General features: G+C 42.4%; 1 protein-coding gene across 1 annotated transcript; it reads left to right on the top strand.

Annotated features, from left to right (window-relative positions):
• Positions 1-41359: 41359 nt before the first annotated feature.
• On the top strand, positions 41360-143939 carry SDC2 (syndecan 2). The gene is given in 6 exon segments (XM_059165971.1): positions 41360-42068; positions 42071-42237; positions 130366-130477; positions 136628-136761; positions 141608-141743; positions 142655-143939. Coding segments are annotated over 6 exon segments (1407 nt in total). The 5' UTR covers positions 41360-41374; the 3' UTR covers positions 142819-143939.
• Positions 143940-144179: the final 240 nt, after the last annotated feature.

Below are 144179 nucleotides of genomic sequence, written 5' to 3'. Positions count from 1 at the left end.
TGGCTGCAATATCTTTGTAATATCTTTCCAGGGGCTCCTGTGAGCTTAAATATATGACATTCAAAAAAATAATATGTAAATGAATTTCCATCCATTACATCGAGGGAGTTGTTTTCTCCCTTTATAATCTTTTTTCCCATGATTTTATTCTTCTTGCAGGAAACAGAAGTAGAGGTGCATTCAGGCCATGTGTGTAATTTGGGGATCAGCTTTCTGTAATGAAACTGGAAGCAAATCCCAGATAAGAGCTCCAACTGTTTCAGAAGAACATTGCAAAGCCCAGTGGTCCTGACCAAGTTGTCACACACAGAGCAGAACTATCGATGAGAGCCGTACAACATCTGTTGCCCAGGTAACCATCAATCCAGGAAGCCAGCTCTGAGTCATAAGTGGCGTGGGGAGGTCTGCTAGCGTAGAGGGCAGTGCAAACTTCTCATCCCTTCCTCACCTCCCATTATGGCCTAAGGCTGCCATACAAGGTACATAGAAACCTCCTGTCAGATCCCTAAAGACCTAAAAGACCTCTCTTTTCCTAGTCTTGTTCAAAGATTCTTAGACCTCCCTCAGTCTTTTCTTTTCTTTTTTAAGATTTTATGTATTTGACAGAGAGAAATCACAAGTAGGCAGAGAGGCAGGCAGAGAGAGAGAGGGGAGGAAGCAGGCTCCCTGCTGAGCAGAAAGCCCGAGCGGGCCTTGATCTCAGGACCCTGGGATCATGACCTGAGCCGAAGGCAGAGGCTTTAACCCACTGAGCCACCCAGGCGCCCCAGACCTCCATCAGTCTTCTCACAAAACCTCCTCCTGACTCTTATCAGTGCTTACCACATCACCAGTGCTAAGCAAACACTGCTCAAAATGCCAGCCTGCTGAGTGGGGCTACATTGTTCACCCACTGGTATCTGGCCCCCAGCCTGCATTTTGAGTTGCACTGAACTAAAGCACCTACTTCTTAGGACCTCTGTGGCAGCCCACCAGGGCTCACACACTTACCATGACCTTCACCTGGAACTGTGGTGTGGGAGAACCAACCCTATGGTTCTCCTTTTCTGTGTTCCATCACATCCAAAATGCTGCACACAAATTCAGAGAGAAAAAGTGAATAAATATGCCTTTGCCAAGTAACTAGGTCTGGCTTTCTAAAAACATTCCTAGGTATGTTCCCCAAAGAATTGAGAATAAGTTTTCGAACAAAAACCTGTACACAAATGTTCGTGGAAGCACCGTTTCCCATAGCCGAAAGATTAAAAAAAAAAAAAAAAAAAAAACCCAAATGCCCATCAATGAATGAATGGGTTAACAAAGCATGGTATAGCCATACACTGGAATGTTATTCCATACTATGACATGGATGAACATTGAAGGCATTATACTAAGTGAAAAGCCAGACATAAAAGGACACATATTGCATGATTCCATGTATCTGAACTATCCAGAAAGGTCAATATATACAGACAGAAAGCAGATTCGTGGTTGCCCAGGCTGGGGGAAGGAGAGGGAGTGAGGAGTGCTGCTTACCGAGAACAGGGTTTCCTTTGGGGTGATGAAGTGTTCTGGAATGACATAGAGGTGATAGATGCCTAACATTGTGAATGTACTTAATGCCACAGAATTGCACACTTTAAAAATGGTCAATTCTACATTATGTGAATTTTACTCAATTAGAAAAAGAAGGCAAGTACAAGAAAATGTATAAAAAAGAAAGCAGGAAAGGGTATCACTTGTAGTTGCACCACCCCAAATATTTTGTTCCAGCTTATATTCCATAGTAATAATTCATATCTCATATATAATTTCTATTTTATTTTCAAGTTCATGTTATTTCCAACGTATATTACTGATAGTCTACATGTCTTGTGAGCTTAAACTACTGGGTAAGTTTCCTTGATACGTATTTCTAAGTTCCTGCATGATATTATACCAATTGATACTGACACCTATAATACACAAAACTACCTACTTCCATGCATCCTAGCTAGCACTGACTAGCATTGATTAGTCTCCCAAAAAAGAAAAAAAAGAGAGACTAATACATGGTTGTCTAATACTTTTTCATTTGATGAATAGTAAGATTGTCACCTTACAACATTTTTCTGTCTTGAAATAATAAACTCATGTTTAGTAGACACTTCCATATGCTTCGTCTTCATTAGAGTAGGGAGTAGCTAGTCATTGTTTGGGGGTGGGTGGGTAGAAAATCCAATGGTAATGCTTTCAAAGACTAGACTAGACTAGATACAGTTGTCCCTGAAGGAGGAACTAGAGAACTAGAGAGTTGCTGAGACCCAGTTACCAGGAATGCAATACTGAGCAGAGAGAGAATATTTGAAATGTAAGAACATAAGAGAGAAAATTTTTAAATTCTGACAAAAATCAAATAGGTTGTGTTGGTGAAGGATTTGATCTCGCACATCAGTGGGAGGTGGTTAAGTACTCTATAAGGCTCCTGTCTTCCCAGTTGATGCTGGAATAGGTGCTAGTCTAGCCCCCATGGCCAGCAGAGAGGGTCACAGAAATAACAGACCAGCACTGGTATCCATCCTAAGATGCAGACTCTTCAAGCTGATGCTCGGATGAGTGTCAAGTTCACTCCATCATTGTACCTCAAGGTGTGGAGAGGGGTAGAGTGAAAACAGGAGCTGTGGAGGCCACTTAGTCTTTCTTCTCCAGGAACTAGTAGAGATTGAATTTTAAATCTAAAACTTATAAATATTAGCACTGTACATTTTAAAACATTTTAATCTGTACTATTCTTGCATTGAGATGCTACTCACACAGAAATGTGGCAGAAATCCATCAGCGTCAAGGTGCCTGGGTGACTCAGCTGGTTAAGCATCAGACTCTTGATTTCTGCTCAGGTTATGATCTCAGGATTGTGAGATTGAGCCCCACATCAGCCTCTGTGCTGGACGTGGAGCCTGCTTAAGATTTTTGCTCTCCCTCTGCCCTTCCCTCTCACACATATGTGCATACAGGTGTGCCATGCTCTCTCTTAAAAAAAAAAAAAAAAAAAAAGGCCACCAATGTCACAATAAAAAAGCACAAACTTGGTTTGTTAATGAGTTACTGGGGACAAGACATAGGACCACGGTATCACTGACTGGCGTGAAGCCCTCATCCACAGCCTTTCTGCTTCTCAACTTTGTCTCCCTGTTAAGCATCCTTTTTTTTAGAAATGCAAAGAATTGCCGAAAATAACAACAACGAAGATGACACAGAGAAACCTTAGGATAACAATGCACGTTGTCCAAGATTAATCTTGCCTCTGTTTTCTAGTAAATCCAGGTGAGACTCACAAATTAACAAAGAAGACCAAGGACAGTAGTCTGTCGAGATGCAGGCCACCCCCCCATCTTTCCAATTTTAGACTAAAAATAACAGTCAAAAGGGGTTCAGCTTCAGTGCGCAGACAGAGAAACTGTGAATGAACTGTGACGAAATTTGCTGAACTAATGAATGCATGACAGATGGGCTTCACTTCTGGCAAGAAGAAACTGTGTCCTCAGTGGTGATTTTTCAGTACTTCAACGTCTAATGGTGATGCAAGGCGGTGGTTTTCATACTCAACCATTCAGAGCCTGATGTCCTAGAGGCCAATCCTGCCCTTCAACCAGGGTAACTCTGTTCATATCTGTTTATATATTTGAGTTTTATTAAGAGGTTGCTTGAAAACAGTCTTAATTTTAAAGCTTGCTGATAATTCCACTGGTATGAAAGAAAGAACTAAGATGCACATTCTACAATCAATTGGTTTGAGTCCTGATTTTGACTTCTACGAGTTCTGTTATCTTAGGTTAGCTACTTTTTATTTTGCTTCTCAGACTCTGTACCTGAAAAATTAGAATAATATATGGTTCTTCACCAAGGGCTACGGGGATCAATAATGTGTGAAAAGATATTTTGTAAACGGTGTCACCATATAAATGGTAAGAATTATCATCCAGTCTCCGATGGCAGGATTGTCAGGTGAGAAATGAAGCTAGTTTCACTGCTGCCACAACAGATGGTAAAACAGGACAGTAAATGACTGAGTTAACCTTAGCACAGTTTTTCCATTGGGAAGGCTAGTATTTCAGAAACTAACCAATGAAACAATAATGAGAGAAAAGATTGAACATAAAATGAACAGAAACTCAGGGATCTGTGGGACCATACCCAAAGGTCGGATGTTTTTGTCATCAGAGTCTTAGAAAGGAAGGAGAATTATATATACATTTTTTAAAATTGCTTTTTATCTTTTTTAAAATTTAAATTCAATTAGCCAACACATAGTACATCGGAAGATATGTACGTTTGAAATATATATACATTTGAAGACATAGTGGCTGAAAATTTCCCAAATGTGATTAAAAATATAAATTTAGAGATTCAAGAAGCCCCAAACAGGAGAAAACTCCAGGAAATACATGCTTAAACATATCACAGTCAAGCTGCAGAACACTGAAAATAGGAAAAAAAATATTGAAAGAAGCCATAGAAAGATGATTCTTTACTTGTAGAGGAACAATTTGAATGACTATATGTTTTTCTCCAGAAACTGTAGAGGCCTGGAGGAAGCCATACAACACATTTAAGGTGCTTAAAGAAATGAACTGTCGACTTAGAATTCTGTATATGGTGAAAAGACCCTTCAGGAATGAATGCAAATTAGACTTGCAAATTAATAAAAGAAAACTTCATTTAAAACAGAGGCCAGCAGGGGGAGCTGTCATGCCTTACCCCTCCTTGTCAATTGCAGACCCCAGGGGGAGGAGACTGCTTTGTATTCTCAACAGGAAGAAGCCTATACTAGAACTACTCCAGCAGGAGGAATTAAGATCTTCTCCTTACCTGGCAACAGTCCAGCCAATGAGAGAGAGTCATGGTGCAGCTACTGAAAAGCCACCATACTTCGAAATCCTTGCTTACTCCAATGGACTTTTTGTTTACAAGAGCAGAGCCCCTCCCAAGTCCCCCTTTCCTCTATAAAAGAGCCCTCCTCTCCTTTGTTCTCTGAACTTCCCTATATTTTTGCTGCAGATTGCATGTCCCAAATTGCGTTTGATGTCTATAGGAAACTCACTTTAAATATAAGGTTATATCCCGATGAAAATTCCACCAGCATTTTTCAAAGAGCTGGAACAAACAATCCTAAAATTTGTATGGAACCAGAAGAGACCCTGCATTGCTAAGGAAATGTTGAAAAAGAAAAACAAAACTGGAGGCATCATGTTGCCTGATTTCAAGCTAAACTACAAAGCTGTGATCACCAAAACAGCATGGTACTGGCACAAAATCAGACACTGATTTTGGAACAGAGTAGAGAGCCCAGATAGGGACCCTCAACTCTATGGTCAATTAATCTTCGACAAAGCAGGAAAAAAAAGCACAGTGAGGAAAAAAAACAAAAACAAAAAGTCTCCTCAATAAATGGTGCTGGGGGAGGGACGCCTGGGTGGCTCAGTTGGTTAGGCGGCTGCTTTCAGCTCAGGTCATGATCCCAGCGTCCTGGAATCGAGTCCCGCATCGGGCTCCTTGCTCCGTGGGGAGCCTGCTGCTCCCTCTGCCACTCTGTATGCCTGTGCTCACTCCCTCTCTCTCTCTCTGACAAATAAATAAAATCTTTTAAAAAAATAAAATAAATGGTGCTGGGAAAATTGGATAGCTATGTATAGAAGAATGAAACTCGACCATTCTCTTAAACCATACACAAAGATAAACTGGAAATGGATAAAAGATCTCAACATGAGGCAGGAATCTATCAAAATCCTAGAGGAGAACATAGGCAGTAACCTCTTCAACATCAGCCACAGCAACCTCTTTCAAGACATGTCTCCAAAGGCAAAGGAAACAAAATAAAAAACGAACTTTTGGGACTTCATCAAGATCAAATGCTTCTGGACAGCAAAGGAAACAGTCAGCAAAACAAAGAGGCAAGCCACAGAATGGGAGAAGATATTCGCAAATGACACTACAGACAAAGAACTGATAGCCAAGATCTATAAAGAACTCCTCAAACTCAACACACACAAAACAGATAATCACATCAAAAAATGGGCAAAAAACATGAACAGACACTTCTCCAAAGAAGACATACAAATGGCTAACAGACACATGAAAGAAATGTTCATCATCATTAGCAATCAGGGAGATTCAAATCAAAACCACATTGAGATTCCACCTTACACCAGTTAGAATGGCCAAAATTAACAAAACAGTAAACAGCATGTGTTGGAGAGGATGTGGAGAAAGGAGAACCCTCTTACGCTATTGGTGAGAATGCAAGTTGATACAGCCACTTTGGAAAACAGTGTGGAGACTCCTCAAAAAATTAAAAATAGAGCTACCCTATGACCCTGCAATTGTACTACTGGGTATTTACCCCAAAGATACAGATGTAGTGAAAAGAAGGACCACCAGTACCCAATGTTCATAGCAACAATGGCCACAGTCGCCAAAGTGTGGAAAGAACCCTTCTTTCCATCTTGAAGATGCCCTTCAACGGACAAATGGATAAGGAAGATGTGGTCCATATATACTATGGAGTATTATGCTTCCATCAGAAAGGATGAATATCCAACATTTATATCAACATGGATGGGACTGGAAGAGATTATGCTGAGTGAAATAAGTCAAGCAGAGAATGTCAATTATTATATGGTTTCACTTACTTGTGGAACATAAGGAACAACATGGAGGACGTTGGGAGACGAAGAGGAGAAGTGAGTTGGGGAAAATTGAAGGGAGAGACAAACCATGAGAGGCTGTGAACACTGAGAAAGAAACTGAGGGTTTGGGAGGGGAGGGGGATGTGGGTTGGTTGAGCCTGGTGGTGAAAATGAAATCAACTAGAAAATGCATATAAAATATTATGTTAACAAGTAAAAACAAAAATCATATTATCGAAATGATATAAAACATATGTATTCATAATGACTAGAAGGAAAAAATAAATATTAAAATTTTATTATAGAAAAAATAAATATATTGTTATAGGTTAAAAGTAAAAGAATGAGAAAGGTATAGTGCAAACACTAATGGAAAGAAGCTAGAATGGCAATTTTAATATCAGATGAAGTAAATTTCAGAGGAATGAAAGTTCTCAGGGATAAAGATGGACATTACATGGCGATAAAGGGGTCAGTTCACCAAGAAGATATAACAAGTTTCAAAGTGTGCACAACTCATGAAAATTTCAAAATATATGAAGCAAAACTGATAGTATAAAAGGGAGAAATGGGAAAATGCGTAAGTATAGCTGGAGATTTTAACATTCTTTTCTCAGTAATTGACAGAACAAGTAAACAGAGGAGCCATAAGGATATAGTAGAATTGACCACCACCATCCACCAAATACATCGAGTTGACATTTAGACAACATTCCACCCAACCACAGAAGCATGAAATAGTTTTCATGTGTGCATTGAACATTCATCAAAACAGATCATATTCTTCATTCTAATGCAAACTTTAACAAACTTAGAAGAATTTAAATCATACAATGTGAGTTCTCTGACCATACTAAAACTAAATGAGAGATCAACAGGAGAAATACAACTAAAAATACCCAATACTTGGACATTACAGAATACACTTCAAAATAATCCATGGATCAAAGAACAAGTTTCAGTAGGAATTTAAAAATATTTTGAACTGGATGAAAATGAAATGACAACATTTCAAAATTTGTGGGATGAAGCTAAATAAGTACTAGGTAAGTGGTGATTCTCAATTTTGATTCACATTTGAACCCCCTGGAAAACTTTTTAAAAATACTGATTCCTGGCCACCCCCCACCCCAGACCAATGATATCAGACTCTCCAGGAGCGAAGCCCCAGCAAGAGCATTTTTACAAAGCAGCCCCAATGATTTTAATGCACAGCCACAGCTGAGAACTGCTCTCCTCAGTGCTGCAAAAGTGACAGAAAATGTTCTGGAACACAGATGGGACCATTAAGACTGCCTGGGCCCTAGGGGGTGGCTTCACACAGTGGGTGCTTGGTAAAGAATGAGCAAGAATTTTTCAGTTTGGGAAGGCACAAGAGGAAAGGTATTCATGCAGGGGGAACGTTATGGCCCAAGCCACAAAGATATGAAAAGGTATTCAGGGAATAAAGATCAATGGGTAAGGGATATCTGTTGTGCTACCTTATACACACTCACAAATGCTTGTAGAGATACATACACATATTCCTAATTCAAATATAACCTTATCTCCTACTGTTAGGGTGAAACTAGCAAATGAGCTAAACTTAACTAGAATGCTACATCAAGAAATGTTGTTTAAATCTCATTTTATAAAATCTGATTTATAAGAGTTATAGGGATTTTAATACTGTACAAAACTGTGGCAAGCTGAAGCTGTCACTAGATCAATATAGCCCACTAGAATTCATTTTGAATTCAGCCTGGACTAGTTTGGGTTTTTTTTTTTCTTTTCCCTTCAGCCATTTGTCCTCTCCAAGCTTTCCAGTTTGATTTCTTGCTGTTCTCCCTGTGCCCCTCACACCACCTTGTACTTAATTTTTAATAGCAGAACACCGCACAGTTTCGTCTCCCTGATTCTTGCTTCTGCCTTTGCTCACATCATACTTTTGGCCAAGATGATCCCATGCTTTGCTCCCAGCTGACCCTGATTCCTACTCATTCTTTATGCCTTGGCCCAGGTATCTCCTCAAAAAGAAAGCCTTCCCAGAAGGAGAATGCTTGACTTGGCGTTGAAGATCCTTTAAGATTCCTGTTTGTAAATTCAGGACACATTGTATTTTTCTGCATTGTCTTTGGGTATATATTAAAGTTTTAAAATTTTATTCCTTCTTAATTCTGGAGTACAGTTCTGAATAAGATTGAAAAGGTTGATGTCATTTCTAAGACTCTGGGAAGCCACTGAAATCTCCTGTGAGCATCATTTCACAGGAAGCAGATGTGAAAGATTGTAGCAAATGGGTATTTGTTTTTCTTAAGTATTCCAGGAAACACTGAGGCAGGCTTTAGAAAACAAACCTCTAAAGGGTGACAGGTGCTGTTATTCCAGGGGAGAAATGCAACATAATAAGGGTGGTAATACGAGAATCAAATGTATATCTCTTCTCTGTGTTTGGAGGTTGCCAGAGGACGCCAGGGTGTTGCAAGGACACATCGGAGATTCTTAAGAAATACAGAATTGGATCCCAAGAGGTCCTTTCTGGGAGGGCGAGTGTTGTCAGCCATAAAGCTTTTAACCAGAAGTGAAAACCCCATATAACCATTGATTTTCTCTCTCCCTGGAGTTCCCTGTGGCAGGGGACAGAGAGAGAGAGCCCAAAAGTCTCAGCAGAATTAAGGAAATTAACTAGCCAGTGGGACAACCACAGTTGATGTGAATTTCTTATGATGAGGTATTATAACCGTTATTTGGGACAAGAGTTGTTGAACTGAGCTCTGTCCTCTTAAATGAAGTCAATGTGTAGGTGCAAGTAGGAGGCTGTACTTGGTAAGATGCTGTGTGAAGGGCACAAGAGTAGCTCAGTCAGTTAAGCGTCTACCTTCAGCTCAGGTCATGATCCCAGGATCCTGGGATAGGGCCCCATGGCGGCCTCTGTGCTCAGGGAGGGGAGGGGAATCTGCTTCTCCTCCTGCCCCTCTCCCCATTCATGTGCATCTGAGCTCACTCTCTCAAATAAATAAGCAAAATCTTAAAAAAAAAAAAAAAAAAAAAAAGATGTGTCGGAAGTGCAGTAAGCTATAGAATACTGTATATAATGGCATTCTACCTTCATTTTATTTTTAAAGATTTTTATTTATTTATTTATTTATTTGACAGACAGAGATCACAAGTAGGCAGAGAGGCAGGCAGCTGAGGTGGGGGAGGGGGGTGAGCAGGCTCCCTGCTGAGCAGAGAGCCTGATGTAGGGCTCAATCCCAAGACCCTGGGATCATGACTCAAGCCAAAGGCAGAGACTTTAACCCACTGAGCCACCCAGGCACCCCTCTACCTCCATTTAAAAATAGGAATAGATGCTGCTTATAAAACAAGTGAGGAATGTCATCAGCAGTTCAACAGTGGTTGTTCGTGGGTAATTGTTTTTGCTTGCTTGCCTTTTCTGGTATGTTCTATATTATCTGTACTGAGCAGAAAAGTAGCAAATTTCATTAAATAATAGTAAATAAAATAACTAAATGAAAACATGAGGCTGCATGTTGCAGGGAGAGGAGGGCATTGGCTAGATGTGGGTGTTAGGCCAGAGAAGCCATGAACTTGGAGAATGAAAGCCTAGGGAAGGGCATTTCTTACTCTGCTAATCTGACAAATCAAAAAGATAGCTCAGTATTGTTAATTTTTATTGCTTTGCTACTCGTGTTGTTGGACATTTCCCTTTTGGAGAAAACACTGAGAAATCACTTCAGGGATCTTCCATTTGGTTTGCCGTCATCAAAGGGGACACGCACAGTGTTCTCTGTGCACACAGAAATCACCCTTTTACCCTTGGTGAACTTTCTTTCTTTAAAATTGGACGGATTTCCACCGAATGCACTAATGTTTGTGGAGTTCTTCATTCCCCTAAAAAGCCACTGGCCTTATCTGGAGCTTGGAACTCAGCATGGGCCTGTGGATGGCTGGTGGGGTGTGTGGGCTTGGGAGAAAAGCTGGCCATCCAAAGGGAAGAAGGTAGATGACTGTCTCCACTTGCCACCTAAAGCTGGTATCCTTGCTAACCCCATTTCTGCCTTCATGGCGAGCGGTGGCTGTCCACGAGGGCCAACCACCCGCCCTCCAGAGGCAGCTGGGAGACAGGAGTACCCAGTTCTCAGAAGCAGGGTCAGCCACCAAGAAAGAGCCAAGGCTTGGTTAGGAAATGACAAGCAAAAAGGAGCTAAGTGAAGCCCCCGGTTACTTGTGCAACACTCACTCTCTGGTGGCACCAATGAGAGCTGTCCCACGAAGCCAGAAGAATCTTTTCAGTCCTTTGAAGTCACGCTGATGTGTCACCCTGGGGATCCCCCCGGAAGTCCTTACCACATCTCAAGCCAGAACTTGCTGACTCTCATGCTAATGGGGAAGAGTTACTGTCAGTATCTGGTTCGCTCTTCCTACACCAATGAGCCATTGAGAAAATGCTCCAGTTTCAGGATCATCATCATCATCACCACCACCAGCTGCAGCTTCATTCTCTTCCTTACTAACTTTGAGGAAATTGACTGAGCAAGCTTCACGGCATTCTATAGCTATCCTTGCTGAACCAATTTTCTAAACAAAATCTCCCCTAACAATAGGATTGGATGACATTTTAGAACACAGCACAGTGGGGCACCTGGGTGGGTCAGTTGGTTAAGCCTCTGCCTTCGGCTCAGGTCATGATCTCAGGGTCCTGGGATGGAGTCCCACATTGGGCTCTCTGCTTAGCCGAGTCTGCTTCTCCCTCTCTCTGTTCATGCTCTCTGTTTCTTTCAAATAAATAAAAAAATAACATCTTTAAAAACAAAACAAAACAAACAAACAAACAAAAAACCCATACCCAGCAAGAAGGCACTGGCGAGAGCTTCATGGGAGGTTTCACAAGGGGTGGAAGGGAAAACTAGGAATACTTAAAACAGCAAGGTGGCAATCAATGGCAACTATTACTTACAAAACTAGCCCTCAGATATCAATATTTATAACACCAATGACTAATTTTTAGATTAACTTTATTTTTTAAGTTATCATGCTGTAGAATCACCTCTTTTGTGTGTGTGTGTGTGTACAGTATATGTAGGGATTCATGTAACAACTCTATTGACCCTAGAAAACTCTCTCATGCTCCCCTTTGTAGTTATGCCCTCCCCCACCCTATCCCCTGGAAACTGATCAGTTCCATAGCACTATCTATAGTTTTGTGTCTTAGATACTGTCTTATAAATGGAATCATACAGTACATAATCTTTTTTTAAGGATTTTTATTTATTCATTTGATAGACAGAGATCACAAGTAGGCAGAGAGGCAGGCAGAGAGAGAGGGGGAAGCAGGCTCCCTGCTGAGCAGAGAGCCCGATGTGGGGCTCGATCCCAGGACCCTGAGATCATGACCTGAGCTGAAAGCAGAGGCTTAACAACACTGAGCCACCCACGCGCCCCAGTACATAATCTTTTGAGACTGACTTCTTTTGCTCAGCATAATGTCTTTGAGATGCATCCAAGTTGTTGCATGTACTCATAGTTTGCTCCTTTACAGTGCTGAGTAGTGTTCTAGGCTATGCTTATACCACAGTTTAGTTGTCTTTATTGAAGGACGTTAGAGTTGTTTCCAGTATTTAGCAATTAAGAACAATGCTATTAATATTTGCGTACAGATTTTGGTATAAATACAAGTTTTCATCATCTTGTATTTATACAAATAATACCCAGGAGTGGGATTGTTGGGTCATATGGCAAGTCCGTATTTAACTTTACAGGAAAGTTCCAGAGTGGCTGTACTATTTTGCATTCCCATTAGATATGTATGAGAGTTCCTTCACATTCTTACCAGCACTCAATATTGTCAATATTTTTTATTTTAACCATTCTACTAAGTGTGTAATGATATCTCATTGTGACCTCCATTTGAATTTCCCTGATGGTCAGTGATGTTGAATATCTTTTCTTATGCTTATTTGATATCATTATATCCTCTTCAGTGAGGTATCTGTCTTTTGTCTGTGATTTAACTGGTTTGTTTTCTTACTATTAATTTTGCAGGCTTTTAAATATTCTGGATAGAAGTCACTTGTGGAATATTTGTTAAAATTTTTTCCCGGTCTGTAGCTTGTCCTTTCATTATCATAACAGTATATTTCACAGAGAAAATGTTTCTAATTTTGATGAAGTCTAAATTATGATTGTATTTTTTTATGAATCATGCTTTTGTGCCATGTCTAAGAACTAACCTCAAGTTACAAATATTTTCTCCTGTGTTTTCCTCTAAAAGTTTCATATTTTTGAGGTTTTACATAAAGACCTATGATCTATTTTGAGTTCAGTTATATATAAGGTGTGAAGTCAGGTCAAGGTTCATTTTTTGCCTGTGGGTGTCCAATTGTCCCAACATCACTTGTTGAAAAGACCATTCTTTCTCCAATGAACTGCTTTACACCTTTGCCAAAATCAATTGGCTTTTGTATTTGTGTGGGTCTATTTCTGGGCTCTGTATTCTGTTTTATATTGATCTATGTGTCTATATCCCTTCACCAGTACCTCCACTGTCTCGGTAACTGTAGCTTTATGTAAGTCTTAAAATCAAGTAGTGTGGTTTCTGCAACTTTATTCTTTTTTCTCAAAATTTCAATAACGGGTTTTCAGTGAGCTTTTGCTATGAATCCAATATGCCAAGCACCTTACGTGAATCATCTCATTTAACTTTCACAACAAACCTGTGAGGGTGTGTGGCAGTTCAAGTGGCTAAGAAGCAGATGTTAAGGTGGATTTAGAAGTTCAGTGAAGGGGAGGGGAAGTAGGCGTGACAGGGAAAGGCTTTGGATCCTGATCTGGTCTCACACCTGTTTGCGATGAGAGGAGAAGAAAGGAGGATCTAGCAGACTGTGGCACAGCTCTGGGAAAGTCTCAGCTGGGCTTATGGGGGGGAAGGAAGGAGAATTCAAAACTTTGCCATTAGAGGAGTCCTTTGTCGGGTTCTTGCACCAATGGTACATGGTCTGTGGCTGGGAACAGCCTGGAGGCAATTCTAGCCTTGGTGTGAATACTGCAGAGGAATTAAAATCCAGAATGATCTGATCCTAACTCTAATGATTTCTCTAAATGCAAACTTCATTTCATGGTTAAATTTAATTATAATATTATAAATGTGTAAAATAATTTGAACCCTCCCTTGCTCCAAAACAAACAAACAAAAACCCCTCACAGTAAATAGAATTAGAAATTTTCCACTTAGGCAAGATCTGAATATGAATAAAGCTTAATATAAGTGCTTTTTTGATGACATTTCGATCCATTTCCCTGGACACAGAGAGGGGGCTGGACTCAGAGTCTTTTTCTTGCCCTGACTCCTTATTAATTGATGTTTCTTTCCTTAATACTGTTGCTTCTTCCTCTTTGTCCTTTCTTAGTCCTCTGTATAAATTTCTTCAGAGATCAAAGTCACCATCCACTCACATCCTCCTGTCTGGTTAACAGAGGCCAGCTGTCTTCTGCTCTAAGAAAACACCACATTTAGAATCTCCTGAATCAATGCTCCCATTTAACATTAAAGTGCTAAAAATGATGTGGCCTCTATGCAATGTCTATTATTGACTGTCAAAACCATCACTGCACTTTGATATTCTACATGCATCCCCTTGAACATTTTAGAGCATTTCAGTTTGTATAAGATATTTTTGATGTATTTTAGACAAGCATACTGACCAGCAGCTGGCAAGTCAACACTCTCTTTCTGCTGATTTTTTCCTGATCTCTCTTTTCTTTAAGGAAAGCATCCATTATGAATATAAAATTTCTTTTCAGTAGCGGCAATGGTAATGTTCACTTAAGTATACATAATTCTCTTTATGTTGGAATGTGCTTCCTTTTGGTCCTGAAATGGATCTGTGAGGGCCAGTGTTATCATCCCCATTTTACAGATGAGGGAAGTGGGGCCTAGGAAGTTATTGTGACATCCATATCTACAACAGAACTGTGAGGAAAATCCAAGTTTTAGGACTCAAATCATGGGCTCACTTCTCTATACATGAAAGCCTATACATAGCATCATAATAAGTAAACACAGAAGATAAACAAACCTGGCAATAAGTAAATAGTTGACAGAAGGTTTTGAGTGTTTGTGAACATGGAACATGCTAGGCATATACATGTTTACATAGGAACCCAACCACCCACGCTAATGAGGGATCCACGTGGAGAAGGTTCACAAAGAGTTGAATGAATGAATGAATGAATGAATGTGTGCATGCGTGAGAGCTTGCCCTAGATCGGGGCAAAGCAGCCACTGCCAGCATAGGAAGTCAGAGGTAACCACAGAGTTCCATCTGTTCCAGAACATTTCTTCCTATGACATGATGTCACATTTTCGTCCCACTTGCCCTGAAAGCCTTCGTAGGCAGCTTCTGCTAAGAGGCAGGCAGGCAGGGAAGGTAGCCTGCTTTCCCCAGCCCCAGACAAGATGCACTTAGATGATCTGGGGAGAAATGTCAATGAGGCTCAGCTTTTCCAGTGAGCACATCTATGCCCACTCAGTTCATCCATGAAACATATCGATTTCCCTCTGTCCTCCTCCCTGCCATCACCCCCCACCCCACCACTGAACTCACCTCATTGTATGTTTGTCTCCTTCATCACCGAGTGAGCAACATGACTTTAGGAGCACACTCATCCATTTTTATGCTCTAAAGCGTCCACCACAGTCCCCGGTAGAGTTGGCATTCATTAGGCAAGCGTCCACATGAAGGACTAAGAACCCACATGTTCAGATTTGGGGTTGAGTTTTCTAGTATTCAGATGAGGAGAAGCAGGATGAAGAAGATGGCGACACCAGCACTCACTGTACCCCAGGTTCTGCTACCTCTTTTAAACACACAATCTTCCTAAAGCCTCACACGAGCCTATGGGGCCGGAATTTCTATAGTCACACGTCCTAAGAAGCTGAGGCTTATTGGGGTAAAATAATCTGCTGAATACTGTCCAATGAGTATCCAGAGGAAGTACATATGTTGGACTCCAGGAAACATAGTCTTAACTTCCAGAGTGTCCAAGCACTCTGGAAAGCAGATACATGGTCCAGGCCATGGTCTTTCAAAGGATACAGGAAAGATTCCTTGAAAAAATCTAGGGACCAGGTCACCTTAGCTATGGGGAAAAAGATATTTCATAGAAGACAGGGTCCCATCTTCAAGGAGGTTACAGTTACAATGAGATAGGACCCATATCCATACTACTGAGCATGACCCAGACACATGATAGTTCCCGTCTAGATAGCCACTTATTTATCTAAATAGCCAGAACCCATCAGTGGGTGAATGTACTCTCTATGCCCCACACTGTGCTAAGTGCTTTACATCATTTTATTAACAGTCCTTCCAATGATCTTTTAAGAGTACATATCATCCTCAATTGGTAATTGAAGAAATTCTAACCAGAAGAAAGCAAGTAATTTGTGCTAGATCTCAGAGCTAAGAACAAATGGTGACTGGGGCTCCTTTAAGCCAGGTCACAGGACTTCAGAACCCAGAACACAAACCCCATTCTCTATGTACTCTGAACCTGGAGTTGTCGAGATCTGGCATTTATGCCATGAGTGGAGAGTGTTTCCAAAATGTACTGCTAAAAGGAGACATCTTTATGAAAATGAAAATCCTTAGCAAAGACTTGTCGATCTATTACCAACAAGCTCTTCCAGATTAATCGTAATTCAGTTAGGATCCTAGGAACATGGGACACAGGACAGATAAATACTTTATGTTCTGTCCAAACATGGTAGGTGTTTATGAGGGCCATGTAAGACGTCCTGTGTAGATGCGTGATGAGAAGTAAGGGGTTGGGAGTACTATGACCCAAGGACTCTGAAAGTCTGCAGAATGGGCATTAGAATGGTGGAGATAAAGCCCACGATTTCACCAGGGACTGGCCCTGCTTAAGAAAGTGAAGAATTATGGGGTGCCTCGGTGACTCAGTTGGTTAAGTGTCTGCCTTCGGCTCAGGTCATGGTCCTAGGGTCCTGGGACTGAATCCTGCACTAGGCTTCCTTTTCAGCTCAAAGCCTGCTTTTCCCTCTCCCTCTGCTGCTCCCCCTGCTTGTGTTCTCTCATTCACTCTCTCTCAAATAAACAATAAATAATAAATAAATTTTAAAACTGGAAGTAAAGAATTGTGTGTTGGAGACTTATTCTTGGAGGTTATTCTGATTATCTTGTTATAGCAGTATAATAGCAAAATAGCTAACACTTTGGAGGACTGGATGTACCTGTCAGGCTGCATTCTCAATAAATCCTCATTAAGGCCTTACAACTGGGTGTGAGGTGGTTGGCTCACAACAAAATGCATTGAGTAAATAAGTACTATCTGTATTAATCTGTGGAAACTTTTATTTTCAATAACAAGCCTGGGTGGCTCAGTGGGTTAAGCCTCTGCCTTTGGCTCAGGTCATCGTTTCAGAGTCCTGGGATCGAGACCCACATCGGGCTCTCTGCTCAGCAGGGAGCTTGCTTCCCCCATTCTCTCTGTCTGCCTCTCTGCCTACTTGTGATCCCTCTCTCTCCGTCAAATAAATAAATAAAATCTTTTTAAAACAACCAATATGTTTTGAGCTCTTTCTAGATAAGGATATTAGAATCTGCTGCATTCCTTTAAATGGCCATACATATTTGTAGTATTGATGTACACCTATGTATAGAACCAGTCTCCTATTTTGGGATATTTAGGACATTCCTATTGTCTTTCTACAAACAATAATCCAGTGAATATTTTTGTTCACATAACCCTGGGTACATCTGCCAGTGTTACCAGAGGATAGGTATCAAAGTAGAGTGTTGTCGTTTTAAAAAAATGAAACTAAAAATCCAAACTTTATTAATTGTTGGAGTTGACAAAACAACTCTAACTTCTGGCCTTAATGGGCTTTGGAAACATTCTTCTTCTGTTTTTAATGTAAAGCTGGAAAACATCTTTTTTTTAAGAGAGGAGGTATAAATTATAGGCCTTCTATTTTAGATAATAGACCAAAAAGTTATGTGTAATCATAACACAGCTATAAAATTCTGTTCTGTTTTTCAGCATGAGGCAAATAAAAATTTTCAGAATAATGAATATAATTTGGGGTGTTTTGATGTCAAATTCAGGCTTCACATCTTCTAGTAATGCTTTTCATTACTTATATTTTCAACAGATTTTTTTTTTTGGTAGATTTGTTTTGAATACACAGAATACCAAAATATGGGGAGAAATGTACTTGTGAATCCTCGAGTGCTTTTATTCTTACTTTATTTTGCAAATGTATGTATTTTGCCTCAGCTGTTTTGCAAGTACTTGAATGCATCATTTCAGAATTAGAATGAGGCTGGTTGGGAGTGGTCAGTAGGAAGTGGGGAAATAAAGAACTGAACTAAAACGTTAGCTCTGAGGCACACCTCCTGTAGACAAGACTCCTAGACTCTCAGAGAATTCCAGATGAGCACCTCAAATGTCCATCAACAGGTGAATGGATAAACAAAATGTGGTCTCTATGTACAACAGAATATTATTCAACTGTAAAGGGGAAGGGCATTCCAACACATGTTACAATGTGGATGAACATGAAGGATGTTAATATTATGAGGAATAAGCCATCGCAAAAGGACAAATTCTGTATGATTCCACTTGTATGAGGTATCTAGGGTAGGACAGTTCATAGAATCAGAATATAGAATGGTGGTTGCCAGGGACTGAGGGGAAGAGGAAGTGGAGAGTTTTTGTTTAATAGATACAGAATTTGTTTTGCAAGACAAAAAAGTTCTGGAAATCTGTTTCACAACAATGTGGGTATACTCAACACTATTGAAGTGTACACATAAAGATGGTTAAGATGGTAAATGTTATGTATTTCACCACAGTTTCAAAAAACTACAAATGATCTAACCCAAATAAGAAGGAATCTGCCAGACTTTGGCTAACCTTGATTTTGAGGAATCTGCCTTCTAGTGCTTACATTTAAAAATGCATTCTCACACTGACTTTTAGTTGGGTAGCTTAGACTGAACAAGTTTACCTCAAAGTGTAAAACAGCTCAAATATAATAAAAGTTCTTTACTCTCTCATGGAACAGTCCATGGCAGGTAGTAAATACATATTTGTTAAATGAATGAATAATTAAATGCAGGTTATAAAATACATATAGAAACTATAGTACCAGATGGGAATCTCAGTTTACAAACTCCTATGTGGAAGAAATATGATTTTATTCTTCCATAATTAGAATTAAGATACATTTTGGATGTCCATTCTGCTGGATTAGGTGGCCAAAACTAAATCTGAGATACCTCGTCTTCCTTTGGTTCCCCAAAGATGATGACATTCTAATTCTTAGAACCTAGTACCTTACGTGACAAAGGGACTTTGCAGAGGTTACTAGATTAAGAATCTTAAAATGGGGAGATTATCCTAGATTATCTGGGTGGCTCCAAATAATTACTAAGGTCCTTAGAAGTGAAAGAGGGAGGCTGGAGAGTCCAAGAAAGAGAGAGATTTGCAGATGCTGCATTGATGATGGCTCTGAAGAAAGAAGTAGGGACCATGAACCAAGGAATGTGGGAGGTTTCTAGAAGCTGGAAAAGGCAAAGAAATAGATTATCCCCTAGACCTTCCAGAAGGAACCATGCCAAGCTAACACCTTGAGTTTAGCCCAAAGAAACGCATTTAGACTTCTGACATCCAAAACCATGAAGTCATACATTTGTGTTGTTTTAAACCACAAAGTTTGTGGTAATTTGTTACAGCAGCATTAAGAAACTAATACATAACCCATCATGACTTTGCTGACACGGGTATCTAAATTCTGGATTGGGGAGACAATAGTGACACAGAGACTCGGAGTAGAGACCACCTGGATTTGCAACCCAGCTGTCACTTGCTTACTTTGTAACCTCAGTGAAGTTATGTCACCCATCTATGAATGGCTGCCTCCTCATCTATAAATTAATGTCCTCATCTGTAAATAAGGAATAAGAGCAATACCTACCTCACTGGGTTATTGTGAGCAATAAATATGTTCATATAAGTAAAGAGCTTGGAACAGTGCCTGGTATGCCATAAACACTATTTTTGTGGTTACTCTTATTATGTATCCTCTGGCCGTAGGCCTCGATTAGTCCATGCTGGTTTCTGCCAAGTAAGCCCTCACTGTTGACCATAAGCTGTCCCAGCTCTGCTTGTATTTGTTAATTCTGCTCCAGAATGCTCCCCACATCTGGAAGCATGATGCTGATTCCCATGCCAATCTGAAACGGAAGATGTGGGTGCCTCACCCAGATCCCTTGGAATCCTTTATATTTGTTGGTTTGTGTGCTTGTCACCTCAGCTTCTGCTGGTGCTTTGGCTGAAGGCTCATCTCTGTAACCTTACCCAGAGAATTGCCTTTGGGTAATGGAAACTACTTTACCCAGGGTTAAGATGCCCTCATTCGAGGTTGGGGACCCTGGGGAAGGGTATAAAAGTCTTCCTTGACAGAGTCTGCAGAATCAAGGGAGACAGCCAACTCAAGCTCTGGAGCATAACTTATGTATTATATATTTGTAAAAATAATTTATGCATAAATTATGGTCCAGAGCTTGAGAGTATCTGGTGGAAGCCACATTCTTGATTGTTCCGATCCCTTCCCTCATCAATGCCTCCTGAGAGAATGCCCTCAATATATCACATGCGCACAAGGCTCTGTGGTAGACTCCATCCAGGGAACTTAACCTAAGATGTGGTCTAAGGCCTTAAGCATTCAGTAGGGGTTGTTTACAGCACATGATAGGTGACCCAAGAGATGGTAACGAAGAGCTGTGGGATTGCAGGGGAAGCACAGCTTTGCACTGGAGGAGCAGGGAAGGTCTCACGGAATGAGCCAACTGGGTCTGGACACACCGAATCCACAAAATATCCTCTCACATTAGACTTTGTTCTAAGGGCCACCTTCAGATGTCATTGTGTCCTGTGCACACAAAAGGTGTAATGCTATTTCCATTTTTTTTTTTTTAAGCAGTAACACTTCTACCCCTTAAGGCCTCCTTATGTCATAGATATTAAAAGTAATACTCAAGAGCTCAAACTTTTTCTTGTACCTAGAAACCAAATAAAACTTGTCTAAGACAAGTAAAATTATGTTTATAGTTTTTCCTGAATAGATTAAAAAAAAAAGACCAAATAAGTCATTAAATTTTGAGACATATCAGCAATTCATACTATTATCTTTTTGTTTTATTTCCCCTTTAGGTGATATACTACTTAATATGTAAACATTTATTGCCATAGTGTCTCAGTACTTTTTTATTTTACTTCATTACATTTTCTGTAGTTTACATATTTATGTTCCTTCCTGACTTTCCCCACTATCCAAGACAACTCCTGCCCCCATTTAAACTCTTCTCTCCTACACCATCCATACAAACGCTTCTTGAACATATACCTTTAAAAAAAATGAAAAGAACTATGGCCATTGGCAAGCTATTCTGGGAGTTGTAAGAAGATCCTATGGATTCACTGAAAAAGACACTCACTCTGTGTTCCATGAGAGTTGAAGACAACGCAGGTATTCCCCGGCTTTTTGAAAGTTCTTTTTACAACTCTGCACTTTTAGGAAAGACCTACTTTAGAACCTCTTTTCACTAACTGAAAGAAATCCAAAGAAGATTTTTGCTTTGATGAAAAAAGGTGAAAATCTGGGGCACCTGGGAGGCTAGTCAGTTGAGTGTCTGCCCTCCACTCAGGTCATGATCCCAGGGTCCTAGGATCAAGCCCAGTGTCTGGCCCCCTGCTCAGTGGAGAGCCAAGCTCTCCCTTTCTCTCTTCCCCTCCCTCCTCCACTCATGTTCTCTCTTGCTTCCTCTCTTGTTTTGCAGAGAGCCCTTCTAGAACAGTGTTCATCCCTAGCGGTGAGAGCGGCCCCACCAAGCTCCTTCCCCAGGAACCACACTCAGCATCTCAGCATCAAGCTGTCTTAGCTCTGACCCATGTCTGTGAGCATCTGTGCATCCATTAGCAAGATGTGTCCTAAGGTATCAGAAGAACCTATAAGAGGTTATTTTTGGGGTCTGGGAACGCTAAAAAAAAAATGTTCCATATAAATAGATTATCATTCTTTCTTCACTTTATGCCCATTTTGGCAGATGAAATTCCATTTCATAGGAATGCTCTAGTTTTGGAAAGCAGGGGAAGCCTGTGAATCTAAAGGACAGTGTCTTCTCAGGACATGAAAGAGTTCAGTGAAAGGAGCATCCAGCAATGACCAATCATTTCTCACTGAATAGGACAAGAAAAATGGTAATTAGTGCCTCTCCATCACCCATCTACTTTTGTATTTCCTTCTTTCTTATCCACTGCCTTCTTAGCTTTTCTGGACAGTCACCAAAAACCAAACAAAACAACTGAACTGTGGGAACTCCCTCAAAGTTTACTCAGTGAGGACACAAGCCCCTCTAGCCCAATGGGGTGACTGGCTTGAGCAGGTTGATTGCCAATAGCTGCTAAGAGACTGCACCCCTGGACCACAGGTGCTTGTGCAAGAGAAGGTGAGTCTGGGAAGGGCACAAGAGAAGGTTCTTCTTACTTGCCTCTCTCTGCCTATTTCTCCCTTAAAAACACTGGCATACATATTTTGATGCTTTCACATTGAAAGTCTCCAATGTAATCCTTTGATTTTTGCTTGTTTAGGGTTTAAGTTGAAACTTGAAAGGAAAGAACAGGAAAGATACTTTTACTCCTTCCTCTCATTTCTCGCTTAAAAATATACAGTAATATATGCTTTGGGACTTTTGTATGGCATTTTCTATAATTTTCTGCTTTACCCTTTTTAGCTCTAAACTGAGAATGGAGATAGACCAGATTCCAGATGCCTTACAAATTACTTCAAGGGGAAATGAGGAATTGTGCTGGTAAATACAGCATGTAGTAGTTAATCATACCAAACTATTTTTATTTCCAACAAAAGCCTTGTAAAATGTGCTGGTCATCCCCATTTAATATAGTAACGAAAACAGATGAAAAATGGAGTGATTTGTTCAAAACATGAAAAATGGAGTGATTTGTTCAAAACTCATCACATTCATGGCAGAGGCAAAGCAAGAAAGCAATAACTCTTTGATCTAAACCCAGAGAGCTTGTATAGTTTCCAGTTTAATGGGGGGAAAAGTTGTGAGTACACGTCTTTGAACATTAAGTGAATACAAATATAACTTCCAGTGCATTTACTAATTCTCAGAGAAAGCAGCCTCCAGTTCTAAAGTCGATTTCAACATTTGGGTGGCTTTAGCACAGTCTCGAGTAAACCTTCATCTAGATTGTTATTAGCAACGTTACTATACAAGAGCTTGTTCTAACTGAAAAGAAATTAAATGCTTATAGAACTTTTCCCTGACCCCACTCCTTATGCACATTGGTGTTTCCTATTGTCCATTAAGGGAAGAAAGTCATCTTCAACAACTTCCACCTAACACTCCTGTGAGCCTTCATGACTCATTTCTTAGATACTTATCTTGGGAGCATGAAAGCTGTGCAGGAGAACTGTAACTCCAACCTTGTCCTTAAAAAGCAAGTATCCTTTAGCCTATGACAAAGGATCCATGGTGAAAATGTTAAAGGCAAGCAAACTGAGAGGTATTGAGCAGAAAATTTCATCAGAGAAGAGCATCAGAGTATAGTAGGAATCAGTGAAACCAGTTATGGTTTTTCTCAGAAATACCAAGTTTGGTTAGGTTTCCTTGCTCATTTTTATCCTAATTCTTTACAAATATGAAGACAATTATCACTTTTATTACTAGATAAAATATCTATCCAAGAGTGTGATCTTGTATTTGGATTACAGGTAGGAATTTTTTAGTGGGCTATTCTTAGCTTGTAATTAGCTAAAACAGAACTACAGCCTATTTAATTATTTTTGCCCCTTGTTTCCCTGTTATCTAAAGAAGTTCAAAAAACCTGAGAATTAAATTTATAATTTGTAATTCATTCTTTGGTTGTCACTGCTGTTGTTATTATTTAAAACAATCACAATTCCTAACTTCATCTATATATTTATTCCCTCTCCTAGGCTCATTAGGGACAGAAATAGATGGGGTTAAACTTAAATTAAATTGAATTAAATTAATGCAATAATTTTTTCAGTGGAGAAAGAGAACTACCAATATTCTCTATGCTCTTAAAGACCCCTGGCATTACCACATCAGGGCTATGACATGGTCTGAAAGATAGGCAAATGTTTTACAGGCTGATAAAACATTTCACAGACTCGGGTTCAAAACCTTGGTCTGCAACACTAATTTAAACTAATTTGAGTTTATGATCTTTGGGGAGATTTGCAATCTATGTGCAAATTATTATTACAATAAATTATTTCCTAGTAGGGCTGGATATAAAGGAAATGAGCATGATTCCATGACCAGGTAGAGGGAAACTTTCTAACGAAAACAGTCGAGGGTTGGAATGAGAAATATTTTCCCAGAGATATCTTAAAATGAGTTGGATATTTATTTGTCCTGAGTGGTTTCGTTGGAACATCTCTAGACACTGAGTGATGGTTTTATAACGCTGAAGGATCTTCCCGTTTCTGCGATTGGATGATAAATCTCAAAGCAGTATATTAGAGCTGTGTTCTCAAATGTGGGGTGAGGCCTTCTCCCCTTTGACCCAATGAGGAAAAATATACTTTCAGAGATGGTCTTCCTACGCTTCTCTGTCACTCTTCCTGCCTGAAAACAGTGAAGACAGATACAGTTATCAATAAAGGGGGGGAAAAAAAGAAATTGGATCCCTACCTTATACCAACACAAAAATCGATTTTATGTGGATTTAAGATTTATATGTCAAATGCAGAACTTTTAAAACTTTTCGTGCTCTGTAGATGAATATCTTTCTGACTATGGATCTTTTAAGCAATACTTAAAGTTTTTTAATCTTTAAATTATTATTAAAACTTTTCAATTTTTTTGTATTTTTTGCTATTTTTTCAATTTAAATTCAATTAGCCAACATGTAGTACATGATTAGTTTCAGATGTAGTGTTCAGTAATTCATCAGCTCCATATTAGTACCCAGTGCTCAACACATTGCGTGCCCTGCTTAATGGGAATTTCAATTACATTAAAACAAAGAACTTTTACTTATCAAAAGACACTTTCAAAATTAAAAAGACACACGAGGAAGAGAGGGTATTTGTAACATACAAAATAGAGAATATTGTTACTAGAGCATATAAAGAACTCTTTCAAGTTAATAAGAAAGAGACAAATGGAGCGCCTGGGTGGCTCAGTGGGTTAAGCTTCTGCCTTTGGCTCAGGTCATGATCTCAGGGTCCTGGGATCGAGCCCTACATTGGGCTCTCTATTCAGCAGGGAGTCTGCTTCCCCCTTTCTCTCTGCCTGCCTCTCTGCCTACTTGTGATCCCTCTGTCAAAAAAATAAATAAAAACTTTATTAAAAAAAGAAAAAATTTTCAATAAAATAATAAGCAAAAGAAATGAAGAGGCATTTCATGGAAGAGGTAACATACATAACCAAAAACATTGAAGAGACAGATGCTCAAGCTTTTTAGTAAGAAGGGAAATGCAAATCAAGACTAGGAAGTACCATTTTATACCCATTTAATCAACAAAAATTAAGAAATAAGACAATAGCAAATACTGGAAAAGATGTGAATCAATAGAATCACTTGTACATTTCAGGAAGGAGTATAAACAGCTACATCCATTTGGAAAAATAATTTGGCATTATCTTGTAAAGTCATATCTCATGACCTGGTAATTCTATTCCCAGGCATATACTGTGTACCAGCCAAATATTCTTATTTTTAAGAGTATCCCAAAAAAACCTCACCCAAATAACCCCCCAAAACCAAACAACACAGATGTTTACACCAACAAAGTAGATAAATTATTCTGTGGCATATTTATTCAATAGAGTGAGTGAACTATACCCACAGTATGGATGAATTTTAGTAACATAATACTGAGAAATCACATGTCCAAGATATAAAGTAAGCAAACTAAACGACATATAGTTTATGTGTATATAAAAGTTACAAAGACAAAAGTCAGGATAACGAATGTTTCTGGAGTTGAGGTTGATAGCACATTGCTAAGTTAATTTGGGGGACAGGCATTCTTAGATTGGATGGCAAAGTCAGAGGTTTTCATTAAATAACTAACAAAAACAAATTAAAACATAAATGAAAGAATGAAAAGAAAAGATTGCTACCCCCAGACCAAGGATGATAGCATGTGTGAACCAAGGAGTATGATTAACCAGATTTTGTATATATGAGGTCTCCCTAATTCCTGAAAAGAGAATAAATAAAAACAGAACTAGTGATTTCATCATCGGTTTCATTTGTGCTTTCATAGTATTTCAAAGATACAAAATACCTTACAAGTTTTAACCCATAGATTCTATATGACTTACCAGGATTTTTATCTAATTCTCCCCGACTTTGTCACTTCTTAGTGTTTCATTTTTGACTTCCAGCTGGAGAGATGGGCAAAAGAGAAAACACTTAAATGTTTTTCCTCAAAAATCAGTAGTGAACCTAGAAAAATGACTTCCTAGGCTTTTATGTCTATATCCAACAAAACACCAGTTCAGACTTCACCCTAATTAGCACCAACAACATGCACAGTTCTTTGAGTTTTTCATTTTTGCCTGTGGGGTTACTTTTTTTCTTAATCTTGCTAGGGGGTTAATACTTCCATTAATCTTTTCAAAGAACTGACTTTTTGCTTTGTTAGTTTTCTCTACTGTTTGTCTATTTTCTATATTATTAATCTTGACTTTACTATTTCTTTCTACCTATTTGAGTTTGTTTTCCTTTTATACCTTTTTTTAAAAAAGACTGCATTTATTTGAGAGAGTGTGTGAGCATGAGCAGGGGGAGGGGCAGAAGGAGAGGCAGAAGAAGCAGATTCCCACACTGAGCATGGAGTCCGGTGAGGGGCTCCATGCCAGGACCCTGGGATTGTGACCTAAACTGAAGGCAGACACTTAACCAATTGAGCCACCCAGGCGCCCCCCCTTTATACCTTTTTAAATTGGAAATTTAGGGAGTTGGTTTTAAGCCTTTGCTTCTAATGCAATCATTTAAATCCAGACATTTCTCTCTAAATACTGATTTAGTTATATTTCATAAGCTTAACAACGCATTATTTTCATTTAATTCAATTAAAAACCTTTATAAAATACCTTGTGATTTCTTCTTTGATCCACTGGTTATTTAAAAGCGTGTTATTTAATTTCCAAATGTCTAGGCCTTTTCTAAGTATCTTATTATTATTACTTTCTTATTTGTTATTAGTTTTTAGTTCATTTCTGCTATAGACAGAAAACATATTCTATAAGATTCAAATCTGAAATTTACAGAAACGTCTTTTATGACCTAGTTTATACATCCCTTGGTGAAGTACGGTATACCCTGGCAGTGTCCCACGTGCACTTGAAAAGAATGCATAGTCTGCCGTTGGTGGGTATAGTCCCCTGCAAATGCCCATAAGGTTAAGGTTACTGGTAGTTTTGTTTATATCCTCTATATCCTTATTGATTTTTAAATCTATTGTATCAATTACTGAGAAAAGAGTATTAAAATACCGAGGTATGATTGTGTCCCATAAGTTCTGTCAGTTTTTGCTTTGTGTCTTTTGAAGCTCTGTTACTAGTTCACCTATATTTATGTATTCCTGAGAAAGTGACACTTTAACATTAGGAAATGTCTTTTTCAGTCTTTTGTAACAATGTCTGAAGTCCACTCAGTTTGATAGTTTCTTAGGTTTACTGTTTATCAGGAATATTTATTCTTTCTTTATTTACAACCTATTTGAGTTTTTATATATAAAAGTGCATTTCTTATGAAGTACCTATAGTCCAATCTTACTTTTTAAAATCCAGACTGATTTCTGCTTTTAATTGGTGTATGTAGTCCATTTGAATTTAATGTCAGTATTGCTATAATTGAGTTTAAGTCTACGATCTTGCCCATTTTATTTTATCTGCCACATATATGAAATAGGATGAGTAACCATCCCAGGAAACACATCAGTCCCAGGCATACCAGAAGACTTGGCCTCCCTCAAAGCACAAGATGCATCCTTATCTTATCAATTTCTAATTCAAATTAAGTTTTTACTTCTTCATATAAAATGTTAGAACCGTACGTATAATATCACTTACTACCACGCCTCCATTCTTTTTGCTACTGCTGTCTTGGATTTCACTTACATATACATTATAAATTCCAAACTAAAAATATAATTACTTTTGTTATAAACAATCAAGTGTCTTTTAAAGAAATTAAGAGAAGAAAATTTTTTAAAATATTTACCATTCCTGGTATTCTTCATTCCTGCCTATGGATTTAGTTTCCATTTGGTATCATTTCCCTTCAACCTAATGTCTTTTAGTATTTCTTATAGTGCATGTCTGCTAGCAGTGAATTCTCTCAGCCTTTGCTTGTCTGAAAATGTTTATTTCATTCTCATTTTTCAAAGGCAGTTTTACTAGATATTGAATTCTCTGTTGATAGTTGTTTTTTGTCCCCTCTAGCACATAATCTCCCACTGTCTTCTAGCCACCAAAGTTGCAGAAAAGAAGTCATCTGACGTTCCTATAATTAGTTCTCTGTGTCTAATGTGTCTTTTATTTTTGACTTTTTAAAGATTTTCTCTTTATCTTTGTTTTCCTTCCGCTTGGTCATAATTTGTCTAGGTGTGGTTTTTCTTTATATTCATCCCACATACTATTTGTTGAGTTTCTTGTATCCAAAATTGGGGAAATTTCAACCAATATTTTCAAATATTATTTTCTACACCTATCGCTTCTCTCTCTCAGTTTCTCTTTCTCTCTCTCTCCCCATCACTTCCTCTCCCAACCAGTCTCTTCTCCTTCTCTTTTAGGGCACTAATAACTGTATGTTAGACCACTTGATATTGTCCCACAAGTTACGAGGCTCTGGTCATTTTGATTTTTTTTTCCTTGATGTTTTACTTTTCAGTTCTAAGATTTTCATGACTCTTTCTTATTATTTCTATTTATGTGCATATATTCCTTACTCTTTGTTCTTTATGTCCATGTTTCTATTCCAGTCCTTGAAATATGTGTAATTGCTATTTTAAAATCTGTATTGGCTAAATCTAACATCTTGGTCACCTCAAAGTCTATTTTTACTGACTACTTTTTTTTTCTTCTTAATCATTGGTCACATTTTCCTATTTCTTTGCATGTCTAGTAATTATAGATGGCATTCTGGATACTATGGGTGATATGTCATAGGGAGGTTGGATTATTGTGCCTTCCTTCAAAGGGTGCTGAACTGGGGCATTGGGTGACTTGGTCCTTTGAGTGTCCAACTCTTGATCTCAGCTTTGGTCTTGATCTCTGGGTCATGAGTTTGGCCTTGCATTGGGCTTCACATTAGAGTCCACTTGAAAGAAAGAAAGGAAGGGAAGGAGGAAGGAAGAAAGAAGGAGAGGAGGGAGGAAAGAGAGAAAGAAAGAAAAAGAACAATAACAAAGGGTGTTGAACTTTATTCTGGCAGGCAGTTACAATATTGCTAGATCTTTGTTTTCCTGTCAGGCTTGATTTTATGCTCCATTAAAGTGATTCTATTTTGATTTTATCCTTAGTCCTAGGGAATGGCTAGAACTTACTCTGAAGATGTGATCTTTCTCTGATTTTAACTGAATGCAATGACATTTCTACTCTAGCTGGACCAGGACTCCAACATCTACCAGCACTGTAGGATATCTAGTATCTTTATTCTGCTTTTAGATTCACAGTAGCTGTCTTCCATTAGGCTTCTAGCCCTCTCCAAGGATCCACACAGACTTCAGAGTTCACCCTCTATCTAGCTAAAACCTTTCCGGTACTCTTCTCACACATTTCAGCATTCTGCAGTCCCATCTCTCATCTCATCTCCTCAACGAAGCAAGACTGCTCTTTGGGCTTTCCCTCCCTGAGTCATGGTTCAGAAATTCCCCCCCACACACACACACCACACACACACGCACAAAAAGTTAGGGTAGCCACGAGTGTCCCTTTGTTTGCTTCCTTTCTCCCAAGAATCACAATCCTGCACTGCTTGTTATGCAATACTTTTAAAACAGCCAGTTACCTCATATATTTTGTCCAATTTTATAGTTGTTTATGATAGGTGGGCAAACTCAGTAACAATCACTCTAGTCTGGCCAGAAGAAGAAGTGACATTACTTGATTTTTATAAGCTTTCATTTTGTTTTAATAAAAACTTTGAATTTTTTATGGTGCTGCAAAGCAAATTGAATTATGACTAACATTCACAGTTCAGAGATCCAATTTCTCATGTTTTTGCAAGGCTGTCACATCCCCAACGGCTACAAGTTTTTTCCTCTCTCACGTGTCAGAACATTTCTCTGGGACATTTGCGCCCCCCTCTACCACCCCACTCCCAGTGCTTCCCTTCTCATGTCCACTTAGGCACCCTATCCCCAAGGTTTCTTATCATCCACATCTTCTAAAATATTCATCTCAAAACTTGAATCCCCAAAATCCTTATTTTTTTTTAAAGATTTTATTTATTTATTTGAGAGAGAGAGACAGTGAGAGAGAGCATGAGCGAGGAGAAGGTCAGAGGGAGAAGCAGACTCCCCATGGAGCTGGGAGCCCGATGCGGGACTCGATCCCGGGACTCCAGGATCATGACCTGAGCCGAAGGCAGTCGTCCAACCAACTGAGCCACCCAGGCGCACCCCCCAAAATCCTTATTAAGGGCCCTTAAAAGTCCAGTGTCCAGTCATCACTTGTGTATTATGAAAATGCTTCTTGAATCTGTTTATATTTTCATTCTAAGCCATATTTGGGAAAAAGAGCTCCAGAATGTAATTCTTTTTACTTTTATGCATGTTTAGAATTTTTTATAATAAAATATAGAAAAAACAAAAAGAAGTTTCTAAGAGTTCATGATTAGTTCTCTCTTATTTGTCCTAAAACTATTTCCTCCAAGAGCTAAGTCATGCCCTTTGGCTCCAAATCCAGAATTTCATGTACAAGTCTGACCTCTCTCCAAGATTACTTTCATGTCTATATAAACATCAGTCACTGTCCTGCTATCCTTTATCTTGTCTGAACACTACTATTTCATTTAGCCTCTCCTCATTGCATAGCTCCTAAATCCGTGGTCATTGTTTTTCTATAGAGTCTTCAAATGTCCTTTATCCCTCTTCCTGAAGCATAGTAAGTCCATCTGCTCCTGATATTCCAGGAGAGCCCCCATGGATGGATATGTACAAGAAGGAAATAAACATTATACAACAAGGAGGTTCTAGTGCTCGCTTTGGCAGCACATATACTAAAATTGCAACAAGGAGGTTCTGAGTTTACCTTGAGGTCCTCTTTGACCTGAGACACACACTAGTGACAGAAAAAATATCCAAATTATGTTTTCTGATGACAACACGAGTCATTGGCACTTGATTATAAAAAGATAGATTAAAAACCTACATCTATGGAAACTAAAAACACATTAAAAACAAAAACAAAACTGGAAACTCCCTCAGTGAAATATTTATGAATTTTGCTTAAATCTTTAAAGAGCTCACAGGTAATTAATGGCTCAAATTTATGGAAGAGATTCCAGAAGGCTTTTAAAACTTCCAGACACATTGGGCTGGGAATCCTGGCTCTAAAACTCACCAGTTGGATCAATTTGAACAAATGACGGAAACTTCTAGTACCACAATTTCTAATCTGTGACACAGACATTCGTTAGTTTGTATAACGTTTACCCTGAAAAGTTCGCCTTGCAAATAACTCTTTCTCTTTAAACCTTTTCTGTTCTCACTTAAATGGGCTTCAAAGCAAGATCTGTTGGTCCAATGCCACAGCTCCGTCCAGCCATTCTGCCTTAATTTCAGTAGTTTATCTCCATTTAGAAAAACATGAAAAATAGCTTGAAAGTGCCAGACCTTAACACACACTCCCATTTGTACCCTAATTCCCCACGGAGAATCCAAAAGAACAATGGGCCACAGAATGTCTGTAAGGCAGAAGACACTGTCTGCTGTATGTCCATTGCTAACTTTTTCTGATCCTTTCTGCAAAGGCCAGGGAGGGCTATATCTTCCCTTAAGGCTGAGAACCAGGGAAGAGAGAGACTTCCTCCGGGTGCTCTGGCAGGTAGGCAAGAGAAATGACAGCATGCCTGCTTATCTGTGCGGGCGCTTGAGCAAAATCCCCTTGCCTTCTTCCAACCAGTGGATCTCCATCACAAGGACACTCTGATCAGTGAGATAGGAGACCAAACCAGCCAACAATGCAATATAACTGAAGAAGTAGGCATCCAGCAGCCCGAGAGAGGAAAAACTATTAGATCATATACCTAAGGAAATAAAACTGCTAGAGGAAACAGATGGAAACATTAGTTTTTATAAATTACACTTAAAGAACACGGTTGCATTTGCAAATAAATAATATTAATTGATAATAAAACATAAGATTTCCCAATAAAAAATTCAGAAGGTAAGGTAAGTTAAAAGAGAAACGCTTGCTGCTGTTAAGACCTGAATTAGTGGTCTGGAAATTCATGAACATGAGCAAGCAAAAACGTGAGAAGAATGGAAATGATGTCAGAAGAGATAAGAGATTTGGAGAATATATTTAGGATATTTAACAAGTAAGTAACAAGAGTAACAGGTAGATAATAGGAGTTCCAGAAAGAAAAAAAGTGAGGAACATTAAATAATAAAGCTAACAAAACAAAACAAAAAACCTGCAATTAAAGAAACAGACTAGGAAACTTTGACTTGAGCAGAAAGACCAGAATCTGAAAACTGAAAGGTACATTGATAAGAAATCACAAGGTTGTAAGTATATCCTGGTAAAACCCCTCAATTCTAAGGATAACTGGAAAAGTCTTAAAAGCTCTTAAACTGAAAGAACAAATTACCTAAGGGAAAAATGCATAGCCTTGAGTGCTTTTATTATCAAAAAAATAAATAAATAAATAAAAGAACTTAAAATCCATTTAGAAATAGAAAGAGATCAATTTTTAAGAACAAAAGAAAGGAATAAGAAAATGAACTTACAGAGCACAAAAAAGAGTAAAGATAAGTAAATGTAAAAGTTAACCTAAAGAAGATGAATAATAGGGGCACCTGGGTGGCTCAGTGGTTAAGTGTCTGTCTTTGGCTCAGGCCCCACATAGGGGTCTCTGCTCAGTGGGGAGTCTGCTTCTTCCTCTCCTACTCCCTCTGCTGTAGTCCCCCTCTCACTGTCTCTCTCTGTCAAATTAAAAAAGAAGAAGAAGAATAGCAAAAGAGATAAATCTCCAGAGCCAGATGAGAAAGAACTGTCAGAGACAAGGTAAGGAATGAGAGAAGAACGTAGGAGAAACTTTAAGAGTCATAAGAGAAGGCTTAGCTCTCTAGAAGCAAATATATAGCAACAAATTTTAAAACCCCAAGGATAATAATGACGTTCTGGTGAGATACAAATGACGATTTGACTCAAGAAGACATAGTAAGCTTAAATAGACCTAATAATGGCAAAAGAAATGGTGGTAAGAGAGCTACTACATAAATAGGTACCAAGATTAAGTGCGTTTCCAGAATGGACTATCCAATCTCTACAGAATGGATTCTTTTAATGCTGTTCCAACCAGTCCAGACCAGAAAGGAAACACAGAAAGCTACCAATTCGTTTTATGTCATCAGCCCAACTTTAATGCCATTGCCTGATCAAGTAAAAAAAAATGTGGTGAAAAAATTATAGAGCTTTCATATAAGATGCACAAAATTCTAAGCAAAATACTAGCAAATATTATCAACTTCTTAAGAACAGGTACCCTAAGATCAAGCAAGTGTTACTAAAGGAACATGGAAGTGACTCACTATTAGAAAACCACCCTCATGGAACATCAACACAATCTAGTACATCAGCCAACTAGGGGATAAAACCCATAGAATCATCTTAATAAATCTTAGAAAGGCTTTGATAAAATTCAAAAACCATTTCTAATAAAAATGCACAATAAGTAACAAAACTTTTTGATCTACTGGAGATTACCCCCAAACCAACCGCAGCCATCATTCTAAATGATAAAACACAGGACCCTAAATTGTTTTCATTAAAATCAGAAGCTAGAGCAGAATACATTGTTATCACCATTACTGTTTATAGCCCTTCTGTTGTTAAATAAGTGGCATAGGCCTTGGAGGAGGTATTAAAACCACACTTTTTGCTGATGATATTATTGTACACCTAGAAAGCCAAGAGACTCCAGGAAAAAAAATGTACTAGCTTAATTAAAGAATTTTTAAGATGGTAGCATAAGGAGTAAATACTGAAAGATAAAACAGTTTTCCTCTAGCCAACAGGGGAAATCCTACTTATAATAGTGACAAAGTGTATATAAATGATGGGAATGTATATAAAAAGAAATTCACAGGATCTATAAGAAACTGTAAAACCTTATTAACTAATAGTTAAAGATCTGAACAAAGTTGAAGACAACACTTTCTGGCTTGAGAGGCCTTAATATCATGAAAAATGTGAATTGTTCCAAAACCAAAATATAAGCCTAGTTGAATTTTTTTTACAGATTTTATTTATTTATTTGAGAGAGAGAGTGAGCAAACAAGAGAGAGAGCAACAGATAAAGAGCACAAGCAGGGGGAGAAGCAGACTCCCCACTGAGCAGGGAGCCCCATGCAGGGCTAGATCCCAGGAAACTGGACTCATTACCTGATCCAGAGGCAGATGCGTAACCAACTGAGCCACCCAGGTGCTCCAAGCCCAGCTGAATTTCAGCTGGAATTCTAAAATGGTTTATCTTGTCTAAAATATCCTAAAATTAATATGGATAAGCAGGTACCCCAACATACCCAAGAAAAACCTGAAAAAGAAAAGAAAAAGTAAGCAGTGTGTGGTAAGGAAGAATGAGGATATTGGAAACACCAGAAGGTCCTACATCGTCAAGGTAATCAAATGAATATGGCGTGACATGAGAATAGACACACAGATCAGTAGAGAGAATACACATTTGGAAGTAGGTGGCCCCATGCATAAGAATACATGTAAGATGGATTAATACTGTAGTTGTAGATGGAGATATTAATAGCAATCATACAAGAGCTCTTACAAGAAAAGAGGCATGTTGTCTTGTAGAAAAATGAGAGGATGTGAACAGACAGTTCACAGAAGACCAACTACAAATGTAACGGACACATGAAAAGAGGCGCGAAAGCACTAGCAGGCAGGAAAATGCCCATAGTACGGGCAATGAGCTGTCACTTTATACTCCTCAAACTGGCCCAAAAGAAAACTAACACTGATTGCTGGCTGAGGCTGGAAAAAAGAAAAAGATACTCTCAAACCGCACTGGTGGGCGTGTGAGAACTTTCTGTGTTGTTGTAAAACTGTCAAACAACATCTCATGAAATTAAACACATTTATACTCTCCAACTCCGCAACCCTAGTCTTGGGAATCTAGCCCAGAGAAAGAAAAAATCACCCATTCATTAAGGAAATACATAAAAGGTATTTCCTGTAAGGCTGTTTGTAGGAAACAACTGGAAGCAGAAAGAATGTCTTTTACAGGGAAACAGCTGGATGGAGTACGAAATACCCACACCAAAGGGAAATATGCGGCCATTAAAAAAATGAATAGAAGTTCCGTCAAGTGACTCTGAGGAATTTCTACAAGACGAAGAAAGTGTTTCACGGTAAAACACGTAAGAAGGAAACAAACGAAAACCCGTCCTGGGTGGGTCGTGGGTGTGAGTGTGCCCATTTGGGTTAGGTGAGAAGGGAGGGAAAGGGGAGGCTTCATTCACAAAGGTCAAGGGTGCCTGTGTGGAGTAGAGGAGGGGAAAGCAAGAACTACTTGCGGGGCTGTAGCACTGGGGTGAATTCTGCAGAGAACCTCCTGTCCTTTGTCCTGGCATTACTATTAGCTGTAAGAAGAGCAACAGTAGGTATTTGGAGTTCTAACTCCATGATAGACAGTTGTGGTTTTTTTGTTGTTTTTGCTTTTTTGTTTTCCTTTCCAGAAGCGTTTTTTTTTTTTTTTTTTTTAATTTCCATATGAATTCAAAAGGATGGTTCCTTGTTTTCACAATCCAATTCTCTTCACTTTTATTTCAGAATTTACCATGTTGGAATTTTATACTCGGTTTTACTTTGGGTTTAAACTTGGTACGGTGCACATGGTTTTTTAAAGAGAGAATGATGGATGCTTTGGTTGCCTATGTCCTCTTAATGCCATTCAGTGTTGTTGTTGCTGTTGTTGTTCATACTTTTAGCTACAACAGAACATGTTTCTACCAGTAAGTTTTACCAATACTCAAATATCCTATCCTAGATTATAATTAATAGGTGAGAACTGATTTCTTTCTTTTTTTTTTTTTTTTAAAGATTTTATTTATTTATCAGAGAGAGAGGGGAGAGAGCAAGCACAGGCAGACAGAATGGCAGGCAGAGGCAGAGGGAGAAGCAGGCTCCCCGCCGAGCAAGGAGCCTGATGTGGGACTCGATCCCAGGACGCTGGGATCATGACCTGAGCCGAAGGCAGCTGCTTAACCAACTGAGCCACCCAGGCGTCCCGAGAACTGATTTCTTAAAGGTGTGTGTTATTCAGTCTAAGAGCCTCCGGGAAGGCGACCTGGAGGCGGTGTGTGACTCACAGTAGGCAACCAAATATTTGCTAGTGAGGATACTTCTAAACTGACACTGAAGGGGCAAGTGGGACTTAGCCAGGCAGAGAGCAGGGTGGACAGGTCATTCCAGGCAGAGGAAATACTACTTAGGACAACTGGGATTTATAACAAGTGGCATTTATTGAGATAACTGGCATTTATATTGCGTTCACTAAAGTAACTCACTAAACAGTTTGCCTATGTAGTTCATAAAACTCCACACATTCACCCTGTTATGTCCAATCTACAGGCGAGGAAGCTGAGGCTTAGATTCAGTGCCCTGCTCAGGGGTCAAGGCCTCTTAGAATACAGTGAGAGATGGAACTGGGACTCAAGCCTGGGTCTAGTCAGCAAAGCCTGTGCTGTTATCCAGACAGTGTGCGGAATAGCAGGTGTAAGAGGATATATTATGTCTCCTTCATGTGCTGGATTACTTCACAGCTCGTCCAGGCATGACCGGCATGACCGTCTTACCTGTTCACATTTCACTACCTGAAAGAATTTGGTAACATTTTCACATCTGGACATTGTGCACTTTGCTTTCTAGATATTTTAGAAAAATGTTCAATGAAATAACTTCCTGCATTAATCTGTCACGATTCCAGCATTAATACTATTCTAGTCAGAGAAATATCAATGTATTCTATTCTGCTTTTAGAGGTTTTAAGATACCTGGCTCTCCTGAACAAAGAAAGCATTTCCCCTAAGGTAATTCAATAGTTAAACCATCTTCTTCTTAACGTGTTTTTTTTTTTCCTCACAAATATAAATAATTTTTAAAAATAATCTTTATAGTAGTTTGTCTTCATTAAGACTGTTCTCTACCTACATATACCTTGTCCATCACCAAATGGTGAGGATTTCATTCTCTTCAGAGTGAAGATAGTCAAAACTCTGATTCGTTCTCATCTCTGTCTTTGGGATCATTTGTTGACCAGGAACAGAAGCCCTCTTATACCACCTAAAGAAAAAAAAAAAAAAAAACTACCTTAAAGACAGTAAAATATCTCACAGATCCTAAAGGAACAGTTTTGATTTGGGTCTCAAAAGAGCTAGAAGAAAAGGAACAGGAAAAAAAAAAGTCAGGAATCTACATTATTCTGGAATCACGTGTCCTCTATTTCTACTTCTTTCTGTTTACCTGTTTTATTCTTTCCCCTGCACACCAAACAGTCTATTCTGTTTCATCACACGATGACCCCTTGGCAGTTCTGGATGACTCCCAGGTCAATGTACAGTTGAGCTCAACTCTGAGCTCCTTGGCTGAAATGACCTGAAGGGTGGATCTAATTGGCCAGTGGCCACTAACAAATTGCCTCTCCCCACACCCAGCCCTGGTCTACATAACTGTGATCAAGAGGGTGTGGGACCATTTAGTATACAGCATGTAAGGCTGTCCTTCAGGCCCTTGGAGAGAATAAATGTCTGAGAACAGTGAGTGGGATTAGAGCCAGCTGCCATCAAAGTCACAGCCTGCAGATAACTGTAACAGGAGCAGTACTATTTTACATAAAATCATTCAGGATTATATTTTCCAGTTCAAATGGATATATACAAATACAATGCAAGTGACCTGAAGATACTTTTGTGGAGCCTTGCTAAGTTCATGTATCCAAGTATGACTCTTAGGTAAATGTTCGATGCCCCTAAATGAAGTAGTCGATACATAATGTTGTCTTTAAAATTTCCATTTCTGACTTTAGGATGAAATTTGAGATGGACTTGAGTCACAGCCTTACAATTTGAAGATGACTCTTAATTTAAAAGTTAGCCAGCTTCTCTGGCAAAGGAATGATGGAGGTGAATGAAGAGAACAGTGGAAATACTGAGGCTAAGAATAGATTATTTTGGATGGCCTGTAGATTTTTGTCATGGCCTCAGCTCACTTGCCATTATTAGCATGGGTAATTGAGAGTTGGCCGGCAGGATTTCCTCTTATTCTCAGGTTTTATCATCTTTCAAGTGAATTTAATCAGGGCTGATTCTACTAAACAGATTTCTAGCTTGAGCCCCTGGTAACAGTCCAGGGACTGGCAAGTGGAGAACAACCAAAAACAACAAAGTGGCATCTTTGTCCCTTTGCAGTTTCCTACTGTGACAGCTCACCTTGGGCCACAGCACCTGCTTGTCCATGGTAATAATGTGATATCACTAGGTACCCTAATGACAGGGTCCAGTGCGTCAGCTTGGCTGAAAAATGTGTCTCTAGTACCTTTCATTTCTATTTTCTCATGTGTTCTGTTCCTTCTAATTCACCCTCTCTCCCCTTTTATTTACATGTCTGCATCTCTGTCTCTATATTCTGTTTGTCTTCTGTATTTTCCTCCTGGGCTCCTGAGGTAGGTTGTTTATTCCTTCAGCAATCAGTGAGCTATTTGAGGAGTGATTGATTTTGCTAGTTTACTTACTGTGCCCCTTAAAGCACAGCCCTCAAATGGAGGACCTGAAAACATACATTAAGGGGGAGCCTTTGGCTTTAATCACTTACTACCTTTCATGTATTAAGTATATGCCACAAAGTTCCACGGAATTTTATTCAGTTAAAAAAAGTTGCAGTTAGCGAAAGACACACACAGGCTGCTGCAGACTGAATGTTTGTGCCCCTGCATCTCCCTCCCCATCCACCCCCCCTTTCATAGGTTGAAATCCTCATCTCCAAGGTGATGGTATTCAGTGGTGGGGCCTTTGGGACAGGGTTAGGTTATCAGAGTGCAGCCCTCATGGATCGCACTAGTGCTCTTATCCACGGGGCTCCAGAGAACTCCCTTACCATGTCAGGACTGGGCAAAAAGAGAGCCATCTATGAAGCAGGAAGCCTGCTCTCACAGAATTCACCAGCCCCTTGATCTTGGACTTCTCAGCGTCCAGAACTGTGAGAAATAAACTTTTGTTGTTTATAATCCATTCTATGATATTTTTCTTATAGCAGCCCAAATAGACTAAGACACAGACCTTTGTCATTTCCAAGTTGAGGCATGTTCCTAGCACCATGGAACATCCCTTGGCCCCTACCACTACCCCCACTCAACATAGGCCACTTTTTTGCACCCAGCTCTTGCATGGGTACTTTTACTCTTTAGTGTCTTTTATATCTCCGAGTTATCCTTCTGGTCGTACCTGTTACGCATTTGAACACAAGATCTGAATATTTATTTGTTTTCAAATACCTGATACTGTGTGACTTTCACAACAGTAGCATCCGCTTATTACACATACTCTCAATGCTGCATTAGTCATTTATAAAACACAAGTCACTGGGAGTCTTGAAAACACCAAGAGCTTGGGGGACATCTTCAGGTGCAAGGACGTATGTGTTCCTTGAACAGGTGCAGGTGCTTACTTATTTTTATTGCTGTCTCCCCAGGCTGAATCAGGGAGCAGCCACCATGCTTCTGTTTAAGTAGATGCCTCGATAAACAGCAATAACTTAGAAAGGCAGCAAATGAGTGCATTTCCCCCCTCACTGGAGTTCTGATTTATTTGATGTTTGTAACTGTTGGGGAGAAGGAAGGTGCAGCCTTTCCCAAAGCCGGAGAAGCAGACTAGATCTCTGTTGAAGGTAGAGGCAACATTTTATGGCTCTTTGCATTTCTCTCACATTACTCATTTTCCTTTGAAAACTCCTTTTAGAAGACCCTCTCTCCCCAATCTCATGAAATTCTTCAAGGTGCAGAGAACCTATCTTAAAAACATGGCTGTAGTTGATCCTTCCAAAAATGAAGATAGACCCACATTGACCCACTGTTGCCAGCTCAGTTTCTGTGGAATTAGAAGCGTTTGATGAAACAACTTCCAGTTCTCCTGATTTTTCCTTTCTTCCTTCCTCCCTCTCTCCCTCCCTTTCTCCCTTCCTCTCTTCCTTCCTTCCCTTTTTTCCTCCTTTGCCCACTTTTCTATTTCTCCACATTACCTCTTGGCCTGTCAATGCCTTAGATTTGCCCCTGGAGAGCTTGGTGGGTAGCACCCAACACCAAAAAGCTGGATACCTCTGACTTTGTGCTGTAACTTTCCAGGTCCCTAAATTTATTTCTTTGAGATTTATTGCAGTGAAAACTTACTAAGACACTGTAATTCTCAGAGTATGACTGTATTTTAGTCTAAATTCAAAAATTACAATGGCCTGGTATCTATATATCTGCATCTGTGCATCTTAAAGCTTTACAGCTTGTATGCAGTACAGACTAAGTTTTAGATCAAAATTTATTTAATAAACATTTATTGTGTGTCCTCATGTACCAGGAATGAGAATACAGTGGTGAAAAAGACAGAAAGGTTCCTGGTCTCCTGGAGTAGGCATTCTAGAAGCAGAATAGTTCCACAAATCATTTACTCCATAAATCAGAGAGAAAAAATAGTGTTAGAAACTGGAAGGGAATAGGTATTTGTCATGTTCTATAGCATACATATCATAGACACGGAACTGGAAAAAAAGTTTCCATCATAAAATATTTCTGATCAATTACTTCTATGCAGGAAACACATGCACCTTATTTTCTTCAAACTAGAAATTACTTTCTTTTCTTTGAAGTTCTCTTATATGTGTTATTATTCAGGGTCTCAATTTCTCATCAAACCACCCTATTTGTAGCTTCCGAACTTTAACACCCCTATGCTGAAATGGAGCCTAGAAAATGATTTAGGGGCCTAAACTGTGTATGAGATAGAAATGATATTTAAGTCCTTACTGAAATTATGAGCTTTGAAAGCGTTGCATTTTAGGTTTTTAGGGGTCTTCCTTCTCTCTTTTTTATTTATTTATTTTTTGAAGGGGGTTTTAGGGAGGGTGGGAAATACTCACTGCACGTTTATTGCATTCATTTTCTTCTCTTTTAAAACACAATTTTCATGAAGTTGCGATTTATGACCAGTGCATAATGCGTGAAGGCATCTGTAAAGTTTGTGTGTGTGTGTTTTCCAACTCTCAAAGCAGTTTCTTTCTACTGGTCTCATTCTCACGGGCAGAAAAGCTAAATTATGTGTGTCTCGTTGTTTCACCGATCTCTCACCAGAAAAGTGAGAACGGAGAGACAAAATCGAGAAGAAAAGAGCGTGGAGAGGAAAAGGGGAGAGGGAGGGAGGAAAAATGAAGGAGCTTCGGAGCGCTGGAGCTCTGACTGTGGACGAGCTGATCCTGAGCGGCCACAGAGCGGAGCCACCGGCGCCCACTGGTCCCCGAAGCTGCCAATCGGGGCGTAATCCTGTAGGAATTTCTCCCGGGTTTAGCTGGGAGTCACACTGCCGCCTCCTCTCCCCCAGACGCCCGGAGGAGCTGGGAGAAGCAGGCAAGGGAGGGAGGGAGGGAGCGGGAGGAGAAGAGGAGTTGGGGGGAGGATCGGGGGAGGAGGATCGGGGGAGGGAGGCCGTGGCGGAGAGGAGGAGGGGCAGAGCCGCTGAGCCACTAGCCGAGCTCGGACGCGCTTCCCTCCAGATACTCCGGGAGCTCCAGCCGCGCGAGTCGCGCGCTTTCGCCGCTCTGCCCCCAAACTTCAGCTGCAGCTACATTCCAAGCCATCTGATTTATTCCTCAAAACCAGCAACGGAACCGCGACACTGGGAAGGAGTCCGCGGAGGAGTAAAACAGCCGCAGAGCAAGAAGAGCTCGAGAGAGCAGCCTCCCCGGAGCACCAACTCGGCTTCGGGAGTGCAGAAACCAACAAGTGAGAAGGCGCCGCATTCCCGGGGCGCAGCCGCGGGCGGCGGGAGCAGGCGCAGGAGGAGCCAGCGAGCGCCCCCGAGCCGGGAGCCCCAGTGCCGGAGCCCCAGCCGCGGTCGTTGCGGCTGCTCCGGTCCGGATCTCTTCGCACCGGCTGCGCCGGGCGCTAGGCAGTAGGCTTCGTTTCGCCCTCCTTGCCAGCGGCGGCTGGGAGCAGCCGGTCTCCGGAGAATATGCGGCGCGCTTGGATCCTGCTCACCTTGGGCTTGGTGGCCTGCGTGTCGGCGGAGTCGGTGAGTGGACTCGGAGAGGGGGGAAGTGCGAGCCGTTTCGGGTGTTCGTACCCGAGGGGAGTCTGCAGCGCCCGCGGGGGAATCGGGGGGCGCCGCCTGGGGGATTCCCCCCCCCCCCCCGACTTGGCGTTCGGCCGCGGGGAACCGACTGGGACAAATGCGCTCGCTCCTCCACCCCTTTCCCCCTTGCGTTCCGTTCCCGCAGAAATGCGCCGCTCGCCGGAGTTGCCGCGAGGTCCCCGGGGATGAGGGCGCGAGAATCGCAGTTCGGTCCAACCGCAGAGGCCCCTGAAGTCACTCCCAACTTCTTTGCCCTTGCGGGGGTCTTGCAGCGTGGCCCGAGAAGGACCTTGCGAAAAGGGTGGCCAGAGCGCCCGGAGGAGGGCCAGCGACGGAACCCGCCCCCTCCGCGCTCTCGGCGAGACCCCGGGACACCCTGGAAACTTTGGGGTCCCCTCCCCCCAAGCTAGCTAGCTTTCCTAGTCAATTGACTAATAGGAGGGAGGAGATGGGGTCCCGATTTAAGAAATCTGAGAGTGACCGGAGAGGAAAGTTTGCAAAAGTTCTTTTGTTTGATGTTTTCGGTGGCCGGGGCGAGGTAGCAGACACTTCGTGGAAAGGCTGACTCCCCTCTGAGGCCCAGTCCGGGGTCCCGCGGGGGAGGGGTGCACCGAACGCGCCGGAAAATGCTGGGGGCCCTGGCCCCTGCAACCCAGTCCTGCGGCGATCCCCCTCCTCCCTGAGCCGCGGAGGGCAGCCCCGCTGGCCCTCGGGGGCAGGAGGACATGTTAATACGGGTTGCGCTGGAGTGGAGCGTGCAGGGCGAGGCGGGGTGCGGGTGACGCCAAGCTCGGCCGCGGGGCGCCTGCTTTCGGGGACCGAAGCTTCCAGCCTGCCACGCTTGCCCCCGCGGGCCCGGGCCGCTTCTGAGGCCCCGAGGAGTCTTTTCTCCCGCGGGGCCGGGCCGCGCGCACCAGCCTCCCTTCCCGGGATCTTGGGTTCTCCTTCTTTGGATTGCGTTTGTGGGGCCGGAGCTGCTTTCCCTGCGTCGCCCAATGAGCGCCCTCTGAAGGGAGCTGCCTCCTGGGCTGCTTGTCCGTGGCGGCCCCTACCTACCTGGGCGCCCCGAGCTTTGCCCGGCTAGGTGGAAGCCCAGCATCCCCAATTCTGTCTGCAGCCTCGGCGCCTTCTGGGGCTTCGGTTAGGGAGCGCAGCTGTCTGGCCTTTCTAGTTGCCACATCTTCTCCCTTTGTCACCTCCTGACTTGCCCAGGGGTGGTTTTGTCAGTTTCTTCCCCCTTGCCCTTGGAGTGTTAACCGTCCCCTCCCCCATTTTTTAGAGTTGAAGCAGTTTAGGAGCGGAAAACCTCTTCGACACTGAACGTTAGATCAGTGTGGGAGCTTCTGTGTGTGCCAGCAGGTCCCCCCAAACGGTCCTTGAGATTGAAAAGCGGGTAGAATTGGACACTGTACAGCATAGATGAATCTTTGGGTGCTTGGGCTGTAAAATAGAACCCCGAGCCTTATCGGTAGCTCTCTCTGGCAAATGATCGGTTCATCCGTTGGGACTGGTAATCTCCCAGCCAGTTATGAACTTTGGCTCATTGTACACAGAAAGGGAGAGATTCTCTGTTTATTTCAGAAAAAAACACGAGTGCTCATTTCGTTGCAAAACAGGGGGGCAAAGGGAGAATTCCCTTTGAAGGTTTTCAAGAGAAGCCTGTCGGAAAGGCTGTATAGGCTTAAGGAAGTCCTTTTTCCGCGGAGTCCCGTTCGGGATTTGCTAGGAAGTGTTACTGTTGGGGAATTCTCCAGAAAGAATGTTTCTGTCTTCTGGCTCTCCGGATTTTTGCATAAATCTGACAATGCTCTTTAAGGAAGCTTTTTGCCTGAACTGTCTCCTCCCCCACCCACACACACCTTTCCCCTGAGCTCTGTCTTTGCGGTTCCAGTATTTCTCATTTCTGACCAGGATTAGATGCTTTCCCAAGGACTTCCTTCACTGTGGTAGATACTATCTTCAGTGATTGGGGTATCATCCTAAAGGGTGATCAGATCTTTTTAAAAATGTCATTTCGGACACTCTAACGGGGAGTCTGTTAGGCTGTTTCAAAGCCCAGGGTGGCCACTAGTCCATTTTCATTACTTTTAGTCTCGGTTTGATGCCAAGCACCCTCCATGTACGTGAAGTTGAAAGACTGCATTTTTTGACAGTTAGCTGTTACAGCACATTATTTCCAGGACCTCTTATTTTAATGTGAAAATGACAACTCTCTCCTGGGAGCTAGAAGTGGTGGTTGTCTGAGCCCAAAATCTGTGTTTAGAAGGAGGAAAGGAAAAATGTCTGCAGTTAGTGAATTCTTGAGTTTTCTACTAAGCACAAGGGAAGGTGGGGGAGGGTGGAACAAAGATTCTTGGGAACGAAGGTTCAAAGCTGTGTGTGAAAAGAAGCTGGTGGCCCTTCCTTTCTGGATGCAGGAGACAGTAGGGACCGACCGTGGTCACCATTCAGACTCCGCCCCCCGGCCCCCCTTCCCCTTAAGGCTTTCACTGCAGGAACACCATGTGAGGAGAAGGACTGACTGAGTGTGGCGGTAGTGATATGCTGCTGTTTTTCTGTCCATTTTTTTTTAAACGTGACTGTTTACCTTTAGAAATAATATATTGCACGCTTCTCTGAACACATAATTTGAACTGGAAATATGTTTAACAAAAGGAAGTGTTTTGGAACTAATGGAATTTTATACACATATTTCAGTGCGTGTAAATTAAAAGAAACTGTCAAGGCATTTGGACTCATGGGTTACCTCTCAGTGCATTATGAAAGGCAGACTTTGGAAAGTTTGCATTAGAAAGAAAAATAAGGGGCGCCAGGGTGACTCAGTCAGTTAAGCAGTTGGGTTAAGCAGTTAAGCGTCTGCCTTTGGCTCAGGTCGCGATCCTGGAGCAGGGTGGAGCCCCCGGGGCTGGCTTCCTGCTCAGTTGGGAGTCTGCTTCTCCTCTCCCTCCGCCCCTCCCCCTGCTCCTCCTCTTTCTCTCTAAAATACATACGTAAAATCTTTTTTTAAACAAGTAAGAAAAATAAAATTGGAACCATATAACCTTTTTCAGTTCTGTAAAAAAAAAAAAATTTGGCTTTGCTGGTAATGAAACAAATTACATTTGCTAGCGAATTTTATAAAACCCCTTTTCTCTTAGTTGGATATTAGTGGTAGGTAGACATCATTTAAGAAAAAAAGATCTTGTAAGATTAGCTTTGCAAAAGTTGGTTGTCCTAAAAGGAATTAGAGTATGCCCACAGATTCCTACTTCTGGGACCTGGTAGATGTAGTTTTGGAGGACTGTAAGACGCTTACTCACATGGCATCTTGAATAATCATTAGTTTGGAAAGGATTTCAAAATATCACCAAGGTTTTTCCTGGGCAGAACTAATTCTCAGCTCTCCAGAAGCACTCAGAGACCTGACCGGTCAGCCACAGGTGGCCTGGAGTCTCCTCAGAGTGGCAAAGCCCCGAGGCTGAGTCAGCCACTCAGAACACGGACAACTCTGTCATTAAGGTTTATAAGGAGTCTGGTCAGGCCACTATGTTATTGGCATGTCAGCTGGCACTGATCCAATAGATGGTGTGAGGAATGTCACCTGCATTTAGATTCTCACAACACTGTCCCTTTTCCATTGCAAAAGATCAGACGAAATCATCTCACCCATCATTTCCTTCTCACCCTGAAAGAAGACCTGCTGTTTTTGGCACCGTCAGTGGTATGTTCAGTATCTCAGAATCACCAGATTCTTTCATGGAGCAGAAGCCAAGATAAAGTTTTAGAGAAACAGAAATCAAAAACAAAAACAAGAAGCAATGAAGAGCCTTTGCTGAAATAAGCGACTCTGATTTACCTTTTATAGTGAGGTGGACCAGTACCATCATCTTAATTCTAGTTGTTTGGATCTGAATCTTGAAGACATCCTTGGCTCATTCCACTTTGTTGACTTCCACATCCAGTGGACTGCTAACTCCACCTGTGTGTGGTTCATTCTGCAAGTACACATTGGCGCCTACTAAGTGCGTGGGGAGAAAGCATTGAGCAGACGCGGCTATCTCCCGTGGGTTCTTGCAGCTCACATTCTGGTGATCCAGGTAGCTTTCCCCTTCAGTGTTGTCTTTCTTGGGACCTGGGCCTTTACACGGGCAGCCTTGTAGCTGTTCCGTTCATCTAGATGCTCACCTGCTGTTTGATTTATCCTGTACCATTCAGATGGTGTTCCCGTGGTCCACAAACCACCCGTGTTTCTTGTTACATGGCATGGAGTCTAAAAATCTCTTCCACATTTATAAGATGCTCATAATATTGCTCCTTCCTCCTTATCCCCCCCTTGATTGGTTTATGTCATGTCTCCTGCTGCTGGCCCACTTTTCACGGTCATGAACACTCAGGGGACATAGCCTCGTCTGCAGTGTTTCTCCTTTAATATTCTGTTGATCCAGACCCAAGCTCAAGATGGGACTTTCGTGTTTGAGCTCTTGTTTTTTATCTTTCTGTAAATGGTACAGCAGATGAATGATGAGAATCATTGGAAGTGTGTGAAAATACAGATCTCAGGGCTTCATCTTGGACCAGCATAGCCAGTGCCCTGGAAGGGGGTGGGGTGATCTGTATTTTTATGAAGCATCTCAGATGGCTATAATGAATCAACCACATTTGGGAGCCATTGGTGTGGGTCACATACTTTCCGCTTTCTTCCTGTGCTGTTTTGTGCTAGTTGGTGGGCTCCCAGCAGTATGTAGCTGTGTGACCTTGGAGGCCCCATAGAGCACAGAGGGCTTTGGCATGGGAGGCGGACAAGCTGGGTTCACGTGCTGGTATTTTGCCGCTTAATGTGGTAGCACTTGGACGAGAAACGAAAACTCCCAAGTTACTTGAAAAAATACGTATGTACATGTGTATAATTTGGACCTGAATGCCTTCATAACATGATTATTGTGAGCATGTAATGAGGGAGCATAGGAATGGTGCTTGAGGCACAGAAGGTACTAAGTGGTTTTCCTCTTCTTTTCTTGGCCTCTTTTCTGGTCTATGAAATCAAAGAGCAGTGGAAAATGCCCTTAAGCCCTCTGACGTTCTAAGACGGCAATTTTCTCTTCTGTTGCGATTGGTGCCATGTGAGGGGAGGGCCCTTTTTGCTACACCTTTGACGCCTGTGCAGTGCTGAGCTTGTAAACACCTGTTGAAGGTCCGTATTTAGGGGCCAGTGCCAGTGGCTGGGGGCAGTCTGGGTCAATAGGTCCTGCTGAAGCTCATCTTTGCACTGACCGCTGCAAGCAGTGTGGCCTGGGGCTCACTGACTCCACCCACCGGTGGGGGGTACCTGGCTGGTAGGCCAGTTTTGACTCGCTTTTGACCTCCGTTTCCACAACACTGCTGTGTTGGTGGGAAGAATAAACAAGACATTGAAGTCAAGTCCTGCCATCTTTGCTTATCTCCGTGCTCCCTCCTGAGGGCTTCCGCTGAGATCCCAGCACCACCCCCACCAGGAGAGATATTGCTATATTGTATGCTGGACCGCCAAGGGTCATCTAGAAGGAGGTGGCAGGGGTGGTGAGGAGGGAATGTTGGGGAGTGAGGGTGCAGAGAGAGAGAGAGTCTTCTTATTTTTTAAGGGGAGAAATGCATGAAATTTCTCCTTTTAGCCATTTGAGCTCTGGCTCCTACTATTAAGAAATCTCACAGCATTTTGACAAGTCTTTTCTGGGGCCATGTTAGTTTTAGCAACAAGGCTAAAGGGGTGACTGGCTCTGATTAGGAAAGAACACTGTCAAAATAGAATTGTGAATGTCTGTTTTTCTTGGGTATCTCAAAGAATTGGTAGGAGTAGAAGGGGAGAAACTGTGAAGTCTTTAAAGATATCCCATTTGAATTTCATATTAGCAGTGAGAGGCCAACTGGTATGTGAGAGCCAGCTCATGGTCTTGGACTCCAAGCTATGGAAAATGTTGTTAAAGACAAGATAGATTTTCACATTTTTTTCCTCTGCTGCTGAATCTGTTTTGTCAAAAATGTCACAAAGATACTGTAAATGTGCCCTTTACAAAGCAGTTAGATGTTTATTTTCTTTTATGATGATACAAGCATATTAAATACAAACAGTACTGATATTTAAGGGGTATGTGCGGTTAATGGAGTTTAGTCTCATGATAAGAACGACACGTGGAATGAGATATCCAATTATTCAGAGAAAATTGTTTTTTCAAGGTCTTACCACGAACAAGTAAAAGTTAAATATGTAGTTTCATATGATCTATGATTAAATATAAAGGCAGTAAAAGTGAATGCACGGTATTTAGGCAAAAGTGAGGTTTTACACACATGTGGTTAATTATCTTAATCTTTCTGAGATGTCAGGTTCCCCATTTATAAAATGATGGGGTGAACTAGGAGAATTTTCTGTCTTTAATATTTCATTTTTCTATATGCTTCAGGGTAGGATTGAAGAAATGTTAAGATTAACCCAATCAATAAGTAATTATTAAGCTTCTGCCAAATACTTAACTATTTTATGTACTGAAGCAGGGAATTCATTCACATTACTGAGAGGTAAGTCACATCTGATGGCTGATGGTAATCTGTTCATTGGAATTGAGTATTCGTCATGTACGGAGATTACATACATTACTCTGAATGTCCATGATCCATTGTCTAGTATTTTCTCATATATTCGCAGATAAAAGCCAGTGTAGCATCAAGAACAGTGGATGTGATAGAATTCACTTTCACTCTAGGCAAAAACAACATGACTTGTTGATGTAATTTGAAGGGCTTTTTAAGGCTTAAGTCACTGAGGGACCTCAGGCTCCTCCTTTGGTTTCTGGTCTAGACATCCATTTGCAGAGAGGGGCCTTTCAGTGGTGCCTTCCCTCTGGCTCATGTCTCTTAGTACTGGAGCCCGGTGTAAGTGCTGCGGACACCACCGGCAAGAGTCTAAATGAGTAGGCACTATGGCAGACTGGCTCAGAGTCTGGTCATTGGAGGTGGGGTTGAATCCCCCTTACTGTGTCACCTTGGGCAGGTCTCTTAATCCCTCTCCGCTCAGTTTTCTTCTCTGTAAAATGGAATATTCTAAAGGTTTTCAGGATGATGTGAGACAGAATTGGTGGAAGCTTTTCGCACAGTGGCATATTCATGCTTTATGTCATGTGTCAGTTACTATTATTCTGATCCGTGGTTTTCTGTCTCCTTAAAGAGTGGGACTCCATGGGGCTTATCTGATGAGCTCCAACCCAGAGAGTTTCCTGGGATCTGCAGGACGGAGCCTGACCTTTCCCAGCTGGTTCTCTTTCCTGATTTGGGGAGGCCTAGCTCTATGTTGAGATAGTGGGGATATGTTTGTATTCAGATTTTCTTGAAATGTGGCTGATGTGAGAGGTTATGTCCTTGGTTATTGCTGAAAGGTTCCTTACTGGGACCAGCTCAATCTCTGAGGGTTAAGATATGAAAAGCCCATTTTTTCCCTAGTAATTTTACCTCTTCAAATCTATCCAAAGGAAATTACTGTAGTTGGGTAAATGTGTTTATTGAATATTTACTTAAAATAGTTAAAAAAAATGGAAAGAACCTGAATATACAATAAAAGAAAACTGGTTAAAGATTCTAAATTATACATTAAACACCACATAACCATTAAAAATGTATTTGAAGAATATTTATAATTTGGAAGCATTATAATAGACAAAAAGTCTGATATGAAACTATATAGTGAAACTAAGGTTATATTAAAAGATTTATATATATATATATATGTATACCTAGAACTGCATGTGATAAAATTGTCTAGAACTATGTATACGCTTACACACAGACACAAGTAAAACTGAGTAACTGAGTAAGACTGGTGGATACTACCAGTATCAATATCCTTGTTGAGATATTTACTATCATTTTATAAAATGTTACCATTGGGGGAAACTGAGTAAAGGGTAGAAGAGATCTCTTTGTATTATTTCTTACAGCTGCATGTGAATCTACAATTATGTCAACAAAAAATTCAATTTAAAAAAATGGTACTGGACCTAGAGGGGTTTACAAGTATGTTCTGATCCTTGAAGGAACAATTATTGTTACAGAGCTTAGAGCATGATAGAATCTGTTCTCTTTAACTTTATGAGGCTAGCATTACTCTGTGTCAAAATCAGACAAAGAGAGTGTAGGAAACAAACCATAGGGCAGCTTCATTTATGATGCCAAAATTTTAAATTTAACATTCTCAAAAGGAGAACAGCAGCTCATTAAAAGAATAACGATGAACCCAAGAAGAGTTTATCCAAGGCATGCTTCAACATCAGAAAAGCAGTGCAGATAAGTTTAAGGGAGATGATATGATTTTCTCAATAGATGCAGAAAATATATAATAAAAGATTATAAAAATGTTAATACAAGGTTCTCTAGTTTCTGGTTAACTCAAAGGTTTACTGTGTAAGGGTTAGTACATGTGTGCTGATGGCTCAATTCACTTGACGTGTTTAGGAACCAAATGATCACTGTTTACTGAGTTGTTAGGCAACAGTCTCTAGTTGCCTGGGTGACAGGTGTGTGACAGTGCAGGAAAGTAGGGGTCATAACATATATAGATTGTAATCCATAGGAACGTGTCGTTCTAGCATTGCCAAGACTCAGTGTTGTGCTCTCCCAAATTAAGATGACACAGGAGATGATCTTGAGGGTTTTGGAGTCAGGTATATTGGGATTTGGTTTTCAGTATTAACCACCTGAAATCTACATGACCTTGGGGAAGTTTATCATCCTTTCTGAGTTTGTGTTTTCACTGTAACACTGGGGGGTTATAATATTTTGCCTCTGGTTATTTTGAAGATTAGCTTCAATAATGACTGAAAACTTCTAACATAAAAACCTGACCTATAGTACATGTTTTAAACACATTTGATTCTCTTTCCTTTTAGCTTTCAATTTTGTGATTCTGGAATATATTATACATGCATAAGTATGTATGCATATTTTTTTGTGTGTTTCTTATTTGCATTCTCACCCTTGACACCAAGGGACATATATTTTCACAAATTTATGACCAGTTTTTTTTTTTTTTACCAGGCAGGGTATGATGCTAAATTACACTTTTTCTTTCTGCCATCATCTGCTTCCTGAATTACATTCAGCTAAAACCAAAAAGACTTGTACATGAGTTGGAAATTCAGTTAAGACTTGAAAATTTACCGTAGGATTTGGGATTATAATTGTAAAATGCTTCAAGAAGGTCAACATTGCAATCTTATGTTGTAAATTTATCTGTTAGGTTTGCTGATGAATTAAAATCTTAACCTTACTTCTGTCCCACTTTTGAACTCTTTTAGTTAAGAGTGGTGAGTATTTTTATTTCATTATTCAGGTATCCTCCTGCTTGTTTTAAAGTTTGCAGTAGGCTGGGGCACTTTTATGAAAGACAGACATTAGTACCTGTTCTTAATAACCGAAAGAAATCTGAAGAGAATTTTTGCTTTTGTGAAGAAAAGGCAAGAAGTCAAAATAGTGCTCAGTGTTCGTTTTGCAGTGAGCTGTAATGGGGGCAGCAGGCACCTGAAAAGAGCGACGCCACCAAACTCTTTCCCCAGGTAACACACTCAACATCTCAGCATCAAGCCACCATAGCTTTGACCTGTGTCTGTGAGCATCTGTGCTTTCTCTTGATTTCTTTTGTGCATCCATTAGCAAGATGTGTCCTGAGGTATCAGAAAAGCCTAACAGAGGTTATTTTTTGGGGTCTGAAAAGGCTCAAAAGTTTGTCTGTATAAATTACTGATAATGGCTTCTGTGCTCTCTGCCATTTTGGTTTTTGAAAGGTTTCATGGGAACCCTCTCTTTTCGGATAGCAGGGGGAACCTGCATTAGATTTGATTCGATTTTGTCATTGTGCAGATTAGTTATTGACCAAGGCTTTATGTTTGGTAAGATGGTCAGTTAAGACTTAACTCATGTAATGGCACATCCACTAAGGGCAGAGCTCTTGGCTGGTCTTAAAAGTTAAAAAAAGAAATGATGACATGATGCCTGCCTTCAAGCAGCTATCACCGACCTCTTGATTATTTAGGGTAGTTGAAAATGGGTTGGGCCCATGAGTTATACATGCATTATATGTAAAATATGCATCAGTTTGTTTTTATCTGAGTCTAATTAGACATACTAACCACCAGAACTGCCAAAGACCTACATATCTGCGGTTGAGAAGGATAAGAAGAACCCCTTGAAGAAGAAAAGTCACTGCTTTTCCAACAGAACAAAGACAAACCTTCTTTGAGGTAGCATGGTGTGTTGGAGAAAAAGCAGAATTCTGTTGATGATCGGAAGACACTTGACTTGCAGATTTTTTTTCTCTTTCCCCCACCTGTGCTCCAAGGAAACATTTCTGAGTATTAAAACACAAGAAAGACAGAAAGAGTGAGAAATTGTCCAGAACTTCAAGGATTTATTGATGTTTACATCCGAGGAGAATGAAACCTTACATTTCATCCAGTCTCATTCTCCATACTCTATAAACTTTGAGCTCCGAAAGGCGAGAACTGGACTTTATGAGTCTGGCTAAGATAGTAGTCTTAGCTGATGAATGAAAGAGGTAGAAAATTGTTGGGATGGTTTTCCTTGTATTTTTGGGTTCTCATTTTTCATTATGTAACAATGGATTTTAGAGCTGAAATTGACTTTTAGGGGAAAAACACATCTGGAGAGGTTAAGTGATTTGTCCAGGATCACATAATTAATGGGAGAGTTAAAATGTTGGGCTTAGGCTATCAGTGATTTGTTAGTAATTTTTTCTTACCATAAATCGTTCCCTTTTGTGTCCTTCTTCTTCTTCATTCCTCGCATTAATGGTTAGCACCCAATATGCTTAATCCTGGCCTGTGTTTGATGTGTGAATGAAATAGCAAATGGAACATACATTTTATATTATACGCTCTGCATCAGTGTGGTTAATGCGTTCTGTACAAGGTGAGTAATTTAAAATGATGTTTAGATAATTTCTCAATTTGCGGCAAAAATTGTGCCCCGGCAGACTCTGTTACTATCTGCTGCCCTTTTGGCTAATTAGGGGAAGAGAGCAGAAAGCCCTGGGATTTGGAGAGACTAGGGGCTAAAGTCCAGTTGATTTGCAAATCCTAGGAAGATTGTGGAGACTTGCAGACAGAAAAGGAGATGAAAGGTTCTTATCTTACTGGAGATAAGAATCAAAACTAGAAGTAAAGTCCTCATAAATTAATACCACATTTTATGGGGTTAAAAAAAATACCTCATTTTATGAGGGAAGAAGAGCATTCCTTAGAGGTTTGTACTAAAAATAAACACGTCCCTGCATTTCAGGAAAAGAGGGGTGGTGGCATGTCTGGTCCAGGTAAAATGGTTCCTTTTGCTGGTTTTGTATGGGATGTAGGGTTGTCTTTTCTCCCAACATTTTCTCTTGAATACTTCTACTTCTTTGGTAAGTCCAAGCGTAATAACGCAAATATATTTGCATCATGGTTTTTCAGAAAATAAGTCTGTGGGGTGATGTTTTTAAGAAAGGAATTTTATTAAAGGACACTGACATTGAAAATTACTACGCAGATGTCCTACTGTGTACTTAGAATTGTGATGGGCACTTTCCGTTCTTGTCTGTAATTGTCTCTCAACTGCCTAGCCGGATCACTGGCCACGACTGCATTTATGTGACCTAGCAGAAGTTAGATCCTTGGGTTGGTTGGTTTGTTTGTTTTAAGCTTTAAATAGCTCTGACATGATAATATCATCTTTCAAGAGAGCAGTGTAAGTGTTTAAATGTATAATGCGTTCAGTGTATGAAGTGTTTAAATGTATAATGGGTGCAGGTCCCAACAGTGAAGTGTCAGACCCCTTCCTTTGCATTGGTTGGCCAGATATTCTAGGTCACCCATGTTCTGATTCCTTCACCAATGTGGAGCCTGTTGCTTTGATGGCTTCTCACCACAAACTTATGTCGGGTAATGGGGGAACAAATTAGTGGAATTCATGGGGTCTCTTTACATTCCCAGCTCTGGACACTGGACACAGTGTCCAGCTGTGTATGACCTTGGGCAGGTATCTTAGTGTCTCTTGGCCTCGGTTTTCTCATCTGTAAGAAGGAGATTAGTCACAGTAGCCACCTCATGGTGATGCTGTGAAGATTAATGAGTTCCTGCATGTCTCGAGCTTAGACGCATGCTGGGTGTAGAGTCAGCACTGGTCTCCTGTTGATGCTGATTGAAATGGATGGCTGATTAGATGTGCTGATCAAAGAAGAAAGGATCCATTTTGGAGGTTTTGAATCCGAGACTGAGGAAAGTGACCAGATGAGAAAAGACAGGGCAATGAGAAAGGAAAGGGGAGGCTGAATTTTTGCCTCTTTCTCTCTTTCCTTGCTGTGGCTGTTGTGTGTTGGTGAAGAGAAGGTGTTTTAGCCTCTCTAGGGCTTAGTTCTGGAGAATGGGGGACATGTTTTAGATCACTGACTCTGACCCCTTCCTGCATATTAAATTCATCTGGGGAAACTTAAAAGCTGTGGGCACCTGAGCCTCACCCAGACCAGTTAAATCAGACTCTATCCCGGTTGGGGTGGCGGGCAACCTGCTATAAAAGCTCCTCAGGTGACCCTAGCTTCCATAAGGTTTGAGAACCAGTGCTCTGGGTGCTTTCTGGTGTTCCTCCAGCTTCGAGGGAAGTCTAGCAGGTAAGATTTTTGTCTCGTGAAGCCCCATGTTCCCTACTGCTTGTGACCAAACCCGGTGGAATGCAGTGGCTTCCCCGGGACTGCCCTGCCCCCCAACCCCAGTCCAGAGCCGGTGGAGGAGGTCATGCTTGCTCCCAGCTTCTTCCTTTTCCAGCCTTTTCCTCTTTTTCGGTTGGCTCCTACTTTCCTGATAATTACGTTGATGGGTTACCATACATGGCTCTTAACACAGAAGATTATATATGTATAAACGAAGCCTATCTGAGGAGGTCTTAGAAAAAAAAATGGAAACATTTCCCTTTCCTTTCAAAGACTTTCCTTAGTGGAACAAAGGATGCTTGTCCCCTTGGCCTGGTTGCAGAAAAGCATGTTTGGTCAGCTTATTCGATTTGCCTGAGTTCATGCTTTGAACAGAGAGATTGTGTTTTACTGATTGGGAATGTGTCCTAGAACTTGTCTGAAGTTACTGATCGTGTATAAACCCTACACACGTATCTTAATGATGGTCCTTTTCTTCAGTTTATCCTTTATTACTGCACCTCAGCTACTTGGACCTTGTTCAAGTCGAATTAAATCCATGGAACTCTGTGTTTCCGGGGCTGAAGTAGGGAAGAGCGAGTGCTCTAGGCTATTCTGTGAATAAGACGTCCGAGTTGTCTTTGGTTCTTGCCTCAGTGAAAAAGCAGCAGCCCCATTATCTAATCTGTTCATAGTTTACTTTGTTCGGATATCTAATTTGGGAGCATGTTTGCCCTCACTCAGTTCTGAAGCACAATTTTCCATCCCTCGAATAAAAGGGACTATCTTTAATTGACTTGGGGGAAGAAGAAAAAACCTTGTTTAAGAATTCTGGAGTTTTCAAAGCTTCTAAAAATTGCTCTGCAGGATAACATTAAAGTGCTGACCCTTTAGAAACTGCTGCTGAACATGTGTCTGTCCTACAATGGAGTTGGAAGGATTATTCTGAGCCCGCTGTTACAATGAACCATTTGCGATGATTCATACGCTTTTAAACCCAACGAGTCTGTAATATCTTAGAATAAAATTCAACATCTCTTTTTTTTTTAATTTTTTTTTAATTTGACAACAACAGGGTTAAACATTAGAAATTAAGGGAGTGGAAATGCGAATTCTGCCCTCCCCCTCTTAGCGTGTCCCTCTTACCATACATGGATGTTCCAGAGTGTTGATTATAATACAGTTTACGCACAGAAGTGTCTGTTCTCTGTGGAAAGGACATCTGTTAGTTGTTAACCCTAGCATTAGGTCAGGTCTCTCTGTAAGACTGGACCAGCAGTTCTGCATCACCTAGGATCTTGTTAGACATGCAGCAGTTCTGAGCCTGACCCAACGGAATCTGAAATGTGGGGGTAGGGCCAAGAGTTGGCCAGGTGACAGCCTGGTGACTGTACTGTGATCTAGATTCTGAGATGCTGAGAGGGGTTCTCGTCCCTGCTGTTGAAGATTGAATTGAATGGGAGCCCCTGGTTATGGGGCCCAGGTAGCAGTGGGGTTTTGTTTTGTTTTGTTTTGTTTTTTTTCAAGTTGCCTTGGTGATTCTGATACTTGAAGGCCATTGCTTTGGGGTCTCGATTCTCAAAATGCTCTCAAAATGCGGATAAGGGACCCGCATGAGCCTTACTGGGAAGCTGGTAAGAAATGCAGACCCACCTGAGACTCCTGAACTGTGATTCGCATTTTAACAAGACTTGCAGTGACTCATAAAGCTGGTGAAACAGTAGAGAAATAGTGAGTTTCCTTTATAGAAGTCAGTTCTAGAATGCCCTTAATTTAAAAGTTTTGTGAGGAGGCCACATAGCTGCTTTGTGTGACTTCTGCCTGGGGTTGACTCAGGGAAGCTGGCGTTGATCAGAGGAAAGGGTTGGCACAGTAGCGCCTCCTAGAAGGACCCGGGACGGGCAGGTGTGACAAGGCCCCGTAAGGCATCATGAGTGATCTCAGTGAAGATAGTCCCAGGTGCAAGTAGCAAATATCCCAACTCCAACTGGCATAAGAAACAAAAACGAACGTTATGGGGAAAGTCCAGGAATATGAATAAAGGAGAAGCTAAACAAATTTTATCTTTAGCTAATTGGTAAGTGCTTTTTTAAAAAAATATTTTCCATGAAGTGGTTTGGATCTTTTAACTGCTAAAGATTATATAAATAAATAGAAGCCTTTAGCACATCAAACAGTGATGAGTGTTACACAAATGATGAATTGCTCTGTTTACTCTCTCGTTCTCAAGGTTTTGGTTTCTTTAGTGTGTGTATGTGTGTGTGTAATCTTACTCATTACACAGAAGATTTGAGATTTCCAAGACTGCATACCTTTCCCACAACCTTTAGAAGAAATTGTATAAATGGTCGAATTATACTTCTGCAACCAGAGCTTTCTAGTGCATACTATGTAATGTTTTTTTTTTAAGTTTTACACAGTCTGAAATGATAGAAAAATAATACATGATATTCAAAATAACCTCCCATTTCCAAGCTTCTCAACTGAATGCTTATTGTCCTTTTAATAAAAATGTGGATTGCAGGCACATTTGATGTAAATGAATTAAAATTTCATTTGCCCAGAACTTTGTGTATTACGTTAATAAGATTTACCCAAAACACTATTGTTGGCTTAATAAATATTAAGAGCACATTTGTGAGCTGCCTCCTGGTGTTTGCTGTTTCTCTCCTTGGGTATTAACTACTCTTGTGAGTCTTTACCAGGCTGCTTTTGTTGTTTTGTGCCCTGAGGTATAAATAGAGGCAGAGAACCCAGAAGATTCAAACAAATTCCATACCATAAACTGTTTGCAGATGTGTTTAGTATTCATTCAAGAGAGCCTTTAGTTTATTTAACATAAAATTACTTTCTTCTAGCATTCTACATGTGCAAGAGGTTCGGTTTTTATTTTACTGGAAGTTTAAAAAATAATAAAAAGATTTTCTGGGAAGTACACCTGTGAAGCACCGGGAAGATCCTGTTCTTCTGTTCTTTCGGACAATCAGGAATGAAAGGGGTGGAAGCTTCTAAGGGGACAGATTTTGACTGAATAAAAGGAAGACCTTTCTAGAAGGCAGTCGCAGAAGGAATAGACCACCTCAGAAGTAGTGAGGCTCCACGCTTAGAGGTAAGCAAGCAGGTCTTTGGCCATTTACTTGGCATCTTCAAAACATCCGCTACCTGGGAGATTAGCTGACTTTTACAGCTTCCTGCTAACCTCAGATTCTATCATTCTTACTGTATTTTGAAGTTGAATGCTGAGCAACAGAAAATACATTTGGTTTCCTCTCCTGAGAACCTGGTCTGACTACAACTAGATATCATTAATGGCCCTTGAGTACGGCATCCTAGGACGAACTTTCTGTTAAACTGATGGCAAAACCTCTATTTGCCAAATTCAAGGGACCGTGTAATGACTGAGGTTTGAGGTTTCCGTAAACTCCAGACTCTGATAGCTACTTAATCAGGTAGGATAGCCAGCTTGACTGGTCTGAGCCAGAGAGGTGTGTGTGTGTGTGGGGGGGGGGAGCTAAAGTCACAGTGCATGGCCTTGAGGGGGAAGGGAGAGATCCTCTAGGGGTGGAGAGGCAGGGGTGCTCTAAGGTAGCATGAAGAGTATCAGGGGAAGGGCGCCACAGTCATGGGATTGGGAGATACCTTTGGGAGGTACTTTTAGCTTCCCAAGCATTCCCCTTCCGCCATTTTGCCATATGCTCTCCTTCGACTGGTCGAGGGCAGTCATGTTGTGCTATGATCACGTGAGACCCGTGGGCCCCAGCACCAAGCTTTCCTTATGAGGCTTTTACAACCCTGGTGAAAAATACCACTGAAACAAACAATGGGCACAAGGACCCGAGGTTACAACTGTACCTCTACTTCTGTACCCAAACAGCCCTTACTTTGCATGTCCTTTTCTATTCTGGGTGATCCAAGAGAAGGCTGGACAGGTAGCCAGAAGACTTGAGTTCTTGGAGCTAGCCTGCCTGTGCCAGAAGCCAGCTGTGACCTCTGGCAAATCATCCCGCCTCTTTTGCCTCTGTTTCCCCATTTGTAAAACTCCTTGATCTTTGTAGCCAAGCATACTACAGTTCTACACCGTGCTCCTCCCCTCCCCCCCCCCTTTTTTTAAAAATAAAGACTTAAAAATTCCAGCCTGGGTTTTTACATGGTGCTCTGGTCTCATCTCTCCTCCTCTGCCAGCCAAGCAAATTGGTTAGTTGTCATCTAGAACGCAGTCCTCTTTCCTGACTGACCATTTCCTCTCAGAGTTGCCACTCCAACTAGCTGCTGTAGCTCGGATTTCTTCCTCCCAGAGAGGAGGGTAGACGTTGCTTTGAATATGGGAAATATGGCAGTAGGTGTAGGAGGGGAAAATTCTCCCAATAGGGGAAAATGTTGTCCACCTGTTGGGGACAGGAAACAACTGGGGTGTGAATGGTGGCTCTCCTTGTTCAGTGGATAATTCCCAGCAGATTTTCACACCCTCCCTCCCCCGCCCCCGCATTTGGGGTTCTGACTGTCAGCACACTGGATATGCGGTCTTACTGTCCTGGAATCTAGTAGTTCTCTTACAAACTGGGAAACGAGTGCTCTCCAAAAAGCTCACGAGGCTGCAGGTAGCCCAACTGTTGTATTCTGGGGGCCCTAAGGGCCTTGACGGACCTCCTCTTTCAAAAGCTAACATTTCATCCAGCGTGATCTAGTCACAAACTTTGAAATTTGAAAATCTCCCAAATGCCTGTAAAACTGACAGCCAGAGTTAGCATAAAGCAGGTGAAAAATGCTGTCCACCTGTGATCATGTCACACCCACCAGTTTCCAGCTTCTGAATCCGGGGGCTGCTTGAAGACCCTTGGGCTGCAGGAGATAAAGAGCCTTTCCACGCTGACATGATTTGAATTTTCTGGGTGCTGGTGATAGTGGGGGGGGGTGTGGATTTGTTAAAAATGTGCATTCTGGGTTCCCACCTGAGTTCCTATATTTTAATGTGGTCAAAACTACTGTAATTACAGAATAACTGCTTTGGCAAGCTTGCACTAAGTTTCTGCGGACCCCGCTTCTATGCTAACCTTTTTGGTGTTTTTAGTTCCAGCCCTAAGGTCCTCTACAAATTGCAAGACTTGACCCTGAGCTCAGGATCAAAACATACCTAGCAGTAGTAGGTTTATGATAAGTTAATAGCCTAGAGCAATAGTATTTTCCAATAGGGAAACTCTTCATTTAAAAAAGTAGTTTCTCTGGCCATGCAGTAGGATAATGGTCAGACAGTATTTTTTTTTATGCTGCTTGCACATATATATATACACATATATGACCATGACATTGAACAGCTCTCTTGAGATTGAACTCTCATGCTACAAACGTCACCCACTTAAATTGTATATAGTTTAGTGGTTTTTAGTATTCTCCCAGAAGCTTCTATTCCCCAAATCTAACTTTACAGCATTTTCACATCCCCCGAAGAAACCTTGTATTCATTAGCGTCACTTCTCCTTCCAGTCCCCAGCAAGTCCTGGGCAACTGCTGATCTCCCTTCTGTTTCTCTAGGTTTGCTTATGCTTGTCCTTTTCATATGAGTGGAATCCTCCTATGGGATAGGTGGTCTTTGAGACTGACTGTTTTCACTTGGCATCATATTTTCAGGGTTCAACCAAGTCTAGCATGTATCCGTACTGCAATGCTCATTATTGCTAAACAACCTCTCATTTTCTGGATATGTCAGATTGTGTTCAATAGGAACTCAGGTGGGAACCCAGAATGCACATTTTTAACAAATCCACAATCGCCTGTTTGTTCAGGCGATGGGCATTTTGGTTGTTTCAGCTTTTCGGCTATGACAAGTCCTGCTGCCTTGATCGTTCACGTACAAGTTTTCGTGCAGACCTAGGTTTTCATTTCTCGGGGTATTTCTCTAGGAGTGGAGTTGCTGGGTCCTATGGTAACTCTATGCTTAACATCTGGAAGCTCTGCCAAACTGTTTTCCAACATGTCTATAACATTTTTCTGCATCCTCTCCAACACTTGCTACTTTCTGTCCTTTTGATTGTGGTCATTCTTAGTGGGTGTGAAGCAGTATCTCATTATGGTTTTGCACTTACCTAATGATGATGATGTTGAGTCTCTTTTTGTGTTCCTGTGACCCATTTGTTTCTTCTTTGGAGAAATGTCCTTTTAAGTCTTTTTTTTTAAAGATTTTATTTATTTATTTGACAGATAGAGAGTATAAGTAGGCAAAGCAGCAGGGAGAGGGAGAAGGAAGCTCCCTGCTGAGCGGGTAGTCCTATGCGGGGCTCCATCCCAGGATCCCAGGATCATGACCTGAGCCAAAGGCAAGTGTTCAACCGACTGAGCCACCCAGGCGCCCATTAGTCCTTTATTTTAAAATTAGTTTATCTTCTTACTGAGTTTTAAGAATTCTTTCTATATTCTTAATAGAAGTCCTTTATCAGGTAATTCATAAGTATTTTCTCCCATTCCGTGGGTTGTATTTTTCATTCTCTTGACAGTCTTTTGAAGCACAAAAGTTTTTAACTTCTATGAAATTGTTTTTTTCTTCTTCTGTTGCTTTTAGTGTCTTGTGTAAGAAACCATTGCCTAACTGAAGGTTGCAAAGGATTATCTCTGGGTGTTCCAAGAGTTATATGGTTTTTAGCTGTTACATTTAGGGTTATAATTCATTTTGAATTAACTTTTGCATATGTTGTGGGGTAGGTATACTTTTTTTTTTTTTTTTTTTTTGGCATGGAATCTTTAGTTGTCACAACACATTTCATTAAAAACACTGTTCTTTCCCCCTCGGTATTGTCTTGGCACCCTTGTTGAATATCAGTTGGCCGTGAATGTAAGGATTTATTTCTGGATTCTCAATTTTATTCCACTTATATGATCTAAATGCAGTACTTTGTACACCTACTTAAGTACATAAATGTGTGTGCATATATGCACACAAACATACCCAGAAGGGCATCTTCAGCTTGGTTGTGTTGCGTGATCACTTTGTGATCCTTTGGCTTTAATTTCGGTGGTTAGAAAATGGGACAAATTAACAAGTAGGAATTTCAGACATGAATGACATCGGGAGATTTGGCCATGAGTTGAGGAGGTTGGTCTGCTCTTCATACTTTTTACCTCCCCTTCCCCTAAAGTGAAATACATTGCGGGATGTTTTGGAGTGGAGCACATTTTAGATTTCTGGTCTTGGCTTAGCCCCACTGGTACAGACTTAACTAAGTGACCTTCGTGAGCTCTTAATGCCCTTTCCCCTGCATATAGATTCTTGGGCCTGAACTGTCTTTGACTATAAAATGAAGGAGCTTGACTAGATTCTGATGTTTCCTCCCAGTGGGCTGGAAATTCCGTGATTTGTGTGCATGACCATCCCTTAAAAAGTGGCACATTTTATCATTGTCATCTGTACATAAAACCAAATGAATAAAGACCTATTAATTTTACTCTTCTTTTCCTGCTGATGTCTGGTGAGAAGGGGCTGGGAAGCAAACAAATGGTGGAGATGAACTGACCGATTTTCTATGTTACTTAGTTTAATGGTATAAAAAGCCTAGTCATGTGCTCTTAATGTTTCCTGGTTATTTTAATATTTGTAAAGACGAAATGCATGACAGAGAGAAAGGAAAACCCAAGATTTTGCTGTGACACTGTGTGCTTCTGCCTTGTAGATATAGTTGGAGAGACTGCCTTACCTTGAGATCAGTTAACTACAGATCCAGAGCTGAAACTTCTTTCAGAAATGTCTTAATGTTATTCTTGGGTTCCTGGGAATTTAGAAATATAGGCTTTTAATTATTCACAGCTGGTGCATGAATAGAGCAGTAATAATAATTAGGAATAATACGGTTCACCTCTTAAGCTGTTAGTTTTAATCCACTAATTTTTTTTGATCTGAAGGCTGGCAGAGTCCTCAAGCGGAACATTTGGAGGAGGTCCATCCTAGTTTTCAGTTAGGAAGTGTGCGAATCTGCCTTGTCTTGCTGATTTGTTACAAGGGTTTTGATGGTTTGATTGTAATGCCTTCCACCTAAAAGCTCATGCATACTGAGCCGACCCACACTCAGCAGAGCTCATCTGGACATCCTCATGCAGAGCTGTTGGGCGGAAACGAGGAGTACCATCAGGCTGCTTCAAAGTGTCTGGGGAGCTTGCAGCTTTTTAGCCTGGTCCTCTGCAGTTGGATCATACCTGCTGGAGGAGCTAAGAAGTATTGGTAGGGAAGAGTTTGCCTTAGAGGCTCTTAGGCATGGAGGCTGGACCAGGTGTGGCACTCACAACTTCCCTGGGATGAGACGAATCCTTTCTATTCTCCAGGTAGTAGTCTTAAAAATCATAAAGCTGGAGGCACCTGTGTGGCTCAGTGGGTTAAGCCTCTGCCTTCAGCTCAGGTCATGATCCCAAGGTCCTGAGATGGAGCCCCGAGTTGGGCTCCCTGCTCAGCAGGGAGCCTGCTTCCCTTCCTCTCTCTCTGCCTGCCTCTCTGCCTACTTGTGATCTCTGTCTGTCAAATAAATAAATAAAATCTTTAAAAAAAATCATAAAGCTGATATAAGATATTTATAACCCCCCTGCTTTCTTGTAAAATCCTCAGATTCCAAAGTATTAATACAGTTTATTGGTGGAATTTACTTTCCATGGTTTCTTAATGTTTCATCATAGAGACCTGTTTTAAAAATGTTTCACGATGATCAATATTTATTAGAGAATAAGTGTAAAAAATGGGGATGGATGATTTGGATTCAGGTTGTATTCTGAGAAACTTTAATTGGGGAGAGGAAAAAAAACCTCAAATTTGTATTTCATAGATCAAATTTTAAATCTCCATTAACTTTGTATTATTTTTAGAAGTAGTATAGCCTTAGGTATGTGAACGCATTGGTAGCTTTCATAATCTATGCTGGCCACTAATCTGGCTGTGAGTAAATAGTCATTATCTGGAACTAAGTGATTGTCCTAACACATCCTCTTCCTCCTTCTCACGGGACTTCCTGGAAACAAGATGTCTTTTGCCAGGGATGGTTGATAGGATTCTGCCAAGAAGACTTTGCAGTGACAACCTTTTTACTTTTAAAAGTACATGTTGGAAAAAGCTTTCTTGAATCTACAAATGGGACCTATTTTATGAGGTTAAACTGTTGAATCACCTTATATTGCCAGGAAAAGTAGAATTATTTTTATTACTGTTTTGAAGGAGAGAGAGAGAGAGAGCCCGCATGTATGAGTGGAGTGGGGAGAGGGAGAGACTGACTCTTCTTCTTCTTCTTTTTTTTTTTTTTTTTTTTTTTTTTTTAAGATTTATTTATTTATTTATTTGACAGAGAGAGAGAGATCACAAGTTAGGCAGAGAGGCAGGCAGAGAGAGGGGAGGAAGCAGGCTCCCTGCTGAGCAGAGAGCCGGATGTGGGACTCGATCCCAGGACTCTGAGATCATGACCTGAGCCGAAGGCAGCGGCTTAACCCACTGAGCCACCCAGGCGCCCCATCTTCTTTTTTTTTTTTTTTTTTTTTTTAAAGATTTTATTTGTTTATTTGATGAAGAGAAATCACAAGTAGGCAGAGAGGAAGGCACAGAGAGAGAGGAGGAAGCAGGCTCCCTGCTGAGCAGAGAGCCCGATGCGGGGCTCGATTCCAGGACCCTGAGCCACCCAGGCACCCCGAGAGACTGACTCTTAAGCAGGCTCCATGCCCCCTGGTGAGCTGGAGGTGGGGCTCGATCCCAGGACCCTGAGATCCTGACCTGAGGTGAAATCAAGAGTCAGACACTTAATCCACTGAGCCACGCAGACACCCCCGCCCCGAATTATTCTTACTTTAAGACCATAGAACTTAAGTGGACAGAGGCTGTGACTTCATAGAAACACTGAGTATTAGAAATTGTTGGTGAGAGATCTGTAAACTCAGCAACATCCAAATGAGTGATTTTTGCTTTCCTCCCTTGTACTGTTACATGAAATCTTGTTTGTCCAAGTGAACAGAGGAGAAGTCCTAATTCCACTAACAAGGAGTCCCGTATCCCTGCCCCTCAAAGAGCCTCTTTTTCTATCCCAGACTGTTTATATATGATCAGCATGTGGACACCGTGCATGCTTATGTCTTAAGTATTTGCTTCTGGAGAGCCAGCTTGGAAAAGCAAAACAGAAAAATCCATTGGCATTTTGAGAGTTGAATCCACAGAAGATGTTGTTTGCAATGTGCCGAAAACATAAGGCCCCAACAGCCGGAACAGGCCTGGTGCCAGGCAATTTCACTGGGAGAGAAAGAGGAGGTCTGAAGCAGGCCTTTTAGGATTATCTCCAACTCAGCAGCTGCTGTCTGAGTTTGATTATGCTCTTCCTGCTGTGGGAGACCTGCATTAACCCTCCCGCCCCTGGGGAATGTCAGGGCTGTCTTTTCAACAAAAGACTTCCCTTGGACACCCAAGGGCAAAAGCCAAAATGGTATGGAGGTGAAAAGAAGGTGGGGCTTCTGAAGACGGAATTTGAGAGAACCATCTAGGAAGGAGACTGCAGAATTTCGGACCTGCAAGTAGTGCCCATCAGGACCCTTGACTTTTATCGCTGAGGAAGCAGAGGCTTGGGAGAAGTTGAGTGACTTGCCCGAAGGAAACCAGTCAGAACTAAAATTCAGGACCCCTCTTTCTCAGGTTAGAGCTGTTTTAGGAAGTACCCCATTCCTGATGACCTAGTTCTCACGTCAGTACAAATCCTCTTCTTTTGAAAATTGAGACGAAAGAGAAGAAACCTTTTCTTTTTTAAAGATTTTATTTATTCACTTGACAGGTATCACAAGCGGGCAGAGGGGGAGGAGGAAATAGGCACCCTGCCGAGCAGAGAGCCCAATGCCGGCTCAATCCCAGGACCCTGGCTGGGATCATCACCTGAGCCGAAAGGCAGAGGCTCTAACCCACTGAGCCACCTAGGTGCTCCTGAGAAGAAACTTCTACAAAGCATTTTGGAATTATGTATTAACCACCTTTTATAGACTGCCTTGGCATATTCAGATTTTCCTTTCCAGTAGTCACGTTTTATCAGTGTGTAAATCCTAACAGAGCAGCAGATACGTTATTCCAGTAAATTCTGTGTATGATTCTTCAGGGCGGAACAAGCATATGGGAGAGGCGTTGGGAGGGAAAACTTGAATCTGGGAAGACGGCTTTGAAAACTGGGAAGGATGTTGGTGTAGTGAACCTTTTGTTCAACTATGGCGGGGTCTGGAGCCGGGCTGCACAGCCTCTGAGAATTTATGGCCTCCAGTCTGAAGAAGGTAGGTGGGCTCACATTATCTGTGTTAAGGAACATGTGTGGGGTCTTTGAGCCTAAGGTTGTCCAGGTAACAGGAGGCTTTGTCAGGGAAGATGGCAATCTAGCATTCTTTGAGAATAATGTGTTGCTGTTTATTCCACATCTGTGTTGGAAATTGAGAATTTTCCCTGCTTTGTGGTTGTAATAGGATCCCCAGTTTTCTTCCTTTGAAAGGTTGGGAAACTAATTTCTCGTAGGAAAGAATACATTAAATCCAGGGATATCACTAAAATGGGGGAGTTCTCTTTTTTCTTGCCATGCGAGCGAAGTTGTTTGATATAATGGTCCTATTTAACATTGTTGACCTAAAAGGTATCGATAAAACAACAGAGAAGAATCAGGATAATCTTATTCACTAAAATTCCAAGTCAGTCTGGAATGTTATACTTTTCATTATTTTTATTATTTTTTTTATTTTTTATTTTTTAAAGGTTTTATTTATTTGACAGAGATCACAAGTATGCAGAGAGGCAGGCGGAGAGAGAGAGGGGAGGAAGCAGGTTCCCTACAGAGCAGAGAGCCTGATGTGGGGCTCGATCCCAGGGCCCTGAAATCATGACCTGAGCTGAAGGCAGAGTCTTTAATCCACTGAGCCTGTTATACTTTTTAATAATGGTTTCCCTCCTCACCAATAGTGGGGTTTTTAATTGCTTTATTCGTTAAAAAAAAAAAGTATTCATTTTTATTTTATTTTTATTTTTTAATTTTTATTTTTTAAGATTTTATTTATTTGACAGACAGAGATCACAAGTAGACAGAGAGGCAGGCAGAGAGAGAGAGAGAGAGAGAGAGGGAAGCAGTCTTCCTGCTGAGCAGAGAACCCGATGCAGGACTCGATCCCAGGACCCTGAGATCATGACCTGAGCCGAAGGCAGAGGCTTAACCCACGGAGCCACCCAGGTGCCCCAAGTATTCGTTTTTAAAGGTGAGTGTGAGCCCAGTATCCCTCTGGGTTCCACAATCTTTCTGCAAAGCTTAAAAAGCAAATGTTACATTTAGGATACTCTGTTGAAATATGGTCAATGTCTTTCTTTGCATTTCTTCTAAGATTTCAGTGACATTGTAACTGTAAATAAAGCGGGGAAAGGAGGTCTGGAGCGCACAGTAGGATGAGAGCTCCAATAGGCAGTTGTAAGTTTTCTTTCAGAAATGTGCTTTTGGTTATGTTTTTTTTTTTTAATTCAGTGGCCCAGTTAGGGCATACCGATGTCTGCTTATTGGTTGAGCTTTTTGGAGTACCTGTTGCTTGAAAGTGCATTTTTCAAGTAGTTACCTGTTTTTGTGTGTGTGTTTTTATGCCCCCCTCCTCCAGCTGGGGAAAAGCTAGGACCAAAGAGAAAGCTACCTTTGTTTTTTTTTGTTCTTCATCAATGATCCTTTTGGGGATCCTTTTGAAAGAGAAGATATCAGAAGGTGGCGAATCCCTTTCTCCTTTTTTCTCTGCATTGGTAGCCATGGCTCTCTGCTCTCATTGAGAAACACTCACTTAATGTTGTACTATGCTGTAATGCTAGGAAAGGAGGTCACTAAAACGAGAAGAAGTTGTTGGGGCGCCTGGGTGGCTCAGTGGGTTAGGCCTCTCTGCCTTCCAGCTCAGGTCATGAACCCAGGGTCCTGGGATCGAGTCCCGCATCCAGCTCTCTGCCCGGCAGGGAGCCTGCTTCCTCTTCTCTCTCTCTGCCTGCCTCTCTGCCTACTTCTGATCTCTCTCTGTTAAATAAATTAAAAATTAGAAAGAAAAATTATAAAAAAAATTAAAAATATGATAAGAAGTTGTTGCAATTCATACGACCTTGTATGAAACTTTTTGGAGAATTGCTTGGACTACTATGGTTGGGAAAATAGCTTAAGGATCTCTGATCTATATTTGAGATAGTGATTAAGCTCTGCAGTTGGACACTTAGCAAAATGAGCGGTTTCAAGATGTAAGGTGTAAGATAAATCCTGTATTTGTATTGCTTCCAAATCCTTGCCTTGACCCGAAGGAACCTTCCTCAGGTGGTAGCTCTTTCTAGGAAGAGGATAGATAGGTCCGTTTCTGGATTAGTTTTACACAAACGAAGTGGATTTCCCTCCTGCTGCTCTTGCCTGGGGTTGGAATTTTTCCTTTTCACTGCTTGTCACTTGGCATTTGAATGGAAATATGTCCTTCCTTTGAGAGCCAGAAGATTCTGTGTAATTCATCAGGAAAAATTTCTCCGTGGAGTTATTAATTCAGCTGCCCCATAGTGTATGGCTCACAGGACAGTGATAAACCGCTGAATTTGAAATCTCTTCTAAAAATCTTTTTGCCTTCAAAAAAAAAAAAAAAAAAAAAGCATACAATGGATTTCTGAGCTGCTAAAAATCCCGCATTGTATAGCAAGCCAGGCCATTCTCTGTAATCTCTTTAGAAGATTTGGGGGTGTTTTGCTGTGGGAGTTCAGCCACCTTCATGGGAAGTTTAGGCTTTTGAAGTGGAGAAGTCGTTCAGGATTTTTAACGGGAGATCCTTTCGATGCTCTTGAAGAAGAAAGATGAATGTCTGGTGAATATACATGAATCTCCCTTATTTGCAAATGTTCCTTGTTAATGGGGGCTCTGAGTTAAGCTGGCCCCGGTGGGCTGGGCCTCTAATGGGAGGAGCACTAGGTGCTTTGAGAGAAGAGTCTTTCATTCTTGGCATTCTGGGAGAGATTTACATCTGTAAGCCGGATAAAAATATGTGGAAAGGTGATTAGTTTAATTGGGCCACTGTTATAATTATTCGGTAGGAGGTGACGGTAGGATGGCTGTTAGCGTCCAGAATGCCTGGTAGGAAGGGGCGGAGACTCCTTGAGACCAGCAGCAACGTTATAAAACATGGGTTTGAGTGTGCGGGCGCTCAATGAGCAAATGACCTTGGCACTTTAGAAGGATGGAGGAATTTCTAACTATTTGGGACAAGAATCCACCTCTGAAAAGAGGTGGGCTCCCCTCACGCCCCCGCCCCCCCGCACCAAGGATCTTTGTGGGAGATTCTCGTGATTTCCCTTAACGTGAAAGAGTAACAGGATTCAGTTGGGTGTACACTCACTCGGTGTGCTTGTGGCTGCACTTGGGGACCGGCACTCAGGGTGGCCTCGACGGTGGCGGTGTCTTAGCTTCTTTCTGAAAAAGCCCCAGTGCAGGGTTATGTGATAAAGTGGAGTATTTTTCTTGGACATCAAAGGGTGGGGGGAATGTTCTGCAGACAGTGAGCTAAGAGGCAGGGAGCAGGCATTTCAGGGCTTGTGTTGGGAAACTATGCTTGGAATGTCCTAGTTCATGGACCAGGGACCCTGAAGTGAATCCAGGTGCCTGCACGGTGCTGTTTTCCTGGAGAGAGTGCCTGAGGGCAGAAATTGCAGCCAGATGAACCCCAAGGAAAATTGATGGCTTTATTGGACATTCTTTTCAAGAAATCTAACTTTCTAATGTGCACATACATCACTCTGGGGATGTCATTCTAAATGGCTGACCTTTTGTTTGGGGGGAGCTGCTGTTCACTGTCTGCAACTCCACTCAGCTCGGCCTTGATTCTGGCCCACATCTGCTGAGCATGTGACATACATACCTACATATATTTAAAATATATGTATTATATGTGTGTGTATACACATACATATACATACACATGTACATATATATATGTATATACATATACATGTATATGTAATTTTTTTCCCCTCTGAAGCACACTCATAATTGACTAAAAAGATTTAATGAAAACCAGTCAGAACTCCTGTCAGTTAGATATTCCAGTTTAAGCTGTTAACTCTTGGTTTCAGATGTCAAAGTTACGGCTTCCTTAAACATCGTGGTGGAAGGCAGCATCAGGAAGTCTGCTGGGCAGAGGAACTGGGTCTCTTTGTCTCCGCTCCCCCCGCCCCCCCCACCCCCTGGGTTAATGATTGCAGGGTGGCTGGGAATAATGAACCACGCTGCAAAGCTTGTTATCGACATGCTTGAGTGATACAAAAATCTTTCGTCTTCCATCTTCTCCTGTCCAGTAGAAGTCTGGGCACCGCTGTGCTCACATTTAATAAATAGTAGACACTTCGTTGGGCTGTTTAATGGGACCTAATGTCGTGTCCTTTCTGCCCTCCAGTGGGTGGTTCTTTTTGGTGTGTGGTTTGCTGCTCAGTCTTGCAATGATGTGATGTTTGAGAACTTTCTGATAATTATTATCTTTCATGGAACCAGATTTCGAGTGAGATCAAGACTTTGACCATTATTTAACAGGTCACCTGGATTTCCATATGGACTTTAGGGGACTTGTCTAAGTCCATGCCTTATTGGTAAACTGGATTCCCAGATGATGATGATGATGATAATGATTAGGGGACTTGTCTAAGTCCATGCCTTATTGGTAAACTGGATTCCCAGATGATGATGATGATGATGATGATGATTATTATTTTAAATTTGAGGGTTACTCACATGCCTCCTGGATCTGCTGGGGGAGCTGTGGGCCTGGCAAACTGGCCTAGAGGGGAGAGGCCGGCATCCTCTGAGAAGGTGGTAGCTCCAAACAGTAGTCTTCTCCTGAAGTTTGGGTCACTACAGTTCCTAATACTTGGTTTGGTCTTTAATGTCAGAGTCCTTGTCTTCATTTTTGGTGACTGCTGCGCTGTCTGGCACTGATCCAACCATAGTTTATTGCAGCAGCTAGTATGATGCCTGGCCATAGTAGGTGCTCAGTAAATACTGGTTGAGTGAGTGTAACCCCCAGAGGTAGAGATATGTGGGGGAAAGGGACCATGCCTTGGGACAGGTTCCTGAGCTTCGTCATTTCTGCTCCTGGAGTGCACAGCAAGAGAGGCAAGACTGCAATGGCATAACCCACTAGAGTCCTTCGCTGTTGTCCTTGTCACTACGTGTCTAGAACAGGAACGACAGAGGACTCCTGACTGCTTTAACACTAATCTAGCTGGTTGTCTTTATCCTTCTAAAACAGAAATCTGAGCAGGGCACTGTCTCCTACTTAGAGGCCCTTCAGTGGCTCCCTGCGCCTCTAGTACAGTCCATGCTGTGGGCTAGTGGAGCACACGGGGTCCTCTGGGGTCTGGCGCTGCAAGCCCCCATCCGATCCTAGAGCCTCTGTGTGCCCTGCATGGTGCTGGGGACAGCTCTGCTGGCTCTCCAAGTGGGGGCTAGAATCCAGGTGGAGCTAGAGTTCTGGGGTTTCAAAACCAGGGGGTTTTATGTACACATGAGTGTACATTATAATTAGGAAGAAGAAAGAGGTTAAGATTGGTGCTAGAGATTAAAACATATTACAAAACTATGATAATAAAAGCTGACGTGAATGTAAAAAAATATGCGGTCAGACAAAATAGCACCTCTCAGATCTCCAGTGTATAGAATAATAATTAGGTGATAAGTCATGGGAAGAAGGTACAGATTATCTGCTGAAGGAGGTTGTAAAATTGAATACCTGGGGGGGAAAAAGGCCTATATACTATATAGATCCTTGCCTCAGGTCACATACCAAAATACGGGTCATGTGAATTGGAGTTAAATCTGTATGTTTAAAATGCTGAACTTAAAAAAAAAAAAAAAAAAAAAAAAAAAAGGAAGTTATTTGATCTCCTGAAGGAGGTTATTTTTTTAAGCCTGGAAGCAAGAAGTGATCAGTGATTGCTCAACTTGAGTACATAAATTGTTCCTTTTATGGAAGAGTTACAAATGACTAACAATAATTACTAGGATCAGAGCAGTGCAAACAAGGATTCATTTTTTTCATCATACTAGGACAGACTTAGAAAATGCAAATAGGGTATACCTTGATACTCTCTCTAGAAAGAAATGTCATTTAAAATTTTAAAGTATTTAAAATGGTTTGGATTAAAAATTAAAAAGTTTGAATTTTACATGTACGAGGAAATATTACCACTTAAAAACTGATATTTCTAATTTTAGTTTTTCATAACTTTGCTTTTTAATCTAGTTTTGTTGTTGTTTTAAACAACCTTCTGGCCTTTGGGTTGTGCAAAAGCTGAGCTGTATGTAATTTACCACTCCTCATTATACACTTCTCCATATACAGTGTGGCAAAGAGATAAACAATTGGGGGCAAACATGACTTATGAAGGGGATTTATGGTCCTTAATATCCTAGATCATATGATGTACCCTGTGTAAGAGACAAGTCACGTTAGACTCCAGTTTCTGAAATGCTGAAATTATAACGTACACTGTGACTTGGAACAATGTGACTTTGAACAGGGCAGGAACAAGACTCTCTGGGTCTTGATGTCCTCATCTGTAAAACGAGAGAGTTGAGTTACATCCTTGTACAGCTGGGCCAAGACTTGGGTGCTCCTTGGCCCTCCAGGGAGCTGGACCAGAGGGTGGGGGTGGAGGCCTGTGGCCTCCAGCCAACAGTAGCCATTTGTTTCCCCAGTGAGTTATGCAAATAGTAGCACACGTCACGCTTAATGCATGAAACCTGCATGCAGTGAGTTGCTTTAAATTCAAGAGGTGAAAACTGGGTGAAAGAGATAATTTCCGATATAAGGGACCATTCATCCTTCCCCTTAGTATTCAATGGCCATGTTAAAGAATGAACAGAAGAAAAAACATCAAAATCTTGTCAGTAACTACCTCTTGTAATCTTATGTGTAAGTTTTATTTTCTTATAATATTCTGTATCTTTCAGGTTTCCTTGGTTATGAGTGGGTTAAGCTTGAGGTAAGACTAGTTACTGGTAACCTCACTTGGAGCCATATCCCAAAACTTCATGAGTGGCCACTGTGATAGTCAATGTTGAGATTATGACAAAAATAAAACGCTAACCCTGGACTTGTTTCTCATTGTGGCAATACCCTGGGGCATTTTCATCTCATGGTTTCTTGCTCAGTGCTGCTTTTCAAGGCTGCTTTCAGGTGAGCAGTAACCTTGGAGCAGGAAGCCTGTGTGTAGAATGAGGCGGAAGCCTTCTCTTTACTCAGACTTTTGGCTTGTCCCCAAAGTCCCCTTGCTCCCCACTCTTCTCCCCAAATGCTTTCTTTTCTCTTTTTCCCTTCCCGGTGATCCTGGAATCAGGGAACAGTTCTTCTTTCTTTGTTCTTCTTGATCCCCGGTGTGTGTATATAGTTAGATGTCCCTTGTGCCCTCTTAGCTAAGCGACAGAGATTGTTTTTCACTTGTCCCCGATATGCCAGCCCATCTGCTGGGTTCGCCCTTTCTTTTTTCCTCTCCCAGGTCCCTCCTGCTTATTTACATCTTTCTGGTAATGAGTTGCCTAGAACTTTCCAAATGGATGGTGGTGGGGAGGGGCGAGGAATGAGCCCCCCCCTCACCCCCGCCCTTTGTTGGTTTTGCTTTACTTTGAGGATGAACACATACACATTAAAGGTGGTTAAACCTCCCCCCCCCCCCCCCCCCGGCTTTTCAAACAGGTACTTTTCATTGACTCTGAACATTTCTTAAGTCTCTGGAAACTCTTTTGTCTAATTGATGGGGGTAGTGGACACATGGGGAATTAGAAGCACCATTATAATTCTTTAACAAAATAGTAGAGTGATTTTTATTTTAAAGATTTACTTATTTGACAGAGAGAGCACAGAAGCAGGGGGAGCGGCAGGCAGAAGGGAGAAGAAGCAGGAGGCTCGCTGCTGAGCAGGGAGAGCAATGCAGGGCTGGATCCCAGGATCCCAGGATCATGACCCGAGCCTCAGGCAGATACTTGACCAACTGAGCCCCCCAAGTATCCCCAAAATATTAGAAAGATCAACAGTGAGGCTACCATGGCTTATAGTAATTATTTATAAAAGGTAGGATATATTCTAACATTGTATTAAAACCATGCTAAATATGGCTTTCTTTTTTTATAATACCTTAGGAACTTACAGTATGCCTTGACCTTCTGAATATAGGTAATAAACTGAGATTTTAAGTAATAGAAATTTTCATTCGGTAGGATGCTAGTAAACAACACTGTAATTATATATTTAATCTTTATAGTAATGTTGATTTCTTAGAGTGATGCTAGGGCAGTTTGAGCTATTGTAACAAATTTGTTGAGTGCCTCCTAATTATAAAGCAGTGTGCTCTGCCGTGTAGATGATGGAATCACATCATTGGCTCTGGCAGTAGCTCAGACTGAAAATTACAGACTTAGAAAATGCCCAGGTTCGCATGAACCTTGAGGCCATCTACTCCCATGGCTCCCGGCCATTTTCCCATCATGGTACACCTCGAGAAGGTTTGCACAGCTCACTGTGGAAAAACACATGGCCTCTCTTGGCTAAAGGTGGTGGATTTGGGGCCTCCCTCCCTTGTGGGCTCTGTCCAGCTGCCCTGAGGGCCAAAGAGCATTAGAATCTTGGTGTGGTTGGGAAACCAATCTCACCCTCCCAGTTTATAAGGAAGACCCAGAGAGGTAAAGTAGCTTGTTCAAGGTTAGACAATGAACCAGTGATGTTATAGTAGATACAATTTGAGCATTTCAGAAACTGGAATGTGCTACGACTTTCTTTTACATAGGATGCCTCTTAATGGTCTTCTTCCAGGACAGGAAGAACCATAAAAACATTTTATAGGGCATGTTTTCCCAGAAGGTTTACCTGTTTGCCATGTTTTATACAGAGAAGAATATGATTAAAAGTAGTAAATTACATATTTTTTTTGCACAATCAAAAGAATAAAAGGTTGTTTTTAAAGAACAACAGAATCAAGGTCATGAAACTAAAAACAGCCTAGTATATGTAAAAACAGATACTTCATTTACACAAATCAAGAATATACTCAAGGTATCAAAACCTGTACGCTTGGGACTTGCTTTGCTTTTAAAACTGAAGAGATGAAAGCAAGTTGGAAAAGGAGACTAAAGTTTTAAATATCATAATGAACTACCACCATCTACATCTTTCTGTTTACCAGCCATCAACTGTTTAAACTCCATAAGAACACTAGGAAATTGTGATTGTCTGCATGGTATTATAATTCAGTTCTGGTAAGTTCTCTGTCTGGCCCATGATGTGATTCCCCAGTTCATGTAAGATGGTAGCTTGGTTCAGCCTTACCTACGTTCACGTGTTTGCCGGCCAAGTGCGAACTAGAACATGGCATCATGTCTCGAGTGCCTTGACTGAACTATGAGCTCTGCCAGTTAAGTATTGAGGCAGTTTTATGAAACCTAGAAGTGGCTTTTTCATGCAGCTTAAAGGCAACGAAAACACAAACAGGAATGATTTGTGTTTGTCAACCAAGAAGACTTCTAGAAAGGTCTGTGGGGAGTACTGAAGTAATCAGATGATAAGGATTTTGCCCCTTGAGGAATTTATGAGTGAGAAATTTGAAAATGGAAGGGCTTATTCCATTTTTTTCTTTTTGTTTCTTCCTTTAATTTCCCTCTCTGAGATGCAGACCTGGGTCTGCCACAGCATGGGTGGAAATCCTCAGGTGAAGGATAGTTATGGATGCTCCCAGGTACAGGTTGCGGTAATGGCTCAGCGCTATTTCTTGAGTACCTGGATATGGGTATGGGTCATCACCCTATTTGAGCGCCTTGGGTATGCCGGCCAGGGCTTTAGGTGATGTGGGTACGGCAGCGGCCCATGGTTAGTCCTGACTTCTTGGAGCTTGTGCTCTGTCGTTGTGGGTACTTTGAGAAATACAAAGATGTACCAGGTCTGGAGGGAATCCTGACCTCTGGAGTTTGCTTTAGGATTGATTACCTACGAACTTCCCCACTGTGGCATTTAGAGAAAGTCTGCGCTTGGCCAGGGAACTGGAAACCTGGCTGTACGTTGTGTTTCTGAAAAGCACTTTAGAGCTCGGGTCCCTTGCTGGGGAATTTTCTACCAGAATCTTCAGTAGCCAGTCCAGGCTGAAAAAATGGCAGGCTATAATAAAAGAGCTAGTCAGTCCGTCAGCCAATCAATCTATGATGCTTTATGAAATAATGAAGGTACCTTCCATCTTATGTCACAATGCCCCCAAATATTGGTATGTTATTAGTACTTTTGTGGGGTTCCATTGTTAAAAAAAAAAGTAGAACTTGATTAATTCTAATGACCTTTTGATGAATTTTAGGGGGTTGAAAGATTGTACTATGACAGATTTTTCCTCCTTATCAAAATGGTACGGAATAAGACCGCAAATGGTCTGGCAGTTCTAATCTTTCTTTTTTCTTTTTTTTTTTTTTTAGAGAGGAAAAAGTAAACCTGATTTTAAACCCCTTGGAATTTGAAATCTTGTCTGTGTTCTAGAAGCTTCATGGGTTGCTTGGGATCCCCAGCCTAAAGTTTATAGGATGTCAGTGTCTAGGTATCTCAGAGCTGTCACAAAGTTCTCAGAAAATTCTGAAAGCAGTATACTTAAGGAACAAATGCATACAGTGGATTATGGTTGAGGGCTAGAAGGGTTCTTTGTTGAGAGAAATAGCAAATCAGGCAGTTATAGGCTGTTATGTCAATAAAACTGCGTTAGGAATCAGTGACTTCAGGTTCAGGAAAGCTAAAAAAAATTGCTAAAAGATTTTTCTTTGGGATATTTTGGTTATTTATTTATTTATTTTTCTGTTTTCAATGAACCCAGTACTTTGTAGTGGGGCTATAACCTACAACCATGAATTTTAAGGATAACTTAGGGGGGGAAAAGTCCATCTCTCATTCCTTGATGAGGGCTAATGCACTTACAAATATCTGTCAGCTTTGTCTTTAAACTCTTTATTTCAAGTGACCCCCAGACTTAAGGCCTAATTGGTTCCTGAACATTTAGTCTTGAGGCATGGCCATAACACAAACTCTTATTTTCTGTTGGCTGTGTTAAATGTAAAGCTTGTGTTATGTATTGGGCTCCCTTTCCTGGAAGTTTATCTTATGATAAAAAAAAAATAAGAAAAATTCAAATGTACTCTTTTTGAAAGTATTTATTAATTTGAAATACTAAGTATTTCAAGCCAAAGATACTAAAGGTAGTTTAAAAAAAAAAAAAAAAAACACACAAAGCTTTCTGTAAATGTTACTTTTGGGGAATTTTTTTCTGTTTAGGCTGAATTGACTGAAGCTGGTGAGAGTCCAATGTTAAATCTCTCTAAAGCAAATACGGGCAGTTTTCCATTGCTTCAAGGATCTTTAAATTTTGTCACATAATGGGGTTATCTGCCTCAAATTCTGTTGCATAAGAAAAGTATAGAAATGCAGCTAAGTTTCTTAATTGCTGAAAGTTGGAGGGACAGTTGCCATGGCAATTTCTTCAGCCACCCATGCTCTTGATATTTCAGAAGGATCTTCTTTGCTGAGCTGTGAATGAAATATTAAGAATTCAATCAAGTCTTCAGAATGCAAAGAGCAGTTGCAGAAGAAATTAATTTGCCCTCAGTACCGTTAGATCAGACAGCTGGGTCTTACTGTCCCCGGCTGAGTCAGCCTTGCCAGTCCACTGACCAAAGCGTTGACTTTGGACGTGGTCTTTCGTGGGTGTTTGCCGTCCATTTTGGTTATCCCTGCATGGCTTTCACGAGAGGCCGTTGCAAGTTGAGCTGTCTTTGGAATTTGCCGTCCAAACATCATTAGGATGTTCTCCTTTAATCTTCTACGTGTTTGTGTCTCAAAAAAGTACACAAAATATAAATTTTGGTTGAAAGACCATTTTCTGGTTTTCCTTTTAAAATACGAGGACAAAGCAGGACCTGGCATTATCTTGTAATAACCAGTACCGACCATGTCTGTGTCTACATGAGCTGTTGGGGTTCCTGCAGCAATGACATTAAAGGAAGATCTTTTATCTTACATGTTTTCAAAGATGAAACACATCTACGCATGAGTGAGAGGATATGAAAGTATTTTCTTCAGACATTTTGGGGTGCTTACTTTTGCTTACTGACCTCCACTAGATTTTTTTGCTTTCTAGGGTTGCACATGTGGTAAAGGACATAAATATTTGTGGATAATGCTATGTTGATGCTTTCTGATTGAATTTGTATTTTAAAAACTACTGAACTATGTTAAGGAAGAGAAACCACTATCTTGCATTATTACTCATTGTCCAATAAATATCACTCTATAAATCAATGTGTATTAAGTAGAATAGATATTTACCCAGCATTATACTACAAGGATCAAAAGGACATGTGAGGAATGATCCCTGCTCCCTTTAGTTGCCTGGTCTAATTTCCTGGTCAGTTATTAGTGACTAAAAAGCAATATGACATGAATTAGATTTTCACTACAATGCATTCTACTCACATTTTTTTTCATTCATTCAGTTTTCTTATTAGATAACATTTCTGGAATTTTTAGTCCTGTTTTTCACTGCCCAAGTTTTCCATCTTTCTGAGATGTCCTTTCTGGATCAAGGTATAAATTAACCCTTTCCTGCCCTTAGGACATCATATGATAGAAATTAACAGAAGCAGTTCTAACCAATTAACTTGGTTCAGAAACTGGGGACATTTTGACAGGAAGAGTTGATAGAAGACACACTTTCAAAACATATATTATATTTAGCTTTACTGAGGTCATTAGATCAAGCTCCTAAGAAGTTCTAGGGAGTAGGAAGAAAGAGTGTAGTGTTTATTATGAAAATTATGTGTGATGCTGCATTTCTGGTGTCGGTTCAGAATCTCGAGATGGCGAGAGGAAGGAAACTAGAAATCCCACCAGTAATGTCTTCAAGACAATCAGAATTGTACACAGTGGTTTTGGTGGGGCCTCTTGTACCCACCTTCCCATCTTGGGAGGTCACCTTATGATGACAGTTGCTGCCCAGAGGCCTCTCCCCCCTTCTTTTTTAAACTTCTGTGGCTTTGGAAGTCAGGATTTGAAAAGATTTTAGCAATATTTGTTCATTCCATACTGATTTTTCTCTTTCTAGAAAAAGAGGCTATCCTCCTAACCTTCATGAAAGTAGGTTTTACTCATGCATTGGAACTGAAGTGTTAAAAGATACGCTGGTAAAAGCAAGGTAGTGGAAAAATCTCAGCTCACCAAGTGAGTTATTAAATCATGCTTTCTCTTTGAGTAGTAGAAAGAAGAGAGCCTTGAGAAGTGTTTTCTTAATTTTTTTTTTAAAGATTTTATTTATTTGAAAGAGAGAGAGCATGAGAGGGAGGAGGAACAGAGGGAGAGGGACAAGCAGACTCAATAATGAACATGGAGCCCAACGTGGAACTCAGCCTCATGACCCCGAGATCATGACCTGAGCCAAAAAATCAGGAGTTGGATGTTTAATTGACTGAACTACCCAGGCACCCCTGATCTTTTTTTGCCGATTTTTTTTTCTTTTCAAGATTTTATTTATTTATTTGACAGAGAGATCACAAGTAGGCAGAGAGGCAGGCAGAGCGAGAGCGAGGGAAGCAGGCTCCCCGCTGAGCAGAGAGCCCGATGGGGGGCTCGATCCCAGGACCCTGAGATCATGACCTGAGCTGAAGGCAGAGGCTTTAACTCACTGAGCCACCCAGGTGTCCCCCAATTTATCTTTTTCTTAAGAAATCTTAAATATTCCAACCCAGGAGACTTGAAATTCTCTCAGATTTGGAGACTTTTCACATCTCCAGGGTATGTTTATTTTATTGGTTCAAAAGATATTTGGGAAAGACAATATGTAGTATACCCATACAATGGAATATTACAGGAAATTTTGACCAATGCTACAATATTGGCTGGAGCTTAAGGATATCATGCTGAGTGAAATAGGCCAGTTGCAAAAAGATAAGTACTGTATGGTCCTACTTAAGGAAGGTTGGTTGCAAGGGGCGGAGGGAGGAAAGAATGGGAAGTTGTTTAATGGCACAGATTTTCCGTGTTAGCGGAGAGAGGTGGTGGTGATGGTTGTAGAACATTGTGAATGTGCGTAACAACACTACTGAACTGTGCCCGTAAAAATGGCTAAGCTGGCTAATGTTATGTGTATTTTACTACAGTTAAGAAGAGGTATTTATTGGGCACCTAATTAGGGTGGGGGGTTGATTTTACTCCAGTGACTGACATGAAAGCCCCCAGGCTTGACGGGAGCCTTATAGGTCCATGAAAGGTGAGGGTGCAAAGCTGCTGAGATGGGGGAATCCAAGGTCATGTCATGGTTAAGAATGGCTTGGTCTGAAACTCAGGTGACCCCGAATCAAGCCATGAAAGAGGACCTGGAATGGTTCTCTGTAATTCCCTTCTCTGCCCAGCTTCCCTTCCCATCACGGAGTGCGGCCACCGGCCTTGGGTCATTGAATCAGCTTCTGCTTTAACTGCCTTGCGTTCTGCTCTCCTCCCAAATCCAGCTCTGCCATTCCTCAACATCCTGCACTTTTAAATCCCCTATTTGATGTCTGTGTATCTCCTGTTTACAGCCACCATCGGTTTCCTTCGGGGACTATAAATTCAGAGAGGACGTGGGCTGTGCACTTTGACCTTCACAGCACCCAGCCCAGGAAACTATACTTAATGAATGTTTTGGGTGAGGATGAGCCCCTGAAGTTGGAAGCCAACGTTGCTAATGCCTGTTTAATTGAAGGTTATTAATGCCTCTTTAGCACTGAAGGGTAGTTCAGTTTCCAGCATAGAACACACGAGCCCTCCAGCTTTTTCCAGTGGTCCCAAAGAATTCACAGTCGGGTTACACACTGACCTGGACTCCTCGTCCCAGACAGGAGTGATGGGGTGTTGGGAGAGCTTCTGTTTCTTGTGCAGGGTTCAAGGATGGGAGCTCAGGGCTGGGAAAGGTCTGGGGTAGCGTTGTGTACTCATTCAGCCTATTAGATAGGAGATTTTCCTTCTGTTCCTCAGTAAATAGGCTTTTCCTTCTCCCCAGAATAATAGTGGTCAGTAGGGTCACCGTATGTCCTAGTTTTTTATACCTGTTTTTTTTTTTTTTTTTTAAAGATTTTATTTATTTATTTGACAAAGAGAGACACAGCGAGAAAGGGAATACACACGCAGGGGAAGTGGGAAAGTGAGAAGCAGGCCTCCCGCCGAGCAGGGAGCCCTATGCGGGACTCGATCCCAGAACGCCGGGATCATGACCCGAGCTGAAGGTAGACACTTAACGACTGAGCCACCCAGGCGCCCCTATACCTGTTTTAACTATGAACACCTCCCCCCACACTGAAAAAAGTATTTGGGTTTGGTTGATACATTCTGTTGCTACTGTGCTTATAAGAAGGAACAGGTAGAGAATCCGTTTTTAGGGAGAGGTGGGGGAGAAAGAAGAGAAACTTCGGCTGCTAGAGATTCAGGGGGTGAGGGGTTTAAGAAGCAGCAGGGTAGGAGAGCCTGGGCGGCATCGTTGGTTGAGCGACCGATTCTTGGTATTGGCTCAGGTCATGAGGTCGAGCCCTGAGCCCGGCTCTGTGCTCAGGGTGGAGTCAGCTTGAGATTTTCGTTTTCCCTGTGCCCTTCCTGTTCTTGTGCGTTCTCTCTCTCTCAAATAAAGAGATAAATCTTTAATTTAAAAAAAAAAAAAGGTAGTGTAGTCTGGCATGTCAGATATTCTTTGGGTGGGAAAAATTATTTGGCTTTTAAACTATACCCATGCTAATGAAATATGTTAGAATTTGAAAGTCTTGAGGACTGCATAGGATCAAAGGAGGATTTATTAGAATGAGTCATCCTATAGACTCCTTCAGTGCAGGTTAACAGGTTAATGTGTTTACTTAGAGCTGCAAGTACTTCTATGGCTATGGCAGGAGAGTTCACTGCCATGTACAGATCTGAGTATACACCTTGCATTCATTTCCCTAACTATGAAAATGAATTCTAGTCTTGAAATCCTGTTTTATATGTGTATGTATTTAACTTTGATAATTTTACAATGGATATTCAATATTGATGGACCTTAGCTATTAAGAAAAGCCAAGCTGTTAATGAGGGAAATAGGTAGGGTCATATTAATATCTTCACATTTGTTAAGTAGCCATCGTATAAACTCAACAAGATAAGGGTTTTGGGGGTGGTCCCCCTAAAGATTTATTTATTTTAGAGAACACAAATGTGCATGAAACGGGGTGGGAGAGGGGTGGACAGAGGGAGAGAAAGAATCTTTTTTTTTTTTTTTTTAAGATTTATTTATTTATTTGACAGAGAGAGGTCACAAGTAGGCAGAGAGGCCGGCAGAGAGAGAGGAGGAAGCAGGCTCCCCGCTGAGCAGAGAGCCCGATGTGGGACTCGATCCCAGGACCCTGAGATCATGACCTGAGCCGAAGGCAGCAGCTTAATCCACTGAGCCACCCAGGCGCCCCGGGAGAGAGAGAATCTTAAACAGGCTCTGTGCTGAGCCCCACACAGGGCTCGATCTCAGGACCCTAGGGTTATGGCATGAGCTGAAACCTGGAGTCAGCTGCTTGACCATCTCATTGAGCCACCCAGGCATCCCCCAAATAAGTGTTCTGGTTTTTTTTTTTTTTTCTTTAAACAGATACGATTTAGGAACTTTTTATGTTGCAAGTTTCGGTTTACATAGATTGGAGCCGATTTTCCATTAAGGAGATGGAGCTCTTAAAGTAAATGGGAAGTCTAGCTTCGAGATGCACTCAGCGCTGTCCCTCCAGCAGCCCAGCTATCCTAGCACCATCCTGTTGATTTCCTGTCTCGGCTCTAGCATCTTGGGCCTATGCTGCAGCCTGAGTCTAGCATTCCCCTTGCTGTGGACTGGCATCATACCGAATTTTATCTGATCATGACCACCGTGTGTCCTTAACATTTTTAAAACAAATTTTCAGCAGTTACCCAGCAATATTACCGTACATTTTGAAACAGCTTTCTAAGTTTACAAAGGACCTTCACACCCATTTTTTCGATCAGCAAAAAGTCTCACTGGATGGAGGAATGAACATTTGTGTTTTGCATGTGAAGAAGCGGAAGTGCGTGAGTGACTTCTGAAGGCGTTCTAGCTGGCAGGGTGAACTTGGACTTCCGCCCACATCTTCATTGATGAAGTCAATGGATGTTCTTTCCATGATGTTCTTTCTCACTTCTTCTTACCCCGTTGATTTCAGAAAAGCTTGGTTTTCCTTCTAGTTTCCTTTCCGTTTAGGCTTAGCTCGCAGTAATCCCATACTGTTCCTTGTCAGGAAAGAAATAACCTTTGGGCTAATTGGATGTGGTTGACCCATCAGCAAAATCACTTTACTAATGCCAAATTATCCCCATCATCCTTAGGGCTCATGGGGCCTCAGCTCGGGTATCTTCTTGACCATCCTGTCTCAGTGGCCATCCCATTCCCTCCTGAGCACAGGGATTTTTTTTTCATCTATTTTTTTTAAATATTTTATTTATTTATTTGACAGACAGAGATCACAAGTAGGCAGAGAGGCAGGCAGAGAGAGAGAGGAGGAAGCAGGTTTCCTGCTGAGCAGAGAGCCCGATGTAGGGCTCGATCCCAGGACCCTGGGATCATGATCTGAGCTGAGAGCAGAGGCTTTAACCCACTGAGCCACCCAGGCGCCCCTCATCTATGTTCTTTAGCTCTTGCCCTTCCTGCTTGACATATGTCCTGTCACTTCTAACCTCCACTTAACAGACTTACCCTCGTTCCTCAGGAGCCAGGCGAAATGCTGCCACCTGAATGCTGTTTTCTCTCTTCTAGTAATCACTCCCCAAAGGGGTGGTTCCTTGACTTCCTCTTGTGACACTTGGCACACAACTGTTTTGCACTATAGCTGTTTGTCTTTATTATAGTCCTCCCTCAAGATTGTGCTGGGCTCCTCGAGGGCAGTGACCATTTCTCCCTCATCTCGGTTCCTGGGCAGCATGGAGCATGGTGCCATACCCCTGGGAGACTTTGCACTGAGGTTTCTTTGAATGAGTAGTTTTAGAGATGGTTATTCCCACAGAGGAGATTTGAGGACTGCAGAAATTTAAAACACAGGGCTATTATGTGGAACCTTATTATTGCTATAATTATCACCTAGTTTGTGCATTATTTTAAAAAGTAATTGGGTGTTTTTTGTGTAGTAGGTTATCGCGTACAGTTTTCAGTCTGCCCTCGTTTTTATGGGCCTATTATTTCATGAAATTGCATAGGTGTTTTTCAGAATACCACTGTGAAGGGGGCGAGGAGGTGTGCAGCTGAGGTCTCTTTCCGAAGCCCGAGGCCAAATATCCTGTCCGGCTAAGCCATGGCAAGGCTGTCCCCACCTGACCAGCTCTTCTCTTAGAGAGGGCATTCATTCATTAGCTGAGAGGACAAGTTTGAAGACTTTAACTCCTCTCTGCCTGGCCTCGGATTCAGAAATGCGTCAGCGGATTTTCAGAAAACTCAGTGGACAACCTTTAGATGGTTTGGGGAGTTCCTTCTGTTTTATGTATACTTTTTTTTTTTTTAAGATTTTATTTATTTGATACAGAGCAAGCAAGCCCAACTGGGGAGTGGGAGAGAGAGAAGCAGACTCCTCACCAAGGGGAGGGCCCAAAGTGGGGCTCGATCCCAGGATCCTGGGATCATGACAGAGCCAGAGGCAGATGCTTAACCCACTGAGCTACCCGGGTGCCCCATGAATGCTTTGTTTTTTTAATGTTTACGTATTTGCATTTCATTCCATGCTCTCCTAATACAGTAGAACTTGGATTGGTCTAATAATTGGCATTCCTAAGAACTAGGTGATTCAGATCTGAGGTCTGAGAAGAATTCACCTTGAGAGACACCAGAACAGATCAGTATTAGGAGAGGAGGGACTTGGAGATAGACCTTTTAAAGTGTGTAAGATTAGGTAGAGAGGTGGGTGTTTCCACGTAGATATAAGAAATAGAACAAAGCCTCCGGTGAGAATGAGCTTGTCCTATTAGGAGGCAGGCAAAGAGGGTCCTTTTCTTTCTTTCTTTCTTTCTTTCTTTTTTTTTTTTTTTTTTTTAAAGATTCTATTTATTTATTTGAGAGAGAGAGGGCAAGCCAGCAGTGGGGAGGGAGAAGCAGACTCCCCACTAAGGAGGATGCCTGATGGGGGACTCCATCCCAGGACCCTGGGAGCATGACCTGAGTGGAAGGCAGATGCTTAACCAGCTGAGTTACCTAGGCGTCCTGTCAAGGATGATCCTAAACCAGGTTTCCATGGAAGACTACTTGAGAGCAGTCGTTCTTAATGTGTCCAGTGAACTTCTTAAATGTTCACACTCCTGTGTTCCATCCCAGCCTGAAATTGTGAGTTTGGGCTGTTCTGAGGGGTAGGACATGGCCTGGGCATCTACATTTCAGGCAAGCTTCCAGCTGACCTTGAATACCCCAAGGGATGGAACCTCTGCTTTACCCAGTAAGAGGATAAGCTGACAGGGTGGTAGGGACTACGTTTTGACAATCCTCCTATTTTCGGATGAAGTTTTTGGATTTATGGTGGAGAGACTAGTGCTCTAGCTAGAAGGTCAGTTCCAAGGCTGCTGGACGCCAGTGCTTCTGGTGAGATGACACATGCGTGGGGAGTGGGAAAAGGGAGGATTAAGAATGAAAGGGTAAAACTTTTCCTCACAGGAAGGTATAGACTGCTGAAAAAGACTAAGACACTGCAGAGAAATTTTTTATTTATATAATTCTTCGAAATGATTTAGAGTTAGCCTTTTCTTTCTTTTTCTTTCTTCTTCTTCTTCTTCTCCTTTTTTTTTTTTTTTAAGTGTTAGCCTTTTCACTCTCCCCCTCGAAGTAGTTCCTTACAGTCCTCCAAACTAGCCCAAGGTCAAAGATTGGTGTAGTCTTGGGGTTTGACTTGGAATCCATGAGCCCCAGATGGCCCTGAGGATTTTGCGAGTCAATTCCCAGAAACTGTAGGGTTTTGTGTGGACATACGTTTTCAGGGGAGGGTGTCCCTAGTCTTGATCACATCTCAAAGGAGCCCTTACTGAGATTTTGGGTAAGATAATTTAATACTTAGCTGATTGGTTGGCTTGCTTTCTCTCTCCTGTCTCTCTCTCTTTTTTTTTTTAATCTGAAATCAGTTCCTGGTAGTGCAAAAAAATTAGCCAGAAGAACAAAGAAGGCTCCAGTCCGCTGGATGGAGGGATACTGGAGCCCTAGATTGACTTCCAGAAGCCCTTCCCATTTGTTTCTGTGTGGGTGAGCATGCCATCATTAATAATAAATCAGAGGAAAAAGGGAACAGGGAGCTTTTTGTAGAATGTGTCATGAATTTTTCCTGTTCCTCATGGAGCAATTTCAGTGGTCTCTGCTGAAGTACAAAAGAAGGGCTATTTTAACAGCAAGGAGGTGAATTACTAGTTATTACTATCAAGTTTGGAGCTGAGGAAAAAAGCTGGCGTGTGAAACAGAGCTATGTGTGAATGGATTTCTCAAGTGTTTCATTAAAGATTCATCTGAATGGTTAGCCCTCTAACCATCCTAGAGTCTCTTCTTCCTTCTGATTCCTTTGTGGAATTAAGAAATGCTTTTGGGAAGAAGGGCTAAACAAGCCCTTTGTTTGAATTCCCATATATTGATTAATAGGCCCAGCAAAGCATCCTGCTGTGAATTCCCTCTGCTGACAGGAGCCATCACAATGAGCAACTGCCTTTTTCTGAATGGGCACTTTCCACACAGCCTGTAGGCTGCTATATTGGGTGTGACCATTTTTTTTTTTTTTTTTTAAAGCCATAGTGCCAGAATGCAAACGGGCCTATCCTAAATGGTCTTTTGCTTTGCGAAATCTTTTTGTGTTAGATGGACTGGTCTGTTTGCGTGGAGGGGAAAAATGCAGGCCATTTTCAATTTGTTATCGTCTAGAGGTTTGAGTTGACGATGTTTCGGTGGTGGTGCAAAGGTCTCCCGGCATCTCGTGCTTTGGTTAGGCATGTGAAAATCTGGTTCACTAGCTTACTCTGTAAAAGACTTCCACAGCCCCACTTGAAGTGTGAGTCACTGTCAGTAAATATGGATCTAGAAGCCCTAATTATGACTCAAGCTCGCCCATAAACTTGGGGACCACCTCCCCACCAACGCTCTCCACTGGGCTATTAATGGAAGAAGCCACTGGCAACTGTTAGGTGTCAGCCAAGACAACACAGTCTGGGTTCATTGGCCTCATCACAGTATCCCGTCCTGAGGCGAGCCTGGGCTCTTCATTAAGAGTTGTAGATGGTGGGGTGCCTGGGTGGCTCAGTGGCTTAAGCCTCTGCCTTTGGCTCAGGTCATGATCTCAGGGTCCTGGGATCGAGTCCTGCATCTAGCTCTCTGCTCAGCAGGGAGCTTGCTTCCCCCACTCTCTCTGCCTGCTGCTCTGCCTACTTGTGCTCTCTCTCTGTGTCAAATAAATAAATAAAATCTTAAAAAAAAAAAAAAAAAGTCGTAGATGGTAATAAAGCCACACTGGGGAGTACCTGGGTAGAGTCTGGCCTTTGCCTGCTGATTCAGGGTATCATCATGAACTGTCGTGCCAAAGTGTGGGGTCTGGGTTTAAACGAGACTTTCTTAATTATCATAGTGTACCTAGTGTGGGTCTTGGTTTGACTTTCTATGCTAACGTTTAATGCAGCTTTTATGGACGTTTATTACGAACATCGATAATAAAGGTAGTTGAGGTATATAGTATTTGGGTTTCCCCAAACTTGAAGGGTCCAGGGGGAAGAAAGTTCCAGGAGTCCCAGGTGCTTTCTGTTGCAGATTTGTGATAGGATTCATCCCTGCGGAGGAATTCTTCTCACCTTCAGGCAGTGTTCAGGCTGGAGCCCAGCGAGGTGCCACCTTCCACCTGTTTTTAACCTCTGTTTTAGCCTCTCTCTTTACAGCTTCCTTTGTTTCTTCTTGAAGTGGCAGGAATATTCCTAAATATTGAGGAGCTGCTGGCAGTACGTACGAGCAGCATTGGAAGAGTAAAATTCCCGGTTTGAACCTTCTGTTGAAACGGCCAGGTTTAACATCTAGACGCTCTGCTTTGCAGGGAATGCGTGACAAGGGGTTTGCAGCTTCGAGATCCGCACCCTTTACTGGCTCCCTGTCAGTTTCGGTTGATAAGTGTAGGACGATAGCGATAAAGGAGCTCTGACCCCTACTCTGCGTGGGAGACAGAACTTTGTAGAAAACAGTGCGCCCAAGCAGCCGGCGTCCTCCTTAAGGAGTTTTCGCAGCACGTTATGTTTGTGTAAAGTTTTCTCTTATCAGCATTCTGGTAAATAGAAATCAGATGTGCCTGTGTACCTGTTACCTCGTGTGTGGCGAATTCTATCTGTCAGAAACATTTCTTGGGCAGAGTATAGGAATTGAAAAACTGAGTGTTTAACAGAACACCCTTATATTGAAACGGAGATACTATTTTCTTAAGAAAACTTTAGGAAACTGCATTATTTAAGAACAATTTGGGGAATTCCAAACTTTTCTTCTGTGTTCCTTCTTTGCATTACCCAGCCCCCTCCCCCACCCCAATGAGCCAACTTGACTTGGGCAGAGGAGGGTGGGGGGCATCACAAAACCTTTTTTCCCTTGGGTTTTTCCCTATGTTTCCTACTCTTGAATTACAAGCCCCCAAGATGCTCCTGTGGCTTTGAGGCTGTCTTGCAGGATGTGGGAGAGGGCGAAGTGAATCACAAAAATTGTACCTGTTGGTAACTCTGAAAAGGAGACAGAAGTCTTTCTGAGAACGGTCCAGGAGTGGCCGGTCAGCTGTTGAGAAAGGGGGAAAGTTCCTTCCTAGTAACAGTAGCACGGAGGAGCATTAATGCAGCTTAATACAGCTGGTATATAGAACCAATTATAGGTCTGTAATATAGCCAATTACAGATATAAAACTAGTCTCGTGGGTAGATAGACCCTGTTGTCCTTTACCTAGTAGGTCATTGAAGCCAGTAATTTGGGGGAATGTTTATTATTGGCCCTTTGTTTCTCCTTGTTTAGAGGATCTTATTGGGTTGATCTTTGTGCCTCCCATCAAAGGAAATATGGCTTTGGAAATCTTAATATCAGCTTCTCTTCTGAGGGCTGGAACAATAACTCCTGCATTTGCACACCCTGAAACGCCTTTGTGTAGGGATTCAAGAAGTATTATTGAACTTGATTTCTTTCTTATTTTTTAAAATATATTTTTAAGGATTTTTATTTATTTATTTGACAGAGAGAGAGCTCACAAGTAGGCTTAGAGGCAGGCAGAGGGGCCGAGCAGAGAGTCCGATGTGGGGCTCCATCCCAGGACCCCGAGATCATGACCTGAGCCAAAGGCAGAGGCTTAACCCACTGAGCCACCCAGACACCACTGAACTTGATTTCTTAAAATTTAATGAGTGTTGTTTAAAATTTATTTCTTTAAGTGGAACCAGAGCCTAGAAATTGTTATGTGGTGACATGTACACTCTTCCTTTAGCCAAGGATAGTCAGCTAAACTATAGTTAGAATAACCTTTTTAATTCAGCAGTTTTGAAATCCAGCTCCCCTTTTTGAGACTGTTGTCTCTTTTAGGGTTGAAATTTTACACAAATTTTTGGGTCTCCCCAGTAGCACATAGTACTTCTAGATACAGGCAGCATAGTCTAGGGAACTCAAAAGATTTGTCAAAGACTGCATATTTCCAAGTAATGTATACTGTAAAATGTAAAAATTAAAATCAGAATGGAAGACTGGATGGTTATCTCAGTCTGACTCTGGGATTTGGGGTAGAATATAGTTCTAACAGAAGCAGTCCTTTCCAGAGAGAAATTCCACTGAAAATGGAATTTTCCTGGAAATGGCTGGCCGTTCATCGTTAGTGGGTACAATAGTTGTGTCGAAGGTGCTTGTGAGAAAGGAGTTTTGATAGTTTGCTCTGTTATGTATGTAACACACATGTGCCAACTTGGCCTGTAACTCCCAGACCCCAGGACCCTGGGGAAAGAAGTTAGTAAGACAACCCAAAACAAGCCCCCTGATGTCTATTTTCTAAGCATGTTTTATTAGAAAATAAAAACTGTCCTACTGACATAAGCTACAGCAATTCCTATTCAAACAGGTCAGTCGTGAGTCTGGGTAGATCCCGTTCTGTGATGAGTTCTCGTCAGCCCCTAGAGTCAGTCCCCTATGGTGTAGGGCTCCCTCCTGGCGCGACAAGACTGCAGTTGCTTCCCATTGGTGGGTGCCCTCATTTTTATTTCTAGTCCTAATATTTTCAGCTCCTGGCTCCTACCCGCAGTCTCCATGATCCCCTGTCCAACAAGGCCCTCAGGTGTACTCAGCTCAGGGGTCACTGTCGAAGAAACCTTGGGACTTCCTCCTGCTCAGCCAGCAATGAGCTTGCTCACCTGAGTTCTGTGGGTGAGCAGGGCTCCTTGAATAGTAGGTAACTCTCCCTTGGGGACCTTCCACTTGGTTCGAGCCCCTTCTCCCAGGGGAGGGTTTCTTTGGCCACGCAGGTGATGTAGGTGCAAAGATACCTGTCATCCTCTTGCCCTGGGGATGCAGTACCTCCCTCCCCCAAACCCCAAGAAATTCACACCTCCCCCACTAAATGGGATTAAGAGAAAATCTGCCTGTGGTTATAATTTTCCTAATCAAACCCATCTCTTCTTCCTAAGACAGCATAAAACACTTTAAAACAGACCTCTTCCTCAGTTAGTAATCACTATTAACTAACCTGATGTATTACTTCCTTTGAGCCAGGCTGCTGTTCCAAGCGGTCTGTGTGTGTTAAGTCAGGGAGTCCTCAGGGCCGTCTTATGAGGCCTGGGTACTATTATTAGCCTCGGTTTATGGATGAGTTAACCGGAGAGACACAGAGTGGTTAAGTATCTTGCCCAGGGTCACTGGGGGCTGGTGGAAGCAGGGATTAACCCATCTAGCTCCAGAGTTCAGTCCCTTAACCCACTGTACCCCTCACCAGGTACATGCTGGTTTCAGGGTCAAGTGTGGCTAGTTTCAGGGTGCTTAATTTTGGATTCTGGTGGGCTCTTCTGGTGATTGAGCTTGATCATTAATGAGAGCAGGCAGGTCATTTTCTGAATCTGCAGAGGAGAGCTTCCAGGAAAGAGAGGTGATTTGCACCGTGCGATTGGCAGGCTCCCAGGGGCTGGGACTTTCTCTCCTTGCCCTCTGACTCCAACCCCGTGAACTTGGGTGCCAAGGCCCAAGTTTTTTTGTGCCCATTTCCTTTTTCTTGGAATAGATTTTCTCTGATATCTTCATCTTCCTTCAAATCTTTCTTCTCTCTTCCTCTTCCCTTTTTCTTGAACAAGATGAGCCTGTGTTCATTCTTGGGGGCGGAGGGTCTGTGCCCCATGAGTCAGGACTTGATTGGCTGGGGGAGATGCCAGCTCTTGCTGCCTCTCTGGAGGGACTGAATGTCTCCTGATTTGGGGAAAAGTAACAAATTGCACACTGTATTTTTCAGTAGCTGGGACACATTGGGGTATATTTTCGGCTGGCTTCTGGGTGGAGGCTGCTCTTCTCCCACTAGGCTTGGCCAAACCCAGACCTGTTCCAGTTAATGTTTCAGGCTCCAGGTGAAATGAGGAATGAAATATAGTTTCTGCTATCTAATATATAACGCTAACTTGTTTTTACTCTGAGTTCTGTCTTGGGACTATATTCTATCCAGAAGCCCCGAGGAACTTCTTTCCCTCTTTTTTTTGATATATTAAAGTTCTTGAATTATATCCCATGTTACTGATCTTGGCAAATGTGGGTTCAGAATTGAGAGAGAAGTAAATGATGCTGTCTTGTTATCGTGTATTTGTGTGAATTCTAAACAATGTCTCAAAAGAAAATTCTGTCAAGCCAGTCTTCTGACCTAAAGTCAGTTTGCACTTTGCCTGTTTAAAATTGATTCATTCAGTCCGTTTGGTGTTTGCCATATCTAAATTTATTCTGATTCAGTATCCTCATAAAATCCTCAGTTTTGCTTGGATAGAATTTTCTAGTAGTTCCACTGACACGGTCTTCCTCTGTATTCAAGACCAAAAAGGACAAAGGAGTTTTAAGGCTTTTTGTCACTAAATTCTAATGGGATTAAAAATAGTGTTACACTTTTTTGAACCCTCTCAATTTTGTGTGTTGTTCCCTTGTTCCTCAGAAGGGACACTTCACAGTTGCCTAGTGTATTTAGTGACCTTTTCATGGAGCGTGGTCCCCCCTCCCTGCCACGTTCAAGGACCCACAATGATGAAATTCCTGTGGAGTCTCGAAGCATCTTGCCTTTGTTAGGGAGTAATGCTTCTCCAGTCATTAAGCTTGTAAGAGTTTTCTGGTATTGAATGAAAAAGAATTGTAGGTATTTCAGGAATTCCTGATTAGCTATTTTTATAATCAGACTGATGAAAAGAAAGCAGTTTTCGTCTTGGGGTTGTGTGTAATACAAGTTTCAGATTTTAACATGATGCAAACATCTGACCGCCTTATTTTGCAAAACTCTCTTTTAGGTTGAAGTGGAATTTGCCAAAAGACATAAAATTAGTTTCATTTGAATATTTGGAAGAAAAATGTGTTTTGTGAGGAAGTGCTCAAGCCTTCTAAACCAGTATTCAGAAAATACTACAGGCATTCAAATTTGGTATAACTAATCTATAAATATACTTAATCTACAGGTTGTATATAAGAATACATTTTTTAAAGATTGTATACTGTTTTATTATTTTGATTTTTAAAAAAAACATCTTGTAGATACCTGTATCTACAGTTGTAGGTATAGATGATCTAGAAGGTATACATTTTAAGATACAAACAGCCTAAACAGTTTTTCTGGGGGGTTGTTTTTGTTTTGTTTGTTTTGTTTGTTTGCTGAGTCATTACTCTTGCTAAGTTTGATTGCTATAGTAACTTCCTTTTCGGAAGAGATAAGGGTAATAGGAAGTTGGAGAGATAAGCTACACTTAGACCAACATCAGTTTTAAAGCACCTTGCTCTCTTTATTTTCGTCTTGGTAGGTTTTTTTTTTTTTTTTTTTTTTTTTTTTTTTTTTTTTTTTTTTTGGCAGCAAGAGCAGTACACACCAATAACAGAGTTGATAATACAGTCATTTATCCATCATAAAGAATCACAAATGCTATTCTTTATGCTTTACTGCTCTATTTCAGAATATTGCCTTCAGACTCTTCAGAGTCCCTTGTAACTTCAACTTATTTGTGTTTAGTTTTATACAAAGATTCATCATCTGTCTGGTTTGACTCCAAGCTCTCTATATAATAAGGTGTAATTGATTGATGACATACAATTCTAGTTTTATACTGGGGATGTTATTTTCTGAGGAGCTTTACATGGTGCTTTTTGAGGTTACAAGAGTCTGGTGTATTGAAATACAATATGGAAGTATCCGAGCAGCCTGTCATCCACCTGTTAAAGGGTCAAAATGCGAGATATAATTCAAACTTTAATAAAGTCTTGAGTTTTGCGACTATTACTCCCTTCAGGGAAGCCCACGTATGCGAGTATATTACTCTTAAAAGTGATAATCATCTTTGGGCAGATATTCCCAATTAAAAGGAAAAGGTAGATTTTGTGCAGATCATGGTTTATGTTCCAGCATTTAGTTAAAAATCTTTATGATCGGGGCGCCTGGGTGGCTCAGTGGGTTAAAGCCTCTGCCTTCTGCTCAGGTCAAGATTCCAGGGTCCTGGGATCAAGCCCCGCATAGGGCTCTCTGCTCAGCAGGGAGTCTGCTTCCTCCTCTCTACCTGTCTCTCTGCCTACTTGTAACCTCTGTCTGTCAAATAAGTAAATAAATAAATCTTTAAAAAAAAAAAAAAACTTTATGATCTTACGATGCTGTTAATTTTCCGAACACTTCACAAAGCAGTTTCACATACTTTTACCTGTTCATTCCTCGCAAGGGTGCTCAGAGATGGCTGTTAGTATTTTCAGCTGGTGCTTTGAGTGGGACAGAGGTTGAATGCCACTCAGGTTGTTTTTGAACTGGAACTTGGGACTTGGGTTCACTTGTCTGACTTGAGATCCAGTCCACTTTGCATTGCACCAAACAAAGCTCTGTGGTTTTGATTTTCCTCTTTTTTTATGTTAAGATAAAAACACATTGTCAACAAGGCACTGGGGGTCTGGCCTCTGCCCTCCCGCCCTTCAGAAGCATGGCAGCTTTTCAGCCTCTCCTCTCGGAGACCATTGCCTAGGTGGGTCTGTCTGCGTGGAACTTTCTTCTCCCCACTTCGCACATCCTTTTCCCTCCCCTTCCCGCTCATTAAGGCTGGTTGTCCTTCAGGCCTCTGCACAGGCTTCTTTGACCAGCCCTTCCATCCTGCACCCCCACGCTACGTCATCATAGCTCTGTTCATCTCTCTTGGAAGCACGCACTTCTGTGGGTTACTTTTGTGGCTCCTGGTGGTCTCCCTGACTAAAGCAAGCTTGAGAAGTTTGGGCACTTGTTCCACTTTTGCACTCTGTATTGTAAATGGGAAAGTAAATCCCCTTTGTGAGATCTTTAAGGATTCCTTCCAGCATGACTGCAGCAATTACACTCAGAGACGCGTACGAAATTAAAGAGCTGTTACGCTCCTGGATCCTGGCAGAGGGAGGCCAGGCATGCCACGTGGCGGGGGGGGGGGTGGGGGGTGGGGTGGGGGGGGGTGGGGGGGTGGGAGCGGGGCGGGGGGGCATGTGGGAAGGAGTGCCCAGCATGCATGCTCACCCAAGGGGCTGGGGAGCTGAGAGAGGGAGAGGTCTCCTGGACAAGTGCCTTCACTGGGGTCTGGATGCAGTATACAAGTGAAAGGCTTGAGGGGATTTCATTGGTGCCTTTGAATGTCACTAGATCGCAGGACAGTGCAAGAAGAAGTTGTGGCAGGGAGCAGCCTTATCACACTCTCCACTGGCCACCAGAGCCAGGATGTTGACAACCCATTTGTGGGGTTGCTGAAGCATGAGGAAAACAGACGTTCTCAAAATTTACAGTATGCACCCATTATATTGTCAACCCTGTATAAGAGTTCTTATGTGTCTGAGTGAATGGATGGATGGTTGGAAGGAGGGGTGGATGAATGATACAGACTTTGTCTCCTTTCTTAAGCCATTGGAATAATGGGGAGCCTGTGAGATTCCCTTAACATCCATGAAGAGTAGCTGGTAGAACACTCAGTCACATTGGCCCAAATTAGGACTGCTGTGTTTTCTTTAGTCCTAACTCCAGTCAGTTACCCAATATTTATCGAGTGCGGGACAGGGCACAGAGTGCTGGGGCTCTTCATTCTCAATCTTAGCATTGCTAAATGTTTACAGAGCAATAAGAACAGCTCGATTTGTTACTGGAAGTTTCTAGGTAAAAGCACACAGATAACAAATATTAGTATTTACCTAAGGGAGCTGCATAAACATTTAAACACAGATGTATGTCACTGATGGGATTTAATAAAGTAGGCTAGATTTAAAATTTTTCCCTTTGGCTTATCTACTTTACTGTCTTGGAAGTTTTAAAAAAAAAATGAGGCCACTTCTCAGTTACTCCCAACAAAACTTTTCAGATTTAATAGCATTTTCTGCATCAGTCACCTTCCTTTGTTCTCTTTCAAACTCTCTTTATTGACCCTACAAGTTGAGGCATCCATACAAATCCATGTACTTCTTTGCTGCAAAGAAGGCTTGAGATCGTATAAATTTTCTCTTGGTCTAAGAATATAGATTTCCAGCTTGAGCTATAATAAATTGTCAAACTTAGCAAAAGCTAGACCTTTCAACTTCCTCTTGGGATTGATTGTTAAAATAGTTCGTTTGGAGTGAATTCTTAGAATATCACACACATATATATTCAGATGTGATCAAGTGATATGTGTGGAAGTCAAACTTGAGCTAAAAGCTTATGATGTGGGTTATTTTTGTGATGTTATTTCTGATTTCTCACCATTATGCTCACCACTTCGGGGCTGATAATTTGAGAAGTTAACTATATATAAACCAGCTTTAGTAAGACATTTTATTATGTTTAAAAGAAAAACGATCCTTTCTGTTTGGTTATGTAATCCCCCCCCCCCCCCACCATTTTAACCAATTTTAGGATTATTTTGGTATCAGTTTTGCCACGTGTCCTATCAGTTGGTGTCTTCATGTAAGAATGGTGCCATTTCTTGCTGGATGGAATTTTTCTCTGTTCGATACTTGCCCCAAACCCAAGGACATGATAGCTGTGTTGTGTACTAGGAAGGTCCTAGAATGCTAGGCTGGACTTTTTTTTTTAAGAAGATACATAAATATAGGAGGAACACAAGTACATTAAACTGATCCGGAGGATAGATGTTGGGGCATGTCTAAACCTTGTCTACATTCAGTGTACTTTGTAAATAAAGGCCATAATTGGTATGCATGAGTAGTTAGAGCAGTTCTAATTGCATGAAACCCGTCTGAGAGAAGAATCCATTCTGTTCTTGGCGGTTGAAGAGATTCTAAGTGTAGGGTAGAGCTGTGTGTCATTTAGCAATGGTTTGCTAGGGTTTAGACAGGCTGCTTTTCTGGTGGGTGGAGATAGGGTTGAGAGGAAAATAACTAGATAGGCCCTGGTGCTTGGGAAGGGAGAAAGGGATCTGTGATTCCAGCTCAAGATTTGGGTGAGTAGGAACAGTGTTTGAACAAAAGAGATGGCTGGTGGTGGTCTGGTTTGGCGTGTTGTTGTGTGTTGCCTGTCTGGGCACTTGTGTTGGTTGTGGTCTTCACTTACATCCTTGATGTGGAAGAGTTCTTGTCAAAGTACACATGACAGAACATTTCTGAAATTCATCTCCTGAGATTGGCTTAAGGTTTGTTGACGAAGTTCCTGACACACAATGGGTGCTTTGAAACATTTAGTCAATTAATGACTGAATGTCATTTTTAAATGGGGTAAGTCCATATAACTCAAATATCCGTTTTTGAAGCTTTTCCCTAAGTCAGATGAAACCTGTGTGATAAACTAAGGTGATAAGAGTTTTCCACTAATAATACATGGTCTTTAAAGTCCCATATGAAGATAATGTCCAGATTATTTAATGAATTGCTAGTGGAGGAACTGCTTTATTTTTTAGACTGTTTTTGCATGCCTTATCAGAACTGCAGAATAAATCTATTCACCATAATTTAATAGCAAAAATTATCCACTCTGTGCTCAGGAAAGGACTGGGTGCTGCTGCGTGGCATCTCGCCAGGGAGTAATGGTGGAAACAAGGTTTCAGTATTCGGTGCAAGGGCCAGTAGGGTTGAGGTGGGATGTGATGACAGGAGAGCAGAGTCAAGGCTGAGTGGCCAAGGAGGAGGTAAAATTTGAGGTGGGGCTTAAGAGATCTAGGACTCTTGACAGCTAGAGGGGAGAAAAGGAGGGACTCCTAGAGAATCTCCATGAACTTGGAGATGGAGTGGAGTTTGGGCAGTGACAAGGGTGACCATCTCGTGGAGTTGTTGGTAAGAGGTAGGAAGTGAGGTGGGGTATGGGGCCAGGCAGGAGGTTGTGGATTTAGTAAGTGAGAAGAGGCCGCTGAAGATCTCTGGAGAGAGAAATGGAAGAATGAACCCATGGTTTAAAGATAAGCTTGATACGCCGTGTTCCTGAGAGCTTTTGTAATTTGCTCTTTGTAGCTGGACACCACGTATTGTCTGCGGTTGGTTTTGCCCCTACCTTTAAAGCCTAAAGAGAAGCAACGGTAATGATTTGGTGCTCAGAGCTTCGTGTATATTATGTTTTTGTCTCCATTTTCATACTGCTCTGAGTTAGAGTGCAAATAAATCATGCAATCATCCGCGTTTTAGAGGTGGGGAGATTGATGAAACTCGAGAGTTCTTCAGCTGAAGTCTAACCGAGTTGGCATCAATTCAGGAATACTGAGCCAACTTTTCTCTTCCAGTTACTACCAAACTTTCTCATGTGGAATGAATCAGATATTTGGGGGGAACAAAACACCTGGATCTCTGTGAAGCCCATATAGCTTCATATAGGACCAAATGTGAGGTTTTTGAGTTGGTATTCGTCCTGATCTTAAAGATGACAAAACATCATTCACTCCTCTCTTAATTTTCAGTTGGTTTAACAGCTTCCTCGAGATAGAATTCACATATCATACAACTTAGCCATTTAGACCGTATACAACTCCATGGTTTTCGTATATTCAGAGCTGTGCAGCCATCCCCACAGCCTAATTTTAGAATTTTTCCATCAAAGTTCCCCCCAAACCACTCCTCTACCACCCATATGTATTGCAGTTTTAACATCTCCCCCACCTCCACCCCATCCCTCCAGCTCTGGGCAGCCACTAATACGATTTTGGTTTCTACAGTCCAGTGGATTTTTTTTAAAACCAGTATTATACCAAATGTTACTGTGGATTTTGGCATCGGACAACCTAGGTTCAAATCCTGGTTTACTAGTACTGTGACCTTGAGAAAATTTCTTAACTTTGTAAAGTCTGCTTCTGTATTTTTTAAAGATTTATGTATTTTTAGAGAACGCACACGAAGGAGTCCGTCTGGCAGTGAGGGACAGAGGCAGAAGGAGAGGAAGAGAGGGAATCCTCAAGCAGACCCCGGGCTGAATGTGGAGCCCGACCTGGGCCTCTATCCCATGACCCCGAGATCATGACCTGAGCTGAAGGCAGAGGCTTTGAGCCACCCAGGCGCCCCATATGTAGAAGTATTTTGTTAAGTGCTGTATGAGTTAGTTGTTCCAGTTAATGAATTGTCCCACTGAATTATTAAAGAGTCTCAAATATTGTGACACCTGGGTGGTTCAGTCATTAAGCATCTGCCTTTAGCTGAGGTCATGGTTCCAGGGTCCCGGGATCGAGCCCTGCATCAGGCTTCCTTCTCAGCCGGAAGCCTGCTTCTCCTTCTCCCCCCCCCCCCCCCGCCCCGCTTGTGTTCCCTCACTCTCTGTGTTTCTCTGTAAAATAAAATCTTTTTTAAAAGAATTCAAATATTAACCCTTTACAATAATTGGCGGAACATGATAGAAGGCATAACAGATGTTTGGATATGACAGGACAGATTTTATGTTTTTAAAACTATGGATTTTTGGTTCACGTGACTTTCGGGTTTGTGGACCGAAGTGTTTGTGTTTCCCTGTATAACCTGGTATGGTAGTACTTAGACTATTTTTGGATCATAAGCCCCTTTGAGAATGTGATAAAAGCTAGGCACTTACACTTGATTTTATTATAAAAAAATCAGGAGGTTCATGGATCCTTTTAAAACCACCCATACAGTCCCTATATACCAGGGTAAGAGCCCTGGGTTTTTTAAAAGAGGTAAAATAGCTCTTCAAAGCTGGAGTGAGCGATCCAACACATTGGCGGGAAAACACGGCCGTCATCCAGAAGTGGATCTGTTTACCTTCCAGTTTGCACTAGCCATGTAAAAGTGTGCCCAGCATGCGTTTGACCAAGTAAGGTAGATCTTCCTGTAGGTACAGAAATCTACACGCATCTCACATAGAGAAGAAATGAAGAGTATTATCCTTGAACGAGCTGGGGAGAGGAAGAACATTGTTGTAAGCAATGGCCCTCGGGCCTGCACATTTTAGAACCGTTGTACACACTAGCATCGGATTCCCAAAGGACCAGTGAGCGGTGGGGATTCACAGCAGCCTTGCTGTACGAGGGAGTGGGACGGCATTGAGTGCAGTTACTCTCCAGAGAGCGGTTACTCCCAGGCCACTTGATCACCCCTGTTGTTTATTTCATCGCAGTTAAATGGCCCAACCATGCAGCATCCCCCAACAGATTTAACAAAGACGTTCTTGTCCCGTCTGCAAAGCAGATTTCTTCGTTACCGAATCTGGTTTCCTCCTTACTTCCCTTAATTTGAAATGCATTATTGTGGGCATCCGTTATTGTTACTTGGGCACCCGTGGTAAAGGATCCAGCTAAGAATAGCTCTCAGAGGCTTGGGACAGGGAGAAAAGATGGGGCAGAAGCCAAAGAGGAGTCAGCTCAGAGTGGGCAGGGGGTCTCTGTCCACAAGAAGGAAGACCACACACTACACAACCTTTAGGTAACAGTCCTGTATGAGGTATGAGTTTTGCAAGTATTTCCTTCCAGCATGTGGCTTGTTTGCTTGTTTTACTGGCAGTGTCTTTGGCAGAGCAGAAGTTTTTAATTTTGCTGAAGTCCACTTTATCAATGATTTCTTCTGTGTATTGTGTTTTTGGTGTTTTATCTAAAAAGTCATTGTTCTAGACCATGTGCGTTCACGCCTCTGGAATCTAAAAAAACAAACAGAAAGCAGAATCAGACCTATAAATACTGAGAACCATCAGTTGACGTTTGCCAGAAGGAAGGGGGGCGGTGGTTGGTGGAGGGAAGAGCACAAGAACTGAAGGGAAGGGGGCGATACGGCTCCCCAGTATGGAAGAACTAAGTCATGGGAAGAAAGGGTGCCGCGCAGGGAATATGGTCCGTGGGTCCATGGTGTTGTAATGGCATCATATGGTGACGGTGGGAGCTACGCCTGTGCTGAGCACAGCATAATGTTATATGGATTTGTCAGATCTCTGGGTTTTACCCTGAAACTAATGTACTGTTGTTTTTTTTACTGTGCTCCAATAAAAAAATGAAAACTAAAATGTCATTGTCCTACCCAAGGTCACTTAGGGTCTCACCTGTGTTCTCTTGGAGTTTTATAGTTTTGTGTTTTACAGTTAGGTCTGTGATTCATTTTGAGTTAGTTTTTGTAAAGAGTATAAGGTCCATCTGGACTACTTCTTCCTTTTTTTTTTTTTTTTTTTTTTGACATGTGCCTGTCCAGCTGTTCTGGCACCATTTGTGAAAATGACTACTCTTTCTCCATTATATTGCCTTGACCTCTTTGTCAGAGATGAGTTGACTGTGTTTCTGTAGGTCTGCTCCTGGGCCTTAGTCTTTCAGGTCAGGGATGTAACTGGACAGAGCTGGTGTCTCCACCAGAGCTGCTCCCCTTGCTTGTCCTTGGCAGGGTTTCTGAAGGTGATGGGCAGCCTGCGGAGTCAGGATGCTGGGGGAAAGCATGCAACACACTCCCTGTGGGTCTTGGTCGCTCTGGGAGTTTGAGGAAGGGCCTCCTTGTCATCGGTGCGCAGGTGAGAGGCTCTGCATTACTGGAATTAGAGTAAGTCCAGTCCTCCCTACCGTCTCTTCTGCGGGCTCCGCATCCCGAACCCACGCAGTCTAACTGATCCGCACAATTTTGCTCTCATTATCTTAATTACTGGAACGAGGGTTTCCACTGAAACGCATGTGATTGGTAAGCCTCACCTTCAATTCTTCTTCCTTAGAGAAACCTCAAATAAAATTAGGGATGTTTTCAAGCAGAGCTTTTGTGCTTAAATGACCCCATTCCTCTCACCATAGCTGCAGGCTAACCTAAACTCCCTCATTCCCATTGAGGGACTTGGATGGTTCTCCTGTGGAGGCCAAGGTTAATTGAGTGATGCCTTAGTGACTGTGGGAGAGGGGACACACACATTCACGGTAGAGTTTCATTCTTTTCTTTCTTTCTCTAGATTCCCCCTGGCCCAGGCCTCCCCTCTGGTGATACCACTCAACTTTGGCTTCATTTGATTGGTTTTACACACTGCCACCCCTCATTTGTTTTTCTGGCTTTGCGTTCTTTCCTCTTACACCATTCCAAGCACCTGATTGACATCTTCTCTTGGACACTCTGTGAGTATCTCAAATACTGAAAGCAAAACCCAGCTCTTCTCTGAAACTTCTCTTTTCCTTTGCTGTTTCTGTAATAGATGCCTCTGTTGCGAAGCCTTATGGACATTTCCCCTTCTTGAAACCTTATAAATCTCTCCCTTGTTCATAGTTGATTGCCTTGCTCTGGGTTAGCCTTATAGACAGTCTTCCATCTGGGCGTCAGAAGCCACCCACCTTGGGTCTCTCTTCTTGGCCCCCAAGTTTTCAAGAGCTCAGGATTTCCAGTTAGAGTTTGGGCTTCCCGGGCTGACACCCAGTCCTCCAGGCTTTCACCTGACCTTCATCTTTTCTAGTACACCCCCTCATGCTCTGGGCTTTCTAACTCTGCAGAGTGTTCTCTCAGGCCGTTCATTTCCTGTAAATATCTTCTACATTTCCACTTTTTATCTTTGCTCTCCGATTTCTAAGCTAGTGGTCCTTCATACCCACGTGAAGGGCTCGTGTCTGCGCAGGTCAAAGTTTGATTTGGCAGGTGTAGGGTAGGGTCTGAGAATTTACAGCCCTGGCAGGTGTCAGGGCGATGCTGATTCTCGCGCTCCAGGAACCCTACCTTGCTTCTTGAGAACCGCTCTCCTAAGCAATGTGCAAAGCTGAATGTAGAAGCTGGACAGTCCATATTTAATACATTTAGGCTCGGAGATGAATTCAGAAGGGGGCCATCAGTTACTCGGATCTATGCATTGGCGTTTATGTATGAAAGTGCTAATAACTTTGTGTTTTGAACTTAAAAAAATATATATATATATAGTATACTTTAAGCTCTTAATCTATGCCAGGTGACAGGCCCTTTGCCTGTAAAAAGCGCTGTTAAATTGAGGGTTATGCTTCTGTTTTCCCTGTACATACTGGATGAGAACACTTGCCATATTTATCCATGAGCCACCGATGGCCACACTCTGTCATTACAGACCAGTGGGCTGGACAGCCAGTCAGCTGCTAGTTACCAAACCACAGGCCTGCGTTCCAAGAGTGGTTTAGCCAACCTGTGCCAGCATCTCCATTGTTCCTTTTGTGTCCAGCCTAGGCATAGTCTTGTAGCTTGTTGTAGCTTGATGACTTGGTAATTACAGCCTTTTGAAACACTCCGGTGTAGCCGGTTGTCCTGGAGAGAAGGTTTGACATTTGAGTTTTATTGTTAAATGTAGGGATCCTCTCCCTGTCTCATTCAAAATGGAAATGTAGGTCCCTTGGACCTTCAGTGGGGGTTAGGGAGGAGGAGGGCTGGGGAGGTGCTTTGGCCACAGGTCTATGGCTTCTGCTCAGGCCTATAGGCCATTAGGGGCCTTTTAATGCTTTTTAACTTTGCAAGGGCATGTTCAAGCACGAATGTGATTTGAGTAGGGCATTTGGGACTCCTCAGAAAGTAATCAGTACTTCTTAGAAGAGTTTTCACTTCTGTTCTCATTATAGTTGCATTCTGCTGGTCTGGACTGCAGCCCCTTACGCACAGGGCCCTCCATGTTGGTTATATGGCGCCTAGCCTCACAGAGAGGCAAGGGACCTGTAACTCATCGGGGCTGCTTTTGTGAGGGACTCTGAAGGGAGAGCCTGAAGCATGCTTTCTGACTGGTGATGGACCCTGAGCCGTTTCCCTTACACACCCAGACTTTTGATACCTAACTGAAATAAAAACTTCCCATGGAAATACTTTGAGATTCTACTTCTTCTTTTCTTTTACTTTTTTTTTTTTTTTTCTTTTTTCTGTGGTTCATCTTTTAAGTTTTATTATTGCTGGTAGTTAAGTTCCAAAATTAGCCCTGCTGGGGCTTTGGGAAAAGTGCCTCGCCCCTTGCTTTTGGAGTTGAATTTTGTGGTCCTTTGGAACACTGACTTAATTGTATGGTGTTGTGTCTTAATTCATTCTCTGTACATTCTTCACTCTGCTTCATAAGCTTTGGTAAAGGAGCAGTAGGATATTCTTTTTTTCCCAGGTGTATTTATTTGTTCTTTTCAAGTTATACGTTGAGGAAGGGAATTTTTAGGAAAATTTTAATACATTAAGCATATGCATTAAAAGTATGAGATATGTCAAGTATTTTAGTTATCAATAATGAATGCTATATGAGTGAATTACAAGAGTGAATAGTATGCATGAATTCACTAAGTTCTGATTTCTGAAGTTTGTTTTAGAAATGAGATGTCCATTTGGTGTCAGTCTGGTTCAGTGAGTCTGTATTTGCCATTTGTGAATTATCAGTTTTTTAAAAAGTCTCCACTTTTTTTCTAGATTGAAAGTTTTATTAGAGATGTTATAGCCCAATTTCTTATTTTATAGGTGAGCTCAAAGAGTTTCCGATAAATCATATCGACCACCCAAACCGCCTTGTATCTGACTTAATCTTTGGTTTAGAGATAATCTCAGGTCTTAGGGGACCATCAAATCTTCATTGTTTTTCTGTGTTGGAGGAATGAATTTACATTGTCTTAGTTTAATAAGTTTTGGATAGATATACATATATGTATAAACGTAACATGTAAGTCTTCAGTATCTGCATAAGCCATCTTGTCTATGAGGGCTGGAACATGGTGGGGAGTGCAGTGGGGAAGGTAGAGAGTTGAACATCTGTGAAACTGACATCAGTCTCTTCTGTGACTGGGGTGTTGAGTGGTGCATTGTGGCTGGCTGTGTCTCCGTTTTTCCCTGACACCAGTCATACCTACATCACACAGAGATTGGGAAGGACTGCATTTCCCTCAACAAGCCCTAGAAATGTCTGATTAGAAAGGCCACATAGCCAACTGCCATGAAGAAATGGTCGACCTTGAGAATATCATGGTGTCTCCCCTGTGGGTGGGAGTTGAAGGGCCCAGGGATGGATAATTGAGGAACTGATAATCTGGAAGTTCTGCAACCAGTTGACATGCTTGAGGTATTGCCCTAAGATTCCTGTTGTTAGTGAAAAGTACAGTGGGCCTGCCACCCACAAGACCTGGACTCGAATCTTCTTTCCTGCCCCTGATGCCACTCCTTAGCTGTGTAATCTTGGGTAGGATTCTCAACTCTCACTCTTTTTCCTGTTGATGATTCCTGCTGCCTGTTCTACCTTACCTGGGTGCAGTGAGCATCAGCTTTCACTAGAGGATGTGAAAGTGTGTCATAGACATAAAGCAGCAAAAGGAAATGTCTCCTGTTTGATCATGATTATTATCATGGATATGTTATTTTGACCATGATATTGGCCAACTTTATTGTAGGTGTCTTAGAGGCTTTTCTTAAATATGGAATTTTGATTTAAAAACACATTTCATAGAAGAACATTGGAGTTGACATTGGTAAATGAACTTAAATGCTTAAACTCTTCATAGTCTTTGAATATTACTTGATTAAGAGAATTTAATTTGTCCTAATGCTATGGAGTTATGAAACCATTAATGGTATTTAGCTCTGGAAGCAGAGGCTACAGCTAATTCACTAGAATGATAAGGACTACTGTGAAGGGTTTTCAAGCGTTCTACTCACAACATTTCTGGGAAAATAATGAAATGGAAATCCATAACTGCTCTAATTGGGCATATTTTAGATGTCTAAAGAGGCTCTTATAATCACTATTGTACTCACTAGTTTTATGTGAAATACAACTAACAAGCATATATAGCATACCAAAAACTATTTTTGCTGGCTGTTCTTAGTTTCCCTGAGATTGGTGGTCTTTTTTTTTCTTTGTCATTCTGATCTTGCAGTGTGAGAACATATGCATTATTTTCATACTTTAATCCCATTGTAAGCATTTATATTTTGGGAGAGGGGTGTGTGTGTGTGTGTGTGTGTGTGTACACACACGTGTTTAAGTATGTCTTTATTTTCTGAAGTTTACACAGGTGAAAATGTTTTAGTAAGATCTCATGACTGTAACACTTCATATCGAATGTCCTCCAAGTCTGACTTCCAAGAATTCTGGTAGCAAAACAATAGGGAAGAATTCTTGTTTCTCAGTTGCAGTTTGAAGAGAAAATGCAGTCTCGTGAAAGTCTTGTGTTTTGGCATGTTCTGTCATCTTGAATCTAAGAGTATTCATGAGGACAATTTAGTTGTCTTAGAAATTTTTTTCCTAACCCTACTTTTACCATAAAGCCTCATTACCCAAATGCATTCTGTTGAGTGGAGTGGGAATAATCTCTGTTGAGCACCTACTGTGTGCCGGCTGTTAGACATTTTATGTGTGGTAGTCATTGTAATCACTAGAATGGTGGTATACTGTTCCCTCTTTAGAAGGAGAAACTCGTACAGTATTGTGGTTGTTCGAACCTAAATCTGCCACCATATTGGAAAGTCTGTATTTTCCCCACCACTTCCTTGCAGAGGCATAATTACTGACTCTTATCTAACCCATAGGAGGAGAGCTTATTCTACCCACAAAAGCGAATTGCCTCCATTTGCTTTGCTTTGTCTTATGGAGTTACCAAGGTTGGAGCCAGGTAACCCTTCTGTGTGCAGGGAAACGTGGGTTTTTCCTCCCTTCCTCAGAAGTTCTTAATTACTCTTGGCACATCTTGTGGTGAAAGAATACACCTTGTGGGGGCGGAAAATGAAATGTTCACTGTAACGAATAAACTTGTTGGCCAGCCCAAAGAGTTGGTTTTAAAATGAGAGGTGGAGCAGGTCAGATGAATCTAAAACCTAACCAGAACCTGTTGGAGATAATAGACCGTTGGCCAGTTTCTCAAGTGGTTAGTTTAGTACTTGGGGAAGGGGCCCAAGCTCTGCCTGTATTGGCTAGACAGGCACAGTGGCTGGAAGGGTAGATGACCTTCTTGGGTCAGAAAGGTTCAGTGACTTGCCTAAGGGAAAACCTGGAGGTGGGACTCCTACATGGAGTTCCTGGTTCTTAGGTGGGAAGTAAATACCACAGAGACTTAGAGCCATCTTTTCATGTCTGCAAGTTTACAGAATGTAAGCTGGTTAGGGACGATAGACTGTGAGCCAGGGTCTGCTGAAGCCAGGATTTGACCATAGCACAAATCCCCATTCTGGAGATTTGGGTCTTTCACCATGAGGGAAAGCAGGGGAATAGTGAATTCATTCAGTTGGAACATTGAACATTTTCTGTGCTTTAGTAAAGAAATAGGTGACACTGGGAACTCTTCCTCTGTTTGGAGTAGACAGACCTAAGTCAGAGTGTAATATAAGTAAGGTGTAGGATGAGAAGTGAAAAGTCATATGATCAGGGAAGAGTGAGAAGTTTCACGTGGCTGGTGCTTAGTGAACTGTTGAATGTTCTTTTGTGTCCATTCCCCCTTATAGTGTCAGCCTTGGTATTCTTTCTTCCACGAACCCTCCACCCCAAGACTGGGTAAAATTCCCTGAGCATACAATGTACCACCCTAAGCAGACCATCTACCCCTCCGAGATTATGACTGGCTTTCCTTGTCTCCTGTGTGACTGTAAGTTCCCATGAGTGAAAGAGCCATGTTGACATTACACCCAGCACGTAGTAGATGCTTAAATGTTTTTAAAATGAAACGAAGCTATAAAGGGTGGAGTCTAGGGGTGCCTGGATGGCTCAGGTAGGTATCCAACTCCTGATCTCGGCTCAGGTCTCAATCTCTCAGTTGTGAGTTCAAGCCCCATGTTGGACTCCACGCTGGGTGTGGACCCTATTTTTCTTTTCTTTTCTTTTTTTTTTGTCAGAGAGAGAGAGAGAGCGAGCGAACACAGGTAGAGGCAGAGGGAGAAGCAGACTCCTTGCCAAGCAAGGAGCCCGATGTGGGACTCGATCCCAGGAAGCTGGGATCATGACCTGAGCCGAAGGCAGCTGCTTAACCAACTGAGCCACCCAGGCGTCCCGACCCTATTTTTAAAAAATAAATAAATGAAAAGGGTGGAAACTAGCTGTGGAGGGCCCTGTAATTATAATGGATGTTGATTGACTGCTTACTTTGTGCCAGGCAGTGTAAAAAGTGCTTGGCAGGTATTAACTCAAAATATATATATATATTTTTTTAAACAAACTGGAAAAGTAGGTACTGTTATTCCATTTTATAGACGGAGAACCTGAGGCATGGAAAGTGGAACGTCTTCTTGAAGGTCACTCAGCTTTTTGAAGGGGAGCCTGGCCCAGCCCTCCCCATTTGGAGCTGGAGTCTGGAGCTCTGCTCTTCCTCACTTCACGCTCTGCCTCCTGCTTGCCCTGCAGGGGAATTTAGTCGGGCTCTGGGAGGTATCTGCGCTGTTAGTGCTGCAAGCAGGACGGTGGGTGAGCACCTGTGCCCTGGGAAAAGTAATCATTCTGCTCAAAGAAGAGAGATGTCTGGAGCAGGGCTGTCACTCCTAAAATGACAAGGACAAGCCCCTTTAGCGTGATTTATTGACCTAAACCACGCCCAAGCACTAAGTCTGCATCAGATGCTGTTCAAAGTACTTTACAAATATTAACTGGTCCGATGCTCATGGCCGATTTCCGAGATAAGCACGATCACCATCACTTCCGTTTTGTAGATGAGGAACCTGAAGTTCAGAGACATCCCCGTGCCAGTGGGGTCCAGGCTTCTACCCACTTGCTCACGCAGCCTCTCTGTCATCTTGTAGAAGGGAACGGTTACGAAGCAGTCCCTGGTGGCGTTTTTGTGGACAGTGGTACAGGATCTCAGGGATGTTTTGGAGACCGATCTCTCCATTTCTAGAAGAATCTGCTCTAAAGACCTTTGTCTAGAAATATTTATGTGATTATATTTTATTTAATCTGTGCTTCATTTGGAGGAAAGAAAACCACAGACAGGCTTTTCCGTTGAAGAACTTCTGTTCTGTTGAAGGGACACAGAAAAACAGATGGGCATATAAAGAAAAAAAATCCATCTAGAGAAAAAAAAAGTAAAGTCACATGATAGACCTATGCTACCCACTGTGGTAGCCACTGGAGCCACTAGCCACACGTGTCCAGTAAACCCTGGAAATCTGGCCAGTCCAAATTGAAACTATTGTAAGTGTAAGATAGATACTGGAATTCAAAGACTTGGGATGAAAAGAAAACTATAATTCTCTGCATTTTTTTCATGTATTACATGTTAAAATAAACTTTTATATATTGGATTAAATAAAATGTAAGAATGCTAAGTGAAGTTAGCTAGACATAGAGAGACACTAATGGGAGGAATGGTCAAATTCCTAGAGACAAAGGAGAATGGTGGTTATCCGGCTGGGTGGGTGGGGTGGAGGGAGGTGGGGGGAGTGGAGAGTTACTTTTTGGGTAAAGTTTCAGTCTGGGGAGATGAAAAAGGTTCCAGAGATGGATGGTACTTATGGTTTTACAAGGATGCAGATGTACTTAATAATGCTATTGAATTGTGCATGTTAAAATGGTAAAAATAACATTATGTTTTACCCACAATTCTTAAATTCATTTTCTTATTGTTGTTGTTTTTTTTTAATAACTTAAAATCTGACTTCTAGAAAACTTAAAAATACGTATGTGGGGTGCCTGGGTGGCTCAGTGGGTTAAGCTGCTGCCTTCGGCTCAGGTCATGATCTCAGGGTCCTGGGATCGAGTCCTGCATCGGGCTCTCTGCCCAGCGGGGAGCCTGCTTCTCTCTCTCTCTCTCTCTCTCTGCCAGCCTCTCTACCTACCTGTGATCTCTCTCTGTCAAATGAATAAATAAAATCTTAAAAAAAAAAATACGTATGTGGCTTGTGTTATGTTTTCATTAGACCATGCTGGGATAGAGTGATGGGTAAGATGGTCAGGAAAGGTTTTTGGGGGGATCTCTCCAAAAAGACCAATGAGTCCTCTGAAATGGGAAGGAATGGAGCACAGAGAAGCTCGAGGGAAGAGTGCGGGGTAGATGAAGGCCGTGCAGTGGGAGCAAGTTTGTGTGTTTGAGGAGATGGGGTGAGATAAGGATGGAAAATGGGGAGGGGCAGGTAATGCAGAGTCTCCAGAGCTCGGGGAAGGGTTCAGGTCAACTTGGGAACAGACACAAAGCAATAAAAGTCTACATAGACTCAACCATCTGGAATTGCTGATGTTTCTAACCTACAAAATGGCCGTTTCCTCTGAACCTGATATCCTGTTCCTAGTTCCGGGATTTGAGCTGTTCCCCAGTGATGTGCCTGGTCCGCTAGCTTAGAACACACCTCATTGTTTTCTAGTAATTCGTGCTTTGCCGGGTGCCTTGAGGACGGCACCCTGCCCGTTGGCTTGCGAATCACAATGCCTGGCAACAAATCTGCGTTGAAATGGAAGAAAACCTAGCGGACCACAAACTAATACCGTCAAAAATCGTAAAAAAAAAAAAAAAAAAAAAAAAAAAAAAAAAAAAAAAATTTATAGTACCTTGAACATTTTCTACATCATAAACCTTCCTCTTTGTCGGCTTGGTGGTGTTTGGATCCGAGAGAGCGAGAGAACAGTATTGTTAGCGCCTTTGGGACTTGGCTTGCACAGGTAGACTTTGCCTTCTGGAAAGGTCTTGGCTCAGGACAAACAAATTGACGGGCTGGCCTTCTCAGCAGGGGAGGGTTGTTAGGAAGGTAAGTTGGGGGGTGCCCTTGTACTAAAGGCCATTGGTGCTGGCTCAGGTTGTCTTGTGACTGTGATCTGTTTCCTGGGGCCACCTTGGCAGCCTCATTGTGGGTTATTACTGCCCTTTGCAGAGCAGGGGGCCTGGGACAATGAGAGGTGACCCCACAGGAGGTGCTGCCGAATGAATCTTTTCCTTAATGGTCTTTGACTCCAGAGCCCCTGGTGGAAAATATTTCTTCATATTGAAGGAGGAGGTGGTGAATGCCTCAAATCTTTCATGGATTTTCTGGGCTTTGAAACCTCTCTGGCCACCTGCTGGGAAGTGAGTGCAGCCAGTGATAACGATTTATCACCTTGTTCTCTGTTCTTTGGTGGAGACATTCTGTGCCATGTTGAACTCCTCAGTGAAATGGTTCTGGTGGCTTTGGGCATCTGAGGGGCATGAGGTGCAGCGGCCATGACTGTGGCTTCCCGAGGCTGTTTGGGGTTTAAAAATGGACTGAATACTTTTGTGCTCCTGTGGGATGACTAGACATTGTTTCCTGAGAGCCTAGGTGTTATGTAGGCTGATTTCCTAAAAACATGTATGTTCCTAAAAACAGGTGTGTGCCATCCCATTAGGGTGTCTGAGCCCCAAACCAGAAATCTGTCTATTGCACGTACTGATCCATTTCTGTGGAGTTGCTCGTTGGGTTATCTGTGTTTACTGTCAAAGGGTCAGTCTAAGCATTACCTACATTTAATTCAGCACTTCCTAATCTCCTGAAGAACTCCTTATTCCGACAGGCTTGTGTGGAGGGGGGGTGAGGCGAAGGCTGGATGACAAATCTCTTCTTCATTCATTTCTCGGCCCTGATCAGTTTCATTTGTGTGTTTGGTTGTGTTTGTGTTAGGGGTTGCCAGGTGGTGGTGACCAGTGGCTCAGCTGTGAGACAGACTAACAAAGCTGTGTGACATTCCTGCAAGTGCCTTGAGTTCGATGGACAGTAGCTTTTTTAACATGGCTCCTGACGTGCCTCGGAGTGTGAGTACATCTACACAAATACAAACATTTGTGTTGGGTTTTTATTTGACAGCAGATACTGACTCTCACACAGCACATCTCCTTAGTCTTCTTGTGAAGATGGGCACTGTTGGCATGACTAGCATGATTTTTTCCTTTGACTCCCGGGGAAACTGGCCTTCAGAGTTTAGTCCGCGTGGATTCTCCTCACGACACCTCCCAACTCCTACCACGTAGCCTGACTTTCTGGCATGGGGCCCAAAGGGGACAAGAACCCTGTCATTCAGCAGTGGTAGAGATAACCATCATCTCCTCATATCCTTTCCAGTTTCTTTAGGAACTCCTTCCAGCCCATCCTAATTGCTCATTCTCTAAACTGCTCATGTCCCAATCACACCTTAACCTCTGACCCCAGTGCTGCTGCTTCCTACCTTCCTGAGTCTGTGAAGGGCTTTAACCACTCGCTCAGGGGGCCCAAATCAGATCCCTGGGTGTCATTCTTAGACTAACCCTATGGGTGATGGCGGGAAAGCATGGCATCACCAAGGCTCAGGTAGCTGGAGAGTGGGTGTAGTATTATCGTACTGCCTTTTTGGGTGTTGAGAATATTTCGGGGTCTTGTCCCCATGCAAATACTGTAGAAGGACAGCAGCTTTTGTTGTTCTAAAAAGCCTTACATCCTCTCACTCACCCCTTACTCTGCCAGTTTGGAGGCCCACTTTAGTACTGTTGACGTCATCCTCTCCTTCGCAGTCCCTCGGCCTTAGGCTCTGACGTAATGATGGGCATAATCGGCTTCATCACCCTGACTGCAATCTAGGCCCTCAGTGCATCATTTACACTATACCCGGGTGGAGCTTTCTACAAACACAGACTTGAACTTCTCCTCAAAGTCCCTCATTTGCTTTTACGGAAAAAATATAAATTCCCCCATTTGTCCCCCAGAGCCCTTCAGGACCTGACCCTTTTCACGGCCTCATCTCATACCATCATGTCTGTGCCCGGACCTCCACTGTGCAGGACCAGGACTCCTCTGAATTCCCCGTCCTGTCTCAGACCCCTAAATGCCAGTGTCTCCTGTGCCTGTTCCTCCTTCTCCTTTCTCCTGTGCCTACCCCCTTCTGCCAGGCTAGATTGGCTCACCTGCAGCTCTGGGGTCTTAGCTGGGGTCACGTGGCAGGTGTTCAGTGACTGAATGAGTTTTACAACCCTGGCCTTGAGCAGATACAGAGTAGCCAGCATCTTTAGCCCCGGGGGCCTCTCAAGTCTCTAGCTCTTCTGGATGGTCGGCAGGCCTGGACACAGGCTGGATCTTGGGGTGAAGACCCTGGGTAGGTGGCTGAGCTTCCAGGAGCTGTGGAATCGTCACCTGGGAACTTGGGGTAAAGAGAAATGAGATCACTGTCACCACAATTCCTCTGCTTTATCAGCAACAGCTGTCCCCTCAGGAATTTATCTAGAGCTGCCATTTGACTCTTCAGAATTTTAAACTATAATAGCCCCTAAAGGCCCCCATGCAAAAGCAGCCGTCCTCCCCGCACCCCACCCCCACCCCGGCCCCAAGCTGCAGACAACTAAGAGGGGTTATCCGTGGTTACCAGGTGCAAAATCTCCGTTAGCTGAAAAGTAGCAAAGCCAGATCTACTGTCCACACAGGCTGTAGCATCTCATCCTGTTGCAGATAGGAGCCACACCTGTCTGTGGTCACCTGACAGCTTTCTGTGGAAGGTTTTGAGGCACTAGTCTGGTCTCAACTCTTGTTCTGTGAGAAAGACATTTAACACCTGCCACCTTTATGCTTTACTTCTTTGGGAAACTCAAGAACCATGGGAAAATTACCGCAATACATGTATGTTCTAAACAACTAGAAATCCAAGCCTTTCTCCGTCTTGAAAACTGTGGGGATTTGCTTTGCTCCCCTCAGATGCAGTGCCTGCTAAGTGCTTCCTGGGTGAGTGTCGAGGTGTCTCACTTCAGCACTCAGGTTGGTAGGTGTTCCTGAAAAAGAGCCACATGATCCACCTGCTTTGTGTCTTGTAAATATGTGTAAGTGCAAACCTGTCTTCTAGAGAATGCTGTGACCACGGAAAAGGGTTCTAGGAGACTCTGTTGTAGTCCATTTTTTTACTGAAGTATAACACAGAAAAGTACACAAATCATGAGTGTGCAGCCTGAATTCTCAAGTGGCCCTTTTAATTAATTTATTTTTTTAAGATTTTATTTATTTATTTGACGGGTAGAGATCACAAGTAGGCAGAGAGGCAGGCGGGGGCGGGGGAAGCAGGCTCCGTGCTGAGCAGAGAGCCCAACGTGGGGCTTGGTCCCAGGGCCCTGGGATCATGACCTGAGCCGAAGTCAGAGGCTTTAACCCAGTGAGCCACCCAGGTGCCCTATTAAGTTATCCTTTTAATATATATATCTACAATACATTAATCATTTAGGTTTTGGTGCTACCACCAATTTCTTGTTGGAGGGGCTGGTGAGGGGTGGGGATAGGAGGGAAGATCAGTGTGCTGTTATCTTGACACAGCTGTTTGATAAATGTCCTGTTACTCATCTGCTCAGGGAGGCAAATTTTTGCTTGTATCTGAGCCTATTCACAGCTGTGATTTTTACTTCTAATTGGAAGTTGAATTCCATTAAAACCCCGCATGTAAAGGTGGCCTGCTCCCATCCCTGTGTGTCAGATGCTTACTCATCCAGTGACCGATCGCCTCAGAGTCTAGCTAGCTATGCTGTTCTGGAAAGTTCCTTACGTTGACTGGTTTTGCTTTCTCCCCTGACATCTTCAAAGGTGGAAACCCTTTCTCTTTGGGGCTGTAGTTTGTCTTTCATGTTCATAGCTGCATTTTCTTCTACAAGATCGTCTGATCACCTCCCCCGCCCCGCCGCCCCATGCCATCTTTTGTGGGTCTGGGTAGCTTAAAGCACCTAACCCCAGGCTGGCTGCATTATTTCAGTGAAGCTCAGCTCCCTCTTCTCTCCAGTATGAAAACTTTGCTGTCTTGTTCCATTGGTGAGGAAATTTGCCTTATGACCCGCGTTGGTGTCTCCTGGATGTTTTTTGTTTTGTTTTTTAAAACTGGCATTTCCTCTCTTACCCAGTTTTTCCATTATGAAAATTCTCAAATATGCGTAAAAGCTGAAAGACTAGGACCATCTCTTCCCCCTAAATTTAATAATTTGGTAGTATTTTATCGTATTTGCTTGATTCTCTTTCATAGGTTCTTCTGAGTTGTGCTGGGGATGGGAAATTTTGGTCCTGAGGTTACTTCAGCCCTAAATACTTCACCCAGCCCCTGTAAGGATGATATCTTAGGATATTATCTAATGATCTCCTAAGGTAATGGTCATTCTGAGTTATTTTCTAGTATTCAGTTTGGATTCTAGCATTGTCCTAAGAGAGGATGTCTATTTTAGTTCTTTCTTTTACACCAGAAGGCACTAGAATTTTTATCTCCTGCCATTTACTCATACATCGGAGAATCCCCCGATGATGGTGAGGCAAAGTGGGGAGGGGGACATGAATGGCGCAGCTCATTACTTGATCTGTGTTAAGTACACACAGGCCATTTTCCCAGGAGAGGACTGCACTTGGCTGCTGTTAGCAGTTTCCTTCTTTGCTTGATGGAGCAGTGTAGGCAAGAATGAATGGGTGGGAATGAATTCCTAACACCCTCACCATGGTGAACGGGCCCTGTAGAACATCTAGAAATCTGGAACTGTCTCATTTGTTTGGTGAAGCTAATTGAGTCTGATACCACGGGGGTGAGGCAGCCAGGTACACAATTGTCGGCAACTAGGAACCATCTCTTCTGGGCTCGTTTGCCAAAAACCTGTTGTCGCTGTAGCAGGAGGCTTAGCTCAGGGCAGACTGTCTGGGCAGACCTCAGGAGTTCTCCAGGGATTTGGACTTCGTGATCATTAATAGACTTTCTTGTCTGGTGGGGAGGGGGAGGACTCTTGAAAATTTATAGAATACATGTTACAGACTCCGCCAGCTTCCCCTTTTACTTTATTATTGTTATATCTGTGTACACTGCGATTACTGAGCCAGCGTCGATAGGCTCTTATTAGCTGTCGTCCACAGCTCACAGGTTCATTCTTTATGTTGTACAGTTCTGTGAGTTTTGACAAATGGGTAATCATTTGTCGTGTATCTACCCTTCCAGTTCCATACAGGATAGTTCCACTGCCCTAAAAATCCCCTGCGTTCACCTGTTCATCCCTCCCTCCTTGTCCCCTGAGCTCTTGGCAACTGTGATCATTTTCCTGTTTCCATCGTTTTGCATTTTCTAGAATGTCAGATAGTTGGAATCCTATAGTATGTCAGCCTTTCAGTCTGGCTTCTTTCACTTAATAAAATATGCATTTAAGTTTCCTCCATGTCTTTTGGTGGCTAACTGGCTCACCTCGTTGTATTGGTAAATACTGTTTCATTGTTTGGCTGCACAATATTTTATCCATCCCCAAGCCTTGGTGTCTTATTTTTAAACAGAGGGTAAAACATTCAGTGCATAGTAGGTGTTTGATAAATGGTCATTAAAGGGCCTCCTTAGATGGAATCCTTAATTTTTCTGACAGGTGTGTGGTGCCCAGGGAGCGTTGGGATGGAAAAGGTAATTATGTTGTTAGGCACCGGTTCCTGCTAATGTGCAGTGATTATTTAAGGAGAGCACTTGTCCCTGGGTGGCTTAGCCTGGCAGCGGTCGACGGCTTCCAGCAGCAGTTTAAAAATTCTTTCCAGAACCACACTCTCCAATATGGTAGCCATTAGCCACATGTGGCTATTTGGATTTAAATGAATTAAAAGTAAATAGAATAAAAAGCTCCGTGCCTCCGTTGCACGGACCCTACTTTACCTGCTTGACAGCCCTGTGTGGCTGGCGGCTGCCATTTTGGACAAGACACACATAGAACATTTCTGCTCCCTGTAGTAAATTTCCCCAGACAGCTCTGATCTAGGGCATCCAGCGAGAAGGATGGAATTGGCTTTGGCTGACCAGGCTGATCCTAATTCTGGTTTCTATTTAATGCTTGGGTGTTTTGTGCTGTTACCAGTTTTACAATGGAAGAGAGGAAGGCCAGAGGCTTGTTTGCTGGAGGAAAGTTGTTTTAAAGGCCGTACTGGGGCTACAGAGGCATCCCAGGCCAGTGAAGCGGTGAGATCCTCCTTGTGTGGCGGCCCCAGGAGGTGGGGCTTGACAAAGATTCTGGCCCTTGATCAGCTTGTGTTAAGGAGTTTTACAGAACCCTCAGCTCTTGCTTATTTAGTTTGGTGAAAAACCCCGGGGCCTTCTCTAATTTGAAGGGTTGGGGTGGGTGTGGAGAGGGAGTTAAACTTCTCAACTAATACATTTGCCAGTCGTCTAGCCATCCCTTTAGTAAACTTCTGTGGTCTTTGGATGCTGGGAACAGGAAACCCGAATGAGAATCAGATCCTTACCGCAGAAATCATAGCTCACTCCCTTGAAATTGAAATTATACTTACTTGGTAGCAAAGCAAAGGGCAGCTGAGTTTTCTCGTTTTTCTGCTGTTTTGCCAGCTCTCGGATTTGACCAGATCTCCTTTCATGCACGTGGGAAGTGCCACGCTGACAAAGTGGCAGGGGCTGTCTTTCTACTTAGATTCCGGTTCTGTGTTCCTTTTATGTAAGGCATTTTAATAAAGTCTTAGGGTTGTTGTTTTTTTTTTTCTCCCCTTCTAAACAGGAGTACAGGTACAGACATTATATTAAACCGTGCTTTTCCTTAATGTCTAATCTGGAAATGGGCTGTTGAGGCTGGTGAGGATTTTTCATATAATTTTTCTAGATGAAAATGCCAAATTGCTCCATCTGCACATCACAGTCTTAAACATGGGCTTTTTCCCCTTTGGAAATGTTTGTGTTTCTGAGAAGCCTAATGCAGAGAGGCAGATTTGACAGAATAATGTATCTGCCATAATTCCTGGGAAACGACTTAAAATATTCTGGTATTTGGAAGTTCAGTCAGGATGTGACCACTTGGACTCATGACGGTCTATAAACACAGGCTCAGAATGGATAGTTTTCTCTAAGAAAGGCACGGGGGGGGGGGGGGGGGGGGGGGAGGAGAGCATATATTGTCTTGCAAATGAAGAATTGGAGAAGCCTTGGATCTCAAATGAAGACTGATTTCCCTTTAATCTTTGAGTGTCACCTGCCTAACAACTCTCAGTTCCTGAGGTTTAATCAGTGTTTAATAATTATCAAATTTGTTCAGTTGACTTTCCTTTCCAAAAACAAACATGTTTTCCCTAGAATGAAGGGCAGGGTCACAGATGGATTTCTTATATCAGCTATGGTTTTTATTGAATTAAAAAGTAAATGTATTACAATTTAGATGGTGTTTCATGTTCGCAAAGTCTAGAGAAATTGATTATGGTTTCTTAGCATGGGACTATTTTCTTAAAAGCCGTGAAAGGGGAAGGAATCAATATTAGGGCTTTCCAAGTGGCAGCTTTCTACGGAGCCCCCCACCTACCCCTCCCCAGCACGATTGATTACAGCTGCTTTTGTAAGAGATTTAAAAAGAACAATCTGTATTAAAAACATCATCTTTGGTACGAGCTTGAACAGTTCCAAATGGGTTTCCATGGGGGCTGCGCTGCAATGCGGCCGCTTGAAGAGATTGTGGCCGTCCCCGGGCGGGCCAGCGAGGCAGGGGAAGGCTGTTAGGTGAGGAGTCGGCGGCCTGCATGCCAAAGAGGTTGCCTGGCAGCTGCGATCATTCAGCCCCGCATTCTTCAGCCTCCAAAGCAGGAGGGGCCCGAAGTGTGAGTAATTTTTCTACAAGCGGTGTGCAAGGTTAAACAGCAGGAAGAGAGTCGAAGTTCTTTTATTCAAGAGCATTGGCCAAAGGCAGGTTATGTCCAGCTGACTTGAGGGATCTGAGAGCCTAGGGCTCCCCAGCTGTTTGTCTGCGGCCTGGGGACAAGACTTCAGTGGGCGTCGTACATGCGTGTGCCGTGACCGAGTTCTCGGACTGCTCGCAGATCTCAGATTTATCCCAATTAAATAATAAACACTCTGTGGGCAGAGGGGCTGGTCTGGGGCAGGATGCCTGGAAGGGTGAAATCTACTAGACATTGGTTCCACCTTGGAAGGCATGAGATGGAACCCAAGTGAGAAACCATTCCCGTGGCCCGGACTCCTAGGGTTGTGCATTGTCAGTAAGACTCTGAGCTTCCCCAGGAAATGAAGAGGGACCACAGCTCAGGGGGCTTGCATCCTAGGAGGGATGGGGGAAGCTTTTTAATCGAGACTTTGTCGTTGGTTATTTTACGGAGGCAGTTGCAGGAATGCAGTGGTCCGTTACTTTGGGCAGAATTGAAGATCCCAGGGAATGTGGGAATTTTTAGAAAATAGTGTTAGGTTTAGCATCATCAAGTTTTATTTAGCACTCTTGAGTGCTAAATCACGGCAGAGGCCTTTGGTATGGCTTGCTTCGGAATGGATGGAATCAGCTGGCAAGCTGCTTTTATTACTGGATTCACTTGGAGAAAAATGCAAAATCTCCCTGAGATGGCCTGATATATTTTGACTCATAAAGATTTGCTTTTCTTTCCCCATATTTTTAGAAGACTAAGTGCTATGTCTCTTATGAAACGGTGCTTATGAATGTGTATTCCAACTGGGATTTTTAATTATCGCTAGTGAATTACTGTGAATCAGCCTCATGTGGGGGCAAAAAAAGTAATGAAGTGCTCCTTTAAATAGATATTCCAGAGCACTCCTTAAATATTTTTTAATTGAGCAGGTAATTGAACCATCTTGCAGGCTCCTTCCTGCCTCTCATCCTCTGCACCCTCGTAACAGTATATACAGTTCCCTCGGCAAGGTGTCCGAATGTCTCCACATCTAGATTCTAATAGGCAGACATCTGATTCAGAAAGACAGAAGGCAATGCCAGGATGGGTTAGGTTACCTTTTGGAATTTTGGAAGCTTTGGCCACGTGGCAGCTTACACCACCAATGGCAAATGCATAAATGTTATCTTCACGTAAATTAGTCAAATATAGCACTTTGGCCCGCCAGCAGGAGCACTTTCTAAAATGCATTCGCTTAAAGACGGCACAGGTCATGGGACACACATAAACACCCTTTCTGTGAAGCATGTGCTTCTCTCCGGAAACTCCTGCTCCTGTCTCTAGTGTTGGGATGCAGCCTGGGGATGGCTCCAGCTTTTGGGAAATTTCATGCAGGGTCTGTGACGGATTTCGCAGTGGATTCTAATGATATCTTCAAGTCTTGTCCTGGTTTCTCTATCAAGGAAACCATTTCTTTAAAAGCTGCTTGGCCCTCATTGTTTTGTTTTGTTTTGTTCCCACTTGGTTAAAAAGTTTAACCCCGCTTAGTTAAAAAGTTTGCTCAAGAACAATTCCTTTATATAACAAAAAGAAATATGGAGCCTGGGGCTATGAGTCTAGGGCAGAATCAGGGTGGTTTTTTCCAGCAGAGATCAGGAATGTGAATAATCACTTGGGCATATCTGGCACTAGGTCCTAAAGGTCCACTGTTCACATTATTCAGAATGACTTCCCCCCCCCCACACACACACACCCAATCAGTGGTCTTATCCCCTTTGTATTTATCCCCTTCCTTCTTGTTTTGTTACTTTCATGTGGGTAAAAGCCGACACACTTTCAATCTTCCAGGATAAGGAACAAGCCACAAATGTCATCTTTGTTGAAAAAGCCCTCTTGGGTCAGGTAGTCACTGGGTCAAGACCAAGGCTTTCTGGAATTGGTAGGAGACACAGAATGGGAGGCTCTCCTTTCAGAGAGATGAGTGTAACAGAAGAGACTCTTAAAACCAGGAGCAGTGCTGAACATCTGGGGGCTCCCTTGGCATGTCAGCCCTGTAGGCCTGTCGGGGCATGGTGCTCCCAAGTTCAGGTTTTGGCCTCCACAAGCAGAGCCTAAACTGGAAGGGGAAACTTGCTCACTGAGAAACCCAGGCATTCTGACTTTGACAGGGAGCAGCTTCCTTGCTTTAAATAACCCAGGAGCCAAGAGTAGCTAGGAAGATGGGTAATGAAACCCAGGACCTTTTAGAACCTGGAATGTTGTGATTTGAATATCCATTCTGCTAGACCTTTTTTTCTTGTGATCTTATATGAAATGAATCCAAGTGGCCCAAGCACTGTGGGGTCATTCTGTAGCATTCTGCTCAAGTGTGAGGTTATTTTGTTTCTAATGCTTGTCACTTACACACCTATATAATTGCATGTTGCCTTCTTTAGATTCTCTCTGTCTCTCTATAGGCACTTGTCCATGTTTGAATGCATGAGCTGTTGTTGAACTTCGAAAACTTGTTTGTACTGTTGATGTTAGAAGTTGGTCCCATGTGACTGTGTGACTCATTGGCTTTGTGTTTCCTATGCACTTAGCCCCATATATATGTGTACAAATGCAGTGATAGAATTAATTAGGAAAGAAATCGCTCATAAGCCACCATCCTCACCAGTGCACTCTGTGTGTGTGTGTGTGTGTGTATCTCACGACCCTGAGATCAAGACCTGAGCTGGGATCAAGAGTCAGACACTTAACCAACGGAGCCATCCGGGTGTCTCAGAACTCTCTTCATTTTCCATCCCCCTATCTGCCTTTGGCCAAATGATGTGAGATTTTAATAGAGTTGTAATATTAGGAGAAAGTAAAACAATATATACTTTTTAAATTTAATGTGTTGTCTAAATACTTTTTTTTGTTGCTTTGTGGTATATGATTTTTTAATGGCTCCGTTGAGAAAGGTAACACATCCCATATAATTTACTGAGCACCCCCACCCCTGCACCTACCCATAGTTGGCATTTAGGTTGTCTCGGTGAATTTGTTTCAGGGTGGTAGTAAAGCCCTAACTCTTCCTCTGTTAGAATTTTTCCTTAGGATAATTCCTGAGAGTAGAATTATCTGATCAGATGGTATAAAAGATTTTGTATCTTCTTAAAACACCTTAGCAGTGTGCTACCCCAAGGGCCTGTGCCAATTTCTGTTAGTTGGCATCTTTTAAATAGTCCAAGTATCTCTTTACAGGCCAGTAGTAAAGTGTCTCATATTCCTATTAGCATTCAAGCGCAGTGCTAGACCTCCAAGTAAGGTCTCCCCTGGAAATTGCATCCATCAGCCACTGCTGGCCTCAGCCCGCAGGTCCCTTCTCCGGCACCCCCTGGAGCCTGGCAGGGTGTGGTCTGCCCTTTGGACATAAGGTCTTTCCCATTTGTCAGTCCCATAGGCTTCCCACGGCATTCTGTCGGCCCCCGTGTAGGGTGGAGAATATACATGTTTGTGTCGTGGGGCCTGAAGTTGTCACAGTTGAAAACCCTTAGAGTGAATTATTAAATCTAAACCAGAGCCTGTTGGCTTCTTGTGCTTGACTTGGACTCTGTTCCATTATGGTAGTTTTTACAAAGCACTTCTGAATAAGAAATAAATTCCAAATCTTCCCCTCCACCCCCAACTCCTGCCGCACTCCACCAGGACACAGAATCTCGTTATTTCAGTTAGACTATGTTAATACTGACCCTTTCCAGCACTTGGGACATTTCAGGTTAGGCTCACACGGCTTCTATATTTACTCCAGTCTAAACTGTGGTCATATGGATAACAAAATAAATACTGGAATATTCTCGTTTGGGAGGGGGAGAGGCAGCAATGCTTATAATAACATGGCTACATGTTATTGCCTTCCTCTGTTTGATATTCCAAAAAAGGAAAAAAGCACAACTTGGAGCACATCTGTAAGTAATGAACATTTTCCTTTTGTGTGTCATGCATATTCAACATTATCCCACTCAGAAGTCCCAGGCATTGCTTTAATGTACGTTGCTTTGCACAGTCGTATTTTTGTTGCCAACAAATATAATTCAGGACAAAGGTTCTTCCCTTCTCTCTCTGGATTAGGAATCTGAACCTTTTACCACAGACAGAAGTAAGAACTGTTAGTGTGTGAATTAAAATAAAAACTTAAAAAAAAAAAATCCGTGTGTCCTGCTTCCCTCTGCCCTCCCCCCAACTTGACTTCCACGTTGCCCAAGAGGAAGACTGGTTTTTGTTTAGCATTAGCAATAAACCAATTTCAGGAAGAGTATTTCTTAAAAGACATATTGATTGAATTTTGTAATTCGAATGTTTCAAAATCCAAAAGCTAGGAAATCAACCCGCTGTGAACCACTTTTAGGTTTTTTTGTTCTTTTGCCTTTTTTTTTTTTTTTTTTAACAAAGAGGAGCGTTTCTACCATTAAGTACAACTTAACTCAGTGTTGTTTTTTAAATGCTCTTCAGCCATTTAAATGTTCTCCAAAGACTAACACTGTCTCTGGCTCATTGGAGGCATCCTTAATGAGTTGGCACTTTCTTCTAAGGTCAACACTTATCTTTATGGCTTCTCCTTGCAGTAGAGGCAGAATTGCAGGTTGTCTTTTTTTTTTTTTTTTTTTTTAAGATTTTATTTATTAGAGAGACGGAGAGAGAGCACAAGCAGGCAGGGAGGAGAGAGAGAAGCAGGCTCCCCTCTGAGCAGGAAGCCCGATGCAGGGCTCGATCCCAGGACCCCGGGATCATGCCCCGAGCTGAAGGCAGCCACTTAACCGACAGAGCCACCCAGGCTCCTCGTTGCTGGTTGTCTTTTTAAAGAGATCAGATACGACACTGATCTGGTTTTCCCAGATGTGAGGTGACCAGGTAACTTCATTAGACAGGATGGTTCTTTCCTTTCCCCAAATGGCTTTAAGCTTGGGTTCAGCCTTTCAGGGAAATGTGACCTCTTCCACTCTTTGTTGTACCTTTATCCTGTGCTGGCTCGTGGAGCACAGTGCTAGGTCTGATAGAGGATGCAGGAAAATATCAGCCCCGTCCTGATTCTTGGACCTCTTCAAGGAATGTGCATTCTGAGTGGTAAGATAAGATTCCCCCTCTGTATCCCAACAGGAAAACCCCACCTGAGTGTTAATTACAAATGAGTGGTTCAAACTTGAAGAACTGTAGGAATTCCCTCATTTGCTGTGCCTCAGTTTGTTGCAAAAGGTTCACAGAACAAATTGGATTTCTCTATAGACTCGCCTGTAATTTTACATTAAAAAAGAATTTTTTTTTAAAGATTTTTTATTTACTTTTTGACAGATCACAAGTAGGCAGAGGCAGGCAGATAGAGAGGAGGAAGCAGGCTCCTTGCTGAGCAGAGAGCCCAATGCAGGGCAGGGCTCTATCCCAGGTCCCTGGGATTATGACCCGAGCTGAAGACAGAGGCTTTAACCCACAGAGCCACCCAGGTGCTCCCCCAATTTTTTTTTTTTAATTTGCCATTTTTATAGGCAGCCCTGACTAGTCCTTCTCCCTCATGCTTCGTACCTACATGCGATTCTTCCTTCATGAAACTGAATGTTTTTTTTTTTTTTTCAGAATTTGGATTTATTTTTCCCAATATGTGCAAATAGATAATTTAGAGGCATACCTTGTTTCATTTTGCTTTTTGCAGGTATTGTGTTTTGGTTCTTGTTTGTTTGTTTTTTTAACAAATTGAAGGTTTGCCCCAACCCTGCATCAAGCAAGTTTGTCAGCGTCATTTTTTCTCCAACAGCATTTGCTCACTTGGTGTTCCTGTCACATTTTGGTAATTCTTGGAGTCTTTCATACTTTCCATTATTATACTTGTTACGGTGATCAGTGATTACAACTCACTGAAAGCTTGCATGCTGATTAGCATTTTTTAGCAATGTTTTATAATTAAGTTACGTAGATTGGTTTTTTTGGATATAATGCTATTGCCACTTAAACCAAACCTGCCATATTTCTGAGGCATGCCTGTAAATCCATTGCCCACTTTATGGAAGGTACCCTAAAGTGTTTCTTCAAAGGCTTTAGGGGTTCCTGGGTGGCTCAGTTAAGCGTCTGACTCTTGATTTCAGATCAGGTTATGATCTCAGGGTCCTGAGAAGTAGCCACACATTGGGCTCCCCACTCAGTGGGGAGTCTGATTCTCTCCCTCTCTGCCCCTCTCCCGACTTGTGCACTCAAGCAGGTGCCCGCTCTCTCTCTCTCTCTCTCAAATCTTTAAAAAAGAAAAAATAAAACACTTTTAGCTTTCTTAAGTAAAGAATTTATCAATTTTCTTTCACGTGTGACCTCACCTTTGACCTTGGCTTTTGTATGTATTTTATACAGGATGTTAGAGTAAGCCTGGGATTGTGATAAGGTACCAGGTAGTTGGCTGTAAACAAACCCTTAAAATACATGCTTGTAAATACAACAGTGTTTGCTTATAAGCTTACATAACCAGCAAAGGTCGCGTATTCAAGGACAACAGTATCTTTTTCCAACAATAAACATAGGGCCCTTTTCTTCTGTTACCTCTTTGGTTGGGATGGGATAGTTGGTAGAGAGGAAGGTATTACAGAAAGGAGTGGCCGTTGATACTCATGACTCCAGGCATCCTTCATATGGGGAATTTAGCGGACATGAGGCAGAGAAGGAACTTTTAAGCTAGAACTCTGACTCTTAACGTAGATTTTTTTCCTATCTAGGATGCCAAGAATGCTAATTTTGAAAGATGTTAAATAGGTATCCTGGAGGGAGAATTTCCATGGCCAGAGTTTGTAAGTGCTGGATCCAGCAGGTCAGTGTGACTCTATTGCAGTTCTTCTGGGGACCTTTATGATGATGAGGTGTGAATCACAGAAAGAGCAGGCAGGGAAGTAGTCACAGCGTGGCCAGCACTCTCAATGAGCATACACTTTGAAGTTCAGACTTCAATATGAATTCTGCTCCCCACTTCTGATCTGTATGTTTTTTGGGCAAACCTCAGTTCCTTGGTCTGCATTGGAGATTGCTGAGATGACTACATGTGCCAGTGCTTATAAAACACTTAGCACAAAATGCCTGGCACATAATAAACACTTAACAGTTAGCTACAACTAATCCTTTGGAACCCCAGGCTGAATGGCTCTGATATCTTCATGTTCTGGGGAATTACATTGTAACAGAAAGAGCCTAGAATTAAGTGTCCAGAGTCCTGGGCTCAAGTTTGAGCACCAACCCAACAGGATGATTTTAAATGTTTTGCTCTGTTTCTTTACTTTTGAAATAAGGGATCTTGATGGCTGTCATGTCCAGTCAAGCTTTAAGATTAATGTTCCTTTGGGCTTTACCTAAGCCAGAATTGTCAAGTTCATCTGAAGGACACATGTGTCATCTCTGAATGACTATATGGGTGGAAATTTTAGGTAATTATTATTTATTTGTAGTGTATGTTAGCTAGTAACAAGATAGTTTACTAAGTCATCTCTGGAAAGATAAGCTAAAATTATAGCCAATTTGACTGACACTTTGTAATCACCATAAAAATTAATATACATTTCAGTCTAAATCAGGATTAGATGTGCCTTTATCCTAAAACTAAGAGCATCGTGTAGGTGTTTGTCTTCTAGGATGTGGTCCAGAATGTAATACTAGGCCACATGAATATTTATTTTTATATCCAAAGGGTGATTTTCTGAAGGTCAGTTGCAGGGATATCTGGTGTCCATAAATAGTTAGATTTTCTACTTTCTGACTTTGTTATTAACCTAAGTTGAAAGCGTAAAGTGAATTTAACACCTGCTGCTTTGAGCTTTAATTATCTTGACCACTGTTTATCGCTTGCACTAGTTTAAGGCAGTCAGAGGACATTCATCTAGTAGATAAGGCAGTGTATCTTTCAAGGAAGACCTCGGATTCCTAAATAACTGATTACCACACTGACAGTTTGAAACAATATTTGTTTGAGGTTTACTTTTTCTACGGACTATGTAGGTTTGTACAGTTGCTGTCTCACAGACAGACAGGTTGGGGATGGCACTAAAGCCAAGATCGGTGCATGGGTCTTTTATACTGTTACACTGAATTAACGTTCCTCTCTTCATTTATATTACAGATACCATAAGAGTTTGTTCTAAATCATTCTTTCAAAATACTGGTTTTTATCATCCTCAAGTATGTAAAGCCTGGGTCACCATTGCTTGCCTCAATTTTCCATTCTGAAAGGAGTTTATTTCCATGCAGAGGTCTTACATAAAGGAAATTGGTGTGACCAGGTCCCTTGAGTTTGTCGTGGAGACTGGGGTTTGGGTAGAGGAAATGGCAGCAGCCGACACCGGAAGTGCCGGTGAGACCTTCGCGTGAAAGCACTTTCAAAGCTGAGGACTTTTAATTTCATCCTGTAGTTGACAGAGAACCAACAGTAGGTTTTTAGCTGAGGTGATATATGGTGGCATTTAAGAAGTATGGTCTCAAACTTAAAGACTTAGCCGGTGGCCAAGTAAGGAGACCTTGGGAATTCACGGTCCAGGCCCAACATGGTGTGGTTGCTGCAGTTTGGGGGCTCGGGAAGGAGGGGAGCAGTTAGGGTAGAAGCAGGTATGTATCTTGCCTGCCTTGAGGCATTGTGGGATACCAGACTGAGGCAGTGGTGCGTTCTCTGGGAAGAACTGCCGCCTCCTCGGAGGCAATTAATTTAGTGCTTTCCAGGTCCTGTGGCTGAAGGTGGTGTGAAGCGTCCGCCTTTACCTTGGTTTGCAGGAGATTTTCCTCCTCGCTATACCTAATAGCTTTCCACAACTTCCCTCTGCTCTCCTGGATTCACATCTTGCATCAGCCAAGGGGGACAAGGTCTGAAAAACCAGCTCTATTTTCCTTCCAGCTCGTACTCAGCCCTGTTAGCTAACAGTATTGGCACAGCCTCACAGAAAGGGTCGTCCCAAATTCAACAACATCGTTATGAAATCCTCTAGTTGGGCTGCTGCTCAAGGCTGCCGGGCTGTGCCTGTGAATGTTCTCCCCATTCCCTCAGTCCATTGGCTGTGTCTCATTGAGCAAGAGGGTGCTCAGAGTGTGTCCTGGGGTTTTCTGCTTAGCGAGGCAGGTCACACTCGGCTAGGTGTAAAAGCAGGAGTCTTGAGTCACCCCTCTCCATGGCTTTCGTATCTTGCCCCAGGGGAGTGTGTGTGCATAATCCATTTCTCTCTCCAGGCATGGCGAGTGCAGAAATTCAGCCCAGAATGTGGTACCCCCACCAAAGGCATTTGTCATATTTGGAAAGGCCTTTTTTTATTTAAAGGAAAGACAGTGGAGGTATTCTTTGAGCATTGTCTGCTGCAGGGTGAAAAAGGGCCCAGCTTGTTACGATATTAGACTCTGTGGAAGGATTTTGGTAATTCCTCCTCTGTGCTGGGTGCCCCTGACGTCAGAGCAGGAGATAACTGTGGGTTTGATGTAACAATTATTTGCATGACACTGGAGGATGGAGGAGCCAGGTACCTCTAGTCGCCCTCGAACCCATGAAACTTCCTGTCCGCACCACAGCCATGCTGGAGCCCGGTAGACCCTGAGTGGCTGAGGGCAAGCCAGTGTTTCCCGACACACCCACGCTTCCTTCCTGAGTCCTGTAGCTGCTTAGACCGGGCAGCTTTGTCAGAGGGTTGTCCTGTGGAAGTCCGTTGCTTGTCACACCTACCCAGTGTGGTTGGACTTTGCGGTGGCCAGAATTCCCTGGGAGACGTGTTTGGCCCCTCTGCCTGTCTGTCATGACAGATGTGTCAGAACCGAGAACGAACTCACCTAATGAAAAGAAATTCAGTTTACCCATAGGGATTAAAATATCTTCGTGTTACCATGCCACCTCCAACGTCTTGGACAGAGCCAAGAGGAAAATGAAATCAATGTTAAGAAAAGACAAATAGGTTTCTCATATGTTAAAAGATGCATTGACTTACGTCTTAGACTCTAGGTTATTTAAGATGATGCGATGCAATGCGTAGGGGAAGTTTGGGGCAGACCATCTCCCAGGCTTAGAATGGAGAGATCTTAACTGGAGGAATCCTGGAGGTCCCCTGCCATGTGCTGACTCTGAAACCCAAGTCAAAGGCCTGTTTGTTTTAGGCAATCTCAATCAGTTGACAAATATTTATTGAGTAGCCATGCACTTTGAGAGAGGCAGGGAGCATGCTAGGTCATTGAAGACTGGCCTTAAGCAAGTTGTACCCAGCTGAGGGGCAAGAGAAAATACACATGAAATGATGAGAAATAACAGTAGGTATTTAGGGCTTAAACTGTTCATGTGCTATAAAGTCCAAAATCGCAGTGTACAACTACAGGACCTCCAGGGACTGGGGACGTCAGAGCCTATTTCCTAGGTAGGAATTGAGAGCAAGAATGAGACGGTCCCCCAGATGACTGTCATGGGACAGAGTTTAACATAAGCAGGACTGATAGTGCATTCCAGTGCTAGCCCCAACGGCCCAAACAGCATTTACTAAGCACCTACTATATATATACACTAAGTACTGTGATTGCAGGGAGCAGGGGTGGATTAGAGGGGAGGTACAGTCCTTGCCCTCAGAGCGGCAGGGAGTTGGCGAGGGGTCAGATAAGTTTACTGTTGAGCTGCGGAACCATCCTGATGTGGTTCACGAGCTTTGGGACTTACTGCCTGGAAGGGTGACGATAACCTTGGAAACCCATGTGATGCAGGATGGCCTCCGATCGCAGAGGTCAGCTCTGACCATTCTAGCAGAAAACTGCCACCAGGCTCTTGGCTCAGGGTGGTCCCTCGATGCCTGCCAGCCACTGGAGAACCAGCCCTAAGGATCTCTGTGCTCAACGTGCTAGTGAAGCTCACACAAAGGAAGCTTCCGTGCTTTTCTGCCGGTTGGCACCGAGGCCCTGTGGAGAACACAGGCTCAGGTTTATGTGGCTTCGCTTCTCTAAGCAGCTGCTGAAACCTGAGAGAATAAAGGAGGGCTGTGGGGGAGAGCTGGACCCGTCTGTCTTCCTAGGAAGGTTCCAGTCAGGGCGACCGCTGGAACAAGAGAGTTTTATTTTCAGAGGAAATCTAATGAGAGCCAATGTAGTAAGGGAGACTTTTTATAATTCATCTTAGGAGCAAACATTCAGTTTTATTAATATTTAAAAATAGGACAATAATGAGTGTTGCCTGTTTTTGAGCGCAAATGTTTAGAATCTGACTGTCTGCTTTGTTTCTGGGTTTTCCTGAGATACTGGTGGGGAAAATACCAATTTACTAAAACCAGTTTTAAAAAAAAAATGAGGGGCGCCTGGGTGGCTCAGTGGTTTAAGCCTCTGCCTTCTCAGGTCATCATGATCCTGAAATCGAGCCCCGCATCAGGCTCTCTGCTCGGCAGGGACCTGCTTCCCTCTCTCTCTCTACCTGCCTCTCTGCCTGCTTGGGATCACTCTCTGTCAAATAAATAAATAAATAAAATCGTTTTAAAAAAAAAAAATGATATGTCTACTCTGCTTTCCATTCATGTGAGTTACTCTTCTGGCCAGGATGAGGTTGAATTTTAATACAAAAACGCTTATTGAAGAGCTCAGAAGCTGTAAAGCTGGCCTACTTTGAGAATGATCCCTCTTCATATGAAGTGTGTGATTTGCTGGTTCCAAGTGCCAGTAATATAAAAAGAATGTGCTCATGTGGCTTTATCTGCATTTGTCATTAAGGCTCTGCTAAGCCAGTGAACCCTAGACATGGGCTCCGGGAGGGCTTTGGCTCTTGTCAGAGGAGCCCCCTGGGGACTGCTGCCTGCAGGGTGCCCTCCCGCCTGGCGTCTGCACGGTCCAGGCTCCCGGGACTCCTGGGGAGCTCTTGGCCACAGTGACAAAGCCCTGAGGATGGCCAGGCCTGCAGACGTTTGGTGGGCCTTGATGGCTCCCTGGGTGATTTGGCCTGAGTGGGGATAATACTGTTGTATTCATCCCCAAGAAAGTCTTAAATAATCTGGGTGTTTGGTAGTTCTCCAGCAAGGGAGCCCCACAGTGACCTTGTGACAGAGAGAATGCCTGAGCTGGCTTTATAACTAGCATTGGGACCACTGAAACTCAGACAGGTTTAGTGGAATATAATGAAATAAGCCCCTGATAGGTGCTTAGGTCTCTGAGCTGTTTCTTTCTCCTGGATTAGGCTATGGAAGCTTCCCTTGGGGGCGAGAGGTTTGCCTGTGGTCAGCCGGGGACTTGGTCTGCGTTATCAGGATGTCCTCAGGAAGCGGAGGGGCCGGAAATGTGGGTTCGGAGGGCTGGAGGAGACAAGGGGTAGCCACTGTGGCGTAAACCTGAACGGTAAGCTTAAAACGAGCGTGTTTCTGGATCTCTCACCATCCTGAATCCCTTCTCGTTCTTTTCTCAGAGAGCAGAGCTGACCTCTGATAAAGACATGTACCTCGACAACAGCTCCGTCGAAGACGCTTCGGGAGTTTATCCTATCGATGATGACGACTATGCTTCTGCATCAGGTTCAGGTAAGGCCGGCTCCTGCCGGGAGCGCTTCTGTTCTTCATGCTGGCGTGTGCGCGTGCTCATGCACACACACACACACGCACACATACACACGCGCACACGCACACGCACACGCACTCCTGGGGCTTATTTCAAGGAGACAGGCAGGATGCATGGTGGGTAAGGACACACCTTGGGAGCCAGAATGCCTGGATATATTCTAGTATTCTAGCGTCCGTCACTGAAGCTGTGAGGTCTCGGGACTGTGCTGGACTTGGCTGAGTCTCCGTTTCTGCCTTCATACAATGGAAAGTAGGGATAGTCTCTGTCATCTAGGTTGTTGCGAGGCTCAAAGGGGTTAACACCTCTTGAGCTCTTAGAGTTTGGTGCTTGGCAGGTAGTCCTTTTCCTGTTAACATTAGTTTTAATTTTATTACGAAGGCTTTCAGAGCGATAAAAGTGGAAAGCCACCCTTAAAGAAATCCCTCAGACATGAGTTTCTTGAAGGCACCAACCCAGTGTTCCCAGAGTATGCGTGAAACCAAAAAGAGTTGTGCTGGCTTACTCAAGAGGAGGAGGGAGAATGTATCAGCCCAGCAAAATGAGGATACAGTGATATCCTTGTTCCCCTAGTATATCTGTAATCTATGACCTCAGTAATGCTGGATGACAAAACACTCCAAAATGTACCAGCTAAAAACAACAGCTGTTCGTTAGCTTATTATTCTGAGGATGGCAGCCTAGGCTGGGCTAACTGGACCCACTTGCATGTTCATGGTCATCTGTAGGCTGGGTTTGCAGCTTTACTGATGTTGGTTGTGCTTTGTCCCAGCTCTGGGCAGACTTGGCTTTGGTGTGCATAGTCTCTTCCTCCTCTAGCGGCCAGCCATTTGTTGAAGGAAGGATGCAGAGATCATAAGAGAGCACATGGAAGTGTGCAAAGTCTCTTGCACACTAGGCTTAGAATTGGCACAGCAACCCTACCACACTTTATTAGTTAAGAGCAAGTCACAGGAAGCCCAGACTCCGAGTCTTCTTTAAGATTTTATGTATCCATTTGACAGAAGAGAGAGACAGGGAGAGGGAACACAAGCAGCGGGAGTGGGAGAGGGAAAGCAGGGAGCCCGATTCAGGGCTCCATCACAGGACCCTGGGATCATGATCTGAGCTGAAGGCAGATGCTTAACAACTAAGGCCTCCCAGGTGCCCCGCAGACTCTAAGTCTTGACGAAAGGATGTACAAACTCATGTTACCGAGGGATATGGACACAAGGTGGGGGAGTAAAGGATTCTGGCATTTCTGCAATCTACCACACGTGAAATATATCACCTGTACCAGGAATGCCCGCCCCCCCCCCCCCCCGCCAATAGGTGAAAAGGAAGAAAACCTTGTGCATATATTCAGCAAATAATCAAGTCAGAAATTTGAGGTCAGGAGTGTGCTAGGAAAGTCTTATCCAGGACCTTTCTTGCTTGGTTTTCACTGTAGATTCAACAGATGGTAAAAGTTATGCTGAACGTAGATGTCCGAAATCAGACTGGCCTGAGCTTCAGGATGACGCAGAGCAGACTGAAATCAGTTGTTGAGGTCTACCTGTATAGAAGTGAGTGTTTTAAATTGGAAACCAGCAAGTCTGAGAAAGACGAGAGAGGTAGTGGCTGACCTAGTAACAGTGAGCTTACGGTGCAATTCGAATGTAAAAATAGCCCTAGATATTCTTGGGGAAGTGATATATACCACACATGCAGAATAAGTGTGGAAAGAGTTGTTCTCCGTAGCCCACAACGCTATTAATATCTTTCACTCTTGGCACCTCTTTTTTTCCTTTAGCACCTCAAAAGTGCTTTGTAACTATCTTCAAAATGTCCCAAGAGATCATAAATATGGACCCCCTTTTCCTCCCCATTTCATAGATCTTAGAATCCAAGAGTTGTTAGATCTGCAGACATTGTCCAAGTCATTTTCCTGACTTCTGCCAGGATTGTCCTGAAGTTTAATAGAAAGAAAGCAGGTACATCATCTGGCTTCTCTGCCACTGGAGCAGGTGAAAGGACTTTGGAATGGGTCATTTGAAATCGAGAATACACTAATCAGATAGAGCTAAGCCTTCACTGAGATCCACATTGCTTTTGCCTTGGCTCCAGCTCTGGGCAGAGCATTGCAGCAAAGAAGTGCATCATTCTAGACTTTGGAGACCCCCTGGCACTGCTTAAAGATCTACTGATTCACAGCTTAACGGTAGTAGTTCTAGTTGTAACTGGAATTCGTAAAGCCTGTACTGTGTCTGTTGTTACACTTCAAATATCTCTATAAGGACAGATTGTTACCCTCTTCAGTCTTCACGTGGGAAAGCCCAAGACACGGAGAGATTGAGTAACTTGCCTCAGATCACACTATCGGAGAGTAATGGAGCTGGACTAAGGGCTGGGAAGTCAGACTCGAGAGTTCCTTTTTCCTCCTTTGTTGACCTGCCTCGTATGTCATAATAAGTTACTCTAGAATTAGGGCACCCTGTCTAGCTGATGCCCAGTCCCAGCTGGAAACTGGGATTCCTCGGGGTTTTGACTAGTGTGCCCTCTGTCCTCACTCCTATCTTAGCTATCTAATGGGAAAGCAAATGGACCGGAGGAAAATGGTCAGAGGCCTAGAGGATACTTCACAGGTGAGGAGATGGGCCATGATATTGGTGGACTCAAGAATGGACATTAATGAATATGAGCACTCCAGCCACTCATTGTATGCCAGACTTACACCATCTTCTTGGGACATAGGGAGGAAAAGGACTTTGGTCCCTGTCTTCAAGGGACCAAGAGACTGAGAGAAATGCAGAAATGAGAAAAAATAATTGCACCACAATGTCCTGAGTGACGTAATATGGAGAGTGCTGTACAACAAAAATTTGAGTCAAACATAGAGTTCTGGTTAAAAATGGTGGATGGAACACACGTACTTTCCAATGCCCAACTAAGCTGTCAATAAAGGAATTGGTCCTAAACTCACAAGGACACATAAAACAGGAGAGGAGACCAAAGCCATGATGTGTTGAAGGCTGGGAAGCAGATGGTCTTGTAATGGAGAGAGAGGGGATGATGTTGATTCTGGGCAAGATGGCGCCAGCAGCAATTTCCCAGTTGGAAACAGGCTCTGGGGTGGGATGTCTCAGGCCATGGGAAACAAGGAGAGCTTGCAAGTCAGGGATGATGGAGATATGATCCTGGGGGCTCCCAGGTCTCTGGTTTGGGCAGGGCGGCCATCTATTTGAATAAAGATGATAAATACAGTAGAAGAACTAGCCAAGGCAGATCGCTCCTCTGTCTCTGATGGAAGAAGGCTAGCTTGAGGGAATTGTCGACCTTACAAAAATCTCTTCTCTCTCACAACAGAGCCTCCTACTTTGGTGATTCGTATTTGTAACTGTTATGAACGAAGGGCGTCTTGAAAGCCCTTAATGGACAGTTTTTCATTTGGCATTGGCAAAAATCTTTTGTAAGGAAATGATTCATTGCAGGAACAAATCAAGCGTATTATGTGTAAGACTTTGATAGAAAATCAGGTGGGCCGATAGAAAAGAGCAGTGTTTCTGGAGCCGTCATTGTTAGTGATGTATTTACATACTGCTATTTTATGTGTACAGTGCTTTCTGATATCTGTCACATGCAGACGTCTAAGAGTGAGTTATCCCCATTTTACACCTGAAGACACTAAGACTTCCAACATTTCTCGCCCAAGGTCACACAGCTAAATATGTCGGAATCAGTGCTGGACTTGTTTTTAATGCCAAATCCTGTGTTTATTTCAAATATACCCTACCATTTCTTCTCTGAGGATGAGTGTACGTGCTCAAGTTAAAGGAGAGAGTTGATAGAATATTTTTAAAAATGTGACTTTAAACAGAAATAAAAGCAACACAGTCACAGCTCTTGCCCTGTTTCTAGCATGTTACCTCTTCTGCACTGCTTATTACGTTACCTGATTCTGTGAGGAATTCGGAGGTATTCATTACTCGTTCCTGTCTGAGGAAGCGGGTTAGTTTGAGGTAGAGAGTTTGAGTTGTTATACGTTTGACAAATGATCACTTAAAAAGAATGTTGTATTTGAATGTGAGAAATTCTCAGATGCTATTCTGGTGGTCAAAAGGCCAAAAGCAAAAAAGAGTGTCCAGGTGGCAGTTGGTGGTTAGTCACTGTTGAACAAATACTGGATCGGAGCCTGTATGTGCTGGGGAGTCTGTCAGGCACTCAGAGAGCAAACCAGAGCAAAACAGAGGCTTCAGAGAGGCCAGAGCCTTGCAGACCTTCCAGTCTCATTATGGGGGGGTCGTGTGGGGGAGATGACTACTTCATTCAGTAGCCTAGAAATAAATACATGATTACACATCTGTGGTAAATGTACTTCGGCTAAGAAAGCCATTTAACAGAGGACTCTGTAATATGGAAGGGAGAACAAACTGGGGAATGACCATTGTGCTGAAGTCTAGAGGTGAATGAGGAGTTGGTCAGATGAGGGCTTCCAACAGGCCATCAGGGAACAGGCGAGAGGGGAAAGTGATGCTCAAGGAAGCTAGAAAGTCAAACATAAGAGTTCTGGTTAAAAATGGTAGATGGAACACACATACTTTCCAATGCCCAACCAGGTCCAGCCAGGGCTGGACCATGCAGGGCTGGACCATGCAGGGCTGGACTGAGGCATTTTCTTTTCATCTCAGGAGCAGTGGGGTACCGTTGTAATGGTTTTAAACAGAAGGGTGATGGGGGTCACAGCTGGCCTGTGGGCAGAGGACTGAGAGGGAGCTCTTGGGAAGAAGGCAGGTCTGGTGGCTTATGGGTAGATCACAGTGGAGTGGATCAGACTGGTGGTTCTGGAACTGTGGAAAGGTGGTGGGATGAAGACCTATTAAAGTAAAATCCAAACTAAGGTGATCAGTTCAAGGTGAGGTAAGGAAGAAGTCAGGGTTGTGATTTATAAGACTGGAGGATTCCGTCCACTGCCAGGTAACAACAGGTCGACAACCGGGTTTGTGGGAGGATGGGGGTGAGGGGTGGGGGGCGGAGAGGAGATTGTGAGCTCTGTTTTGAACATTGAGAGGTGGACAAGCAGGCCAGTGGCGTATGTAGGTCTCCATTTCAGAGTGTTAATTAAGCTAATGTTATAAACTTTGGTTTCCTTTGTATTTAGATAGTAATTGAAGCCAGGAGTGTGAGGGAGGGAGAAAACCGCCTAGGGCAGAACCTTAAGGGACTCTGATATCTTGCATCCAGGTCTAAAGAGAATGAGCTGAAGGCAGAGGCTTGAACCACTGGATCAAGTCCCGCATCGGGCTCTCTGCTGAGCAGGGAGCCTGCCTCCTTCCCCCTCTTTCTCTCTTTTCTCTCTGCCTACTTGTGATCTCTGTCTGTCGAAAAATAGATAAATAAATCTTTAAAAAAAGAGAGAGAGAGAATGAGCCTGCAAAGGACACTTAGAAGAGTAGCCCAAGAGGTATAGGGGGAAACTGTGACGTCAAAGTTCTAGAAGTCCAAAGAACATATGAAGAAGGAGATGATCATTGACCGGTGTCCAGTGGTGCGAGGGGCGTCTCGTTAGAGGAGAGCCACTCTGGAAAACGGCTTTGGATATGGCAGCACAGAGGACGTCGGTGACCTTATTGACAAATGTCACCGATAGCATGATGACATGGGAAATCTGACTAGAAGGAGGCCAGCAGAGTGCATTGCTGGTGAGGAAGGGAGCTCTCGTGAGGATCCACCATGCCACTGGAAAAGTCTGGCTATAAAAGAGGGGAAAGAGAGGGCAAAGAATAAAGGGTCTGCTGCGGGAGAGTCTGCCTTTCTTATTGTTATGTCGTGTTTGAAAATGAGAAATGTAGCGTATTTCAGCATAGGAAAGGAAGAAATCTTGTGGGCAGGAGAGATTTGAACATGGAAGTAAAAGAAAGCTGCTTGAGAGCATTGGGGATGGTATTACAGAAAAACACCAGGCTGCCCGCAGATCACTCTGAAATCACCTTGTCGCAGTGGAAGCTGCGGGAAGGTTAGTGTGGGATCCTTGGGGAGTGGGTGGTTTGGAAGCACCTGACCCTGTCCGCGTCCACCCCACACAGCACTCTCTGCTCATAGAGAAACCTGTGTTGGGATTCCCGTGCTCCGCTCACCTTTGCCTGGTTTTTTCCCAGGAGCTGATGAGGATGTAGAGAGCCCAGAGCTGACAACATCCCGACCACTTCCAAAGACAGGGTTCACGAGTGCTGTTCCGAAAGTGGAAACCACGACACTGAAGATCCAGAACAAGATACCTGCTCAGACGAAGGTGTGTTTGTTTTGCATTGTGTTAGCAGGTTCTTGTAAATGATTTTTTAAATTGCCCAGAATGTTCCTTTTGGGATGCCCCATTTAAAGTGGTGTAAGGATGCATGGTCTTTTCATTATATTGCTGTGAATGGCTCTTCCTTACTCTGCATGATCGTTTTGACATTTACCCACCTACTAGTTCGTTGTTTTTGTTACAACCATACAATATGTAGCCTTTTGAGACTGGCTTCTTTCTCTGAGCAATACACATTTAAGGCTCCTCCATTTAAGGTTCCTCCGTGTCTCTTCCTAGCTTGGGAGGTCCTTCTTCCTACTGCTTTTATCATCCAGGCCTAGCTTATATGTGGGTATCTTTTATAGGATGCTCCTTCTAGGATGTTTTCTGCTTATTTGGGCTTCAGCCAAGAAAATTTGTTTTCATTTCATAAAGAATTTATTCTGAGTTTAAACCATTGTGAACTTTTATGTGTGCTAAAACGGGTTATGGAATGACACTCCCGGTACCTGTCTCATTATTTCTGAACGTCTCCCTTAGGCCTATCATCAGTGGCCTACAGACTTTGCCCTCTTTGAGTGATAATGATGCCTGTGGTTACATCCCAGTATATTCATTTTAAGAGCTGAGTTATTAAGAAATAAGCTCTTTGGGTTTAGAACACAGCAAAATTACTAGCTAGTGAAAACTGAGACAGGTAATTTTGGCTGTATAGTCATGATATTGTAATTAGTTGACTAGTCACTATTGGGTGAGCTATTGAAGTTGGAAAATGCAAATGAAAGTCTGAAGAAGGGGTGCCTGGGTGGTTCAGTCTGGCTCTTGATTTCAGCTCAAGATTTCAGGGTCCTGGGATCAAGGCCCGCGGCAGGCTCAGTGCTCATCATGGTGTCTGCTTGTCACTCTCCCTCTGTCCCTCCCCCTGCTCTGTGTGCTGTCCCTCATGCACACTCTCCCAGATAAATAAAATCTTTTTTAAAAAAATGTCTGAAGAAGGTCTAGGCTTTAAATCCTGCATCTGGTCAAATTTCTTATCTCTCTGAGCCATTCCTCATGGGTCCTTGAGAGGATTAATTGTGGGTGCATAGAGCATGTCACCTGAGACCCAGTAAGCTGTAGAGACCGAGGCAGTTCACCAAACGAGTACATATAACTGCAGTAGTAGGCTTTGTTGATGGTCCCAGGGTAGCAGGCTGGTTACGAAAACCCAGAAACACAAGTGTCCACTTTGAGAACTCACTCATCCTTTGGTTGGAAGTGAGACACTGCCAGGTTTTCATAGGAGAGAGGGCATGGAAGGCCATCTCCTGTCGATAGCGACGTGTCTTCTCTGGAGGAAGAGGTGCCCCCCCCGAAAGGGTAGGAACACATGGGGGCCATCGCACGCTTTCATTTTCCTCCCTTTGTCAGAGGGCACTGGTTTTCCCTCCCAGCCCCAGTGTACCCCCAGGACCTGTGAACAGGAGTGTGAGGGACAGAGCTACATATGTTTCCACAGAAGGGAAGGAGCCATGCTCTGTCCTCTGTAGCTTGGAGTGTGCTCTCCAGGGTTAATAAGATGGGCCAGTTCCTGTTGGTGGCAGACGAACTTCCGGGCCAGGTCATAGGGGAAAAGGAGAAGCCCTTTGAACCCTGAGGCAGATGTACCTCACATGTTCTGGCTCCACTCATGGTAGCTGCTCCATAAACATGTGAAGTTGAATGAATGAAAGAAGGATAAGAGAAGGGGAGAAATGAGAAGTAATGGGTGTGATTGATGGTTGGATGGGGAGAGGGTCCTCAAAATTGTGCGGCAGTTATCCAGTGTGGCCATTGAAGGACGCATTTGGTATTACCACAGTTTTGTTTGACCACTTGTGACTGAATCTCTTGAAGTCAGTGACTGTCAGGATCCAGTAGCTTGAGGCAGGAAACTCCATTTTGGCTTTCAGGGGTCAAGAGTTACATCCTAAGCAAAACCTAATGTGACAGTAGTGTTCTGGTCAGTTGACAGGAGTGGATTGAAAATGGATTTAAATTTTTAAAAATTGGCTTTAAGGAAGTAATTGTGTGAGATCTAGATAAAGAAGATAGATGTTTGGCAGATGAGCTGAGAAATTCAGAATCCCCAAACATTTTAACACATATTTATCTGCCTAGTATCATTTGTATTCAACGGAGTCATCATTCATCTCTTCATGAGAGGTTTATTAAATGCTGCTCATTATGTGTCAAACATTATTCTAGGTACTGATAATGATAATATTGATAGTGAATATTATTAAGTGATTTCATTTTCTATCTTATAGTTACATGGCGGTACAACTAAATTAAACATTGCCTCTAGGATGCCATTAACATAGACTGCTTTCAAATGGGTCTGACAGAGGCATCAGTGTCACTGTCACAGATATTCTGTCTAGTTTGTTGTAAATTTATGTGACAGAAATAAAAAGAACACAGTTGTTTGTTGAAGCAGAGCATTGCTTGCAGTCTTTGACTTCTCATACATTTCCACAGCATCAAAAACACCAGACATGGATGTGACAGATCTTTAATTGACTTCGTTTAATCATCTATGGTGCCTTTTTATAATTTCATCTTGCACATACATACAAGAGCTAAGGTATTTCAGATTCGCTCTGTACTGTAGAAATAATTCTTCTTGGTCAAACCCTTGCTTCTGTACAATAAAGTGTTTCAGTGTAAAGAACGAATGTTGCATCCAGAGCACCTGGAAGCTTGTGCACGGATGGAATATCCCTATTCGTGCATGGTGACCCCAGCTTGTGGAGACTGCCTGTCCCCATACCCACAGACACCCAAAATGCAGAAGCAAAGTCAGAGGGAATTGTGTCAAGTCTCACAAATGATTATAGAGACTCAGAAAATCTGAGGGGATTCATGGGATTCATCATAGTAATGGGACACAAAGATGTGGCTAAGTTAAACTCAGTCTCTCATATCACAGTAGCTGCTATATCCATCTTCGTCACCACAAGAACTCCTTTACCCTTTTCCCTAGTGATAAGCCTGAATAGCCACCTGGTTGAGTTTTTGCTTCCCTTTCCTAACTGCTGGGAGCAGTGCTACTGAGCAGTGAAAAGGATATTACGTGAGAACCTAGAGAATCCATCCGCTCAGCTCTTGAGCGGTCTGTCCTTCACCGTGCCAGTTAGTAACAAGTTTTCCATGGGAAGAATGAAGAAAATGCAGGCAAAATGCTGCCAGTGAGCTTCTCTTTTCTGCTGTATTTTGGTTCACAAAGACCTGGGAAGACCTTTCATGTTTTCTTGTTTCAGTAATGTAGATCGTAGTGAATGGGTGCATGCTGGGTGTGTGTTGTACAGCGGTGAAATAATTCTCTGCAGCCTGTGCTTTCTATAAGTCATGCCAGGTTGAGGTTTAAGGGTATAGGGTTTCTTGCAGTTTGGGGAAGCGTTGACAGACCTTCTTTATCCCACTTGATGATATGAATGCCATCTTCATTGGAAGCTTAGTGCTCTGTTCACTGAGGCAGGGACCCATGACCTAATATACTCCAGAATTCAGACAGAGCCACGTGGCCTGCCTGGTCTAGTTAGTGATCCTTCCTGGGAATACTTTCAGGCACTCCAGGAAGGTGAGGTCTTTTTATGTTTTTAACCCTCTAGGCTTGAGTATCACGCTGACATTTTGGATGAATCCTGGCCTCCAGAAAGCAATCACTTGGCCACAGCATAGAGTCCTAATGAAAATGGACTTAGGTGTTTAGAGAAAGACTAGTAGAGCTGATAAGGGTTATTGTCTACACTAATTATTGCCAAGGGAGTTGACAGTGTTTCCCTCAATAGTGTTGGTCAACAAGAACTTCAGCCTGACAGTTAAAGGTTGCTGTAAGAACATGGGTGTGATGTAATAAACACCTGAACTAGGCTGTGAAAATGGGAATCCAAGGAAGGCACTTTATTTGAGAGACTGGTGGAAGGCAAGTTGATAGGACTGTGACATGGCAAAACATACAATTTGAAATGTGCTCAAATAACTTTGGGGGTCCAAAAGAATAGCTGGTATGATTAATGGAAATAGAAAAGAAGGTTGATATTATTCAGTGATACAGCTAAGGGTTAGTGTCCTGCACACTGCTGGGTGTTTGGGGTTAATGCTGACTGGAGATGAGCTTCTGAGAGTTGCCATCTTGGATTTGTGCTTTAGAATTGTGGAAAACCCAAGAACCTCACAGTGCCCTTCGTTAAATGGAGGTAGGCACCAAGGTGCAGGAAAGTGGTATGACTTGGTCAGGATCACATGGGAGCTGCTTCTAGAGCCCAGACCCCTGACGTTCTGGTTCACTGAACTGAACTTACACTGAAGTTGTAAAAGTGAGTAGGTAGAGGGGAGCATTGCTGAGTAAGTCTGGAGGGCTACTGCACAGAGTTGGTTGTAGGAAGAGTCCTTGGAGAACACCTGGAGGGAGAGCCTGAAAGGAAGCTGTCGTCATCACAGTGCCCGGTGTAGCAAAGAGATGAAGGAATAAGGAGAATTGGGACCATGTTCTTGGGTTGGCACAGCCAGAGAGAGCTGGAACCTGAAATCAGAGGAGTGGTAAGAAAAGAGATCTTATAAAATGTCAACTAAAACAACCTAAACTTGTCATTTGGATTCTCTTGAACTCGCTAAGCGGCCATCTTGCCTCTACCTGTGATGGTGTTTTGCAGAACCATGGAGAGCATGGCTCTACCCCAGGACTCACCCGTTGGTATAAACATCATAGTTATTTCCCAAATTCATTGTTGGGAAAAAAAAAAAAAGTAAACCCTGGAAATGTACTTCTGTTTTCTCTTCTTTCTAGCACATTAAAAATGATCTTTATACTCTTTTCCCTTATCAGTCACCTGAAGAAATTGATAAGGAAAAAGTTCCTCTCTCTGACTCAGAAAGGAAAATGGACCCCGCTGAAGAGGATACAAATGTGTATACTGAGAAGCACTCAGACAATCTGTTTAAACGAACAGAAGTCCTGGCAGGTGAGTAGCCCAGTGGGGACCTGGTGGCAGGGTCCTTAAATAGGCCTATTTGGCTAAGTGATATTCAGAGGTGTAAGCCAGGCTTATTAAATGTCACCTTCTTGTGGAGAGCAGTCTGAGGGCCTGTCTCATTCTATAGGGAGAGACAAGAGTTAGGCAAATGTTCTTTTTTTTTTCCCTCTGCTTCCTCATCCTACCACTTGGTGTAAGAAGAGGAAAGTTTGGACTTGAATTGGTCCAGAACAACTGGGTATGGAGGAGATGGTAGGGTGTGAAGCTCAATCCGTCCAGTTCCAAGTTCTCCTGATACCAAAATAAACTTGAGAAGGAAAAGTCCTTTATAGGGGGAGGAGGGCAGTTGAGGCCAGTAAGACCCAAGGCATTAAGGATGCTGTCTCTAACTGTAACTTAGCTGATGAAAGCAGTCTCCATTTGATTTTAAAGGGGAAGATTTGTGCGATTTAAGAGCACTGAGTCCTTGAAAGGACAGTACCAAAGCCAAGACGAGAAAGGACATTTGCTTGCTTTTTTTTGCATTTACCCTTACAAAACATAAGTCATTTATATCCTGTTTTGTGCCTTCACTGAAAAAGCAACTAGAAGATTAGATATGAAGTGTGAGAAAACTGAAGAATTTTAAAGTATGGAATTAGTTGAGGCCCCAGTCAGATTTTTCTTATTGAGGCTTTTGGCTGATATGATTAATTCTAATCAAAGAAAGTATCGTCCCTTCTTGGGAGTGTCAGATTTGGGTAATTCACCTGGATGCCTCATCAAATCCACTTTTTCAGCATTTGGGGGTTTTTTGAGTAGAGCCTTTTAAAAAGTATAAATAGATTGGGCTTGACAAAGTTAATTTCTGCAACCCTTGAATCTCTCCTGAAAGTAATCTTCCTTTCGGCATGTTTCAGCGGTCATTGCTGGCGGAGTTATCGGCTTTCTCTTTGCGATTTTCCTTATCCTGCTGTTGGTGTATCGCATGAGAAAGAAGGATGAAGGAAGTTATGACCTTGGAGAACGCAAACCATCCAGTGCTGCTTATCAGAAGGCACCGACTAAGGAGTTTTACGCCTGAAACTCCCACTTAGTGTCTCTATTTATGAGATCACTGAACTTTTAAAAATAAAGCTTTTGCATAGAATAATGAAGATCTTTGTTTTTTGTTTTTTGTTTTTTGTTTTTTCCATTAAAGGGCCATTCTGGCACTTTAATGATAAAACCCCATTGTATTTAAAACTTTTCATGTATTTCTTTAGAACGACATAAAATTAAAACTTAACATCTGCAGTGTTCTGTGAATAGCAGTGGCAAAATATTATGTTATGAAAACGCTCTATGTTCATGGAATCGGTTTAAACTTTTATGGGCAGATACAAAATGATTGTTTTTATCCTCTGGTTCGAAGATGAAAGCTGTTTAATTTGTGTCCGCATGTCTCTGATGGACCTTACCAAGTTGGTCTTAACTTTGTTAATTTATCTGTTGTTCCCCTCTCTCCTCTACTCTTCCCCTCTTGTCCCCTTGAAAACAAAACAAAACTCTATGCCTTTTGTAGCTGTTACGGTGCAATTTGTCTTTGGATAATTCAGATAATGGTAATTTAGTGTATATGTGATTTTCCAAATATGTAAACTTTAACTTCCACTTTGTATAAATTTTTAAGTGTCAGACTCTCCATTTTACACTTGCTTTGTTTTTCATTACCTGTAGCTTCAGGCAGATTTGCAACAGCAAATTAATGTATAAAATCGGACGATTACCACAAAACTGTTCAGTCATAGCTATGTAATCACATCTTCTTTTGGGAGGATTTGATGTGAGTTAACTGACAAGCCTCAGCAAACCCAAAGATGCTAACAGTATTTTGAGAAGTTGCTGCAGATTCCTTTGGCCACTGTATTTGTTAATTTCTTGCAATTTGAAGGTACGAGTAGGGGTTTAAGGAGAAATCAGTTTTTGTTCTTAAAAATGCATTTAAGTTGTACACGTCTTTTTAAGCCTTTGAAGTGCCTATGATTCTATGTAACTTGTTGCAGACTGGTGTTAATGAGTATATATAACAGTTTAAAAAAAAAGTCGGTATTTTATAAGCACAGACAATTCTAATGGTAACTTTTGTAGTCTTATGAATAGACATCAGTTGTCATTTGGGAACATAAAAACTACTGAATAAATCATGTGGCCTAATATTGAAAATGTCACTGTTATAAATTTTGTACATTTTCGATCCAATGTACATCTCCCCTTTGCAAATGACCATCTGCTCTCGAGGATGATGGGGGTTTGATTTCTGAGCGTTCCGTAGTGTCTGTAAATCAAAACCAAAGAGCTCATCGATGAGGCTGTTTACCAGACTCCCTTCTGAACTGGCCAGAGAAAATCTGAATGTAGCCTCCTGCTTGTGTTTGGGTGTCGACATTGGAAGACTGCCAGGGA

Source organism: Mustela lutreola, chromosome 3 (genome assembly GCF_030435805.1).
Source record: "Mustela lutreola isolate mMusLut2 chromosome 3, mMusLut2.pri, whole genome shotgun sequence".
Taxonomy (NCBI): Eukaryota; Metazoa; Chordata; class Mammalia; order Carnivora; family Mustelidae; genus Mustela; species Mustela lutreola.
This window is presented reverse-complemented; position numbering and strand designations above follow the sequence as displayed.